A 128127-nucleotide genomic window follows, 5' to 3' on the forward strand; every position below is an offset into this window, starting at 1 on the left:
ATGCTCTCTATGCATTTTTTTGCTATAAATATAAATGTTTGAGATAAAAATATCAAGGAAGTGAAATTGTGCAAAAGAGCAAAATGTTTTTAGAGAGAATTAGCAATAGAGCATTCTTGAGTGGAGAGATTATGAGCTTAAAAGAAGTTTTCATACTTGCAAAAAAAGCTTGCAATTGTTGTTTGCTTCATAGCTTATTGCCAAGAGTTCCTTAATATCTTCCTAAGTAGTTGCCTATTATTGTTTAGAATTTTCTTGCATTTGAATAGTTCACATGCAATTTCTTCTTGATTAGTTGCCCATTGCTGTTTAGCATTCTATTGAGAGGCATTACATAGTTTGTGCTTACATTGTTATTATCTTGTTGTATTTGAGTGTTCATTGCTTGAACACCATTAAAGGTTTGGTTGGCACATGTAATTGTAAGGTTTGATTGGCATATATAGTCTATATGGTTTTAGTGAAAACTCTCAGGTGGTGTGCTTGGGGATAGTATGTAGGGTTGGGTTTAGTCGAATCTCTATAAACTTTTGTGAATGCTTTTATTGTTTGCAGCTATTGTTTATTTCTATATATACTTACTTCATATTGTTTTTGCTTATCACACAAGCACTTCACACAATATTGCTCTATGTTTATCTTTTAATACATTGAGTTTTAAAAAGGCATTTGGAGAGGAAAAACTTGTACAACCCAATTTACCCCCTATTGCGTTAGGCTACTTGGGTTGTCATGCAAACCTTCCATTTAATATCCTTAACAAGAAAATGTGTTATAGGAATACTAACCCTACTATTAGACGAGTTTCATACCTTCTTCACCCTTTTTTCTCTATAAATAGGGTAAAAAATCGAGCCTGAGGGGGATCACTAGAAGTATTCCAAACCTCTAGAGAACTCTTATTTTCGTCTTTTCACAAGAAATCCACCCAATTCTTGCATCCTAGAGTCTCAAATCTGCCCCTTAAAGCCTTTCCTCCTCCATTGACATCTTCTACTTTCATTTGGCATTAGGGGAACATAAACCCCTCACCTGTTTTCCTTGGAGGATTAACTAGAAGCAGCCCCTAAGCTCAAGGACTCATTCAAGTGTTATTCCAACCTGGTTCAGCTTCTAGAAACTATCTAACAAAGTTAAATTTGATAGGTAAGTGTCCCATTTTTTTACTTACTTCAAATTCATTTCAGATAATCTAGTATCTTTTTCTAATAGTGCCTTGTTTTAGTTCTGAGTTGCTTGAAGTTTCAAAAGCTGTGGAATTTGCATTCTCAATTTCTTCTAGACTTGGGTAAAGAAGTAGAGAGACAGTGGTCTTAAGAAAATATCAATATCTAATTCTCGATAACATTTCCTTGAACCAAATTTAGGAGTTGAGAGCATTTTCTATAAGGTCTTGGAATTTTGAGCAATATTCTCACTAACTTTTTGTTGGAAGTTAAGCATAGACAATTTGTTTTAGTTCTAGTAGTTAAGGGTGGAAAACTAATCGAGCTCTTCATGAGCCATTCAAGCTCGAATCGTGAAAAGCTCGATTCAGCTTAATTTAAACTAAGCTCAAGCCTAGTCGAGCTCGAACATATGAGCTTTTAAGCCGAGCCAAATTTGAGCTTAAGTCTCTAGCTCGAATCGAGCTTGAACCTAACAATTGGCAAGCCAAGCTCTAATAGTTAGATATTTGACTCAAATCCACCCCTACTAGTAGTGCCTTACCCATTTTTGTTCTAAATTGCTTGAAGCTTCAAAACTTAGAGAATTTGCACTCCTAGCTTCTGCTAGACTTGGGTAAAGAGGCAAAGAGATGAGGATCTTAGGGAAGCATCCATACTTAACTCTTGATAACATCTACTCGAACCAAGTTTAGGAGTTGAGAAAATTTTCTATAAGGTCTTAGAATTTTGAGCAACTTATTTTAGTTCTAGTAGTGCCTTACTTTAATTTTGGGTTGCTTGAACTCTCAAAACCTAGGGAATTTGTATTTTCAATTTCTACTATACTTGGGCAAAGAATTAGAGAGGCGAGGGTCTTAGAGAAAAATTAGTACCTAACTCTTGATAATATCTACTCGAACCAAGTTTAGGAGTTTGAGAGCATTTTCTACAATGTCTTGGAATTTTGAGCAATCTTATTGCTAACTTTTCTTGAAGGAAAGTTAAGCTTAGACAGATCTCAAATTGGATCGCTATTGCAGCTTAGAAAGAGGGGTCCCTAATACCTTCCTTCTACCAATCCATTCAAATCCAAAGTTTCTTAGTTAAGTGTCTTTCGGTGGAGAAATGGAATCACTATGTTTGAAATAAAACCAAATCTTTAGAGCTGAAATGATTACCCATTTCCTCTAAAAATGGATGGCAACTTGTTTGTTTGAGCCGGCCATGAGCTTCCTAGAGCTCACAAGGATAAAAAAAATTTGGTGTAAGAATCTGTTGCTCAACTTTTATGGTTCATCTGGAAGCAAAGAAATGATTTTATTTTTTACAATACTATTTTAGGTCTAATGTTGCTTCATTGTCACAACATGTATTTAAAAGCCTTTGTCAAAGGCCAAGATCTCAAGAAGAAAGACCTATCTCCCAATAAAGTTAATCGACAAAAGGATCCGTTTGGTTTTCACCAACATGAGAATGGTTAAAAGTTAATATCAATGTTGTTTTTTTTGCAAGTGGGATAAGATTGTTTTGGTTTGGTCGTGCATAATTATGATGGTCCTTTTGTGGTTATAAGGATGAGTTTCTAGCTTTATTGTTTCTACCCAACATGTTGAAGCCCTAGCAATCAAAGAGACTTTCCTTTTTGCTATGAATCAAGGTTGGGACTTTGGTTGTTTTTGAAAGTGATTCACAATCTTTGGGTAAAACTTTATCTTCATCTGAAGTATAGTGTGATCATGTTTGTTGGTTCGTGGTTGCTGACATCTTGCATTCGTCTCAAGAACACCATTTCTCTTGTGGTTTTGTTGGAAGAGATGGCAATATGGCTGCTCATATTACAGCAACGCAGGGCCTTTCTTTCTCAAGCACTTTTGTTGGAATGCCTCATGTCTTTTTTTTTTTTTGTTATGTTCTTAGTTGTTTGTTTGTTGCTTGTTCTGTTTCTATGTTTTAGTGAAATTCACTGTTCTACCAAAAGAAACAAATAAATTTTGTAAGATTAATAGCTCTTCTTCATTTCTTCCTCAACCTCATTAAATAATTATTTTTTGGATAGGTGACCTCATTAATTTTAAACTTCAAAAATTACATATTTTGATCTCATTGTCATCTTGTAAAATGGTTTCTAGGGCATCCCCGACCCCGAGGTTGCTGGGTTAATGATCCTCCAATAGAGCTTTTTACCCTATGCCAAATTAGTATAAATAGTGATAAATTGGGCTCAATTCGGGGTCTGATGCTTATAGGTGGCAAAACTAAATCAGACCTTTGGTTTCTTTTTTATGATATTCTACAAGAAGTCTGTAGTTTGGATTCTCTTATTTGGTCTTTTATAAATAGGAACTCAAATACAATAGTAGCTCGTCTCCTAGACAGTTCTAGTGTTCCCCACGGTTGTTGGGTTAATGATCCCTCAGTTTGGCTTAGGTGTTCCCTTTCAGTTGATGAAAATCGGTGTATCCATAGAAACCAAAATCCCATTGACCAAGATACCCATGTTCTCTTTTCAAATATATGTGGGGTTCACAAAAAATTATTTTCTTTAAGTGATGGGTAAATAACATTCTCACCCGGGGGAATAAAAGAACATGGGTAAATGCACTTACTAGCGTAAATGTTTCCTGTGGGTAAGTGCATTTACCTGGGCGGTTGGCATTGATTCAGAAAACAGTGCCACATTGATGCCACATCAGAAAAAACGGTGATTCAGAAAACAACCTCTTATTTGGCATCGTTTTTACAAAAAAAAAAAAAAAAAAAAACGTTACTCCAGACCACACCTTGAAAATTGGGAAAGTGTGGTCTAAAGAAACACCAAACTCAAATGTTTTCTCAAAAAACAACCCATTGCTACTAACAGTGCAATGACGTGGCATCAAGGTGACATCATCTTGGGCATTGGATAAAGTAGACCAATGCTGAAAGCGGTTATATAGCACTGGTACCAAAGAAAACCCTATGTGGTAGTATCAATGTCAAACAAAAAAAATGAGCAATTTTCTTAGAAAACGGTGCAACAAACCCTCACACATACAGCACCGCTTTCTTAAAAAACATCTCTGAAGCAACAGCATCAATGCCAAACATCTACTCAGATAAGTAACTTCCCAAAAAACAAACGAGGCCTAGGAACAAAGTAAAGAATTCTCTGTTCATTTTTATTTCTTAGTTTGTCATGCAACATGGAAATTTCTCTATGCTGTAAGTGGTATCTGTGTATGGCGACTGCTAGTAGTGTTGGAGTCCATGATAGGCCTTTACCGTTTGTAGAGCCGCCTGTGAACGCCGGTGAGGCAGAAACACTGGCATGCAAAGGAAATGTTTCCACGGAAATTGAGCCTTAATGCAATTTCAATATACCCCATTACAAAGAGATTGAACAGAAGGGGTGTGTCTACACATTTATTTAAAAGGAGATGTGTTTTAGTAAAGATCAAAGTATGGGGGAGGTTTAAGTAATTTTCTTTTTAGTAATTGTGCATTACCCTCTTATATTCATGATTCTACTTCCTAGCTTAAGTAGATACAATTGTAAAAGCAATTAGAGGCCTTTTACGTCAGTATATGTTTTTACTAATCACTATTGACTATTCACTTGCGAAATGGGGTTTTCTAAAAACAAAAACTGTGCAAACATTTTAAGAACACAGCATCCAGCGGTAAATCAAAAACATCTCTTCATGAATTTAACAGGATATATATATATTCTCAAGTTACTGATGTTACTGGGCTAGAATTATGTACAACTTAAAGTGAAATCAGTCATTTTGGAGTTTTGCGTCATGGCTAGAGTTTCTTTATGATGCCTGACATCAAAACTCTAATCCAACCATAAAACGTATCTCAGACATGGAATTCTTATCTTAAGAGAGACATCTCACAAGGCAATGGTAGAAAATTTTTTGGAGCATCAGATACAGACCCCATGTGTGTTTACTATAAACCCACAGTCAAAACCAATTCTGATTCATGATGACCATGTCAATTATTGGATACATCCTTTAATAAGGCTGCATTTGGCATTCCTTATTTTAAGGACTTGTCACCTTTTTGCAGTGAAAATGTCCTTATGAATACTGAATTTTTGTAAAAAGGAGATAAATCCTAAAAATAAGCAATACCAAATGCAGCCTAAGTAGGTATATTCATAATTTCATATCAGAAAGATTTGAAGGCATCCGGTGAAGGAACCACTAAAAGAAACGTAAGAATATCCAATCAAAATGGATTTACACCGAGAATCAGCAATATACATTTTTTGCAATAGTTGTGGATGGAGACTTGGAGAGGCTTGAGCTGAGCATCTGTTAAATTTTGAAGGGGCCCAGGCCCAACGCAAATGAAAAAAGTTCAAATAAAATATCCTAGTCATGGATAAAGTAAACATTTTTATAGATTGAAGATATATAGCGTTGATTGAAAGTAAAAGTGGGCCAAATACTAAGTTGGTATAATAGATAAACGATTCAAAATTAAAAGGTTCCAAGATAAGTTAGATTATGAATGTAGAACAATTTTAGTAAAAATAACATTAGCAAGGGTGGTGCAGTTAAGATTGATGATTAGAAAATAACCCAAACCAAGGTTCCTTGATACACCACCCAATACACATGAACCTGCTTATTGGGTGTTTCAACTGATCATAACTTTTTTTAGTATTTTTTTTTCCAAAATTAGTCAGGGGATCAGTCTTAGGCCTGCCTAACCCGTGAATCTAGTCAAACCCCAAATAGAGTATTGGTGTATTGTATTGGCCTATACATTGTGAAATTTTGATCCTTGCCCCAAACTAAGTATTCCCATCCCAGTACCTTGGATCAATCATCCCCAATGAAGGGATGTTCACCATGGTATTAGAGCAAGAAAGTTGGAAGTGGAGCAATTGTTGTTTGACAGTGTAAGAGGAAATTTTTACAAGACAGCAAGCCAAAATGTAACATAGAATAGAGTAATGGGCAATGAAACAATATGTTCAAAAAAAAAAAGGCAGCAGTATCTAAGAAGAGAATACTAGATGGATGATTGTAAAGGCCAGGAATGGTAATATTGAAATGATTACAATTGAGAGGGAAGTTAAGCGTAGATCCAAAGTTTGACAAGATGAGGGGAGGGGAAGTAGACCTAGACAATATCATATGCACAATGGCCAATGTTGCACTGATGAAGAATAACCCATTGCTACTTGCAGAGTACAAGGCAAAATAAAAGAGTTAAAGAGCAGACACAAAACAAAGAAAACAAGGTTGAAGCCTGAAGGAGAAGGAAATTGTCTGACTTACAATTTGACAGAAAGCTCTTCATTAGGCAAAATGGCCGGATAAAATTCATGTAGCTTACCCCAAATAATTGCAAATATGGCTGCATTAGGTAAGGTATTTTGTGACGAGTATATCTACTTCAAATGCCGGCTGACTTCTATCCCTTGAACCATGCAAAAATGTGTTATCCAGATAATTTAATCCATTCAAATTATCTTTATCTTGTTACTTTCCATTAGAAACCCTCTTGCTCATTGTAGACTTGTGGCTGATAAAAAAAAAATCTTGATTTCATTCTAGCACCAAACCAAACAGGGATGGAATGCCAATTAACTCTAGGCAGAGGACATCCAATCATCCAAATTCCTTTGTGGTGATGCACTGATACTACTATTTTGGTCAATTAACTCTAGAACCAAACCAAACCAGAAATGAAATTGGCATTCATTAACTACTATTTCCGTCAATAGAAACTTTGAATAACTCTAGAAAGAGGACATCCAGTCATCCACATTCCCTCGTGGTGATGCATATGCAAAGCCTGCATGATTTCATAAACACTCCTTATGGTATCTTGGAGCATTTGACCACACAAAATTCTGTGCAATATAAATTCCCTTCCTTTCAGCCTTTCTGTTTTTGGAACCATTAAATATTCCAACATTTTGGGAATCTTGACACTATGGAAACAAACATTAAAAACCCTGAAAATGAGATCAAATTGAGTTTCTCCGGATCCAACTGTAGAGCATTTGACCACACAAAATTCCATGCAATATAATTTCCCTTTTTTTTTAAACCATCGAATATTCGAATATTTTGTGAATCTTGACACCATGGAAACAAACATTAAACCCTGATAATAGGATCAAATTGAGTTTCTCCAGATCAACTTTTGCCACTAACCCAATCCATCTAAAAAAGATGATATTTTTTAGGCAAGCTTAGTCCCACCCAACCATTGAAATAATATTAACTGGATATCCTTGAAATACAAGGATATTAAGTACGATACTCAGAGGTAGGATGCTTTGATGCTTCCATTGACCTGCATCTCATCTACTCTGTAGCACCCACAGGGAATCAGTGTCCTATATTCATTCATTCTACTAAATGATGCTTTTCTTTGGAGGGTAGAGCGGTGGCGAAGCTACTAATTTTTCTCATGTAGCAACAAGCAAGTAACCTTCATCATCCTCCTGGAATCTTCTCATATCTGGATTGACTTCTACAAGTAATTCAAAATTTCTATAATTTCACAACTCTTCAGCATTGGCACTAACATATACACCCTCTAAAGAATTTTAACCACTGAATCATTGAACCGGTTATACATGTAAATGCCTTACATTCTACAAAATAAGAACTATCAATTCAGGGGGGAAAATGACATGAACAGGAGCATAAATGCAGATGCTTGAAAAGCTGATCCTATGACTCCTATATGGATAATTCTCTGGTGTGAAGACAAATCCTTAATGTAACATCATGCTTATTGACAAGAAAAAACAGTATGTATTGCCATTTGTAAGCAAATGTGAGGTTTCAGAAAGAAACCACTTTCAACAGTTTCTGAGTAACAATTGCAAGGTGGTTCCTGCATTGGAAGGATGCCATGCTTGATGGCATCATAATTAATTCACACTATGCAATAATTAATTTACATTATGCCATAACTATGTTGCAACATATTAATTTACACTATGCCCCATAATGGCATAAAAGGTTACTTCCCAAGGTGAATTGTCAGGAATTAGGATATTTAGTATTTACAAATGTAGAGAGAACACAGGAGTTTAACACAAGAACACAGAAACGACACACAAATATCTGCAACATGGGCAGTAGACATTAACTTTGAAAGAAAAGAAAGCATTTCCTTGGTGGCTTCTAATAGAATTGGAATCCCATTAAAGGGGAGATTCTAAATGGTAATCTTAGATGCACAATAATATGAATTTAAAAGAAACAAAGAACTCATTAACACAAATAAAAAATAAAAGGAAAAATACTTCAAGGCAACAAACCCACAATAAATCGAAGGAAAGTTATGCCCTGTGTATAATTCAATGCAATAAAGAAAATCAGGTATGCAACTAACCAAGAAAAAAGTTAAGCTCCCACAAAGGCATATAACTAGAAATTAACATTCTCAATGCACTATTCTCCATTTCACAAAAGAAACAGTGTCAAGCAATAATTAGCCATTCTAGATGAGAAGTACTGGAATAAATGGGGAAAAGAAAAACTCTTAACAGCATGTGAAGCTATTCAAACCCAACCCTTCTATGTTCCTAATACTCCTCAACCTGGTATCTGCTCAACCTGACATAAAACAAAAAAACAAAAAAGAAAACAAGAATGAGAAAATGTCAAAACCAAGAAAATTAACTATGTCAGGACTCATAATCATCATCTAAGCCGTGTCCCAACTATACGGGGTCAGCTTATCTTATGACTACAACTAAGAATTCGATAGAATACATGGACTTTCCTGCTTCAGTGAACATAAAACATGACAGAAAAAATGAAAAGGGGGAAAGGAGAACCGAACGAGTATTTAAACAAACATCCCGACAACACTGAAACAAGCAAATGAATTACTTGAATACTCCACACTGGAAATAACTTCCAAGAGTGCTGCTAAACAACCTTAAGACAGGACCAAAGATTTCAAGTGGTAACTAAACCACTCCATTTTATTAGGGGCAATAAATCAAACGGCAGGTAAGCAAGGGGAATACATTACGAAAGATAACAAACCAGCAACAATAGGAAAGGACACTTAGAAACGGAAGTAATACCTCAGATATTACTCGGATACATGAAGACCCTAACCCTCGCTCCCTGCTCAAAGCAGAAAAGAAATTAGACTGAGCTGATTCCCGAGAACCCATGAAACAAAACTTACAACAGATGCCTTCCAGCACAATGTACCATGGATCTGGGGGGCAAGTTGGACTTGAACTTGGCACGAACCACACCACTGTTCCCGTGAGGCCTGGTCACCTTTCCCCAGATGCACCGGTAGTGGGATCCGTTCTTCTTCACCTTCGCTTTGTAGATGTAGGCCATTCGCTTGCCGCAGTACCATGCGACCTCCTCTTTGGTGTTCACGCCTTCGATCTGTATCAACGACGTGTTCGGGTACTGGTTCGACTTCGACCTGACCCATCACAGAAGTACTCAGAAACAAGTCGATAGAAAATCATCACGAAGGAAATCAATCCTTGAAACCAATGGAAATTTGACCTCACTGTGTCTCTTACCTCTTGTAGCCGAGAATCGTCCCTCTGACGTATAATCTGCAACGACACAAAGACAACAAAACAGAAACCAATCGAGATCAAAAGACTAAAGATAAATAGAAACGTAATTAACGGCAAGAGAAAGGATTACTAGAACGAACGAAGAGGAGGATTTCAGACCTGACTCGCTCTCCCTGGCGACCCTTCACCATTTTCGTTAGAGCGCTCTCTTCCTCGCTCGCTCGGCACTCGGAGGCCACTATGAGAAGACCAAAACCCTAATAAATCCCAAACGTCAAACGTGTAACAGGATGACGAAAACCCAAAACTGTAAAGAATGTACTCGGGTGCAAGTCGGGCGGGATGGGCCGGGTCTAAGCTCAACCCAGGCCCATCCTACGAATTGGGTTAGGCCCAAGACTGATCCAAACCTGGGTAAAGTCCGATTTGTCACATAATTTTATATATATGCATGTATATAAATAAATAGGTATATATTGTTAGACGAACAAAGCAAATATATAAGTTCTATCCAGCCCAACCCAAGAATTGGGTTAATTGTATATGTATAAATGTATGTATATATATATATATAAATAGATATGTGTAATGAGATGAACAATGCAAATATATAAGGTTTCATTTGGTTTATAGGAATAGGGGTTTGGAATTGGAATCAAAATGGGCTATTCCAATTCCAATAGTTTAGTTGGGCGGAATCCGAATTCCATTCCCATTCCGGAATAACATTCCCCCATTTAAGGGAATGGTCATTTTCTATCCCTCCCTTAGGAATGAAATCTCATTCCTATTTATTCCAATTCACATTCTTATTCTTATCTGAACCAAACATACTATGGGAATAAACCATTTCGATTCCAATTCCAATTGAAAACCAAACGGACCCTAAGTTCTATCCATAATGAATGGAACCGTAGTCTTACCCAATTAGTTACCTAATAGGTTTGGAACCAACAAATTCAGATCTGATGCCAACAATCGTTATCAGCACTGTCCCAACAACTCATTACAGTCACATAATGGGATGAGTTCAGATTGATGCACAACATGCACATCTCAACGTGCATTGGGAACATCTCCCATATTTGTCATGAGGAGATATTCTCAATGCACGAGTGGGTGGAGTGCTGTGGGGCGCCAATCTGATCTCTAATGGGAGCACCTCCCTATGAATAATAAGAGAGATGTTCCCAATGTGAAGCTGCAGCGGCCTATTGGGACAGTGTTGGGAGCGTTTTATTGATAACAGATCTCTACCTAGAATGAACCCCCACCCTCCTTGAGGCAATACCATGCGACCTTCCAAAGTCTCCTCCCTCCTAATTTCTTCGTTACAATTTGGTTGCTTTTGGAAAATCATCCATTTTTCATCATTAATTTTTCCTTATTTTTCTATCTTATGTGTTTTATATTTTATTGAAAATATATCTAGAAAAGCTTTATCAAATTACATTTTTTTGTACAATGAATGATTATGTAAGGTGGTGTTTGGTAACAATTTGATTTTTAGACATGTGATTTGTTTATGTTTAGGTTTGAACGCAAACTCTAATAAGGCAAAATAGGTTTGAAATGGTAAAACATGGCTCAATTCTAAACATGGTTAGACACATTTCAGAGCAAAATGACCTGTATTGCCTTTTCTTTTAATCCGATTTGAGCCCTAATTTGAGTTCTTTCTTCTTGAACAGTAGAAGAGAACATCCTCTTCCTCCATTAGAGAGATTTGTTTATATAATCGCCAAGCAGGGGCCACACCGCAGGAGAGTAGTTTGAGGATTTATTATTAACAACACTCACCACATTAAGAGAATCACATTCAATCAACAGGTTTGTAGTACCAAGCTCCAGAGCATAGAGACAATATTCTTTAGGCTCTGTTTGTTTGTGATACAAATACCGAATCGGGGTATTTATGTATTCTGGTTCGCATTTGTGAGCATTTGTTTGATGCATAAAAAAATAATAATTATCAGAGTAAAAATGCATTTTCACACTTTTGTACTCTGAAAAGAGAGCATTATTGTACCTATTTTTTGGATACCATTTTGTGTTTTCTTGATAATTAACTTTTTTACCAAAGTTAAGACATTAAAGCATATGGTATTTGGAGTATTTAATGATTGGTTCACACTTTTACACCGATTTCAAACAAATAAGATGAATGCAAAAATGGTTTAAAATGTGAATTGCGTTTGCATTCATAAACCGAAAATGGGTAAATATATAGTGTACATATTTACATTTGCATTGCAAACAAATGCAGCCTTAATAGCTACAATTTCAGCATATTCTGTAGATTTTGCCTTGCAATTACAAGGGCCACATTTTGCTAACAAAAAGGTTTATCAAAAGGTCATAACCACTTAAACCTTGACTCAAAAAACTGTCATCGGTATTAGCTTTAAAGAAAGACCTACCACCAAAAAGTTGACTACTTGACTCAAGATTCACATCATTACTAAGGGAAGAAATCGATGTTCAAAATATCGATACAGGTCGATATATCGTATCGGTACTATTTTTATATTTCTATTTTTTTGAAATTGGTTCATAGGAGCCAATTTAAGGCCGGTCTACCCTCTGAACCACTCGCCAACTCGAAACACCCCTTATAGGGGAGAATCGATCGATGATGGAAATTTGATCCTTAGAAGAAATGACTGATTCTTGTTGGGAAGTTTTCCTCGCTTCCTTCATCCACATGTCCACACCTTCCAAACAGCCCACAACAGATAAGTAGAAAGAGACAAGATATTTTCATAATCTTCTTTAGTTGATGGAAGATGATCCAACCACCACCTCCACCAATCTGAAAGGGACTGAAATAGATCAAAGTTTGAGAGGGTCACACCTAGATTACAGCCAAACCAAGTAGCTCTAGCATGCTCATCACCATAACACAATGCATGGACAATGCTTTCATTAGCATCTCCACAAATGGGGCATGGACAATGCCAAAACTTGATTAACTACAATGCTATTATGGCATCATTTCCAAATCAAATGTTTGCTTTTGGGGGAACATTCAGATTCCAAATTTTCTTCCAATGGACTCTGTCCAACCTACTGGAACAACCCGAGCTCGACTAGCTTGCCACTAGCTGAGAAGCCACATAATAAGCTGATTTGATTGAAAATTTTCTGCACTCTACATATTTGTATTTGTACTCCTTCCAAATTGAGCTTTTGGAATTCAAAGTTAAAATCCCCTTATTGATGTCTAAAACCTAACCCTCCATTAAATTTGCTTTTGCAAACCTTTTGCCAGTTGACCCAATTTATTTTCGTTTGATCCTTTTTTCTTCCCACTATAAACTTTTGGGATTTTGCAAGATTATTACAAATGGTATTTGGGATTAAGAAACATGACATTACATACACAGGAATTGCAGATAAAGCCACCTTTATCATTACCCCCTTCCATCTGAAGAGAGGAATGTGGTTTTCCATCCACTTCCTTTACTTTTTGATTTCTCATTTAGATACTAAAAAATTCCTAATTTTGATTTACCCATTTTAGAAGACAAGCCAAGGTAGGTGGGGGTTTATTTACTTTTTTAATGCCTAAAACTCTAGAATTGAAAAAAAATGATTTTTTTTTTGGAGCCTTGGATGCATCTTAGGATTGAAAAAAATTTAGACTTTGAGAGATTAGCCTTTTGACCCAAGGCTTCTTCATATTGCTTTAGGGTTTTCCAAAGCGGTTCTGAATAATTAATGTAACTTAAATAAGTAATTAGATTAATAAACTTAATAGTTTATTTAACATGCCATGTTTAATGAATTAAATTAAATAAATTAAGATAACTAATCAAATTATACTAAATTAATTTCCTTAACTTATCTAATTGAAACATCTAAATAACTAAAAAGCTTAATATATCTATATTGTAAAATAAATAAAAAACTATAAGAACGAAGCCAGCCTACCCCTATTAAGAAACGAGAACCATGCCATCTAAATCGGGTGATTCAAATCGGTCTTGAGTAATTCATGCAACCTAAATATGCAATTAGATTAATGAAGTTACAATTTATTTAATTCACCATGTTTAATCAATCAAGTTAATATTAAATGATTTCCTTAACTTATCTAATTGAAATATCTAAATAAATAAATATGTGAATATATTATAGAAATCAATAATAAAGCCTAATACATCTATATTGTAAAATAAATAAGATAACCTGTAATAACGAAGCTTATTATATCCCATTGGGTGATTCAAACCATGGTTTTTAAAACCGACCTGGTCAGGGGTTCAGTTATTGGGTCGAACGGTCAGCCCATTCTAACAAAAAAAATAAAAACAAAATCGTTCGAACGATTAATCGCCCGGATCATTGGTTTGCTGATCAAAATCATCAGTTTTTTGAGAAATCCCAATTTTGAAAAGAATGGAACCGATCACCTGACTGGTTCCCAGTTTTTCCGGTCCAACTGTCCGATCTGATCCGACTTTGAAAACCATGATTCAAACTATTGTGGCAGTTTGGACCCAAACCAGAAGTAATTTTTAACAGGTGTAATGGGTGAATGGTTTAAGGCCCACCAATGAAGCATCAAAACGAGAACCATCTCGATCGGACTCGGTGGTTCAAACCATGTTGTCTAAATTAATTTAAGATAACTAATTAAATAATACTAAATTAATTCTATTAAGAAACGAGAACTATGTCATTTAACCCAAGTGGTTCAAACCGGATTTTGCACCAAGACAAACACTGACGCACTTGAGAAGATGACAACCACGAACACCACAGCCGACACTAGAAGCAGCCAAGGAAGGTAAACACCACATTGGCACAATCAGGGAAGTATCTAGAGCGATTGGGGTGTGGTCAGACCCTCCTATGGTATAATGAATCACCCTTGCTTCTTGAAATAGATCCAACCACTCACTATTTGTCAAAGCCATATCTATCCTTTCCTTTACATTCTCCCTACCTTCCCTCTTGTTTGTCCACGTAAATTTAGGCCCATGGCTTGGAATTTGCTGTAGGTTTATAGTTTAGAATTTTCTGCTCCAGGATAATTTAGATCTACTAACATGCTTACCCCCACATTTGTCTTCAACATTTAAAATCATATTCAAATCTCCTATGCAAATTCAGGGGCTTCTTAATATTAGGGGGTGGATTCAAGCTGAGCCGAGCAGAATAGTACAAGGCTTGAGCTCAGCTCGTCAAGGTAGTACATGGCTCGAGTTCGAGCTTGGTTCAAGCTAGAACTTTGAGCTCGACTTGAGAAAAAATGTTTTATAAAAATAAAAAATTATATATAAAAAATATTTTATATTTGATATTTTAAAAAATTAAGAATTTTAATATTTTATTATTATATATATTATTTTCTATAATTTTATAATATATATATATTTATATATTCGAGCTCAGCTCGCGAGCCTCAAGTCGAGCTTTATTAGGCTTGAGCTCAGCCCATTTATTAATCGAGCCTGTAAATTGGGCTCGAACTCGACTCGAAACTCAATTGGAACTGAACCGAGTCGAACCAAACTTGAATAGCTCATGAAGAGCTTGGCTCGTGGCCACCCCTACTTCTTATCCAACTGGCTACAGAGTGCCATAATTGTAGAAAGTCCCTTTTTTTTCCTATTAGGCTCACCATACATAATAGAAATATTCCGTTCTTTAGCCTTTTTTTTTCCTATTAGGCTCACCCCTACCACCAATTCTTGAAATGAGATGCAATTCCATTCCCCTCATTTTGAGATTTTCTTTTTGCTTTCTTCTTTTCCAGATTTTCCTTATATTTTTAACAAATTAAAAAAAAAATCAGACATTTTCTTTTCCTTTTTGTAACCCCTTTTATCCCCTCAAATATTTAGCACTTCTTCAAAACACATTTTCTAATATTAGATCAACAAAATAATACAAACATCTTGTGAGGCAAGTAGTTAGATGTTGAGAAACACAAATTGCTAAATTTACATTCACTAACATCCATATCTCCCTCCTGCACTTTGTCACTGAAAATAGCAAGCTTGTTTCTTCATGTATGCATGTCCATAATCTGGCCCAACTCCAACTAGATCAACTTCCCTTGCATGACGGGAACTATAGATTCTTCAACCCTTAGAGTGTTTCCTTCCTGATTAAGCCTCTGTGAGTCAACACAAAATCAACATCTGTTGGTTCAATGTTTACTTTTCTCCTGTAGTTTTCCACTCTCCTCACTTTCTTATTCATTCGAACTCTCATGTTCTTCTCGGATTTTTTTTTCCACAGAATATGACTTGGGTCCACATTCGGTCCATTTTTTTGGTTTTGGGCCCAGTTTTCAAGAGTCTCAAAACATTCGATCCATTTTTTTGGTTTTGGGTCCACATTCTCATGTTCTTCTGCCCATGAGAACTTTACCCACAACACACTACCCCCCGTGAATTGGGAATATCTTCCCCTGCATAATACTAGGCGGAGGATGAGATGTTCTACATGTGTGGCTGCGATAAATGTGGGTAGAGTTTGTGTGGGAAGGAGATCCCGACTCTTAATGGTTTCTCTGATTTGAAGTTTCCTGCCCACCAAGTTGCCACTTCTACCTTTTTTCCTTCACCTACCAGTCCTTCTACCAGTTCATTTGGCTAGAGAGAAAATTACAAGATTTCTCCCATCGGAAAACCTGATCTAGTTGGGCTTGTCGGCTGATTAATCTCGTCAAGAAATAGTTGTCTTCGAACATTGGATGTCCCTTCACCAACATGAATAATATTTGTCCTTCCTTGATCCAAGTCTTTCGCTCCCTGTTTGGACGATGATCCAAGACTAAGGTTTTTCGGGTGGTCTCTAGTCAAAGCACCTTCAACACTCTTGACCCACACCTCTCTAAATGTTGTTGAATTGCTACTTGTTCATCACCAATGATGAACTTTTGATCTTCGTTACTCATTTTTTATTTCAGCTGAGGGCTATAGCCTTTGGATGCATGTCACTCCTAAACAAAATTTATGGTTCTTAAACATGTTTAAGACATCTTATTCCCCATAATTTTTCATAGTTGGTTTGTAGATATCCGATTCTTCCACATCTAAAACAGAAAATTGGTAGCTGTTCATATTGGACATGATACCATTTAACTTTACCATTTGGTAGGTTTCTGTGCACCGAACATACAAGTGGTTTGAAACACATCAATTTCCACACAAACCCTGAGGAAAGTCCCGCTTGTAAATCATTTTTTGTATTTACCACACAGAAATCTTTTGTCAAGATGACTTTGTTGGAAGGATTAGAAATCAGGTTTGACATGGCTGAACCAGGTTTGGTGGCTGGCTGCATTTTCAAAAAATTTCTAACTCAACTCGGGAGCTGATTTTCTAGTGATTTTGAAATTTGAAATTTTGGGATCAATCTTGGGCTAAACCAAATCAGATTTGAAACCCAAATTAAAAATGACCATACCTAATATGGAGACCACAATGCACAACTCCCAAAGTGGTAGTTCACACCCAATATCAATCTTAAAATCGCCCTTCAACTAAGGATGGTGCAATGTGTATGTGAAGCCGATTCATTCAGCAACACCATTTCAGCAAAACTAGTCTCTAACTTGCTTGGATCGAAGTGGGTTTGTGAACCTGATATGCCTTGATATTTAACAGAGTGGACAACTAATAAAAATCTGCCCTTATCAAAGCTAGGTCAAACTAGGGTTTTTGGGAGAAAGAGAGAAGAGAAGAGAGTAAGAGAGTGGAGAAAATGGTTGGTTCACCCCTCCCCTCTTAGTCCCTTATATAAAGCATTCTCCTATTCTAATTAGGGGATGATCCAAATCAAATTTGGATTAGGACTTTATCTTTAGTTGATAAGTATTATTTTCTTAAGAAAATAAGTGCTCCATATCCAGATTCATGCCCATTTTCAACCCCAGTCATGTGATCACCTAACTAATCATATTAGTAATGGGCCTTAGGCCCATTTTTACTAGTGTTTCATGTTCCAAGGTGTTGCATGGCCACTTTGGGCTTGAATATTGTATGGCATGAGACCCACAAAGGCCTACGCAAGTCTATGAGGGTTCGACCCTACCTCTGAAAGAGGTTAAGCCGGATTCACTACTTAGGGCAATAAACCCCTGACCCAATCAGCTTGGGCTCAATTTGGACCCAACATTTACACCTAAATTATCATTAGATTCAGTCACCCTATGAAGACTCAAGGATAATGGACTTATGTTAGATGAAGCCCATTAGGCAATCAACCCTGTAATGGTCTCTTACACCTAACATCTTGGCCCATAATCATCAGAACACTACCCATAGGGAATGACCTCTTCCTTAACTGCAAAATGCAACACCACACTCTCTGCTCGGATGGATTTTATGATTAAAACCTTTTGCAAACATTTTTCATAAAATAGTAATATAACATTTAAATATATTCTGCAAATCAAATTTCAAATATAGTTGAAATCTACTGCTAGCAGTTTAGGTTTCCATCAAAGAGAGTGTAAAGCCTAATATTCACTTTGTTTGATAAAGGGGTCGGCCTTATCACTATGATCACTCACTTAAGTAATTTCCCAAACTGCCCCAACATGCCCAGGTATTTCACCCTTGATGGATTTCACTGGTTGGCACATTAAAGACAACTCAGTCCAATACCTATTGCAGTATCATAATCAAGTCTGGAATTAAGTACAACTTTCCAGTTTTGCCTATCTATTTCCAAAGTCTAGGACATTACTAAAAATTGATTTGAGTTCGGTATTTCTTCTAAACACTCACAAGCTGTGCTTAGAGTCCAACCCTAGCAGTTGAGACAAGTTGCTCCACTAGTTTGGCAACACACTAATGTCAGCCTTGTCAGGATAAATTCTCTAGGTCTATCCAATGGCTAATAACATTCTAAACTAACACGAGTCTCATAAATGTCTATCTTAAATAATATTTCACAAAAAAAATACACTAATAAGAATATGAAACAATAATTTACTTTAGTCATTTATTGATAATTGTTTATGTACATCAATTTGATTAGACCTAAACCTGTTCATGGGTCGGGTAGCCCGATGGCCCGACCCGGCCCGGCCCGCACCCCGATCGGGCTTGGTCATGTAATTAGGCCCGTGGGCTTGACCTCGGGCCTAACATAGTAAGCCCAACTGTGTTACGGGTCGGGCTCGGGATTTGTCAAAAAAGCCCGGCCCGACTCAGCATTAGATATTTTATAAAATACATAATATGTATTTTATATATTATATAAAATATATAAATAATATAACATTTATTGAAATATATATATATATATTTATAATTTAATATATACATTTTTTTATTCTTTTCTTTATAATTTCTCTCTCACTCTATTCAGCCACTTCAGCAGTAGTAACAACATGGGCTAAATTTCGGGCTTGGGCCCAGGCCAGGGCTTCGGGCTTTTTATGAGGGCAGGGATCGGACCCAAGTTGTAGGCCTGATGGTCGAGCTGGACTTGGGCTTGGGCATTAGAAAAATCTATTAATACAGAGTGAAAGCCTAGCCCGGCCCGGCCCAACCCATGAATAGGTCTAATTAGACCTAAGGGCATAATAGTCTAATAGACTTCCCTTGTTTGTTTCCCTAAATTCTCCCCAATTATTCGTGTCATGCATTCTACTGGTAACTCTAAGATTCTAACCTAGAACTTCGTTGAGTCAAGCTCAAGTAGCTTATGAGTATCAACTCGAGTCGAGTTCGATCCGAATACATGAAACTTGATCGAGCTTGAATCAAGTTTCGAGCTTTGTATTTTTTGAATACTCAAATTGACTCGACTCAATTATACCCTATTTCAGAGAGTTAGCATATACTTAAGAGTTAAGACACACCCATTTCTCACTTGACATTTCCAAGGCTTCCAAAAAAATGAAGGTAATTATCATTTATTTAGATATGTTTTAGTTTGATAGGCTTGCCTGAACTAGGATGCAAATGGATCGGACAGGATTCAAATTGGAGTATTTCCGAATCAGATCCGATAAATAATTCATATGATTTAAATTAAAATTCGAATCCTTATTTGAATTTGATTGGAATCAGGATAGGATCTTTTTGGATCGGGTCATGTTCGAACCGTTTGCCCCCCAAACCCAAGTAACTAACTCAAGGCCCAAATCAACTGTGTCAAATTTTAGTTTGGACAAAGCTTGATTGGGTAAATCAGGCTTGAACTTGAACAAAGATTGATAGAGTCCGAAAAGATTTTCTTTTTTCATTTTTGGGAAAACAAACTGCAGTCATATTTCCGTTAAGCTTCTGAACTATGATCTTTAGGAATTGAATCTTAATTAGGAGATGCTTTCTTTGATATTCACTAATTAGAACAGAGGTTTCTATTTTTCGTACCGATCCGACTGGGTATAGGAATTGCATTTCTTTCTTCTCCTTTTAAATATAGAAGATTTGAGAACTACACAGACAACAATCTGAGGCAAGACGACTCAACGTACTCAGTTGCACCAAACCAGCATCTCCCGGAGATAGCAAGAGCGAAGACATGGCTTCTGAGAGGTCTGAAGCTCCCGAGCAGCCACGATTGTGCGCTAATGGATGTGGGTTTTTCGGGACACCGGCAAATCAGAACCTCTGTTCTAAGTGTTACAGAGACCATCTCTGTAAGGATCAATCTATTCCGAGGGCCACGGTGGAGATTAGAGAACGTGACCACCCAATCGTCTCTTCATCTTCGCCGTCGGCATCACCTTCAACGACATCTTCTTCTGCATCGTTGGTCGGTGGCTGGAAAACACCGGCGAACCGTTGCTCAAACTGCAGCAAGCGTGTGGGGTTACTGGGATTCACCTGCAGGTGTGGGAGAACATTCTGCTCGCTGCACCGCTACCCAGAAAAGCACGATTGCAGCTTCGATTTCAAGACCGCAGGAAGACTTGCCATAGCTCAGGCAAATGCAACAGTCAAGGCCGACAAGCTACAGGATAGGATTTAAATGGATTTTGTTCCTTTTTTTCCTTCTCATCACGTTCGGGGAGGGGAGGGTTGTTACTGTTTTAATTTGTTTGGAGTGTGATTCAAAAGTTTAGTAGGGTTTGTTTTATCATTTTAACTTTTTGTCTTTCCTATTTATTTGTACATACTCACACATGTCACATGCTCACATAAGCTTTGACCTTTACCAAAAATTTCAAAATTTTGTTTCACTCGGCTCTTGAGCCTAATTTTTAATCTCCTAATTTGCTTGAATCCTACGTCTGAAAATTAAAGGAAGTATTAAGCTTATTACTAGGAGATATGACCTTTCCCTTATGGGAACCCAAATGGGGTACATATACATATGGTTTCATGGCTTGGGGTGGTTGGGGATTCTATTTCATATGCATGCGTCAAGCCGGGCTGAGTCGGGGTGTGGGTGTGGGTTACCCACTTAGTATTCTGAGTGCATGGTTACTGAGTTACAAACACGTCTAAGCCGATAAGTCTTCAAACTCCATTTATCTTTATATTCTCTACACATTCACGGTAGCATCAACTTTCACGCACAATATCTTAAGTAGAATTAGTTCTTCCTTTATTGTTTGTGTTTGCTCTAATTTTACAATGGATGTTACTAGAATTATAATTCCTGATGTCTCAAAAATTGAACCTTTCAATAGAACTCATTTTGTACGTTGGCAACACAAAGTTTACTCTCTGTTAGACATCTATGATGTTTCTTATGTACTTGATGACTCTCCACCAAATGACCTATATGAACCTACAAAATTCACATTAACTCAAACCAAGACTCTCACTGATAAGATTTGTCGGTATGCACTTTTGAATGCTATGACAAACCAATTGTTTGATGTTTATTGACTGTATCCCGTTGTTGTTGAATTTTGGGATGCCCTTAATAATAATTAATATATTATTGTGGATGGTGGGGACAAAAAACATGTCATTAGCAATTTCTTGTCCTTCGCCATGTCTGAGGAGAAACCTATCCCATCATAAATTCATGACTACCATATGATCATAAATGACCTTCAAAATGAAGGAAACATGCTCCAAGAACAATTTATTACTGGGGCTCTCATTGAGAAGCTCCTTGCATCTTGGAAGCACTACAAAAATAATCTAAAACAAAAGCGGAAGGAAATGTCACTACAAGAATTGGTAGTTCACATCAGAATTGGAGAAAATAACATGGAAAAGGAACGAGTTGATGCACTTAGTGATATGTCCTTGAAGGCTAATCTGATTGAAGATAAAGCATGCAAGAAGCATGAAAGAATTGAAGGAAAAAGTGGAGACCAAAACAAGAAATTCAAGAAAAACTTCAATCCCAACTACAAGAAGAAAGGTGCTTGTCACAAATGTAGAAAGCAGGGACATTGGGCACCACAATGCAATGGCAACAATGACAAAAACTCAATCAGTTTGGTTGAATCAAATGTCATTGCTGTAGTTGTTGTTTTAGAGGTTAACATGGTAGCAAATTCTAAGAAATGGATCTTAGATACAAAAGCCACAAGACATTTGCAGCAACAGAAGTTGTTTCCAATCCTATACTCCCATTAGAGAAGGTGAGCAGGTGTTCTTGGGCGATTTTAGGCATGCTCTCGTTATTGACAAAGAAAATGTTCTCTTAAAATTAACTTTTGGGAAAATTCTATCCCTTTCTAATGTTCTTCATGTTCCCAACATCCATAGAAATCTGATTTCAGGCTCCTTACTCAATAAGGTAGGGATAAAACTCTCATTTGAATTCGATAAGCTTATACTCAGCAAAAATGGGGGTTTTGTCAGGAAAAGTTACTGCAGTAATGGTTTGTTTGTTCTGAATGTATTTGAAATTATGAATGAAAATGATTCTACTTATGTTTATATGGTTAATTCCGTTGATATTTAGCATGGTAGATAAGGACATGTTAGTGTTCCTTACTTAAAGAAAATGAAATAAATAGGATTAATTTTTGATTTTTTAGAAAATAATCTTAACAAATGTCAAATATCTATAGAATCAAAATTCACTAAGAAAAGTCACAACCTAGTACAAAGGGGAAATGAGTTACTTGGCTTAATACATAGTGACTTAGGAGATATCAAAAGCACTATGTCTAGAGGAGGAAAATCATATTACATAATTTTTGTTGATTATTTTTCCAGATTTACCAAAATTTATCTTCTTAAAAATAAAGATGAAGCAGAAGAAATGTTATACAAGTACAAAAATGAAGTTGAACTACAATTAGAAAAGAAAATTAAAAGACTCAGAACTGATCAAGGAGGAGAATATGATTCTTTATCCTTCTAGAAATTTTGTGAAAATACAAGAATAATACATGAGACAACCGCTCCCTACTCTCCTAAGTCAAATAGAGTTGCAAAAAAAAAAAAAGAACTTTAAAAGAAATGATGAATTATCTACTAATGAGTTCTGGTTTGCCACAAAATATGTAGGGAAAGCCATAATTACTACTTGTAATGTGTAAGAAAACAGGAAGTACACATTTCGAACTTTGGAAGGGTTATAAACCAAATATGAAATTCTTGAAAGTGTGGGGGTGCCTAGTATAGGTAGGGTAAGGCTTGGTTGGGAGATGGTCTCTTTGAAAGACAGAGAAAGACCAAAAATTGAGGAGATTGGCTTTCAAGCTAAGGGTGTTAGGGAAAAGAGTCAAAAGCAAAGGGTGCTCGAGTGCTGGATGCTGAATGAATTTCAATACGAGGAGGATCTCTATTTATGGGGGAGATCCCGAAATCCTAAAAGGTATGAGATAAAGGTGCTTGTGACCTATCGAGAAAGGGAACATTATGTTTTTTGTCAATCATTGGGCTCACCACTAGGGCTTTGCCACATGTCTCGTGGGGATCTTCCTGAGGATCGACTTTCCTTTCACTCAGGAGTCCTCATTACTCACGGGTGCTAAGCCTCTTGTGTGCCCTACTTTAATTGATGTGGTGCTCGTGACGTCATCGCTTGGCGAGCGATATCTTGTTAGTCACACGTGGCACCTTGCCACGTTTGTCCCTTTGGAGTCACGCGTGTAGGTGTCGTTTGGGCGTAGTTCTTTAACGGGCCGTGAGTTTATTGCATGTCCGAACAGGTGTGGGACCCTATCGCGGGTTTGGCCATGGTTTCCTTTGGCTCGGGCTACGAGTTGGCTCGCTGAGGGCGTGTGGTGACCGCGAGTTTATTGCGGTTCTGCGATGCACTCTGTAAGTTCATTGTAGAACCTGTGGTGCATTGCGGGTTCATCGCAATAGGAAAGTTGACTATAGGTTGTTCGCATGCAACCTCGTGGTGTTAATTTAGTGTTTGATATTCTTTGAGGGTCTAAGCGAACATTATATACCTACACTTAGCAAAAATTGGAATCTCATAACCTAAAAAGAGGAAAATTGGACCAAGAACAGTAAATTGTACTTTTATCTGATATGCACAAAACAGTGCAGCTTATAGGTTTCTAGTCTTAAAACAGTGCAGCTTATAGCTTATAGCCGACCAACCCGAACCGGCTGGGTTTTCTTTAGCACCGGTCGGTTTTGGGTTGTAAAAAATCATAAACCGATGGTTCGGATTGGTTTCGGTTTTCATATGTGAAAACCGAAGCCGACCCAAACCGAAGCGACTTAGTAGTTAGTAGTTAGTTCCTAGTTAGTATTTACAACCTACTTAACTAAGTTGTCTCTATCCTAGTTACAACCTAACTTAATTTCTAGTCTTCTAGTTAGGAATGACATTAATGACAAGTATTGTAAGACAACTAGACAAAGAATTTTTTTGGAAAAGTTTAAAGAAAAGAACCAAAGGATCCTAGTTTTTATGGTCTTTTACACCAAATAGGCAACCAATTACAATTAGAATTAGGTGTCCTTTTTTACTTAGATTAGTAGGTTTCTTGAAATATACAAATTTCAGTCTTCTTTCTCTAATACAGTTTGACTTTCTATTTTCTCGATAATTTCTATTCTAACTTGGTCCGCCCCCTACCAATTTCAGTCTTCTTTCTCTAATAGAATTAGGTGTCCTTTTTTACATCAAATTTCAGTCTTCTATCTACCAATTTATTACCATGGTTGAACTTAGAGCCGAAACCGACCCAACCTGACTCAAACCGACCAGGTCAGTTTTGCTTAACACAGGATCGATTTCAGTTTCAATTTCAGGTAACCCGACCAAGTCGGGTCGGTTGAAAAAATCTCAGTAAATCGACCCAACCCGACCCGTGAACAACCCTAATAGTGAATTAAAGTCTATATTATCAAATTATACTTGGGAATTAGTACACCTACCAAAAGGAGCTAAACCAATTGGATGTAAATGGATCTTCAAGAAAAAGCTTAAGAGTAATGGAACCATCAATAAATTAAAATCAAGGTTGGTTGCTAAAGGATACAAACAAAGAGGTGAAGACAATTTGGATACTTTCTCACCAGTAACCGGAATCTCCATTATTAGAGTACTCCTAGCCATAGCTTCTATACATAATTTGGTGTTAACATCAAATGGATGTAAAAATTGCATTTTCAAATAGAGATCTTGAAGAAGAAATCTATATGAACCAATTTGAAGGTTTTCAAGCTCTAGGACAAAAACATAAGGTATGCAAATTAGTAAAATCCATATATGGTTTAAAACAAGCACCAAAGCAATTGCATGAAAAATTTGACAATGTTTTAACCTCTAATGGTTTTGTCATAAATGATAGTGATACTTGTGTATATAGTAAATTTAATGACAATTCTGGAGTTATAATATGCCTATATGTTGATGATATGTTAATCATGGGAACCGACTTGTTTGTTGTGAAAGATACTAAAAAATTCTTAATGTTCAAATTTGATATGAAAGATTTGGGTGAAGCTGATGTTATTTTAGGGATGAAAATTTATAAAACCAATAAAGGTATTTTGTTTTCTCAATCAAATTATGTTGAGAAAATACTCAGAAGATTTGGTCCGTTTGATGGTACTCCAATTAAAACTCCTTATGATCCAAGTATTCACTTAGGTAAGAACAAAAGGAATGTTATGTCTCAAGTAGAATACTCCAGAATTGTTGGAAGTTTGATGTATTTGAAAAATTGCACTCGTCCTGATATTGCATATGTGATTGGCAGATTAAGTAGGTATACTCATTGTCCTAATAATGATCACTAGCATGCTATTGTTAGACTTCTAAAATATCTTAAAGGAACTATGGATTATGGCTTGTTTTATTGTGGGTATCCTTAACTACTGGAATGATATAATGATGCAAATTGGATCTCTGATGTGAAATCCAACTCTACCAATGGTTATATTTTTACACTTGGTGGGGGTGTTATGTCATGGAATTCATCTAAACAAACCTACACAATCAAGTCCACAATGGAATCTGAATTTCTAGCCTTAGAAAAGGTTGGGACTGAAGCCGAATGGCTAAGAAATCTCTTAGCTGATATTCCTTTATGAAAAACCAATTCCCTTTTATCTCACTACATTGTAATTGCTAGGCTGCTATTAGTCGAGCAAAAAATATGACCTATAATGGTAAAAACAAACACATTAGTTTGAGACATAATGTAGTCAAAAGATTAATTTCTAATGGGATAATATCCCTTGATTTTGTATGATCAGAAAAGAACCTAGTAGATCCTCCGACCAAAGCTCTTCTTAGGAAGCTTATGTTTGAATCTTCTAGAGGTATGGAACTTAGGGCTATTTTAGAGGTCATAAGCGATGGAAACCTAACCTATGCAAGTGGAGATCCCATGAGCTAGATTCATATGGGAAAAATGACGTCACCAGACGACCCATTGAGATGACCTATTGAGCACAATTAAATTATTTGTCCCTATCTCACTTTAAAGTGCTTGTTGCTTTTAAGTTGAGTTGCATATTCTTAATGAATCATTGCTAATTTCATGATTGCTTATTGTGTGATTAAGCAATTCATACGTGTATTATACATTTTGGATTCACCTATGTGAGCTTGGAGGTGAGGTTGCCTCCCATGAAAACTTAGGTCGGTTTTTTAGTAAGCTCATGAAACCAGGATGACACAGGACCAATTTAGTGCCACCTCGTTGAACATGCAACAATTATAAGACAATTCTATGGGTAGAAAATCAGCAAATCTACGATAAAGAGAACTCGTTCATAGGCTCAGTCCACCATATCTCTGTAGATCCTAACTGCATACCCTAATGTAGGTTCATAGTCCAAAAGACACATCATTGCATTTCTGTTTTAGCATCTCAACTCAATAATCTCATCATCGCATTAAACTTTTGAATCATGTGGGGGATTATCGTAATTTGTTTGGAGTGTGATTCAAAAGTTTAGTAGAATTAGTTTTGTCATTTTAATTTTGTCTTATCTTTATTTGCACACACCCACACAAATCACATGCTCACATAATCTTTGACCTTGGCCAAAAATTTCAAAATTTTGTTTCCCGGATACAGATACATATGGTCTGTAATGCATTCTTCTATTTTCTTTTCATGATTTTGTGGTGTTTGATACAACACAAACACAACATTTGCATCCAAAGATCCCAAACATACATAGTGCAGCTGCAACTCAGAACCTCATATCATTCCAAAAATCTAATGTGGTTAGGCCTGGACTCTAGACCCTAAGGTAAAATTAATTTTCCTAAATAATCAATTTCCAATGTGGATAAATAAATTTTTCATCTAAATGGGAAAAATTTACAAAACATAATGAGACAAATTTGTCCATTCTAACATTGGTTTTTTATGAATAAAAAAGTCATTATAAAATTTATCTAATAATCAAAAGAACATGGATGAGTGAATTCATAACCCACGTAAATGACCTTTTAAAAAAACCAACAAGCCAAAAGAAAAAAAAAAAAAAAGAAAGAAAGAAAAAGAACATGTAAATGAACATACTACTAGATATAAAATTGTTTAAAAGATAAAACCTTAAGCTTTGCCCCTGAATGCAATGTGCACTTGGAGGAGACAATAATTAATATTTCAAATGTCACGTGTTATTGAATAATGCAACACAAACAACAAACCTACATAGCGTGTAATACTAGTTGCAATCAATTAACTTCCTAGGCGGGCCCTGCTACAACTGAAAGAATCGATAGATAGCACGTAATCTCAGATATCACTGAAAACAGCAAACAGATCTCCATTGACATAGTCATTATCCACCAAGCTGACCAAGAAGTGACCACTTTGCACCTGCAAAAAGACACAGCCATACGTTGGTCCAAATCCAATAATCCTTGGAAGCTCAGTTTGGATGGAGTACAAATGCAAATATGTAGAGTGCAAAACCTTGTATTTTCTATTATTTTGTATGTATTTGCACTGTACATATTTGTATTTGTACTCCTTCCAAACCGAGCCTCAAATGTATCGAAAGACAGCACACAGATAATACCTCCTCTAGCAGTTTCCTTGATGGGTCACCCTCAGGGTACAAGGATGCCCATACCCTGGACCAGATTTCAAAGGCCTCGTCCTTCCAGACAAAAAAGCTTGTTGCATCTACTACAGTTGGTTGGATGATCTCTTTTGCTGGGAAGACTCCCCATGTGACCGCATTCACATCACTTGCGCCAACGTTAGACATCCATTGTGTATCTTTGTTCACAGCCATGTAGGTTAAAGATGGGAAATTGCTGCATTTCTCAATCAGAGTTTCCAACTTTCTACGAGAACAGAAGAACTCTAGATAGGCCTTCTGATATACATACCCACCGGGTCCACCCCATCCTACCAACATAATAGGTAAAGAAATTCAGACTTTAAAGTGGGTTAAAGCAGACCATAAACCACCAAAAGGAAGAATCCAACCCTACACTTGGTAATCATTTTCTAGAAAGAATTCTGGATCCTGAAGTTCTTTCAATTACCACAATAAAATGTTCTTTGTTCACTCTCCACAGGAATACTTTTTTTATTGGTTCTCTTTTGACAGAAAATAATTAAAATGATCATTTTATTCTCATAGAACTAGTTAACAAGTGATAAGTGACAATAAAAGCATCTTGCTTATCGAATATAGAAGCCAGCTTAATTGCATTTCAAGAAAATTGTGTAACCGAAGGTAGAAACAGGATTTTTCATTTGGGGAGACGAGAGACCACTGACAAGGGAGCAGGTTGCATGTAGGGGGCCATTTAGTGATTTTATTAGCCTTTATGTCTTATTATCCTTTATTCATGAAGCAAAGCCTCAAAGCAGTTGCCACGTGTCAAGAGGAAGCGCTTCTTTTTTTGACATGTTTTATATTATAAATTTAAAACTTTCAATGGCTAATCTTTTCAGGGAAACAACCAATACAAGGTAAGAAACCCTTATCCTAAAAATTCTTTAACATTACTGGGAATTCCATTTCGTTTCTCATCAACTTGCAATATATTTTCTATTATGCATATGAGTTTCTTGAGTAGGCTTTACACTTCATAGCAATAACATGCATCTTAGACATAGATTTGGATTCATAGAGACAAATTAACATGATAGATGAACAATGAATCTGCAATTTGCATTTCTTTACATAATGATATCATAACAAACTCATAAGAACACAATTCCAGGAAAAACAAATAAAAAATGTCATTACCCAATGCTGGTTGCTATCCAGAATCTTGGGAAGGATGGACTGGCTACAATATTTTAAAAGCACAAGGAGCTTTTGGCGCCCTCACCTAATGCATGCCTCTTTGATGCAAGGCACAAAAAAAAAAAAAAAAAAAACTTCAAAATTTTCAAAAAAATGAAAAATATTAAAATAATATTAATTAAATATATATAAATTTTAACAAAAAAAAATCTATTATCTTGGATATTCTCTATTTTCCAAGCTTTCTATCGTGAATGTAGACTTATTATAACTTTTCCATTTAAGCCAAAAAAAGTTAAATGACTTGTAGGAATAGAAATGGGGATGGATTTGGGGCGGGAACCACACTCCCCATACCCATTCCCAGTTTCTAAGTATGTAATTCCCCATCCCCATACTCAATCCCTATTAGGGAGAAAAATGAACCTCCAAACCGATCCCCGATGGAGACAGGTTCCCCATCGGGGACCCGAATCCCTGAACTCCTTTAATTAAAAAAAGACTGGGAAGAGATTTACTTAAAAGAAAGGAAAAACATTAATCTAAATTGGTTTAGCACTTGGTTAACATCTATTTGAGTTGAATTGAATATAAAATATATTTAAGGACATATATATGCTACCTTCAACGTCGGGTTAAAGCGGGGATGAGGAAAATTGCCATCCCTAATAACATACCCCACCCCCACCCCCAAAAGAGAAAATTCCTGGCTCCACCACTGCTGGGATGAGGCATAAGGCACACCAGGCACACACTTTTGTAAAGTGGCAGTGCCTGGGCCTAAGCAAGGCACAAGCCTTGAAATGTGCCTTACTTCTGAGCCTAGGCACGCCTTTCTATCACTGACTGGATATGAACCTAACCTCCTGCATTTTAGCATAAGGTGGCCATTCCCAGGCTTGAGCCTGCTTTTTCACGCTTGTCAGCCCAAATCTTACCGTCTACCAAGCAATAACCCCTAATTTCAGGAAAAACAAACATGTTGTACAAATAATATACAAATTATATTTACTTACCAACAACTGGAGAGTCAGACTTCTCGCCATTTACTGCTGGTTGGCTATTGATGGTAAGGAAACCCTTCAAGTTGATATTTCCCAACTGTTCATTTATGATCTTTGTCTCTGGCTGAAGCCCATCTAGCTCAGACCATGGATTGCTTTTAAGTTTGCCCAGGCAGTAGTTCATGAACCTCTGGTGACACAATACAAGAAAAGCATTGATCCCATGTAAAGTTATACATAACCAAGTATCATTTAAATACAAAAGACCAAGATAAATTGGAAGATAAACGGTGTACCTCATGTATATCTTCAATAGATCTCAATGGGACACCCCATTCCTCCTGAAGCTTTTTATCACGTGAACGTGGCCGCATAAACTGTTACAAAAGTTCAAAAAGGGTTATATGCTACTAAACAAGTGAAACCCTCTAACAAATAATATTTCCAGTTCTGTATTGTAGGATATTAATAATATCATGTACATAAAAAAGAAAAGAAGTATCATTATTATTATTTTCTTTTTATAGGAAATGTTAACTTTCATTAGAGAATTGAAAGGATTAGAGACTTACCACCCACAAAATGGATGGAAAAAAACAAAAACTTACAAACAAGCCCAAAACAAAGCCTCCCTAGTAACTCCTTGCTTAGCTAAAGTATCAGCCATTCCATTTGGTGACCTTCTTACCCATTTAAAGTGCACCCCACTCTCCCTTGCTAAGCTAATAATCTCTCTTAGAGGCCATCTAAGAGACCAAACTCCCAAGTTTCCAGATTGCATCCACCCTATTACCAGCTTGGAGTCTCCTTCCACTTCTAATTGCTGCATTCCCCATTGTTTCGCTAGTCTCAAACCTTGAAGTAAGGCCATTACTTCTGCCCTTAATGAATCTCCCACTCCAATTGGGCCTAGGTAAAGGGCCAAGACTTTTCCACCCTCATTTCTGAACACACCCCCAACTCCCAACTGACCTGGATTACCCAAAGAGCTTCCATCAAAGTTTAGCTTCACCCTGAGCTGAGGCGGTGGTACCCAACTTTCTTGTACCACAGGGGAGGAAGGAGAGGATACAGCTATAGCACTCCAATTTATAACTAAGTCAGCTAAGGAGAAACTTGAATGGAGGGACATCTATAACCAAGCTTGAGTAATATGCCAATAGACCATTAAGTTGGCTTCCTAGGCAATTCATACCTCAACTGACATGTAAAATCTGTGTTTAGTTAGTATACTAATGGTGGCTAAGTGAATAGACCTTATTAGATAGGTATATGCATTAGATGACTAATTTATGTACTTATAAAAGTTAAACATAAATTTTATTATCTTTTTATGAATACTATTTTTTTAAAGCATGTGTGATGGAGATGGAGGGGATATAAGTGGCACTGCAAAAAATAAAATGCCCTACATGCTTCTTAGATTTTACAAGCTCTCACAAAATGGTGATGGCAGTGATGACAGCTCTCCAATAATCAATAACAATTTTCAGTCTTTACATAGAGCATATTCTGGTAAACTTGTTATCAAGAATATCTTTATCACTGTTTATAAATAGGGAATGCTGGCATGGATGCCTTAAGGACGTTTGACCCCATGGAGACAAGCACAAATAACTCCACATGGCTGGTCCTAGAAGAATGAGGCTTGAGAGGTGGCTTTGGTTGCAGGTGCTAAAAAAGTTCATCCATCAACATCAAGGCATAGGCAGGCTAGTTGTTTGCTTGCTCAAGGTGGACCATTGGTAAAAATGGAGCCAAAGGTTAAGATACCCAGAATTGGACTGGGCATGAGAATGAACAAAGAAAACGGTGACTTGAGATCTTTGTTTCTGGGATCTAGATAATGGATATAAATTCAATAAGTAACCCATTCAATTTTCATATGCTAATACCATGCTTTTGGTATCATTTTCAGTAATTACACACCCAACTTTTCAAATTCATTTTAGATTGATTTGTTAAAATCTTTATATCCTGGAAATGCTCATGGAGAAAAATGCACTAAAAAGGAGAGTAAAAAAATCTTGCTAACAATGCATAAACTTATCAGGCCACGATAATTTATCACAAGCCAACCAAACAATGTGTCAACAACCCCGACAAAACCAAATGGAGCAGAATAACTAACAGCCATGACATATAAACAATCACCAATATATGAATCCACCCTGATTACAACCATTACAAATAGCATCATCCTCATCTACTTCTACCTCAGTACCTCTTGTGCTATCTATTATTCCTCTCTCAAGTTTCCTTCACTCTTTTCACCCAGGCTTAGCTCCAGCCCAATATCAACCCTAACTACTTCAAAATCCTAACCCCCCCCCTCCACTAATGACCATCGATATACAGAAAGGACCAGAATCTCCACATATTAGACCTGAGTTATTGCATAAAAATAGAGAACTCTATAAGAACAAAAAAGAAAACCTAAGTTGTCAAATACTAAAAACAAGATATGAGATAACAGTTAAAAAATACAGATAAATCCAAACATTAGTGCCAAATCCTATTCTTAGATGATAAAGGTACCTAGGGAGATATATAAGAGAATAGCAGAAGTGCTTTCATATACAGTAAGTCTGTAACACAAGAGTAAATGACTTGGAAAGGAAAAAAGTGAATATAGCATTGGAATTAAGGAAGAAAGGAAAATAGCAGGCCAGTAACATGTCAGATTATATTTACAGGTAGGGTGCAATTTGGGGCTCAGGATGAGGATTTGATGCCAGCTATGTCATATAGAGTAGAGTGTTGGGTGGTCAAGAAATAACATGTCCAAAAAATGAGTGTAGCAGAGATGTAAATGTTAAGATGGATGAACAGAAAATCTAGAAAGGATAGCATCAGGAATGTCATATAGAGTAGAGTGTTGGGTGGTCAAGAAATAACATGTCCAAAAAATGAGTGTAGCAGAGATGTAAATGTTAAGATGGATGAACAGAAAATCTACAAAAGGATAGGATCAGGAATGAAGTCCCCCGCAGGAACCTAGGAGTAGCCCCAATAGGTGATAAAATTAGAGGAAGTAGACTAAGAATGGTATGGTCACATGCATAGAAGACCACCAACAGTAACAATTAGAAGTGGTTTGCAGAGTTTTCAAGGTGTCGCCTAGACACTTAGGGGCTTTACAAGGAGCGCCTCGCCCAAACGCTAGGAAAAAATAGTGTTAGGCACATACCTGGGCGACTAGGTGGGCGCCTAGAAACAAAATATAAAATATACAATATTTATTGAATAAAAACAAATATGAAATATACAATAGTTTATTGGTTTTTTTTTAGTTTTTATAATAGAACCTGTTGCATGTCATCATGTTTTTTGTTGTGAGGAAAGTAAAAACAAGCGTTGTCTTTGGGGGTTTCACTTTGACAAGAGAACTAAACAAAGGAAGAGGAAAGAGAGGAAAGAGCAAGAATCCTCCACTGTTCCCCGCACAATCCTTTGCTTTATGCTTTGTTTCCTTTTTTTGTTGGTTTAAAACAGTAGCTACACCTACACTTCATTTTTTTCCTCTTCTTTTTTTTTTTTTTTAATCTTTTCCCCAAGCCTTTTGGGTCATTTTATTGGACCGAAACAGGAGCTCCACCCCCTTCTTTTGTTCTTAAATTTCTTGCATTGTTTTACCTTTTTTTTCCTTATCATTGGTGTCTGAAACAGGGCTCTATCCCCTTCTTTTCTTCTTCATTTTCTTCTTTTATTTTAGTATTTGTTCCCTAGCTTTTCTTGGTATAACATGGGGGCTCTCCCCCCCCCTTCTTCGTAGGTTCTTTAGGGGCTACGCCCCCTTCAGTTCTTTAGGGGCTACGCCCCCTTCTTCGCCTAGGCAAGGCCTAGGCACCCAGGCACCCCATGGTCGCCTAGCCTCACCTTGCCACCTTGAAAGCTATGGTGATTTGGTACAAGTTGAAGGGGCTAGAGGGTAGTAGTAAGAAATGATTTAACTACTAATAATTTAACAGTGGACTGTGGACATGGCTTTCAATAGGACGAATTGGCAAAACAGGATTCATGTAGCTGAGCCCATATATAATTGGGATAAGGCATGGATGGTGATGATGAGGTTGAGGTTGATGATTTGATAAAATTTGAATGGGACCAGCCCAAAGGCCTTGGTCCAATGCTATGCAAATTATAAAGCATGGATTACAAATAGAAATGAGAAAAACAAGGAAAATCCCATCTACCTGGTAATCAGTCAGTGCTCCATATGATGCATTACAAGAGTCACCCCATCGCCCTTGTGGGTACTGTTCCCAACCAATTGTCCTAGATATGTAACTTTTTGGACGATTAGCCCTGTCATCATCCACAAGGGAACATCAAACACTATTCAAGTAATCAACCTAACACCCAATAGGGTTCAATCAACTACATGCATCTCACCAATCCCAGATTATTGAAGACAGAAAATACCAGAAAATTGGGCGAACATCTTCTTTGACGCGGTGTATATTTGTAGGGCGTCTCCAAGGTAAGGATCTTGAAATTTTGTTATCATCAATCAATCCTAGGTTCTGCCAAAAAAAATTAATAAGGATCCAAGTCAAATATAACATGAAAGCATAAGAAAATATTATGCATGTTCAAGCATAATGAGAAACGTTAGATAACCTTTAAAATAGCCAATGCTGATTTCTCCATGTTTAGTGTGTAAAGGTGCAATGTGTTTATCCCATGAGCTAAAATCTTCTTGCACATTTCAGTTCCAAGATGAATTCCATAGGATCTAACAGCTTCATCATTGTCCTTAATAGGCTCCAAGGCAGCAGTAATTTCAGAAGGTATCTGCAAAATGATATTAGATATAAATATTACATATTAAAACAAAGAAAAGCACCACCTAAAAGGCCACTAAGATGGGGAATGAGATCTATTTCAATTTTTTCTTTAATCAATTACAATGAAAATATTGCATTAAATCATAGTTGTCAAGGCAAGTGCCTAGGCAATAAAGCATTCTTTTTTTTTTTTATTATTCATTTGGTATATAAAAAACAAAGTAACAAACAGGACATTTAAATTTTGGTTGGTAATAAAAAGGATATGCCTATATAAGCACAAAAGTCAAATATAGGACATACATATTCTTTCATTTTCTCAGTACTATATTTAATCTCTGCCTGAATCTCGCCTACAGAATACTGGTTAGCAGCAGATAGCATACCTTCGTTTTGCAAAAACCAGTCATGCGCAAGAAACCCTTATAATTATTGATTGGCATAATGCCTGGAACAATAGGACATTTTATTCCAATTTGCCGGCAGTCATTCACAAACTTCAGGAAAATATCAGTGTCATAGAATAATTGAGTGATAATAAGATCTGCCCCAGTATCAACCTACAAAAGAAAAATCACCATGAATATGGGGACAAACAAAATATGCAGCAGAAAGGAGAACACTTAAAACTATCAAATATTCGTCAGATTAGACCTTGCACAACAAATGGAATAGTATAAGGTAACAACTTTTTTATCAATAAAGTATAATGTAATAACTTGAAGAATTTGTCAAAAAAAAAAGGTAAAAGAAAATCAAAACAGAAAATAACAAAAAAGAAAAACTGCGGCAATCAGATGGAAAAACAGTTCTCTTGAACCCATGAATATGGGGCTTTTATGTAGCATGCAGTTGGGATTTGATTCGTTTGAAAATAGAATATCTTATTTGGCAGTATGGATAATGAAAGAACAAATCCATCTATCTAAATGAAGGTTTTTAACCTTCCAAAAACCACTTTATCTAATAATTACCCTAGAAAACATTCAGAATGTTCTGAGGTTCTTAACTTTCCACTAGAATTTAGAAACTAAAATTTGTGAACAGTCCACTTGATATAGCCTTTGCAAAAGATAAACGAAGTGAATATATAGAAGATGGTAAAGGGTAAAGTTGCAATGGATCGTTGATGCAGTACAGCTATTTGCAGAATAGAAATCCAAAATCAGAACTATAATGTGATTATTACACAGCTAATGAAGGTATTTAATGTTCTCATCCTTGGAAATTTCCAACATATTTTATGCATTTTCCACTTTCTGTTGGTAAGTCTACTCCTTAAGGCTCAGTTTGGAAAGAGTACAAATATAAATATGCACAGTGCAAAGCTTTGTATTTTGTATTTCTAAACCTATATTTGCACTGTATATATTTGTTTTTGTACTCTTCCCAAACTGAGCCTTAAGAAAAGGTTTACCCTTATCCATAATAAGAGGCAAGAGCATATTCCTGACATAAGATAAAGGCAACAGAAACCACCCCCATGGTGTACTTTAGATAGGTAGGTAGATTTTCATTTGATTGCAACAAGTTACACCAAGTACTTAGCATAACTTGGGCAAATCAGAAAGAACTACAGCCAAACTTCTCAGTTCTTCATTCAATACCCATGCTGAAAACATATCGACTTAGCCGTTATTAAGAAGTGAAATGGTTTAACCTTGAGAAATGTGAAAATAATATGAATCTTGTATTGGCATTTAATTGCAGCCATTACAGCACCTTCCTAGCTAAATTGAAGGAAAATCAGAGTAAATATCAAGGAAAGCCAATGGATATCGAATTAATCAGGAGACAGTGGTGATAGTGGCAGTGAGATTTAACCTACTTTCCTTTTCAAGTAAGCAAGATCATTCTGGTATGCTTCCAAAGTGGCCACTCCATTCTCTGAGATAACATCCGGATGTGCCTCTAAAGAGATAATTTTCACAAAACAAGAAGACATTTTCAGATCTTGAGAGCAGAAAACATTGAAACAGCATCTGATTTTGGAGATTATGATGAAGATTCACAAATTATAACAATTCAAAGCATCAGACCTGGATAACCAGCAACAGTAATTCCAAAGTAATCTCCATACTTCTCTCGGATGTGTTTCACCTGTAAAAGAAAACAGTACATTACTGAAAAAAATGTTGAATTTTCAGGATCCGGTGGCAGTTATAACTGAACGAATTTAATTTGAATTACCAGGTCGAGAGCACAAGCAAAACCGCCCTGGATCTGGACGAACTTGTCCTGGCCATGAGGAGGATCGCCACGGAGAGCAAGAACGTTCTGAATCCCATTAGATTTGATGGTGTCAAGAGCGTGATTGATCTTCTCGACAGGCATGTTGGTGCAGGTGAGATGCATCATGGACTCGACGCAGACTATGTTCTGCATCTTGTTGGCGATCTCAAGGGTGAGATCGGCGGTAGAGCCACCAGCGCCCCAAGTGATGTCGCAGAAGGATGGGTTGTGAGACACCATCCGATCCATCCGCTCGAACAGGTTGTCGACTCCATCCTCAGTCTTAGGCGGGAAGAACTCGAACGAGAACACCACCCGGCCGTCCAAGGTACTGTCCCGGATCTTCTCTATCACCTTCATTCTCACTCTGTCTCTCCTCTCTCTCTCTCTCTGGAGCACAGATGCAGCAGTAGATAAGCAGAACCAGAGCAGCACAACACCGACAAAACGTGGAAATGGAGAATCAAATCGCAAAAGCAAATGCTCTGGCGTCGGATATATATGTAAATAAATTTGGTCATTTGGGTTAAAATGGAGAGAGAAACAGTATTTTGGTTGGTGGTAACTGGTAAGTGTAACTGGTTCCTCGGCTCCTCGGCTTTTTCCTCGTCCAGTATCGCAATGACCTCACAGAGCGTTCCTTACACCACATCTCAGCCGTTAATTGGGGACATCTCCCAATGATAAAATATATGTACGGGATCCCACTATCCAGCTGAAAGCTTTGTGAGGTCGGTGGGAAGGGCAAATCCGGTTTCTCATAAACTAGTTCAAATTTTCTCCAGATGGCAAGCTGAGGTTGTCGACTGCTCCATACGCGTGGGAGATCAGATCTGCTCCTCACACCTGGCGTCTTACAGACGCCTCACACCTGGCGTCTTACAGACGCCTCACACATACATCCTATAATACATTGCCGTATTTATTTGTTCTTATTCACGAGAGATGTTCTCAATGCACGGTGAATGTACCTTAGCGCCCATTTGTCAGGAACAGATCTCACGGTAATGTGTATATGAGGTCGGAGTGAGGCGCTCTGTGTAAAGAGCATATCCCAATCCTACACGTGGGCTTTATACATTAAACTGACCGTGTCATATTCAATGTTCCTTGACTCCCCGACTTGCTCCTCGTCTAGTATCGCAGTCCAAAAGAAATTATTTCATTTTACGTGGGTTACAAACTGCAATTCATGGAGATGACATCACCCTCGTACAAGGGTGACGGGATCTGTTCCTCACAAATGGGCGCCTCATAGGCATATTCACCTTGCATTGGGAACATTTACCGTGAACAATAATTAATAAGTACGGGAGATGTTTTCAAGTATGATTGGATATTCGTGTGAGACGCTAAGTGTGAGGAGCAGATCCGGTAGCCGCCCCACAATGCCTCACAGTACATTATTGCCATGTATTGGGAATATCTCTTGATGATAATATTAGTCCCGACATAAAATGAACATTTTCCGAAGATGTCATCATCGGAGATGTTCTCAATACACAGCAGGGATGTGCTGTGAAGTGAAAATGTGAACTCCAATTCATGTGGCATATCCAATGTTTTTTAGTTGCGTTTAATTGCAATGCAAACACAAATATATACATTGCATAAATATTTTTTTTCCAGTTCAAGATGCAAAGTGTAAGTCGTTTTTTGTATTTTTCTATTTATTTGAAATCGGTGCAAAACGTCGATTCCATCATTTAATGCTTTAAGTTTTTTGTCAAATATATCAATTATCAGAATAGCACAAATTTATATCTAAAAAATAGGTATAATAACATGTATTTTCACGATACAAAAATGACAAAAAAGAAAACATTTTTAACATCTTACATAGTGTTTGGAAGCGTGGGCGCTTTTTGGGACCGATTTTCAAGAAAAAACGTCCGTGCTTTTAAAACCCATTTTCACACACAAAAAAAAAAAAAACACTTCTGCCACATAGGCAATGAGTAACACTTTGTTTGATAAGGTGATTTTCATTACCGTTTTTCATGTATGTGCTGACAGGTAAGCATCACATAGGATACACATCAGTCAACCGTTGGGGGAAATGGTCCACCGATGCAAGTGTTTCATGCATCAGTGGGGTCCTAATTTTCGAGACATGCCTGATTTTTTAATACTCGACTGAACCAAACAATGAGATACATGGACATTTGTTGAAATGCTTATATGGATCCAACGTAGTACCGTTTTTTTTTTTTTTGAAAAACGGCTATAGTTCCTAACATCCCCTTAATCATTATCCCGATTAGGGGTGTTCACAAGTCGGGTTGGGTCAGTTTATTGGGATTTTCCCAACCGACCCGACCTGGTCGGGTTAGCTAAGGTGGGAACCGAAGCCGACCCACTGACAGGCCAAAACGACCTGGTCGGTTTGAATCGGGTTGGGTCGATTTGGGTCGGTTTAGTCGGTTTTGCTCCTGTACAAAGCCAAATAAAATCTGAATTAGTTGAGAATAGAAGATTTTAAGAGAAGACAAAAGTGGTCAATAAAATAAAAAATTAGAAACCTTCTAAATTCTAATCTAGGTAAAAAAACTAAAAAAGGACACCTAATTGAATTCTAATTGTAATTGCCTAATGGGCCTTCTAGAGTTCTAGTTCTAGTAGAAGACTAGTAGGAATTAGGAAACTACTCAAACTAGGAAGTAGGAATTACCAAACTAGTAGAATACTAGTTCGGTTTAGGTCGAGTTGGTTTCGGTTTTCTTACGTGAAAATCAAAACCGACCCGATATTTCGATTTATATATGTGCCCAACCCGAAACCGACCGGTACAGATTGAAAACCCGACCGACTCGGGTTGGGTCGGTCCGGATTGGTCGGTTTGGTCGGGTTGGGCATTCTTATGAAGAGCCCTAATCCCGGTTCAGCATTTGTATTGCAAACAAACACAGCCAAAACAATTGAAAGAAAGCGATTTATTTCCATAGCCCCACCTTTAACTAGATTAAGTGATTTCTTGGTGGGGCCATTACAGTACATCTACGGCCATGATTTTCTGTTAAATGAACTGGCAAGCTGAGGTTGCCAACAGTTCAACACATGTGCGCTACAAACATTACATGGCACATCCAATGTTGCCAGCTGGCAAGATGAGAATTTCAACACCTGCTCGGACCTGTAAGCTTTAACTTGCCATTTGTCCCATGTTTAGAGCATCAGAATCCACCAAATCAGCTTAAGATTGAAGAGAGATTATATCAAAAATGTCCATATCAGATGGCTAAAAAAGATGGTCTGATCACTGAAACAATTGACAGGTTGGCAAGTTTTACGAATAAAAAGATCAGAGGCGTTAAAATGGGAGCGTAGATACGAGAACATAACGAGACCGGATCTGCTCTTCACACAGTGGATGTTCCCAATGCTCGGAAGATGTTCCCAATGCACGGTGGATGTGCCTGTGAGGCGCCCATGTGTGAGGAGCAGATTCCGTTCTAATTCTTTTAAATAAATAAAGAATGTAAAAAGGCGCACGTCATGTACTGTGGGATCTTGACGGTTGCGCGGTTGTCAAAGGATTTGGTGAACAGAAAATGAGAGTAGGGCCCACCAAACCACCAATTGAAAGAGAGGGAATGGGAGTAGGAGGACTTCACATCCACCACTAGATTGGCGGGGACTGGGAGGTTGGCAGGCAGAAAAAGAAAAATAATAACCTAAAAAAAAAACTGGTGGGTTGGTGAGTGGGACCCACTACACCTACTTCCACGCCAATTCCTCGGGACTCGGGAGTTGGTATCGGGCAGAATAACTGCAGTAGAATACAGGTAACACGAGGGCCGATTTGCGAATCCACGTGGCTGTTTACGGCAAAGGTGTTCCGGCCTCGGTCAATAGACACCAACCTCAGAGCGATCTGTCACAGTTCACACCAACTTCATAGCACGTGGGAGCCGCACATCGGGAATATCTTCCATATGGACGACTGCAATGTCCTCTAAGGTTAATGTGAGGAGCAGATCTAAGATTCCCATCTCCGTCTCCATGGAAACATGGCTGAGTGGGGGTGCATGTTTTCTTGCATTTTTTAAATTCTGAAAATGAGAGCTAACCTCAATGGATGAATAACACATGGTCCAAGGTACTCTACCAATCAACCATCCAACATCATAAAAGTATTAACCAATTACATGAATTTTCATCAAAATTCAAAATTCAATGGGTTGTGGTTGGTCAAAGGATTCCATCCCTTAAGGATGCGGCCATTCAGTTATATATATTATATATATAAAAGTGCAAATACAAAGTGAAAGTTTTTTTGGATTAAAATGATATTCTATTTCTTTGTTTGAGAAAGGGTATGAAAGCTATTTTATTATAACTTTAGTGCTATTTTTATGACTATTAAAATGTCTACATTTGTGTATTTAGTCCATCTCTAACAGTAAGGAATGAAAATATAACTTCAATTATTAATTCCCATCTCATTAAGTCTTATACTTAAGATATTAACTCTCATTTTCTCTTATTAAATCTTACATTTAAGTTTTTTTTACTAATAAATGCTATTAATTAGATCTACGTCAATATTTTTAACAATATAAACTTATATGTTTTAAAAACTGACTCAAAAACAAAACTGTTCTTTAACCAAGTGGTGGCTAAGCAATTCAACCATCTGAATCAAATTGATCAACCTATGAAATCATAGTTAGGTAATAAGATTTTTAAAATAGAAATAAATATAGAAAATTACAAAAATGTAGAAAAAATTATACACATTTATGATAATTTTTAATCAAACTAAAAAAATATGTGTAATAAAAAAGAATTACTTTTATTAATAGTGAAAATGAAATATATAATTTATAACTGATAAAAAATGAAATTATTTTATTGGTTGGCAAAGATCAATAGTTCAACTTTTGGGTCAAATTTGTTAACCTTTAATGTCATAAATAAATAATAAAAATTAATAAAATATAAAAATATAAAAAAATACATAAGTTTTGCAAAAAACATTCAGGCACATGTATAATATCATATTAAACAAAAAGTAAGTGTGACATATTAAAATTATTTTTACATATAGAAATACAAAAAAGAATTATAGAAAAACTTGAACACATCTATAATTCTATATTTACACTATGATTAAAAATATGAATAAGATTGTGGAGCTACTACTTTTCACCTCACTCAATTCCCTCTACTTAAATCTTACATTTTCTTTTGATAAATGAACAAAAAAGATAGGCCAAAAAAATAAAAACATTACAAAAAGAATAGTCTAGCTAAGTACATAAACTTATTAATAATACTTGAAACTTCAAAACTTGATCTAATTATCATATATTTGAATAAAGTGTTTATGTAATCAGATTCAATCTACATCTGATTAATAATAAAAAACAATATTTATAAACAAAAAATAAAAAATATATAAATGTAGATGGATCAGTGGATCTGATAGATTCAATTTAATATTATATTCTTCAATATTTTGTAAACAATATTTTTATTTTTTAAAATAATAAATATTTTGTTATTACTTATTAATTAAATCAAAATATTAGCTAATAATTTTTAAAAATGTATAAAAATTTTAAGATGCATATCATGTGCAAATTTATAAATTTTAAGTATTAAAATAATTATTCTATTATTAATATTTTATTTATGTAAAATTATCTTTTTATATAAATGTAGATTTGATAGATTATTTATTCTATTAGTTTATAAAATATTATTTTTTTTGAATTTTTAGTTAGAGTAGTTAAATATAAATGTATTTTTCGTTTAAATTGCATATGGAAACAAAAGTTTATTTCATTTTTATTACATAATGAAGCATGGCTTGGTGGTTTAGAATTTCCAACAAAGGGTGGGTGTGTATTAGGTGAAACTAAGTTCAGATCACCTTGTGCATCTTTTTATCGAGACTTAGATAATAAAGAGAGATGTAGCGTATCATGTGCATCGACCCATATTAATGTGTATTAGCCAATACAATGCGATAAGGTCAACACATTCATATTGGTCCAATACAAATGATTTATCCCATACCCTTATTGACTAATACCGATATGATACGCCTCATATCGAACATATCATATCAATATTTAAATCTTTGCTTTGCCATGATAGTCGACTAGAAACTAACTTTCAAAGTTTAGAAACTAACTTTTTTATTGTTTGAAGGTTCAATGGTTTTTTCCTCTTCTCATAACCTTTCAACCTCATTGAAAACTAGATATGTTCCCTCCTCTCCCAATGACTCAATAACAATCACAAAGTCTCTAATTTTGATTCATGTCATTTATACATGAGTTTGAGCTAAATATTTTATGAAAAAATAATTGATTAAAAGAGTTAAAGTGAAAAAAAAAATCAAAAACAAGAGAGAAAAAAGTGTAAAGAGATGGTATCGGAAGAGTTTTGAAGAATCAAAACCCACCCATGATTTTTGATAAATAACCCCTGATTGGCTACCATGTTTATGATATCAGCTGACTAGTCAAAAAATTTTTGGATATCATATCTTTCTAATATCATAGTCGAACCCTTAAAATATATATTATATTATATTGTAGATCAGCCATACGCACAAATTAAAAACCTCTGCCTAAGCCTAGAAACTTATGGGTTAAGCTGGGTTGGGTTTCCAAGTCGGGCCAACAATGATCACCCTAGTTTATGTGTAAATTCAATTCCTAAATAGGAAGTTGTGTTATTTGCAAATTTAGTTCTTAAATGGAAAGTTGTGTTATATGTAAATTTAGTTCTTAAATGGGAAATCATGTTTTACTTATCACATTGTTTGACTCTCAATAGAGAGGAATTCTCCAATATGGAGAATTGGTTTGTGGATTTTTTTAAATCTTTAGATGGGTGTTGGTGTTGATGCTATGTGTTTTAATGATAACAAATTCGTTAAAAGTACTAATGATCCGAGATATGAGTGTGTAGTTGTATCGATTATTCCCTTAGATAAATTAAAGCCTATCCAAAGAATGCAAGCTTACTCTAATGAACAAGACGAATAAAATATCAAGTTCTAGAAATATTCAAGTTATTACATTTGTTAGGACTTGATGTAATCAATTTGCAAGAAGCACTACTTTAGGCTTAACTTAAACTTACCTCAATTCTACCACAACATGAAGACTAATGGCTAAGTCAAGAAAAGGTTTTAGGCTTTTCTTGGACTCTATCTTGAACAATTGGAAGCCTAAGGAGTCAACTCTCAAACAGTAGGAGTTGACCAATTGAGTGATCTAAGGTTGCATTATACGTAGTAGTTGACTAGTTGTGACAGTTGAGTCTAATTTACTTAGTAGGCAACTACCTAAAACCAAGGATTAAAATGTCAGTATGATTCATCCAATATGGGGTGTATCTTATTGGTATCGGATCACACCGACACGAGATACGCTATGATTGGAGGTGTATTCTGTCAGTCATGCATATTGGTCTGCTATACCACCATCTTGAGGCATATCATATAGTATCAGCTTGTACAGTCTGATACACACTGATACAAAAGCATATCGAACCATGAATTGACAACAAATGTAATTCATTGACTTATTATAAAGAAGGGGTCCAACATGATTTAAACCCAAAAACCTAGGTCGCCCAATGCCCAAGAGTGCATGCATCTTAGCCACCTTTTATTTCATAACAATAAATAAATAGATTAAATTTTATTAACATTAATGTCAACATGTAATCCAAACAAACAAACAACATGCACATATGTTCAACAACTCCAACTACAAATTAAAAATAATAATATTCAAAATTAGTATTTTATAAACTAATGGAATAAATAATTTATCAAATCCACATATATATCAAAAATTAATTTTTAATTTCAAGAAATTTATACAAATAAAAAATTTATAATAGAATAATTGTTCCAATACTTAAAATTTATAAAATTACACATGATATATTTCTTAAATTTTTTATAAATCATAAAGTAATATTTCAATTTGCATTAAATAACAATGTATCTATTATTTACAAAATTTTATAAAATATTTAAGAATATAATATAATTGAATCTTTTAAACCACTAATCTACATTTATATAAAAAATAATTTCTTATTCTAGAAAAATTATAAAAATAAAAAGTTTAGTAATGGAATAATTACTTTATTAATTAAAATTTATGAATTTTCATATGATATGCATCTTCAAAATTTTAATAGATTTGATATATTTTAATTTAAGATTATATGTTTTTATAAATTATTAATTGATATTTTAATTTACATTTTATAATAGTATATTTATTGTTTAAAAAATGAAAATATTGTTTATCAAACATTTAATAGTTAATTTTATTTAGTTTATTAATAGAAAAATGGTATAATATTTCAAATATAATAGTTGCATATGTTTTGTGCCTTGGACTTTAATAGAAAGTAAAAATAATAATGTCTTTGTGCATGTATTAATTTGTATAAATCTATATAATATGTGTCTTGGACTTTTAATTGATACATTATCAATAAAATTGTATAATATCTATGCATCTCGCTATATTAATTGTAACATATTTCTTCATATATATCATTAAAATATTCAATTCCTATGTATTTATACATTATTTATAGTTATTTTGACATTAATCTTAATGTTATTAATATATTTATGGAATATTTATGCATTTCCCTAGCATATCCAAGTGTTTCCATATTTTTTGTCCGTATCCATGTGTTTTCCAAGCATATCCATAGCCAAGTTGTCCAGTACCAATAGTTTAATCCTTGTCTATAAGGTAGTTGTCAACTAGTTGTGACAGTCGAGATTGGGTTTATCAAGTAGTCGACTATCAAAGGGTAGTAGTCGATTACCAAAGAAAAAAAAAATTCCCTATTGCACATAGTACTTAACTACTTAGTCATAATATAGTCGACTACCTACTCTTTAGTAGAATGAAGCAATCCACTATACTTAATTGTGATAGTTGACTACTTTATGATGCAAAGTTAGATTTTTTTTACTATTTGAAGGCTCAATGGCTTTTTCCTCGTTGATAAGCCTTTAGCCTCATTGGAAACTAGCTTTGAATGTTTCATAGAATAATTTCCTCCTCTCCCAATGGCTCCATAACTGTCACAAGGTCTCTAGCTTTGATTCATGCTATTTATGCATGAGTTTGAGCTAAAGGTTTCAAGGGAAGTGAATTGATCAAAAGACTTAAAGTGAAAAAGAGAGGAAAAAGTTTGGAAAGATTCTATGATAAAAGAGTTTTACCTTTGTGAAAAAAGGTAAAAAGCCATTTGTGCATGATTGATTCTCACGAAGAAACTTGAATCTATTCAAGTGTTATAACCCATATACTTTTGTACATTCCCTTGCATCTAAGTAGTTTATATTATATTTGCATATTAGCCTCATAAAGACATTATTTTAATTGTTATTTGCTTTGCTACTTCATATACTGTATTTGTTGTGATTGATCAACTAGTAGGTTTCTAGCTGGATTGGTTAGGTGTTTTTGGAAAGAACACAAGAATACTACAAGAAAAACGCTCTAGGCCAGTGGTTGAAAATTTTGTTGGCTTAGATGAACCTATGTCGGCGGTTTTAACATGGCCGCCGACTTTGAATTAAACAATGCAAAAAGAAAAACTGGGATGGTGGTTTTAAATTGAACTGATTGTAAATCAATAGTAAACTGGTCTAAAATAGAGCAACCAACGAGTATCTTGGATTTCGACTTTAAATAGAAAATATCAATTCTCGCGTTCTATTTCATATCTCCTTTTTCCTTCTTCTATTCCTCTCGTCTTCTACTCTCTCCCTCTTGTCTTGGACTTGGATACAAATATGAAGGAGATAAGAAATGTCCAGAAGAAGAAAGAACTTTGAGTGCCTGAGGTGAAAGAGCTATTCCAATCTCCCTCTTATCTTCTTATTTCCATTAATTTGTTTCCTACCGCCATCTCTTGGTGAAAATTTTGAATGTTATCTCCCAATCAGCTGATTCAGTTTGGTCCAACCAAAACATAGATTAGTGTCATTAGGTAAATCATTTATATGGTCTTGATCGATTTGATTAACCTTATTATTTTCTTGTATGCCTGGTTATATAGCTTGATTATTTTCTTTTGTCTTTAGTCCAAATTACTTATCCATTTTTTTTGTTTATCTATTTATTTTGTAGAATTTGTAGATCCTTTATTAGTGCTCCCTAGTTAGATTAGTTTTATTAGCTTTTTGTCGAATAAAGTCTCAACAAACACCACAAAGAAATTCAAGTTGAATGCAAGGTGTTTGAAGAAATTCCATAATGAGAATTTATGTTATGGACACCCTTGTCAAAGAATTTATTTTCATAATATTCGAAACAACACTAAAATCTGGGCCTGTTGGGCAAATTTTCAACATATGATCACTATAGATAGCTGAAATATAAAAGTAGAGTTGTGGATTTAGTTGCAAGTTTAGTGCATATAGCAGGATCTACTCTTTCTATGTTCTCTAGCCAAAACTACCCGATCGTACTGAAGCTCTTTGAGAAACAAACAACCAACCCACTCTTTAGAAGCAAATATCCATCGTTTAAATCAGAAAACAACACATCAAGTAGATTCTAATAAACACCTTTAAAGAAAAGCAATTACAACTTCTATTCCATCATCAATCATTGGATAACAGAAGTTTCAAATTAATAGCTCAAGTATCAACTCAATGACTATTCTAGCAGGGAATGTCTTGCTAAAGAAGGGTCAGATATGAAAAGACAAAAACTAAGAACTAAGATCACAGTTCTTGTACCTAAAAATAAAGGAACTTCAAATAAGTGAGCATCAAACTACATAATGTGCATCTTTGCTTTTTTTTTTTTTGAAGAGTAAAAATAGAAATTTTATTAAATAGAGAAAACTAGTTACATACAATAGGTGACAAGATGGCACCTAGCTTACAAAACAGAGCATACTGAACTAAAGCACAGTCCAAACTAACTGATACAATTTACATCAAATGAGTTTCATTGGTAGCACTATGTTCCATTTCCTGATCAACCTTTGCCCTTTGTGACCCACAATCCCCATTACCAAAGTTTTCTCAAAGGATCCAGGTGCAACAAGTTAGTGTGGGTTCATCTTGATTCCAAACCCTGGGAAGAGTCATCAGGTATTTCAACAATCAGAATTAAATATCAAGAAATCAAAGAAAGGCTTCATAGTTGAGAATGGAAATTGACAAAGCTCATGGATTTGGCATATACAACCAAACCATAACATCATAAGCCTTTCAAGACAACTTGCAAGTGAATTTGCAACTTGATCAGTTTTGGAAATGTATGTGTGGCTTAGATATTCAGATACACATCTGAGGTCAAATATCAAGAGGGGAAACATTTCCACAGAAGAAGAGGAGTTTATCATCAGACTTCATAGATTTCTAGGTAACAGGTGCATGATTTTCTCCCCACCCCCGCCATTCACCCAACCCCATTAGCCAATGCTAGCTGGACTGAAGTGAAAGCCCCAAACAGAGAAGCTGAAGGAAACTTACAGATTCTAAGTAAAAGCTAGCTAATTAATTTAAATTACGTAGTTGTCAATAAATTCAAGCAAGTCGGTCAAATTTCCCCTCAACACGGAGACCAATCTCTTGAAAATTGAAACCCCAGTTATTAATTGTTCTAATTTGGTGGTTTGAATTGATGATGAAAACTGAGAAAGAAATTGTCATGCTGCATGCATGCATATGGCCGCTTATAGCAAGAAGACTACCAGGTTATGTTACTTGGTTGTATTTTAAAGGAAAAAGTGTTTATGGTGGGATCCATACTCACTCCATGTTTTGAATTGATTCCTACTGTTGGATTTTGCAGTGGTCATGGTAGTGGTGGACTAATAAGTGGCGGTGATGTATCTGGTCCAAACGTTTGCGTCACTAAAATTTGGCATCACTGAGCCAATCCATGTCCTCCCTTGATGCAGGTAATAGTCCGCCATAAAGTAATAGAGACACCCAACACAATGAATTAGAAACAATGTAACCTGCACTAAAACTTTCTATCATGGTTCTGCACATTCATTTAAAGCAAATTGCAAATCAAGTTTTACTTATAGATAGAAGTGTAGTACATCTTATCAAGAAATAGCTGAATCTGATATCCTTCTCAAGCCTGAAATCCATTAAAATGAAAGAGGAGAAAAGGTTTTGAGTTAGAGAAGCTTTAGGGGGCGTAAACTCTGTAATCCTATAATCCTCTCTTGCTTGCAGAGGGTGAAATTAAATTACCAGTTACCTTGTGAAGAATTGTTTGACCCTTCTTAACCTCCAAAACCGGAGCAAGCCCAAAATGCAATAACTAAAACCTACTTTGGTTTTTCCTGTAAACAAGAATGCCAGAACCTCAAAGGGGATTCTGGAAGCCACATCCATGACAAACCATGTTGAGAGGTACTTGACAAACAATGTAAGATTGAGATTAATGTCATTTGCTTTCTATGAATTGTTGAATGTTGTTAGTCTATCATGCTCTCCAGTCTCATTCTCGTTGGGCTTGGTGATGACAATCAATGCATTGAGGATGATTTTGCAACTTGATATGCCTTATCATTTTTTCTTATTCAGTCCATCATGTTTCAACTCATTTTTATTTTCTTTGGTTTCTTCCAAAACTTTGATTAGAATGTCCTAGCATTTAGATTCATTTGTGTTACACTTCTCAGATATGAAACTGGAGACCCTATTGGTGTTTATGCTGAGAATGGTAATGAAACCATTGAAAAAGCAAGCAACTTATTGGCTCAACCCTTGGATTTGCTGTTTTCACTTCATACCAACAAAGAGGATGGGACTCCACTGCCAAGCTCATTACCACCCCCTTTCCCTAGGCCTTGTACCCTGCGCAATGCAATAGAACGCTATGCAGATCTCTTGAATCCTCTTAGAAAGATTGTTTAAGTCTTGATCATCTTGTATCTTTTGCCTTCATTGTACTTGAAGTTTGAGATATTTGGGTTTTGTCTTTTGGTACTTTCAGGCTAGTCTTGTTGCTTTGGCTGCTCATGCATCTGAACCTAGTGAAGCAGAAAGACTAAAATTTTTTGCATCACCTGAGGGAAAGGACCATAGTGTACCTTTTTCCCTTGGTTGTACTATATTTGGGTTATTTTTCCTGTTATGATTGCATGGCTATTATTTAGTACCTTTTCTTTATATTTTTAATTTGTTTCTATTATCTTTTCTATTTCCAAGATGAATATTCACAATGGGTTGTTGAGAGTCAGAGAAGTCTACTAGAAGTAATGGCTGAATTCCCTTCAGCTAAACCTCCCCTTGGGAGTTTTTTTTTTTTTTTTTGTTGCAATAGCTCCCCGTTTACAGCCACGGTACTATTCAGTTTCATCCTCTCCAAGGTGATTTGAAGGGTCCTTGGCCTGGATGAATAATGCTCAATTAAAGAGTTTTGTCTGAATTTCTGTTTCACGATTAGGAAGCATTTGTCACCTGAAAAACTATCAATGCAAATTAGATTACCAGAACTTGATTAAAAGTGCAAATCAGGTTATCAGAATTGATTGTATTGAATTCAGGTTTTAGTTTCATACTCAATAAAATGCTTTTTCTATTGAAAGAAATTCAATATGCCACCAATCAACTGATTAAATAATTTTTATGCTTTAGGTTGAAGCAGGTGCAACTGCTATTATTATTTAAAAATTTAAAAATACTAAGCCAACGGTCATAGAAACCACCACCTTTAACAACTCAATATACCTAAGCCAGTAGTTATAACCGTTGGATTTGATTATATAGTTTAGGTAAGGTGACAGTTTATCAAAATGACAAATAGATGTAAGCCGGCGGTTTTGACTGCTAGCTCAATAACTAGACCGACAGTTAGGCTATTGTCTAACATATCCTGTCCCAGCGGTTTGGGCTTCAGCCGTACATTATCTGGGTCGGCGGTTCTCTAAAACCCGGCGACTATTGAATGATTGGACCGGGTCCCTAAGGCGGCACTCTTTTTCTTCTAAGCCGGCGCTTATGACCTAAGGCGAAACAAACATAGATGGCAACCACTGAACATCTGGCTCATGTCTATGCCGGCGGGTGAAAAGGCTAAGGCGGCGACTTGGTGAGTGCCGGCCTAGCTCATTTTTCTTGTAGTGGAAGTTTGAATAGCACCCGAAATTCCAACTAGTATAAAAGTTTTGATGGTATTTGAAACCCTAGTTGGTATAGTGAAATTCTTAGATGGTGTGCCTAGGAGATAATGTAGGTTAGGGATAGCCAAACCTCTGTAAATCTATGTGTCGATTCTTGTTGTTTGCTCTTATCCATTCTATCTCTTATTTTTACTTAACTCTTGCACATCTTGTACATCTTGGACATTGTTTTTATTGCTTACAGTCTTTGTTCTCTTGCATCTAATATACTAGAAAGAAAAGGGTTAGATAAAATTTTTTGAACCCAATTCACCCCTCCCCTCTTGGATGAGGCTACATGGGCAACAATTGGTTGCTCACTCATCATTTGTAGAATAGGGATGGCAATTTTCTCCATCCCCAACGGGGACCCGATGGAGTCAGGGATGGGGATTGTTTTGGCAGGACAGAGATTAATAGGAATCCCCGTTCAGGGTCAGGGTCGGGGATGGGGATTGAGGTCCGCCCCACCCCAACCCCAACCCCGATTATGTATATATACTATATTATATATCAAAACATATTTAAAAAATATTTATAATTTATAATTTTTATTTATTTTAAGTAAATTTATTTTTTAAATAAATACTGTTATCTAAAAAAATTTCAGGGATTCGGATCCCCGCGGGGAACCCATCCCCGTCGGGATCGGGGATGGAGAATAAATTTTATCCCCAACAGGGATCAGAGATGGGGACGGGGTTAATTTCATAATCGGGGTCAGAGACGGGGAATATGATCCCCACCCCGAACCCGCCCCGTTGCCATTCCTATTGTAGAACCCTTGCTTAAATAGCTTGGATATGTGTGATCTCAACAATGGGTTTTTGGATGCATCAAGTGGCACATGTTTGAGAAAAGTAATACACATGAAGCGGAGTGGCCCTTATTGGAGTACTCTATACTACTCTCATTTGGTTATGGTGTCTAATCCAATGACACGATTTTCATACTACTTATGCTAAGGAAAGGCAATTTCCTAAATGCCTTGATATGGAAATGGGTTAGTACTTCACCAAAGAGTGTTTCTCTTTGTCAGGTATTTATAGAGTTGTTGAAACTAAGTTTGGTTTGCTCTTCACGAAGCAAATATTTGAACTTGATGATCACTACAACTAAATAAATGCGGTTTTCAAAAAAACTAGGGTGGCTACTCGACTTAAAGTTTTTGCCAACCCATACTTTGTTTTTTCTAAATTAACGTTTTCCTTCAAATGTTTAACAATAAACAAATATTAACCAAGTAGGAGATAATAATTTTCTAATCAAATAATTGATTGTTTGAATTGTTTTGGAAAAACCATATTGAAGACATTTTTGTGTTGATCGACCATAGATTGAATGAAGGTTTTTAAAATCGGAGCGGACATGGAACCATTCGGCTCCGGTTCCCATGTCAAATGGTCTGACCATCCAGTCCAAACAGAAGACCCACTCTAACAAATAAAATAAAAAAATATTATCCAGGTCGATGGTTCAACCGCCCAGATCAGTAATTTGCTGATCAAATCAATGATTTTTGACTAAAAGATGATTTTAAGGTGAAATGGAACTAGTTAAGTGATCAATTCCCAAATTTATTGGTCCAACCATCCAATCCAATCCGGTTTCTAAAACACTGGATTGAATAGTGGAGATCATCTCGGAGCTTCTATTGTTTTGGACCGTCTAATTAATAAGCATGGCCTGTGGATAGATAGTGTGCGCTTTTTATCAGTTTAACCATGTAGCAATGAGTTAAGGTTATTGTGATGGATGAACAATTTGAACCATTGGTTCTCTTAAGTTGCCTAGGTGCAGGGTTTCTCACCATCTTTACACAGGGAGCCAAGAAAGGATCCAAGTGTAATTTTTATTCATAGGAGCAAAAGCAAAGATACCATCAATTTTACCAATAGTATACATGTAACATTTAAGTTTTGAATCTATCAATTACAATTATTATGGATTAATAAGAGAAGATCATGTTCAGGGAATTATTGTTTGTGCTCTTTTGTTGTTGGACATGATTGGAAAATATCATGGTTTTTAAAACTGACCTGGTGACTGAACCAGTCAGGGGTCCGGTTACCGGGTCGAACGGTCCATTCTGACAAAAAATTAAAAAATTTGAAAAAAATGGTCAAAACTGTTCAAATGGTTAACCGGCTGGTTCAGCGGTTTGCTGACCAAAATCAACGGTTTGAGGGAAAATGGAACCGGTCAGGTGACCGGTTTCCGGTTTTTCCGGTCCGGTCCAGTTTTGAAAACCATGGAAAATATATAACAAATATTACTTTCAACACGGAGGTTTGGTCCAACAGCATCAGCCCTTCATAATGTTGGGATATGTTCATAATTAGGGATGATCATGGGTCGGGCTGGGTTTTGACAGTCTATCAATGGTTTTTGACTGCCCGGGCCCGGCAGAGGCTTAAAAAACTAAAATTTTAAGTTAATATAACAATCAAAATTACAGAAAAATATACAGAAGTTTTGTTATCCATTTATTAATATATTATACCAAATAATGTATAGAAGTAATGCTTTTGAATCACCGTTGACTTTGACGGTTGGACCATTTGGCCCAAGAATCATCCAGGCAACTGATTCCATTTTACACCAAACCTGGTCTCTGACCAAAAAACTGTTGAATTGGTCAACGATATGTTGACCCGGGTGGTCGAACCACCAATCCATTCAATCTGTTCAACAGTTTTTGGCTGTTTTTTATTTTAATTCTGTTTTTATTTTTTTTTTTGTCAAAATGGACAATCCATTAGAATCAAACCGTCAACCCAGAAACCAGTGGCCAGAATGATTCTGATTCCAGTCAGTTTTTAAAACATTGTATACAAGTCATATGGTGCCTAAGGTTTTCACAGCCTGAGCCCAACCCGCATTATGTGCACTTGTGCAGGCTTAGAGCGGGACCAGGCCTGGAAGAAAAACAACTAATCGGAACCAGAAATTTGCAGGTCAGGCTAGGTCATAAATGATCACTATTCACAATGAAATTGCACCTTCCAGCTCACCCTTTTCGTGTTTTTTCTTCTTTTGCTCCATGGGGTACACAATAGGGTGTAACCCATCCCCAAACCCATAACCCTGCACCTTCCAGCTCACCATTTTCGTGTGTGTGTGTTTTACAATGTAACCCATCCCCAAACCCATAAACCCCTAGGACCCAACCTTGGTGCAGGCGAGATTAAACCACGGTCTCCACTATAATCACTAGAAGACCTTACATACCAGTTTGGATATACTCACAGAGCACCTCACACCCAAGGTTCTAAATATCAATATGCCTGATATGCCAGTAGGGACGTATCGGTACTGTTTTTTTTTTTTTCTTTTTACTTTTTGTTTTAAATCCAGTTAAGGGGGCCAATTTATGGTTCTTCACCCCTGAACCGGTCAGAACCACAATACACCCATACACCCTCTGTAGGAGCGTATTGGGGTGCTCCCAATACAATACGTATCAACCAATACGTAACATTTTTGAACCTTACACCAACCTCACGCTCTGTGAGAACAAATCTGCCCTGAACGCTGTAAAGCCATATTTGGTAAAATATCAGAAAACTGAAAATAGGCTTAATCAACACAACAACTCAATCAACATTCTGATAAAAACTGTCACGTAGGCTAGGTAGCTTCTCCAAAACGGCTCAGTCAACACAGCTCAATCAATGCAGAAACTCTCCTGAATAGGCAGATTAATATCCATCTTAATATACCTATATTTATCAATAGGCAGCAAACTTGACTGCTTTCCCAAGATATATTAAAAAAAAAAAAAAGTAACACAACAACAGCAACAAACGTGACGAAGATTAAGTACGGTAGTTGGAAATTTGATATTTCCATTGAAGATCACATACAACATCTACCATTTTTCTTTCACAAACAGAAATATGTCAAGGTCGTTGATTAACCCTAAAGAATACATAAAATACAACAAAAGGCCAGCCACTAGTGGAGAAGAAATCCCAGGTAGCAATGCCTTACAGGGAAGACGCCTCACGTTGCAACGTCCAGAATAGCAAGGCAAGGTCCAGAAGTAAAAAGCTTTTGTTACATTTGAAGAACCAGTGCCTGGCGTAGAGAAATACAATTCTTAATAAAGTATCAGCAAGCCCACCATAGTAGATCAGTTTGTCAACTGATAACATAGAATGGACACATGCAAATGAAAAAACAAATGTATCATAAACCAACATGCCAACAAGCTTAGATGGAAATACATCCTTGAAAACATGTAAAATGAGCACAAAAACATAAGAAACTATGGTAAATTGTTCCAATTCACATGAACAGTGCTTTTATTGATTGGATTGGTATTAGATACAACTCATGCCATTAAGAGGTTGCAGTGTGCGTAAAAGATTCCAATTTCACAACAGCAAAGGCATCCAATGGTTACTTTGATAGTTCATACATCAGCCAGTGAATACTCAATCCTACAACAGTTGTTTAGGCTCAGTTGGGGAATGGTACAAATACAAAAATGTAGAGTGCAAAACCTTGTGTATGGTATTTCTTAACTTATATTTGCATTGCACATATTTGTAATTGAACTAGGCTCAGTTTGGAAAGAGTACAAATACAAATATGCACAGTGCAAATACATAGAAAATAATACAAAATATAAGGTTTTCCACTCTACATATTTGCATTTGTACTCCTTCCAAACTAAGCCTCAAGATCAATTCAACTTTCCATGACATCTTCAGACAACTGCAAGCACAAAAATTGCTCAGATTTGATGAAATTTAGGGTAAAGCACCGGAACTGGATCTTTCCTACAAAAAATGATAGAGAAGAAGGGTTATGACAACTTCAGAACTCTGCCGGAATAAACTCACTTCCTTGAAGTAGTTCTAGAAGAGAGCTAAATCTAACGTTCCAGCTCTATTTCTACCTTAGTCCGTTTGGTTGCCGAGAAGGGATGAGATGGGAAGGGAAAATTTATTTTCCCATTTCTGTCACTCTGTTTGGTTGCTGAGACATGGGAAGGCATGGGAAGAAGACGGGTTAGCAGACAAAGAAAACATGAGAAGAAGACAATAGATCTGCCCTTCACAGAGGACGAAGATGACAACTTTGAACTCTTGGCCGTTGGGTGACTGAAACACATGGAAAGAAAGAAAGAGGTCTTGATAAGAAATACAAAAAAAAAAAAAAAGAAAATGAACAAGGCATTTGTTCCCACTGGAAAGAATGTTGATCTGTAAAAAAACAAGTTAAACCACCAGAAAGAATGGCTTCTGGCCACCAACACGAGACCAACAACTTCAAAAATGGTATGAAAATAGTCGCCAGTCGTCAGTGGTCATGGTTTTGGTAGTACCTTAGCCGGAGATCGACAGGAACAACGCCAACAACATGACGGTTGTGGACGCAGGTAGGTGGTGATGGTCAGCTGCGCAAGGTTGAGAGGAAGAGCCCAATACTTTTTTCCCAAACTTTTCTTTTCTCACTGGGGTCGTTCCCGTCGATCTCCGGCTAAGGTTTCCCATTGGGAACCATTCAGCACGACCCCACTTCATTGTTTTTGGGAACCTGCATCCTATGGTTTCCCATCCCATCCACTCAAACAAACGCTGAAAAAGGGAATATAATGGGAATATTCCCATTTTCCCATTCCCATCACAAGAACCAAATGGACCATAAGTGGGAAGGAGCCACATTATACCTCTATTCATAAAAAACAGCCCAAAGAATTCACTTCAAACCCAGGAACATGGGAATACAAGCAGCAGTGAATTTTTGGCAACAACCAACAAGATAACAAGGAACACCGGAAACAATGAATTTAAAGCCCCACTTCATTTATCAGTCATTGCTTTCCATTAAAAACATTAGTTATGAAACTTTCTGGAATATACTCTTGCAGCACTGTGTTCAAGTAACCATAGAACCAGTTTGGTTCTTTCCTCGGGCCTAAATCTCACAGAAACCAACTATAAGTTTTCTTGGATAGTATCTCCTACTTTATTCGAAAAGTTTGTTAGTTTCAGTTGATGCCATGCCTGTTCCTATAGTAGTCAAAAGCTGACCAACACCAATGACTAATGACATTGCCATGACTCTTTATTATATAGACAGTGGATATAGTAATAACATCTTCCACATCATTAGCCATCATTAGGTGCTCTAAATGCAGTACGTGCAGCACTCCCTATCTGAATTGTAAAATTCCTAGACCATCCTAGTTGTCTCGATGGGGCTTGTGAAAACCATGAGCAATCTTGGTATTAGGAACCAAAAGGTAAAGTTGCTTCATTAGAAAATATATGCTATGGAAAATTGTAGACCAAATAGTAATGCTATTATGCCAATCCACTCCACTCTGCACAATTTCATTGCTTATGGATAAGTTTAATTAAATTAAGAGCCTCAGTAACAAATGTGTAGCATCAACAACTTCACCTTTAATGAAATTATCTGAAATAAGATTATAAAATGCCTACACAATAAATTAGAAACAACAAATTGTTGGTTTCTCTAGCAATTAAGAGCCATTAACACCAACGATCGTTATAAACAACAAAGGATGCTGACTTGTGTGCTTATATGGAATTCACATGTAGATTGTGGTGTTTCATTGGTAAAAAGGGCAGCCCAGTGCACAAGGCTCCCACCAATGCGGGGTCTGGGGAGGGACAGATGTACACAGCCTTGACCCTGCACATACAGAGAGGCTGTTTCCAAGATTTGAACCCTGGTCACCCAGGTGTTTCATTGACCAGGATATGAATTAGAGTAGCTAATGATAAGGGGGGAAAAAAAGAAGTGAAATACTTATGGAGAAGACATTAATTAAAAAGCTTACCCCAAACACCATTAAATGTTGCAAAACTCCCAGTCTTCTTTTGTCATATCAAGAATTTCAACACAACCATCTTCAAACATAATCTGCCATAATTTATCAAAAAAAAAAACATAATCTGCCATAAGATGCAAGTTGACAACTTAAGCTTGTAATCACCCATTTACATTTAAAATGGTCAAACAGAAAATCCTCTCTTACCGTGTGTTTTTTGGAATTATTATCAAACCGTTTTATTATTCCAAAAGACCTGGAGTTTTGGACATACACAGCATATATTTCAGAAAGAATTCACAATATAGCAGTCAGTCGAAGAAAGATTAAGAGTACTAAGAATTTAATGCAATTGTAAGCAATATTAAAAAAAATAAGCAGGAATGAAGCTGTATTTTGAAGAATTTTCCTACTCTAGTTTTTCCTAGATCTAGAATTTGTTAAAGCTATCTCTAAAAAAAAGGAATTTGTTAAAAACTGAAAAGAAAAGTATAAACATATGCAGAAAAGGTGGAACCATGAAAGAAACAAATTCCAAAGAAAAAAATCTCATCTCCTGGCCAGCTCTACAATAAATCTACAATCAACACCTTTTGTATTGGAGTAACTACACTTGATTTCAAGTTAACCTTCAAGCCTTCATCATCTCCACTTGGCTGGTACCCCCTTTCATACTGAAGCCTCCCAGTGAGTGCTTCAGTCTTCAGTTTTTTTCTCCAATTGGTAACGGAGAATTTTGTTAAAAGAAATAGTTAACACTTAAGAGTACATATCAAAGTTAGGATTACGGAAGGTAATCCCAACAATCCTTCCAGTTATAACTTTAAGTCAATTACAGTTCACCACAGAACAATTGATGCCAATGAACCCCTTGCTTAGCCAAAAAAATATGTCATCCCATTTGCAGTCCTTTTAACCCATCTGATTAGTACCTTCAGAATTATCATGTTCATAAATTAAATTTAAATAGCCCAAAAAGTAAGCCCCATCCCCCAAAATCCAAAGAAACAGGCCATAAGTGGAGAAGTGTTGATAGATCAAGCTTCAAGCTTCAAGCTTCAAAGTGTTGATATAATAGAACCCATATCGGGTGTATTGTATTGTATCCTTAGGTATCTAATAAGGTTATTATAAGGTATTTTAGGACTTTGGATTTAAAACATTTAAATGTACAATTTGACAGGTCTCCTATCAAATTATCAGAAGAAAATATAAAAAAAAAATCATAGTTTTGTTTAGCTGATACTTTAAACCATGGTCACCTAGCTAGCAAACCTTACAAGCAGGGTTCCATGTTGAACCCCCCAAACCTCACCACCAACTCTAGCTTCCCTATATCCATAGGGGGTGATTGCAAAGCCTGCTTGAACAAGTCTGCAAGAATAAGGAGTGTTCGCAATATGTTGCAGTCAAACAGAACATGTTTTAACTTTTACCAGACTGGTGAAGGATGTAAGAGAGCTACAGCTGCTGCACTCAGCAAAACCTTTCAAGCCCAAGGAAAAGATGGGTACATTTGAAAAAGAAAAAGAAAAAAAATGGATAGATTGAAAAAAGAAGGCCCAATGTTGAGACTTGTATGCATAGTTGCATTGCATACTAGAAAAAGAATGGGTTAAACCAATTTACTTTATGCAATATAGACAAGTGGAACACAATAATCATATTTTGTACCTACCAAAAATAATAATCATATTTTGGAATTTTACTTAATAATTATGTTGCAAGTTCATTCTTGCACTTCCACATCTAAAGTATTGAATATCTTGCTTGTTTTCTTGAAAAATATGTTATCTATTGTTTATTGTCAGCTCAACTAGAACAGAAAAATCAATTGTCTTTTATTTATTTATTTATTTATTTTGATAAGTAACAACCATCCATTTTTCAATGTACAATGGTTAACTTAATATGAAGAACTTATATAATCTCCCACCCCTCTACTCTCTCACTAAATTTTATAAAAATCTCATTGATTGTGTTACCACTCAAAAACAATCAAAATACAAAAATAGAATGCTGAGGGCATAATGGATATAATTCTTGAGATACCTCTTATCCATGGGACGTATTAGTCGAACAACTTCACCAATACAATTATGGGAACATGATCTTTGGCTAGGGGCATGTCGCGAGCTTCCTACATCATAAAGATGGTATAAATAAATGGAACATGAACAGAAACTGTAGTCTCAAAACAAGGTTCTCTTGTAGATTTTCAAAACTTCGAATTTTTCAATTGTCAACGTTCTAAGTAAAATAAATCATCATTCTAATAGATGAAGTAAACATTCTTACCTACACGTACGCCTCCATTTGCATAGCCCTTTACAAACAATATCAAAAAAGTTAGCTCAACTATTTTCCCAAACTTGTCACATTAAACATGAAAACTTCATGAGAAGCAAATTTTAAAACATCAATGAAATTTGTTAAGGAACCATCTATCATTTAGAGGAAGAAAAAATTTTAGGGTTTTGAGACTCATGTATAACCATTAATCTGAAGATAACAATATAGGAAAACAAGAATTCAATATGTTGTCAAAAGCATCTTCACAAAATCCATACATATTTATGTACGTGTATAAACCAATGCAAGGTTTAAAGTTTCAATACAATACGCCCCGTATCGGCTGTATCGTATCGTATTGGTGGCTTCACGATACGCCCAAAGGTGTTTCGGGAATCATTCTTTTTTTTATAAAAAAATATGGTTAAAAATATGCCCAAAAACCAAAATTTGAAAAAAAACTAAAAAAAATATAAAAGCACATTGATTTAAGTACCGATATGCCCCTACCGATACACGGGGGCATATCAATATTTTGAACCTTGAACCAATGTAATCAAGAGGATGCCTAGGCAGCATGCTCAAGTAAATCACACAATGCCAATTAGTGGATGCGCATGACCCAGCAAATCCCCTAGTCTTGCAACAAATAACTTACCAACTAACTATCTACTAGAAGAACACAGAGGCCTTTCCAACTAACTATCTAGCATCTCCAACAGGGTAATTTCTAATTTTGTTCTTATCACTCTTGTTTGTGTTAATCCACTTTTTCCTCCAAAAAATTATCTATCACCCAGCTTCGTCCTGGCCTTGAAAACTATGCCACAAAGCTAAAGACTAAACAGTGTGCATATTCATTTATCAAAGCCATGATTGGAACACCATGACTTTTTAATTGACATACCAATTTCATCATCACATCAGTTCCAAGAGGAGTAACAAAATAGGTAACACACCTTAAAAACAAAATAGGTAACATGGAATTTATTTTTATGTATATGACATACCATAGTATCATAGAATTGCAGCATAGCATCAGTTTTAGGTCCATATCCAGTCCACCACTCCCATGACTCTGGATAGCTAAAATCAACACTGGGTAATAGCCTTTTTCTACTTTCTTTGTCTGAATCACCAACTACAGGGTTTCCAGAGTCCCTAGAAGGTCTCTCTACAGGCTAATCGATAGAACCAGATTGATAGGCAGATCAAGGATGGTGGTTGTTATGATGAAAGAATAAAAAATAAATCTATGGATCCGAAGTAGACATAGATGGTGGTTGTTATGATCAAGGATGGTGGTTGACTGGTAGATATAGATATCTATGTGAGAGGGCTTTTCTCCTGCAATGTAGATCCGAAGTGATATTTGCATTTGAAAATTTTTTCAGATTTTTTCAGTGGAAGACTTCTTCAGAAGTTGGAGGGTCAATAGTTGATTCCTCCCCTAGGAAGCAAAAAAATCCTTGAGGTTTGGTCACCCCAAGATGGAGGATGGATGAAATTAAATTTTGATGGAAGTTGTTTGGGCAATTGGAGATGGTGATTCAATTAAGGATGAGGTTGGGAACATATGTGGACTGTTTTCAGGGCCAATTGGACATGGTAATTCAATTAGGGCAGACTTAAGGGCTTCTGTTTTTGGGGTACAAAAAGCTAAGCAGAAGGGGATCAAGGCTGGTTGTGGAAGGTGACTCAAAGATAGTAGTAATTAGGTGGTGAAGAAAGGAGAGGGGGTGATTTGGCAATATAGAAATGATCCCAAGCGGTTCGAGATGTTGTCAAGACCAATGAACATTCAATTGTATTGTGCTCGATTGTAACAGGAGGGTGGGGTTCTTTTGAAGTAAAGGGTGTCCAGATTTAACAACCTCTTGTTGCAACTTTTTTTTTTCTATTTTAGTAATTAATAAAATTCTGTGTTACTGATCAAAAAAATATTTGCATTTTTCTTATTTTCACCACCATAAACCTCAATTTTGTCAAGGGACCAAACAACGATCGAGAGAGCAGCTAAATTCAACAATTCCTAAAGTAGGTCAGATAGTTACTAATCAGTTGAAACTCTATCATCAATCTCACACCATGCAGTGTTGTTCTTCCTAGTCAATTTTTTGGTTTTTTTATGTTAAAACCAGTAGTATAGATGATACCATTAGTCCTGGAAGGATGAGAAAGAATACAAAGAAAAAAACTGACCAAAATACCCTAGACTGAATTTTATAGTTCTTCTGATCTATAGAAAGTTACCATTTTTAGGTAACTTTCATTAGCATGGCCCCTATCTTTAATGAAAGTTACCATTTCCAATAAAATAATAGTTCTACTGAGTTAATGTAGAATTCAGAGAAGAAGCAGATTAGCATTTAACAAATATACTAGGAAGCAACCACCCTGTACTTGATATGGGGCCACTATTCACAAATATTTTGTTTAGGAATCGTTATACATGCAGTACATTTAGATCATGTTTTATTTGACTTAAGAAATTAAATCAGGCTTTATTTATATACAACCCACTTTTCTAGAAGATTAGGACACACAACAGGTATTAAAATCTTTTGGGTTTTTTTTTGGTTCAAATAGTTGAGAACTTGAGATAGGAAACTATGTCAAGAGTTTAAAAAATAGTTAAATTAGTTGGATGCCACACCAATGAATTTGTATTTTGACAAAATTCAATTAGAAAGGTTGGTCATTAATAATATGGGTCACACACCACCAGAAGTGAGTACTTCCAAGAGAGGAGATAACTACCCCTAGATTTTTTCAGAATGGAGGACCTGGAGGTAACTACATCTCCAATTCAATTGTTCTCAGAATAAATATACGGCACATCTCCGATGAACAAGCCCTCTAGTCTGATGGTGTATGTATGTATTATCAAATTAGATTGCTTGAACAGTTCAGAAATTGTTGAAATTAATTAATTAATTAAAAAATACACAACAAAAACAGGCTTTATTGAAATAAGAATGTGCCTAGGGCAAAAAAAAAGGAATCCCTAGGCACCAAAGCATTCCAACAGCCATGTACTGCCTATAACCATACAACAGGGTACATCTGAAACTACCTACTCAGCAATTAAGGGTACATCTAAAATAAGAAATGATTCAACCCATCATTGATTCATATGCTATCTTCAAACATATTTTCAATCTATTGGGTATCTGGAATGAACCATCTTATAATTCCCCAAGTCTTGTATGTAAGCCATGAAAAACAAGATTTTCAGGAAACAAAGCATCAGTAATTCAACATTGCAAATCCGGAACAAGGATGAGCTACGATTCAAAGAAATAATATGCCAGGATGCATCTAATAACATAATTAAACAGCGACTCACACATACATGTTTTCCAGACAGAATTGCTTTCACTTTAGGGGAGGATTGTGCCACCTGATATGCAACCAGTTTTAGTGCAGCATCTGAAGAAGACAATTTAGGCTTGGTAGGTTTGACCCCAAGCTTCTGCCTGCATTCTAAAGCACCACAGTAGCAATCTTGATCTGCACCAAATTGAACAAACCTGCTGGTTTTGTTAGACTAGTTGTCCAAAAACTTAGAAATGCAGAAAGATGAATTCAGAAGAGAAAGATCAAAAAGCAAAAATTTTAGACAATATGCATGCCAACAAACATGAATAGACATAAGTGTTTCAATGAATGTGAACATAGAAACAAAGTTTCATATAAGTGCACATACTGATAATCATATGTCAGATGTTCTCCCTTTTTTATGTCACGAGTTGCAAAAATGCCAATTCTAGTTTCACCATCAATTCTCCTGAAATAGATAAACATCATAAGATTAATAAGGAAAGTAGGAACCGCTTTGACAAATAAATTGAATACCAAAAATGGAGGATGACAAACCATTTCTGCATCTCTGTATTGGGCCGACAACTATGATTTATATATCTTGACTTATTTCCCTTGTATGTGGCATCAATTACCATATCCCGATTAATTTCGCATAAATAGAAATTGGTTTCTCCTCGGTGCTTCATTTTCCAAAGCCTTTCCTCACAAGTTTTATCATCAATAACTGAGTCAAATAAAGAAACAATGTTTGTAAATAAATACAACTGCAAAAGAAAGAACAAATATAACAAAGACTAAACGCAACAAACTTTAACGAGAACTCATAATGGTTAAAAAAACAGCACCTTCTCCAACATACTCTATTACAAACTCTCCCTGCTTTATATCTTCATCTGCCACTAATCCTGATCCACATTTCTCTGTCTACAGGCAATAGCTTATTTAGTTTACCATGACAGGTGTATAAAATCCATAAAGAACACAATATCTAGGAAAAATATAGAAATAATTGGTACAAAAACAAGAATCCAATTGACCCTAGGCGCAACCATAATGCAATGATCCAAAACCACCCTTAGATCAAGTTGAGCACAGATGTAATACCAAAACTACCAGCCAAGTTAGGGTTGCACTGGATTTCCTGTCCTCTCATTCACTCCAACCTTTTTAGTTTGTACTTGAGCTTAGGCCATGCCACTAATGTATTTTATTATTATGTTATGCTTGCTTTTATGAAATAAAACAGTGGAAATGTTTGGTTTTGATGGTGCCAATATGGCTTTCTGTAAAAGAACACTTGAGTTTGATTTATGTCAGCCCAAGTTTGACCTCTTCCTAATAAAGAAAATGCACATTATTGCATTGAATCCTTAATGACCTGCCCAGTTTGGAAGAGCAAGACCCTTAGTACACCCATACCATGGCTACAAGGCAAAAATGCATGTGCAATATAGCAAACCAAGCTATGCAGAAGACATCACCGTACAAAATATTAACCACTTTTTTTTTTTTTTATGAATGATGATAATTTTATTAAATCATGAGCAGGTTTGAGATTGAAAGTTCATACAACAACCCCCGGAGAGGTGCGAGTTGCAGCCTCCCCCAAAGCAATATTCCTTACCTTCAAAAATCAACTAGTTTCTTTGTATACTCCCTATAATATCGCAAAAGGGAGGAAATCATCAACATCTCACCCTCTACCATATCCCATGAAAGGCCAAAGGCCAAGCACCAATCAACGGAATAAATTCGTGTGGACATGAAATTTGTACAGTCAAACCTTTTAATAAAATATAGCCCTTAAGGAAAAGTCATTTTAGTAACATGCTCCTCATAAATTAATAACTCTTACACATGGAAATACATGTTCAAAATCACCATTTTCCCTACATGTCTAGGATTATGATCCACACTCAATATGAAAAACGCAACCTTACACAGGATATTAAGGACTCAAAATTTCAGTGTTACTGTCATTCCCAAAAAAGGAATATGCAGGACTTCAATGAGAATAAACCATTTAAGAAACCTTCAAGTTTTAGAAATTTTCTGTTCCACACACAATCAGACATCAATATCATCCACAAGTTGGTATGTGATCAAGAACTAATCAATATACACTTGATCAGGCTGCTGACATCATCATTATTGATTACTGACATCAGCAGACCATACAATCAGACCTATTTCCAGGTCAATGAAACCCTAAAATATGAATTTAGACAGTTCTTGGTGCAATTTTTTTACTGTTTAGAAGCGGTTGTTGTATATTTAAGGATATTTAGACAGTCCTGGTTCTGTATTGGTGTTGTTGGACAGAGGAGCTCAATCTAGGTTGCTTGACATTTCTCAATCTTCCAAACTTGCTTTCAAGTTGATTGGAGCAAGAAAGAAACTGTAACATTGATTTTCCTTTTCCATATTTACTGCCTAGCTCCATTTGAAGGGTTTGATGCCTGATTTGCATTGTATGAGAGCTATCTGGTATTGGAAGGTCAATTTTTTATTGCTTATTTGGATGGTCAATTTGACCATATTGTAATCTGATTTGGAATGTTCAGTGCTGTTTCTGGTGTTTATTATGTGCTTGCCCCTCTGCATATACTTCCAGGACTGATAACTAGCAGTTTTTATTTATTATGTGCTTGACCAATATGCCAAAAGCCTTGAAACTGTTGGACATTATCAAGCCAAGCATTTCAACATTTAGGACCGTAAAATTATTCTTTTTTTTTTTTGATAAATAGACTGTAAAATTATTCTTGATAGCAAGTGATCAACAGAAAAAGAGTTGTATATTATTTGGAAGCTAATGATAGCCAAATATCCAGATTACTATCGTGAAACTTGATGGTTATAACTTCTCATATGCACAATGTTATTTGTTGGAGGTAATTGGAACTTGGAAGATGGGGTATCTTACAAGAGAAGAAACCCAAATATGATGATCCCTCTCACCTTAAGTGAGACTTTGGCAGAAGGAGAATGTCATGGCTACTCAGCTCCATGCAGCCTCATATTACAAGGAATTATATGCTCCTATCCACAACCAAGGATATATTGGATAGGGTGACCAAAACATATTCATAGGCCAAAAATACTGCTAGCACATACCAATTGCATATAGCAAGTGAGCAATATAAGACAAGGGGAAAAATCTGTGGCTATGAACTTTTCCTTTCTTAAAGTTTCATGGAAAGACATAAACATAGTTTTGGACTTTCTAGCTGATCTCAACTATGATTTTGATTTCACAAGGCAGCATATTTTGAGTAATGGTGTCGTTAGCCTTTCCTCTACTTATTCTCTTATACAAGGGGAAGGAGAGTTAAAAGGAATACCATAGAAAATACTCATGTACAGATTGTCACTACTAAACTGAAGCAAAGTGGCAGTTCTAGAAAGGCTCAAGAAGCCAAAGCGCAACAGAGATAAATGTTGAAAACAACACCCATATTTTAAGCCAACAAGGTTTAAGGGAAACAAGAAGGGCAATGCTCCTGTGCCGACCAATTCCGAACTTTCTCCAACTACCATCTCCATACCAATACATTCTAGCAATATTGATGCTGCCCAAGCTGAATTGGAACAGATACATTCTTAGCTGCTGCCCAAGCTGAATTGGACCAGATTAGATGCCTTCTAAAACAACTTGAAGGCAATGGGAGTGTGAACATTTATAGGTCTAATGGTCCTACAGCCTTTTCCAAATCAGAGAACTTCATAGCTCATCATGCCTCTACATCCTCCTACTACCTTATTGATTCAAGTGCATCTAAGTATCTAACTACATTATAGGTATGCCATCTTGTTTTGGTTTATATAGGTTATCTACTGATAGAGATAAGATTATCTCATACTCTTGCTTCCAACATGAGTAATATCAAGCTAAGTGATAGCATCTCAGGTCTATTTTATGTGTTTCCCAACTTCACACCAATGTTTTAAAATGTGGAGTCATGAACCAAGGCATTCCACTACACGGATGCATGAGGCATAGTTCAGGTCTCGTTTGGTTCACGGAAATAGGGGTCTGGAATCAGAATTGGAATGGTCCATTCTGTTTCCAACTGTTTGGTTGGACGGAATCGAAATCCCATTCCCATTCCTGGTGGAATGGCAGGAATGGCATTGCCCCATTTGAGGGAATGGCCATTCCCTCCCCCTCCCTTGGGAATGAAATCCCATTCAGCTGATTCTAATTCTCATTCTGATTCCTATCTAAACCAAACAGACTATGGGAATAGACCATTCCAATTCCAATTCTGAAGGATTTTGATTGCAATTCTGATTCCAATTGTGAACCAAACAGACCCTCATAACACAAGCACAAGAGGCAGGGGTCAATTTGCGCCTAAGGCGCAAGGCGAGGTGTGCGCCTTTTTAAGCAAGGTGCAAAGAAAAGCTAAAAGTAAAAAAAATGTCAAAAATCAAAAAAAAAGTGCCAAAAAAAATTTAAACATAATATTAATAAAAATATAAACTTAAATTTTAAAATAAATGTTTTAAAAAACCTATTATCCAAAATTAAAATACATAAGCATAACATGTAAAGCATATTCAAATCAGAATTTAAAAATAAAATCAAACATATAAAACATTTTCAAGCATATAAAACCCACAATCTCTTTTTTTTCTCAATTACATTACTTAAAGTAGCTAATGTGACATATTACATTCCCGATTCTATGAGCTACCTTTGTGCCCCACCCCTCGAGGCAAGCCCAAACAAGTCCATGTTAGGATCTTAAATTCTTAATTTTCACATAAAAAATAATGATTTTATAGTTTAATAGCTTTTTAAGAAGACATTTTATTAGGATGAATGAATGGACAACATTACCAAATAGGGGGTTCTCGAAGTTTCAATGACCCTAACATGGACTTGTTTGGGCTTGCCTCGAGGGGTGTGGCAGGAAGGTCCGGGGGCTCTCTAGACTCAAAAAAAAGCAAAAAGTGTCAAATTTTCAAAAGGCGCACCAGGCATGTGCCTTTCGAAAGGGCTACGCTTAGGACTTGATTCAGTGGTTTCGAAGAAGCCTAGAGTTTCAAGTAAAACCCACATTGTGCATGTTACTAAGGCTATGTTTGGTTTGAAGGAAAAGGTAGGAAAACCTATACAAGATTTATAAAGGTTTTCCCACCTTTCCCTTTCTTTCCCTACTTTTTCCTTCAAACCAAACACAACTTAAGGTGTTTTCTCGTCTGAAAGATGGTTTGGTCGAGGCGTGGCTTACCAACAAATTCAAAAGGATTTACAAAAGAAAAGGGGTTAAGTTCAGAAATTCCAATTGTGCTAGCCCTGTGGGGGAGAATCGAGATCTACAAGGTGTTGAGGGGATAAAGAATCTATCATTGTCTCCTCCTATGAGGGAGTCCGAAAAAAGCAGTCTACTTGTGGAGGAGAGTGGTTGTCTTCTGAAGAGCAGGTGGGGGAGGTTGGGGTCAAGGTGATGCCGAAAGGGGAGGGGTGGAGCAAGGTAGTTTAAACTTAAAGGAAATTGTTGATAGGAGGAGGAGGTTGGCAAGTCTTTGAGTTTGTTCTCTTTGGGAGGGGAGGCATTTGCATTGAAGAACTTGATAGGAGAAGGAAGGAAGAAAGACTTATGAAATTTTGGCAAAGGGGGGAAATTTGGAACGAGGAAGGAGGGCAAGAAATTTTACTGATCAAAAAAAAAGGAGGGCAAGATAATTTATTTGATGGGGAAGATTGAATGTGCTAACATTCAACCAGCTAACATTCCTATAGATCGTAATCATAAGATTCAAGGGAAAGAAGATGACGTGATTATAGATACACTGATGTATCAATGATTGCTAGGCAGATTTCTGAATCTTTGGTTGACTTGACCAAATATCTTCTATGTTGTTTGTGTAGTGAGTCAATATTTACACAAGCCTAGATTCCCGGCCTAGGTTGAGCCTAAACCAAGCTTAGCACCCATGACAAGGGCTATAGCCTAGGCTAAGCCCTACACAAGCCCATGGCAAATTGGATTTCTAAGCCTATAACATTAAATATATTATATTATAACATTTTATATTAAGTAATATGAATAAAAAAATATGTTATACTTCATATAATATAAAATACTATATATAATAATATATTGTATATATATGTCCATATCATCACCATGTAAGCCTTATTCCAACTATTATCCATTGTTAAATTATGAGTGCTTAAATCATTTCTTACTACTTTCACTGATGTTTTCCTTTTCTTTTTTGGTCTGCTCCTACTCTTTCTAGCCCCTTCAACTCGTAACAGATTGCTTCTTCTTACAAGTGTTGTAGGTGGTCTTCTATACACATGACCAAACCCATCTTAGTTATTTTCTCTCATTCTGTCACCTATTGGAGACACTACCTATATTAAATAATATATGCGCATATTGTAGACAGTATCATCCCATGTTTCTAGGGCAGCCTAGGCTAGCCACTAGAAATGATCACCCCTACCAAGGAGAGGACTGGCATATGCAAGTGTCATGCATCTTAAGGTCAATTTCAGGATTGCATCTTCATGGGAGGTAATTGTTTCTTGGAGGAGCAAGCAACAATCGTTTGTGGCCCAATCTAGTGCCAAGGCCAAGTATAGGGCTATAGTACATGGAGCAAAGAGTTTCTTTAGTTAAGAACTCTTCCTACAATGTTGGGGATCAGCTTTGAAAGCCCTATGAAGCTATTTGGAAGTTTTCTTCTCTTTTTAGATGCAAATGGACACTTCTAAGAGAAGTAAGGAGCCTCTTCTTGGATTCTTTTTTTCTCCTGCAATAAGTAGAAGGAAGATACCATGTGGACATGCACTAGGGATGCAATTTTATGGACAGGAAGATAGTAATTCTAGAATTTTCAAGGATAAATATCACACTCATACCAACAATTCTTCAAATGAGAATATATTGGTAAAGGCCGCACACTAGGTAAAAAATTAAACATTTTAAGTACAAGATCTTATCAATGGGTAGCAAAATTCCCCATGATAAGAAGGATTATACAGATATCTTAGCCCTATCCACTAATGGGGCAGGTAGGCCATGGGCAACAAAGCAATTCAAGTATTGGTAGTGTTCAGGAACATATGGAACAATTATGGCAATATTTATCAAGTTCTATTGGTCAAGGGAACTCAACAAAAGTGGAATTACTAGCAATTCTTCAAGGACTAGCGCTAGGAAAAGAACTTTAACTACAAAGACTGTGGTGGAAGGGGATTCTAGGGCTAGGAAAAGTGGATTATAAAGTAATTATTGGATGGCTACAAAGAAATCTCAGAACTTGGCATTATACAAACTCAATGAAGTGAGATCACTGGCTAGAGAATTTTTCAAGGGTGATGGCTGGCAAGAGAATCAAGGGAAATTTTCACATGAATACAAAGATCAGCCAATAGTTTGGCTAAAGCACTAGCAAAACAGGGAGTAACCAAAAAACCAGCTGTATTGGGGAAAAAGGAGTTGAAATTTCAAAAAATTCAAAAAGGTCTTGTGGCATCCAGGATAAGGTGGACAATGTTTTGTTTTCCCATGTGTTCATTGGAAAGTTGGGGGTGGCTTCAGGAAGGAAAAAGATTACAAATTCAACTGAAGAATTCTAAAAAAGTGATAATTAATTGCTGACTACCTAGCAAAACAGGGGGTGAATCGGGAGTTTTTGTTTTGTGCAGTGTTGTAAGATTTTTGTTATTCAGGGGTCACCTTTTACTTTGGAAGGTGGCAGTTGTTTCTTATGGTTTTATCTAATGAAAGTTAACATTTCCTATCAAAAAAAAAAGTGATAAATATTTGGTTAACTTGAAAAAAAAACAGATGATCATATGGCGGTCAATTAATTCATGTTAGTTGTTACAAAAGCTTTTTGCTGATTGAAGGCAGAGCTTTGCAGGGTTGGTCCATGTAGTAAATACAAAAGATTTTACAAGAGGTGAAGGAGAAAACTAGAACCAAGAACGGTGAAAGAATCAACTCTAGTGTAGATCATCTGGAAAAAGGGGTGGAGAAGGAAAAGTTGAGAATTGGTTCAGTTACTCAAAAAGAAAACACATTGTTAAATGGGTAGGAGGTTTTTTCTTTTTTTTTTTTTGAAACAGGTAAAGTAAGAATTTCATTAAGACAAAACATGTATAACGGGGAGCTGTACTCAGGGATTTACAAAAACTGCACCAGCAGAGCTAGACCCCCAAACCCTGATTTACAAAAAGATTCCCAACCGCAAAAAAAGAATTAAAATTTGTCCTTGAAAACATTGTTTACTGCTAACCAGGAAAACATTTTTCCCGTAACTTTCTGAAATACTGTATCTGAGGAGCTGTGTTGGTTCTTGAAAAATCCTTGCATTCCTCTCCTGCCATATGCACCAGAAAACTGCAGCAGGAGTCAGATTCCAAGCCAATTTACAAAAACTGCACCAGCAGGACTCAGGGCAGCAACTGTTCACCTCATATAAATTCTTTACTTTGCTCCAGACCTCACAGGAGAAAACACAGTGGAGTAGCAAGTGGTTTACTCACTCGGTCTGATTCTGACAAAGCACACAGACAGTTGTGTTTAACAGCATACCCTTCTCCAGATTGTCCCTAGTTAAAATCCTGTTCAAGTAGGCTGTCCATACAAAAAATGCCACCTTTGTGGGCACACCCTTACACCATACAGACTTAACTGAGATAGGCTCATCCTCTGATCTGGAAAAATAGTTGTAAAAGGACCTAACTGATAATTCCCCTGACTTCTCCCACTTCCAAACTCTTCTATCCTCTCTCCCTAATTCCACTGGGATGCTATACAACAAGTGCAGCAATTCCACCAGAGACTCTACTTCCTAATCATTCAGATTTCGCCTGAAGATAGGAGACCAAACAGTACTTCCACTCTGCACCTGCAAATAGTCTGAAAACAGAGCATCTTTCTCCACTGCTACATCAAAGAGAGTAGGGCAAGAGACCCTTAAGGGTATATTATCACACCATAAATCTTTCCAGAAAAGAACTTGCCTCCCATTCCCAACCCTAAATATAATTCCATTTGAGAATGGACCATAAGTTTTCCCAATCCCTTTCCAGACAAAGCATCCATAAGATTGGTTTAGCTCACCTGGGACCCAGTCAGAGATCCCATAACCATATTTAGCTGCCATCACCCTTCTCCACAAACCACCTTGATTCTCCCCAAATCTCCAAAGCCACTTCCCCAGTAAAGCAGAATTGAGATCCTTTATTCTTCTCACACCCAGGACCCCCTGAGATTTGGGTTTGCAAATCTTGGACCAGTTAACCAGCATGAATTTTTTCTTCTCATCCCTCCATCCTTTCCACAGAAACTCCCACATCTTTCCCTCCAAAGACTTAGCCACCCCACTAGGAATTGGATATAAAGAGAGCAAATACAAGGGGAGGGAAGATAGAACACTTTTCAGCAGAGTTAATTTACCTCAAATAAGATAAGCACTTGGATCCAAGAAGAACGCTTGTCTAATCTCTCCACAATGGGCTCCCATATTGATTTGGAGTTCCACCTAGCACCTAGAGGCATCCCCAGATATTTCAAAGGAAGCTTACCTCTTTTACATCCCCACTCCTCCGCCCACCTCTCTATTTCTGGTACATCTCCCCCCTGCAACCAGTTCAGTTTTATGCCTGTTTACATGGAGGCCTGACACAACCTCAAACCACTGCAGCACTGCCATTACATACCCAAGCTGATCGATTGAAGCATCACAAAATATGAGAGTGTCATCTGCAAACTGCAACAAAGAAACCTCCACCCTCTCAGCTCCCACCTGAAAACCTTCTATGAAACCCCCTGTCGTGGCCCTTTTCATCATTCTGCTATGAGCTTCAGTCACACATATAAAAAAGGAAGGGGGAAAGGTGATCCCCTTGCCTTAAGCCCCTAGAAATCCTAAAGCGACCACAGGATACCCCATTTACCAGGACTGAGAACGAGGGAGTAGTCACACATACTTTCATCCAATTCCGCCATTTAGAACCAAAATTCATTCTTCTTAGGAACACGGAAGTAGAGATCAGTTGAGTAAGGAACACAGAAGTATGGATTTGGATAAGATAGTGGAAACTGAAGTCCAAGTAAGCAAGACATTGGGATTATTCTTTATCGGAGAGGAAGAATTTACGAGAAAAAAGTTCGGGGAATTGGAAAAGAAATATATGCTGAATGAGGAAAACTAGAAAGGGGAGAGCTATTTGGAAGGTTATTAGGGATGGGTTTGTTTTAAAATTGAAGGGGAGTTATCCTAGGTCTTGAAGTTTGTTTGGTCTTGAAGTTTGTTTGGTCTTGACGATGAATTTTGCTTTGTTGTATAAGGTTTTGGGAAGTAAAGACCTTATTCAAAGGGAAAAGGAGGATTTTGAAGGTCTGGTGTTAGCATTCAACTTTGGGAGTTTGGGGTGATATCTTGTCACCTCATTGTATCCTCTTCTCTCTTCTCTTTAATAAAAATTTTCACTTTTATTTAATACCAAAAAAACTAATCAGGATTTTAAATGTATATATGTCAAAGTGTTGAAATCTTTGGGTTTGATGTTAGGCAGAGAGGGGGCTAGCCTAAGTGTCACAAGAGGTCATGACAAATCATCTTAGTATCATACTATATTAGTCTCTGATTCATTTAATAAAATCCAAGAACCGACTAAAAAATGACATGTTGATGATTATCCACCAACATAAGACACAGATGTAATGTCTGCTTGTATCCCCTGAACTTAAAGTCATAGTGATAACTTTTTTTCATGTATGTTTACCATGGAATTGAAAAACAACAAATAACACCAGTATTACTACAAGAAGGAACTTTGCTCTATATAGAAACTCATTTTGATGATCTATTCAGATGCATACAGGGATGCTAGCCAGCAATTTTCAAATCCATCTTCAAGAAATAACTTTAACACTAGATTCAACAACTATAATCCTCCTCTATGTTTTTCTTTTTCATACACTTACTTGAGCAACTTGAGAATCTATGAAACCATACCATAGATAACATAGACAAATAACAGTGTTCGCATCTCTAACATCTTCCAAAATTTCAGAAATATAAAGAAAAATCAAGCCCCAAAATAATACTTTCTATCCCCACATTAAACAGGGAAATTTGCAAAATCCCTAGCCAATGTATTACAGTGTTTGCAGCATTAATATCCACATAATACATTATCCTTTCTATTATCAATAAACATAATATACTATCCTATTAGCTTTTCCAATGATAACTAGAGTAATTGATGTATAGCTTTCCTCCCCACTTGATATAGGAAGCAAATAACATCAGAACCATTTTTACAAAGTCATACCTTCACTAGTTTCATTTTCTTCACAGTTCGGTGTTGAAATGGTTTGTTGAGACATGAAGTCCCACATTTACAGCTTGATGAACAACTAGACAGCAGCATCCTATTAAAGCAAGACATTAGAAATTTGCATCAAAGTTCTTATGGCAAGTAAAGAAACCTAATTAATTTTGCAGTGCAGTGATTGCAAACTATTTAAGAAACTAACAATGATGGCAATAATGGTCCTAATAATTGCAATTTGCTTTTAGCAATACAAAGGGTGATCAAGAATCCAACCCTAATCACTTGATGATGCCTAGACAACAATGATGATACTTCAGTTCTTACAGATGGTAGTCAGTAAGAAACCGTCAGACAATACCTAATAAAGCAACCATGATTACCAAAGAAGATTCTTACCCACAATGACAATCTCTACCACACACACCAGAAGATCCTGGTGATGCAGTGCAGGAACAGAAAATACCATCATCCTCCAGACGTCTCTTAACCTTTTTTGTGAGATATATATCTTTTGAAGAGTTAATATCAACAATGGTTAAATTTAAGATGAAAAAGAAAACCAAAAAAAAATACACATCAAATTTCAAAACCTATAATTTGCTCAGAAGGAAAACTGCAAGGTTCAAGTAAAAATGTATGTACCTTTTTGTTATGGTAAAGTGCAAATCTATGGAGTAATGATCAGATCCACACACACACACTAATCATGGTAAACACCACAAACACTTCACCAGATAATGTTCAACCATGAAATTTGTATCAAAATATAAAAATTCCTGAACAATGATTCAGATGGATACTGCGCCTTATAAAAGTATAAGGTGTATGCTTGCGTTTCTTCAAACAATCTGGAAGGTCAAACTCAACAGGACTTCCTAGATCCTTCAGCAATTTGTTGAAAATGTGCCCGATGCTACTGCGTTCAGAATTCTGATTTGCCAAAGAAAAATCGTGGAGGAAGCAAAAAGATATCAATTAGTTAGGGCAAAATGGAGAGAGATAATAGTAATTCCAAAAATAGAAATTCTTCTCCTTGACCAAAAAAAATGGAGAAAATGAATTTTCCTTTTGCTGATAAAAAAAATTTACATAAGAGACAAAAAAATTGAGAAGACATAAAATCCCATAAAATACAGACACATCTTGCATGGTGCCAAAATGCCAATTAAAATAAAAGATTCATTTAGTTATTAGCAATCAAACTCTGATAGTATCACAAGATAGACGAGGGTATAGGCCCTAAGCATTTATGAACATCTAATGTAATGTAGCATAAAACTCCATGTTATATTTTTTTGGTAAATCATAAAACTTTTTATTCAAAATCACCTATAAACCTGTCTGTTGACCTGCAATGCCAGTAAGGCAAAGAAGAGAGAAAACAGAGAAGGAAGAAGAGAAGTAATGGGCAGCAAGACTATTCTCTGGCTCGGCCAGCCAAAATGTGCCATTTATATTAAAGAAGTGAAGTTACATGAAATGAAAAGAGTGCCCCATTGAGGGCCACATAAGCACAAATAGAAAAGAACTAAATCAAGACAATTAACTTCAGGCTCAATACTACAACATAACTAATAACATAAAGACAGCACAAGCACATAGCTTAATCACCCATTACAACAAAACCTACCAATCACATCCATAATATAATCAAGCATAGATACAAAATTACAAATACCAACTCCAATAATAAATGGTCCATGAAAAACCTTTTTTAACTACTTTTAGGAAGATAGAAACTCACTACCATGCATGGTTACTAGAGAGGGAAACGGCCTTGAAGTTACAGATCCTATTAACTTAATGAAGTTTTTTTAATTTTCTGCAAAGGGTAGCAACTTTGACCAACCTTCTTCATAGCAGGCATGGTTTTGAATGAGTCAATCTATGGTAATGTATTAAGATATTGAGCAACTTTTTCACCTAAACAACCAGACAAGGCAATAACCAATATATAATTAGTTTTAAGCAGGGAATTCTTAAGCAATAAAAACTGAGACTAAATAGTTTCATTACCATTTTAACTTTTCACAGACAAAAATTGCAAAACAATTCATATCAACACGTGTAACCTGCAAAATATAAGGATTTTGAGTCTGGTAAATCAGAATAAATACTTAGGTTTGCATAAACACAAAGCAGATATATCTCAATTGCAATCCTACCCTCTAGAAGTAATGCTAAAAATCAAAGAAGAATAAAATAAAAAACCAGCTTCATCTCAGTGCACAATTGCCAAATTTGATCACTGGCCTTGATAACAAGGCATGCTTGAGTGGTTAGGCTAAGCCTGGATGGAGCTTTCAGGGAAAGTAGAAAAGTTGTGGCCCATCTTAAACACAGCCAAGCATAGTTATAAACATCTACAGTGACAAATTCATTCAAGACCTTTTATGCTCATTTCAAGCTTGGTGTAGGGTCACAATGGAAAAGCTGAATGTTCAACTATAGGACTTTCTGAATCTTTTGTGTATTTTGTATACTTTCAGTACAGCGAGATATTTTGGTCATTTTACATATTTTATGTTGGTTCAGGACTTATGATTGACTTACTCGAGTCAATTAGATATGGGAGCAACTCAGTCCTTAGCTATGTTGTAATTTAGGTTTAGTTTCCTTTTGGTCTTGTTTGTATAAATAAATGATTATAAGTAGTTGGCAATTAGGTGAATGTATATGCTGACATCCTTCAGCAACCATGATACACTTTAAGAAGATATTATCAGATGACAAGTGACAAGGAATGACAAGCTAAAGGTGTAACTTTGAAAGAGATAGTTGCTGATCAAAAAAAAAACTTTGAAAGAGATAGCAAGAAGCTGACAAACATGTTATGAGTGGAAACAAAAGTTTTTTTATAAATTAAAGAGAAAAAGGAAACACAAGAAAAGTGACCAAAAGTCACCTGAGAGAAGAAAATCTACCACCAGTACAAACCACTACACCAATCACTCAAACTTCACTCCTAAGATTAAGACAGAAAACACTAGAACCAAAGCAGTAACTTTTTTTTGTTTTTTGATCAATAACAGAATTTCACTAAATTAAAACAGAACAATTACAAGAGCAGGAGAGGTAAACTTTCTTAACTCTCAATAGTATAAATTAGCAATTACAGAGCCCAAAACATATGACTCCTTCCCACCCCTTGCTTTGCTAATACATCAGCAAACCCATTTGCAGTTCTTTTTACCCAATTAAACTTCACATCCATATTTTGTGTTAACCACTTAAACCTTTTCTTTTCATTATTAAAAACCCAAAGTCCCTTTCCTTCCTTCTGCAGCCACTCCACTACCAGCTTCGAATTGCCTTCTATAACCAGCTTTTGTATACTCATGTCCTTTGCCTTTTGGAGTCCCTCCATGACAGCCAACACCTCAGCCCTTAAAGAATCACCTACTCCAATTGTCTCTAAACACCCCTCCAATGCCTGAAGGGCCTGGGTTACCAAAACATCTCCCATCAAAATTGAGTTTTATAAGCTTTCTGAGGGTGGTTCCCAAATGTGAACTGTTCTAGTCCTTGTAGATGAAGAGACCACTTCCCTCCAATTCCTTTTTCTATCGGCAAAGGAGAAGGGTGAGAACAAGTACAAGGACTTAACCGAATGAATAACTCTTGGGAGGACACTATCTAAAATTGCTTCCAAACTTCTCTCCTCTTCCTTGAAGAGTCTGCATTTCTTTCTTCCCAAACCTTCCATACAACATGTTGTGGATGCATTCGTGGGGAGGGCGTACAGCCGCCGGCAGCAGCAGTGAGGAGAGGCCCACAAGGCGGCAGCCTATCTTATCAGCTCTCAGCTTATCTTATCTTTAGTAGTTTTCCTTATCTTCTAGAGTTTGATTTATCTATTAGAAGTAGGAGTTTGATTTATCTTAGCCTTATCTGTAAGTAGTCAAATTCTACAGGGAGTCCTCCTACAGGGAGGATTCTCACCTCTTGTAATCTCCTATTTAAGGAGCTGCGAATTGAGAATAAAGGCATTCAGTTTTCAGTCAAGGAAAGAGTTGAGGAGAGTTAGGGTGATCTCTTGAACAAATCACCCTTAGGTCGCCATGATAGGGTCTTCACGCAAAGGGAGGGGCAAGGGGAAGCTAGAGGTTCTCCCCGTGGACCGACCCGTGACGAGATCCTACGCCCGGGCCCATAACATTTTGGTATCAGAGCCAAACGTCATGGGCGATATGGAGCAGCTATCATCTAGGGTCCACGAATTGGAACACTGACTCGTGGAGAACCACGCGGAAGTGAGAGAAGTCAAAGAAGATGTCCGAGAGCTTCGTCGCCTACTCGAGTTGTATTTCTCCACCAGGGAGAGGAGCCCTGAAGGGGCGACCACCACCAGCAGCCGCCGACCAGATTTGGCGGAGGCATCCGGCGAACGACAGATCGCCGCCCCAACAGCAGCGGTCATACCCAAGTATAGTAGGCTAGAGTTTCCCTCATACAGCGGCAGCGGCAGCGGCGACCCACTAGGATGGTTGTACCGCTGCGAGCAATTCGTTCGCAATCAGCGCACGGAGGAAAGGGATAAGGTCAGTCTGGCTGCATTTCATCTGACAGAAGAAGCACAGCTCTGGTTCTACCGGGTAGAGCAGAAGGAACCAGGACTCAGATGGGACCAATTCAAGTCCTATTGCCTCCTCCGGTTCGGGCCCCCATTGACAAGCAACCCATTGGTAGAGTTAATTAACCTCAAGCAAACCGGGACCGTAGCCGAGTACCAATGGAAATTTCAGACCCTTCTCGCTAGAGCCTCCTCAGTACGCCCAAATCAGCAGGTGGATATGTTCACCGCTGGATTAGCCGAGCCCCTGAGAGTCGATGTAGAAACGCAGAGCCCTCCCAACCTGGTCACCGCCATGAACCTAGCTCGCACTTTCGAGCGCAAGCTACAGACCAGCCGAGGATCTTCCAGCATGGGGCGTTCAGCGACTTCATGGACAAACCCGAAATCAACTGGAGGGGGGTCTTCTTTGGCAGCCAGCAGGGAACATAGGCTTCACACAGGTAGCACTTCCAGATCGGCACCCAGCATAGGAAGCAGCATGACGGCACCCCCCATCAAACGCTTATCTAGAGCTGAGATGGCGGAGCGCCGAGCAAGAGGGCAATGCTTCAACTGCAACGAGTTGTACTCAGCCGGCACTGATGCAAGCGGTTATTCTGCCTCCTGGTAGACGAACTGGAGGAAGACGAGGAGGAACCCACAGCACTAGAACCCGAGATCTACCTCCACGCCATCACCAGAATAAAGAACTCTCAAACCATGCAGCTGCGGGCACAGGTGGCAGGGAAACCAGTACGTATTCTGGTGGACTCGGGAAGCACGCACAATTTTGTCAGCGAGCAAGAGGCACTTCAATTGAAACTACCGATGGAAAGCAGACCGCAACTTCAGGTAGCCGTCGCAAATGGGGAGAGAGTTCACAGCCCTGGAATCTACAGGAACATCCTAATATAGGTCGAATTCGAACCCTTCTCCGCTGATTTATTTGTACTGCCCCTGGACGAGTTTGATATAGTGCTTGGAGTTAAGTGGCTCATCACACTAGGCCCTATCCTATGGTACTTCAGTGCCCTAACCATGTCATTCCACCTGAATGGAAAACAAGTCACCTGGCAGGGAACCAGGGTAAAGGCAAAAGACCGCAGGTGCATACTCTCCATGGCAAAACCATGCACACCGCAGAGATGGAGAGACTTCTCACCGACTTCCCGGACGTGTTTCAAGAACCCAAGGGACTCCCACCTGCCCGATCGTGTGACCATCGGATTCCTTTAATACCAGGTTCAGAACCCGTCGTCGTCCGGCCATACCGCTACCCGCATTTGCAAAAAGATGAGATAGAGAAACAGTGTGCGGAAATGTTGAAACAAGGAATCATCCGCCCCAACCGCTCCCCCTTCTCTTCGCCGGTTTTATTGGTACCCAAGCAAGACAACACCTGGAGGTTTTGTGTGGATTACAGAGAACTCAACAACAGAACCGTCAAGGACAAATTTTCGATTCCCGTGGTAGACAAACTACTGGATGAACTCCACGGGTCTCAATACTTCTCAAAGCTAGATCTCAGATCAGGGTACTTTCAGGTCCGGATGGCCACCGAGGATGTGGAAAAAACAGCCTTCCGAACGCATCATGGCCACTTCGAATTTCTAGTCATGTCGTTCGGCCTCACCAACGCTCCATCCACATTTCAGTCATTGATGAACGAGGTATTTCGACCCCACCTTCGCAGATTCGTCCTAGTATTCTTCGACGACATCCTGGTTTACAGTACATCATGGGTTGAGCACGTTCGTCACCTACAAACTATTCTGGAACTACTGTGCCGACACAAACTCTTCCTGAAGTGGCCCAAATGCTCCTTCGGGGAGCACCAAGTCCTTTATCTGGGACATGTAATCAGCAGGCAGGGTGTCTCGGTAGATGGCTCCAAAATCCAAGCAATTCAAGAGTGGCCCAAACCTCAATCCACCAAGACTCTCCGTGGGTTCCTAGAACTGACCGGATACTACCGCAAGTTTGTAAAGAATTACGGACTCTTGGCTGCCCCATTAACCAAGATGTTGAAGAAAAACGCGTTCCGGTGGGATGAAGTAGCGGACGCCGCCTTTGCAAACTTAAGGGATGCACTCTCCTCCACCCCCATGCTGCAGTTACCAAACTTTGACCTGGAATTCACGGTTGAATGTGATGCTTCCGGTATAGGCATTGGAGCAGTACTACAACAGCAGGGACACCCCATAGCCTTCTTTAGCCGCAAATTAGCTGACCAGCATCTAAAGCTACCGGCCTACGAGCGCGAGTTCATTGGACTAGCCAAGGCCGTACAGCACTGGAGGCCATACTTGTGGGGGAGACCCTTCGTCGTCAAGACAGACCACTACAGTCTCAAGTATCTACTAGAGTAGCGGCTTACCACTCCACCTCAATAGCACTGGGCGAGTAAACTGCTCAGGTTTGACTTCCGGGTAGACTACAAGGCAGGGACCTTAAATCGGGCCACAGATGCACTGTCCAGGCGTGACGAAGATGCTATACACCTTTGTGCAATCTCTCGGCCCCGCGTCACCCTATTGGAAAGCGTTAGAAGCATGCTGCCCCAATCACCGGAGTGGAGGGACCTTGTTCAGAAGATACAGTCCGAAGCGACCAACCCGAACTAGTCCATACACGACGGGCTAGTACTATACAAGGGACGGGTATATCTCCCAGTCGATTGTCCATTAATCCCCTCCGTCATCTCCAACATTCATAACTCCACACATGAAGGTGTTTAGAAGACATTGCACCGCGTCCACGCCGATTTCCATTGGCATGGTATGCGGGCTTCGATTCGGGACTTCATCCAGAATTGCTCCATGTGCCAACAACAAAAATGGGAAAACTTACACCCGACGGGCCTTCTCCAGCCTCTTTCACTCCCAACACAGATCTGGGCTGATATCTCCATGGACTTCATTGAAGGCCTACCCAAGGTCGGCGGAAAATCGATCTTATTCGTAGTGGTGGACTGTTTCTCCAAGTATGCTCATTTCATTCCCTTATCCCACCCGTATAGCGCAGTTTCGGTTGCCCACGTCTTCTTCACACATATTTTCCGTTTGCATGGGCTACCCAAATCCATCGTCAGTGACAGGGACCCAGTTTTTACTAGCACCTTCTGGAAGGAGCTATTTCGGTTGTAGGGAACAACCCTAGCCTTTTCCTCCGCCTACCACCCGCAGATGGACGGGCAAACGGAGGTAGTAAACCGTACCATAGAGATGTACCTACGCTGTTTTGTGGGTGACCAGCCACGGCGTTGGGTGGATTGCCTTCCGTGGGCCGAATACTGCTACAACACGGCCTATCACTCTTCTCTTGGCATGACTCCATTCCGGGTCGTCTATGGTCAGGAACCCCCCCCCTACTGTCCTACGAACCCGGTTCGATACGGCTAGAAGAAATCGATCGTGGTCTACAAGATCACGATGCCCTCCTGGCCGAAGTCGCTCTCCGCTTACAGCAGGCTCAGACACGCATGAAGAATGTCTACGATCAGTGCCACAGAGAATTAACTTTCGAGCCCAGACAGTTTGTGTGGTTGAAGCTCCAACCCTATCGGCAGCACTCTCTCAAAAGCAGATCTCCCCCTAAACTGGCTCCCAAATTTTACGGGCCCTTCAAGGTGTTACGGCGAATCGGGAAGGTTGCATATCAGCTTGAGCTACCAGAGCACAGCAAACTCCAAGATACCTTCCACGTGTCCTTGCTCAAGCCATTTATAGGTACTCCTCCTGATGAGGTACCTTCCCTACCACCCTTAAGGGACGGCAGACCCATTCTCCAGCCTCGGGCTCCGGTTCGATCCCGCATCAATCGGGGTACTCTCGAAGTCCTAATGGAATGGGACGACCTACCATCAGCTGAGGCCACCTGGATCCCCTGGACTGTTCTCCAAGACACTGATGAGAATAAAATTTATCATATCTTTATCCCTCAATATTCAGTAATTTACACTTAATTGGTACCTAATTGGACTCATTACTCTTGTATTTCGATTCAGGGCAAGTAAGAAAGCGATTGGAAGAAAACAAGGCTAATCAGATGATTTTGCACAGTTTCGGCACCGTTCAGTGATCTGGGCATAACTCTCAATTCCGGACTCCGATTTGGACAATTCAAGAAGCATTGGAAAAATAAGAAAAAGGCCCACAACTTTTATGTTTTGGGTTTTGGCAGAATCAGTCCGCATCGAAGAAGAAATCGGGCCCAAAGTCAGAGCAATTTCGTAGCAAGACCCATTTCACAAGCTGAAGCCCATTTCGCAGAAGAGTCTTGAAGCAAGCCCGAATTGTTAAAGACGCCCAGTTCGAATTCAAGATCCAAGAGTCCCATTAGAATAGAAGTTGAATGTAATCTCAACAAAAGAGTTTTATCAGATTTAAATTCTCAAATTGTAATCCTAAAAAGATAAGAGATAAGAGTTAGGTAGGATAAGTTCAAATTAGACTAGGACTTTCCAGTTTGAGGATAATCTCCTTAAGGGAATTGGAGAGCAGCCCTCTCCCCAAATCTATATAAAGGGGGGGCGGACCAGCACCCAAGGCATCAATTCCTCCGAGAGAGCTTCAGTCTTCAGAGAGAGAAATCAGCAACCAAGGAGGAAGAAGCAAGAGTTCGCCCCCCTTTCTCATCTGGAAGCTGCGATTTCATCATGAGGTGTCTGTAAGTTTTTATTTCCGGTTGAAGGGTTAGGGAAGCCTTGATTCTGTAACATTGTGAGATCTAATTGATTTTTTTATTTCAGTTCATTGTTTATGGGTATTCATGTGTTTTCTGCAAATTAACTGTGAGGATTATTTTTGTTGATTAAGCAAGAAGGGCCCCTTGCTCATTCAATGGAAATAATCCATGGCCGATTGAACCTCCAGTTTCGTATATGATTGGTAGGTTCGATCATGGTGGCAACTAACATAAATTGATTGCAAAAAAGTTTTCGATCTATGTTAGGAAAATGCATGATCTGGTTTAAACGGTCCGAGCTTGTGAGATCGCTGACCAGAATTGGGTCTCTCCCCTCTTAATGCTATTAATAGGTTAAATCCTAAGAGCTTGTTTAGGACTGCCTATTAATAAGGGAAGCAATCAAAGAGCTTGTTTTGGTTGTCGAATAATAAGAGTAGAGGCTGGCTGTTAGAGCTTGTTAATAGCTATAACCAATTTATTCATAAACATATGAATCTATCTTTGCATCAAGGATCAATTCTACGAATCAAAGTTGAACTTGTCCCTTCAACCGGAAGTTTTCTCCCATCGATTTGATCTTTTGTTTTCTGTCATTTTCTGCTATTTACTTGTTTTGCTTAGCTTTACAAACCCCCCTTAATCCATCTACTTGGAAATAAATCCACCCAATCCCTGTGGAGAACGACCTTGCTCATCACTATCTGCAAATTATTAACCCAGAGCAAGACTATTTATCTTTGGTTGGGTTCGGCACCCACTAGATGCCTACCCAGATCTCGAGCTTGGGGACAAGCTCGTCGCCCAGGAGGGGTGTAATGTTGTGCATGCATTCGTGGGGAGGGCGTACAGCCGCCGGCAGCATTAGTGAGGAGGGGCCCACAAGGCGGCAACTTATCTTATTAGCTCTCAGCTTATCTTATCTTTAGTAGTTTTCCTTATCTTCTAGAGTTTGATTTATCTTAGCCTTATCTGTAAGTAGTCGAATTCTATAGGGAGTCCTCCTACAGGGAGGATTCTCACCTCTTGTAATCTCCTATTTAAGGAGCTGCGAATTGAGAATAAAGGCATTCAGTTTTCAGTCAAGGAAAGAGTTGAGGAGAGTTAGGGTGATCTCTTGAACAAATCACCCTTAGGTCGCCACGATAGGGTCTTCACACAAAGGGAGGGGCAAGGGGAAGCTAGAGGTTCTCCCCGTGGACCGACCTGTGATGAGATCCTACGCCCGGGCCCATAACACAACAACAGCCCTAATACATCTCCATAAAATTCTTGCTCTTTTCCTTGGCCACCTGAAGGTTTCACTTGCAAACAGACTAGGTAAACTTGTAGGTAGAGTCCACCTGCACCCAAAGAGGTCAAAGAACCACTCCCAAATAGAGGTTGCAAACAGACAGGAAATTAGAATGTGATAAGCAGTCTCACCATTTGCCTTACAAAGTATGCACCAATCAATGGATAAACAAACATTTTTCCTTTTCTTTCGAAGCATGTCCAAAAAAAAAACTCTATTTTTGAAGGAATTGTTTACACCAAACCACACTCATTGGAAAGGAAGACCCATTAGGAGCATGAGCAACCAGAGAATGAAAGAAAGAGGCACAAGAGAAGGAACCTTTGGGGTCTGGGATCTAAATTCTTTCATCTGAGGTAGAAGGAAAAACAACAATTGAATCAAGGATAATAAACAACTCAAAGATTAGAACACATTCAGCCTCTCTTAACCCTCTTTTGAGACATAAATTTCAAGCCACTCCCTCAAAAACAGAGTAAAAAGAAAAAATAGGCTCATTTTTAAATAAAGATCAAGAATAAAGAGTGGGAAATGCATCTTTAAGAGTAGAGTCACCCACTCAGAGGTCCTCCCAAAACCAAATTTTAGACCCTGAATAAGATCCATACATGACTTGCTCGAGGAAACAACGAAGTACTGCATGAATAACTTTCCAAGGAGAGGACAAACTAGCTCTATTTGAGATTCCAAAGTCCCAACCATTTTGCAACAGTCCATGTAAACTAGCTATCACCTTATGCCACAAATTCTCACTCTCCAAAAGGGAATCTCCACAACCATTTCCCTAGCAATGCTTGATTCTTACATGTCACATTCCCCACCCCTAACCCACCTTCTTTCTTGCTTTTGCTCACTGCTTCCCACTTCACTACGTGGTCCTTCTTTTCATCTCAAAGTTCCCATAGAAAATCCTTGATTACTTTTTTCCAGCAAGTTAGCCACTTTTGGGGGAATCTTAAAAATAGATAGGTAAATACACTAGAAGGTTCACCAAGGTAGACTTGATCGAGGTTAATCTACCACCTAGGAGATGTAATTCCACTTCCAAGTTGCTAATCTTTTTTCAAGCCTTTCTACTGCAAGTGTCCAAAAGTTCACACTCCTAGGATTTCCCCCCAAAGGCAAACCTATACTTCAAAGGCCACACATTAGTTTAACAACCTAGAGTCTCCGTGATTGCTTCTACCTCCCTTTCATGTAAGTTTACCCCTACTACACAACATTTCTTAAGGTTAATCTTCAAACTACAAATCTTTCAAAAAGATTTAACATCAACCTCAGCCTTCTCACTTGTTGCAGAATGAACTCATCACAAAAAATGATTGTATCATTTACAAATTGTAGGTGAGTGACCACCAATCGACTCTAGAAATCAATCTACTACGGACTTTGTGACTAAGGTGAAAAGGAAGGGTAAGAATGGCAATGGCTCTCTCTATCTTAGGTCTCTAGAAGCTGGAAAGAAGTCCCTTACTACGCCATTTCTCCCCAAACCCACAATTCTTTAAGACCTCTAACAAAAAAGACCAATCCACCAAATCATAAGTGTTCTCCACATCTAGTTTACACACAAAGCCTTTACACCATTTACACCATTTTTCCCCAAACCCACAATTCTTTAAGACCTCTAACAAAAAAGACCAATCCACCAAATCATAAGTGTTCTCCACATCTAGTTTACACACAAAGCCTTTGCTACCTTCCCTCCTTTTCTCCTATACGCACTCATTGGCTATCGAAATTCAGTCTTACTTTGCATGCCCCACACAAAAGCCCCTTGGTTTGGGCCACTATTTTGTAGGAACTAGTTACCAGGCTAATTGGCCTAAAATCTCTAGGGGTCAAGGCCTCAGGAGTTTTTGGAATCAACACCAAAAAAGTGGCGTTGAGTCCTTGGTTTAAGATGCCTCTTTCAAAAAATTTAGTGAAAACTTCAAGCAAGTCATGCTTCATTATGTCCCAATAATTTTGATAGAAAGCTAAAGTAAATCCATCCAACCCTAGTGATTTACATTTGCCATGGAAAATACCCTCTTTATTTCTTCCAAATCAAATTCCTCTCCTATAAATCTACTAGATTCATCTAGTGAAGGCCACTCTAGGCCTTCCACTTCCATCCAAACCTCAGAGGCCTTCTTGAAGCAAGATTTAAAATGGCCAACAAAAATCCTTGCTATCCCCTCTTGATTAGTGACCTCCACTCCCTCCCTAACCATTTTAGACACAAAGTTCTTGTTCTTTCTCCCGTTTGCATAGCATGGAAAAATTTATTAGTACCATCACCCTCTTTTATCCACTTGTACCTTGATTTTTACCTCCAACTGATCTCTTCCCATAGAAGGATTTACTCTAGATCCTTTTTCAGCTTCCACCTTTTATTCTTTTCTTCCTCGCTTAAGGCAGATTGAGGTTCTTTTTGTCTAAGAGATCGATATGGGTAATTATATCTTCCTTGTTTTCTTTAAGTCTTCCACAGCAATCCCTAATTCATTCTTTTATTCTGTCTTTCAACCTATGTAACCTCTTACGAAATCTAATTCCTTTCCATTTATAGCCCCACCAACTCCTCACTCCACCTCCCTTCTACCCTATGTTTGAAATTAGGATGAGTAAGCCACATATTCTCAAATATGAATGGAGTAGGGCCTCCTCTTATCACTTTTCTCCCTAGACTAATTGGACAATGGTTTGAAGTTATTCTGGGCAGGGTTTTGGCAATTAAACTTTCACAATGGGATCCCCAGTCTAGGGTGAACGAAATTCATCAAGTTGAACAAATCCAAAGCTTCTTTCGTAGATTCTATACCAAAAAAAAAATTCTACTACTTCTACTTTGATCTTAGGGCTTTGATCTTGATTATTGATGCCCAAATATTGGTGTACTTGATGTCCAATTATTCCACAAACTCCTTTCTCATTGGAAGAGTCTCCCATGGGATAGTGAAAGGTTTCTATAGCTAGTAGACATCCTTCCCTTTGATACATACCTTGAGGTTTTCAATTCCTTTGCCTTCAACGTTGAAATTGGCAAGGCTTAAAAGTCCTAGTTTCTCCAATCTAGCATCATCATCATCATCCATGCCTTATGCCAACTTCTCCAATCTAGCATCATCATCATCATCCATGCCATATGCCAACTTCTCCAATCTAGCATCACCATCATCATCCATGCCTACCAACTTCTCCAATCTAGCATAAAGGTTGAAATTTTTTTGTTGCACATCATGCCTAATCTGCAGTTGCATCACTCTTACATCCTCTCTAGTCACTTGTTCCTTGTTTCTTGCACCCTTTGGTGTTGATCTTCCTGCCCAATCATGAATCTACCAAAATATAGATCCTCAACCTAGTTATCTAATACCAATTGAAGCAAAAAAAAATAAATAAATAAAATCTAACATGCAATTAGAAGCTTCAACCACATCTATTATAGCTGCTAGCTATGGTAGAAATAGGAAAAAAAGAATTCTATATTTAACCTTAGCAAGGACAAAAGAATGGAACAAAATGGGTGATTCTCTACAAGACTTGTCGACACACTTTTATAGACCCAAAAGTAGCAACTTCTAACTCCTATTTGGACTCACTCCTGCTCATATTCAAACTTAAAAGAGAGAGGGAGAGAAAGAGAAACTTTCCTTTCAAACTAGGATGCTAAAACTCTCTAGTTCTACTAAAAATAAGAAACCAGAAATTACTAAAAATAGTAAGTCGTTTTCTTCTATAAATAGTAATGATGATAATTACTATAAATATCAGTGACAGGAATTATTATAAATGTCAATATGGTCCACTAGTCAATCTATTGATTAGGACTTTCACCATGACTTGCAGAATCCAAAAATCAGCCAACTTGAAGTCTTTAGATGGGGCACTTCCACATGTTGGATTGAGCTGAAATTCTACAGTTTTTAGCACTGTAGAATTTCAGCCAAATCAAACAAGTTCTGACTGGTCAAACAGTCACTATTTTTCATTGACAGTGCATTCTGCAGGTTTCCATCTAACCTCTTGTCTTCCATTTCTTTCTTTGCTTCCATATTTGCACCAAGAAGCTACCAAGTGAGTGACAAGCAGAGGGAAAAAGTTATTAGATCTGTCACAACGAAAATTTTATTAACCATATATAAGAGAACAATGTAGAACATTGTTGTGCCAAGCACCCCAAAAATTAGCCTGCTCTTACTAGTCTCCCCCTGCTGCTAAGTTCCCACCTTGGGGAATTATTCCTCAATACAATTGATTCCTGCCAACCCATCTGCCATGCTACTGGCAGGATTTGGAACCGAAGTATAATTTGTTATAAAATTTACAGCCAAGTGTTCAATCTCTCTCATTATATATCAATATTCCAAGATCTTGTATTGTTTTTTAACCAGCCCACAGATGAATGAAAATCCCCTTCCACCAATAGATCTCTAAGACTAGAGATTTAGCCAGTCTCAACTCTCATGCCCTGTAAAACTGCCAATAAATCATCCCAAGTAGAGACACCTTGGCTAATAGATCCAGAATACAGCATTTCTAAACACTTCAATAATTCCTGAAATTCCAGGGTTTCCCAAGCAGCTAACAAAAGTTACTGGCTTATGAAGACATATGTCATTCCACTCTTAAGTTAATGAATTTGGATAGCGCTTCCCTAAGACCCAATTCAAAACCCAAAAGTGATAAAAGGCACCCAATGAGTGATTAAGGATCTCCCTCTCATTTTACGACTATACCACCTAAAAAAAGATATCATAATCCTCGACGAGTCAATAATCAGCACATGGACAAGAAATTCATAACATAGAATTTTAAGCTTTCATAAACCCTTGCTTTAAATTTTAGTTTTTCCAAGACTTATGCACCCCGTCTGGAACCTTTAACCTTAAACCAGTCATACCTATATTCCATAGTTCTTAGATTTTCATTATAAACCAGAATTTTTGCCCTTTTGTGAAAGACATATTCCAAACCTTATCAAATGTGGTTGCCCTATAAAACAATTTATTCGAACCCTACCTACAAACCAATTGGCCCAACTAAATTTTAGGTAGGCATTCAGGATGGGTTTGGCTTTCCACCCATCAGGTTGGCAAGCATCGGTAAAGCGTTAACCCAAGTCAGGATAAAGTTGAGCTTAGTCTTGACTCCAAGCAACTGGACCCTAGCTTTGTGTTTCTCTCGTATAAATATATGTATAGGCATAATATCATTAGAAGATATTGACCCAATGATAAGACAATTGAGTTTGATGGAGTTTGTAAATTCAAAAGTAACCATCAAATTATTTCATAGCCCATAGTTTCAGCTGGGCTCAACTCAAGCATAGACCAGCTTAGGTTAGTTTAAGGTTAATTTCATCTTTGCTGATATCATCTCACTTGTAAAATTTCTGTTCATTTGTTTATAATTCAATGAACAAAAAGTCTCCCTTCAGGTTTACATTGGCCTAGTCTAATTTCATGTTTACATTGGCCTAGTCTCCCTTCAGGTTGACTTAGAGAGGCTCTACCCAACCCAGCATACCCCTAGTAGCACCCTTATGAGAAGATAAGAATGCCTCTTGATTGGTTCTAAACATATGCAACTTGTGCTAGTATTACAAGGAAGCATGAAGCTAACTCTTTTCGAGAAGCTTTGAATCCTATTAAATGTAAGACTTGATAATTTTTAGAATAATCCATAGGGCAGAATGCTATTGGTTGAAAGTGGCCCCTGGACCCTACGAGTGGTAAAGGGACAAGTATCAAATCTGGGTATGAAAGTATTTTCACCAAGTGATCATTTAAATATTACGCGTATTGTCTTCAGCATGAAAATAGCAATTGACTTGGAGAAGATGAGAAGCTACATGTAAAAGATGCAATTGCATAAAAACATTACAAGTAAATTTGTACAGCTCAACACAAACGCTTTCCTGTAGAAAGAAAGAAAGAGGTCTATTTTGGTTTCAAGCCATTTTGTATCTTGGATGCTCTTCAATAGCCATGATTAGTAAGTTTTTGGCCTTAGGGAGAGCACCTTATGGCAGTTTGCATGTTGTATTTTTTCCCATCTCCCTCCCTTTTGTATATGTTTTGTGTATTTTCTTATTTCATTCAGTAAATTTTTAATCTATCAAAAAAAGAATTTGGCTTTTGGCTTGTTAAACAATATTCAGAGTCAGAACAAGTAACCATTATCTAGTTCAACAAAGCACTAAAGGAACAAGTAAAATGGTGGTTTAATTTTATTTTGAATTAAAGTTCAAATAAATGATTAAGGCAAAACAGTGTAATAACTTCACAATTATAATCGTCTAGTTCAGCAAAGCACTAAAGGAACAAGTAAAATGGTGGTTTAATTTTATTTTGAATTAAAGTTCAAATAAATGATTAAGACAAAACAGTGTAATAACTTCACAATTATAATCGTCTAGTTCAGCAAAGCACTAAAGCAGATCTAATCATTTTTGAACTTCAACACTAAATTCACAACCGAAAAAAAAAAAAAAAACAAACAAATAAGAAGCAATCACCAAATATATATTTTGTCTATTGCCACAAAATGCGGAGAACAAAACAACGTAATACAATGCTGATTTAATAATTTATTAAAAACATAAAAAGTCGCAAAGTAAAGCAAAAGATAACAAAGAACCAATTACAGACAAACTACCATTTTTTATATGTAACAGTTGATAACTTTCATTCCACTCGTTGCTCCCATCAAATCCTACAAAAAGTTAAGTTGAACTAAAATATAATTAAAATTACATAGAATGAAACAATACAAAATAAAACTATAGACCACAAATTGACTGCTCCAAATCGAGAGAGAGAGAGAGAGAGAGAGGCTCTCTGCTTGATCTATTGAAAAAACAACCACTGAAACGTGATGCAAGAATGTAGACGGTAAAACCACTTAATTGAATAGAGAATTTTGAAATTTTCTGTAATTTGTACACAGGTGTGTGACTAAGTAGGCAAGCCCGGAGGGAGAGAGAGAGAGAGAGAGAGAGCAGTTTGAAGATAAGGTGGAGCCTTTGTTTTGCAGTATAGAAATAATCAAACAATAAGAAGAAGAACAAGAAATTGACTTTAAAAACAAAATCCTTACCAGATATGGAAGAATAATGCCCCTTCTTGACCTGATATGGAAGAATCTCCAGTAAAGAAGCTTTTGCAACGGATGGGCTTCAATCCGGAGACGAATTGCAAAGAAATATCTTAAATCGAGTATGTTCTTGAATCTAGGTGAGTTTTTCTTTCCATCTTCAACTGGACATTACCCTCCATTCCTCCAAAGATTCAAAGTTTTGTCTCGTCCTCTCTCTCTCTCTCTCTCTCTCTCTCTTCCCTCTCTTTCTCTCTCTCCAAAGTTCAAATTCGGACTGGCTAGGGTTTTGCTTTGTCGGACGAGATGGCAATCTGTTGGCATCATAATATTTATTTTACAAACTTACCCCATCAAATTATGCCAAACGGTTGCTAAAATAGGACTGAAAAGGTCTTTTCCTTCTTTCATACGTAGGTGGTTTTGTTTTCTTCATGTGATTCAAAAATGGGCCCCACAAAAATTTTAAGGGGAAATTCCATTTAACCCCCGGGAAAAAATATCCGCCTCCTCCCCCTATGGATCATGGTCGGAACTCGGAAGTCGGATCCATCCCCCCATCTCACAAATCGAAATTCCCATGACCCCCACCCACGTCGGCATGACCCCACCAACCAAGCCATATCATCATCGGTTTATAAAAGGCACTAGATTGAAATAAAATGATAACCAACATAAATAAATAATCATAATTAATTCATTTGTTATATATATCTTATCTTATCTCTTATCTTCCATCTTTTCCATTTATCTCCATCTCCATCCATTTATGAAGAAATGGATAAATCGTCAACACACCCTGATCTCGTATTTCCAGGTTTACCCTTTTTGAAAATACCCTTCACATGCCATGTCAACTGCCCTTTGTATTGGGAAGTGTGTATAATTATCGTTTTAGGTTCGAGTCCAATTATATTTCGACATGTTGTCAGGTGTTGAGTTGGAGCAAACCTAAAACCTGTTAAAATGAAAATTCTCTAAAAATTTTTTCTTTGTTAAAAAAATAAACATAAAGGTAAAGCTTTCAACCTGGAGTTCGAAAACCTTTTAGCTTCCGTCTCAACCCATTCCTCAAATCTGAACTCTCTTTGTAGAAATCGTCACCAAGAATTTGTTAGGATGGACAAATGACCCAAGGGCCGTGGTTTTATGAGGAAAATACAGTAAAAATCTCCCTTGAAAATGACGTTTAAACATTGAAGTGCTAACAAATGATTTACAATTATTACAAAAATATTGAAAAATATTGATAATTCAATAATAATTATTGATAATTAGTTTGTTTATTCAATAATTTCATAATTTCATAATGATGGTAATTTCAGTAGTTGTTAATATCAATTCATTAGTCATTATTAAAAATAGTTATCTATAATTTTGACTATTAATAACCTCAATAATTTTGAAATTATCAATAATTTCAAAACTATCAAATTGTTACATAACAAAATTACCATAATTACTCAAATTTCCACCATTATCAAATTTCTGAAATAACAAATCATCAAATAAAAAATAATTTTAACAAAATTATTGAATAACAAAAATTATTTTAAAAGCCATTGTTATTATTATTGAATTATAAATAATTTCCAATAAAGTTGAAATTATCAATCATTTCTATGGGATAATTATAAATGTTATTATTATGTAACTATCATTTTCGAAATTATTGTAAATACTATTATTATTTAATAACAATTATTGTTATTCAATAATTCTCATATTATTATGAAATTATTGAATAAAAAAATAGTTATCAATAATTGTTTTCAATAACAAAATTTAAATAAATTTTCGTAATTTATAATAAGAAAATTATTTTAAATAATGGTAATTATTGGAATTGACATAATTATAAATTATCAAATTATTGGATAACAAAATAATGATTTTCTTATGGCATTTTTTAGGGTATTAGTAAGGATTTTCAATTTCTTAACAATTTCTATGAATTTTTGTATTATTTTAGGAGGATAGGATGATGGTGTTTTGTTCAGAACATGAGTTAGATATCACGACTGAGGATTATGATATGTTGATTCAATGATAGATTTCAATTTGTTGATGTAGGCATGGCAGAACAAAAAGATGCTCTAGCAATTCTTCAATTTCAGACCAATTTAGTTTAAAAGTCCTAAGAATAAGTGCTTAGTTGATGATCTGGGTCACAATGGAACTACTAAAACTAGTCAAGTTGATCGTTCGAGAATGAAAAAATGAGGAAAAAAAAAGAGGGGATACCTTACCTGGTTAATTGTTTGACTTGCAGTTCTACCATTGGTTGGAAAAGACGATGGAGAAGAAAGTGTCGAAGAACCTAACCCTATGTTTTTGGACGATTGAAAGGCATAAGTGGCATTTTAAAATCTAACTGGGGACAATTTTGTAATCAAAATTTTGAATAAGTGTTTATTGTATAAGCACTTTAAAATTTTGAAATTTTAGGCTACTCCAATAAGCATTTATTTCAAACATATTTCCCAAACACTAATAAGTGCTTAATGGTAGATCCCACATCCCATTATTATTTTTGTGTATTATTTTTCATACTTGAAATTTGAAAATTACTTTATAATAATTCAAATATATTCTTTTAGCAATAATATGATAAACATACATGTGCAACACATGTGCACCCCACTAGTATATATAAAAAATCCTTGCTATTAGCATTGGGAACCAAAAATTATAGCTAAGTCTCGTATGTTGATATTGATGTTGCTCCCCCTTCCTTCTTGTAAAGAAAGCATGTTTTTTCCATGAAAGAAAATCACATTTCTTTTAGTTTTAATAGGGAGAGGGATAGAGGGTGGTGATGATCCATCCATCCAATAGCATTTTAAATGAGGACAGTCAGTAATAATATTCAATAAAGAATGAGTTGGGTTGGCTGGCTGGGTTTCAATCTCAGTTCTCAAAGAAGGCCTCCATTAGAAATTCAGAGAGAGTCCACTCACTGAATCATTTGTTCTTTTGGCTAAACCAAATCCGAAGACAACCTATTTATTATTATTATGGTGAGTTATGTGTGGTAAGTATAGTAGACAAATTACTATATACAAGTAAACACCTACTCTGGTCTCTGGTGGAAAGTCAAATGTGGGTAAGGTGGCTAATAAAGCTTAAAGCTTTTCCTTTTGTTTTATTTATTAGAATTCTGTCCAAGTGGACCAATTAGCTTGTATCCAGTCTCCCATCTTCCTGTTTAGTTGGTTTTCTAATTAGTTGCGTTGGATAGCCATTACATTAGGCAACATTTTCTCGGACCTGTTCAATCAGGACATGGCAATGAAACCCAAATCCAACCCACTAAATATACAACAACACCCTAGAGAGAGAGAACAATCGGCATCGAATTTACTCCAAACTGGAATGGTGGCTAACAGGACCCATCAGAAGAGAAGAGTTAAGACTTAGGATCACCTACCAATAAAACACATCTCAACACCCTACCAACAAGATTGGACACCACACATTTCATCATGAGATTGAGACCCGCCATGTAGGAGATGTTTAGCGTCCGATCATGTTGGAACGTATTATGTTGGGAGGGCAGTGCATTTAGACAATTAGACCGACCATATTTTAATCACCACCTCCTACTTGTTTGAAAGCCAAATGGAATGGAACTTGCCAATAATAAAGCAACCGCATATTAAGGGGGGGGGGGGGGGGGGGGGAAGCTATTAGCTAGACTCATTAAAAAGGAAAAGGTCTACTTTCATTTTTCATGTCACCTCATGAGTTGTGTTGTTGAACCTTCTTGGAATGAAGGAAAGTCGAGAGTCTTTGAAATGGCTGGTTCCGATCAAACACTTCATGTCGATAACAAAGAAAGGGATGAACAATGTCTGCTCCACGTGGAAAATGGTTCCAATGACAAGTTTGGCATCAAATTTCACCCAAGTTCATGTTGTAGTCACTCACCATATTGACCAACTTCCTTTTGTAGTCACAACTCACGAACGATACAAGCCATGGCAAAAGCTCTAATGTATTATTGTAGCACAAATTGTAATTGGCCTTACGCCACCGGGAAGGAGGAGGAATCCAACTTCGGTTACCCTCATTATGATCACTCTGGAATGCAGGATGAGGATGGTGTGCTGAATTGTTGCTCCAAAGTAGTAATGTTGAGCTTGCTCTGGTTGCCATCGTTCTGTTTGTTTTTTCTTCTTTTGAATGTATATTTTTTTCATAGAAAATGAGTTTTCATTCAACCGGTTGCAGATTTACTCCAACTCAGCACCTAATGACGTGTCAAGATGTGACTGGATTCAAAGAGAAAGTCCCTTCGAGTCCAAATGCAGAGGATCTGGAGTGGAAAGGGGTTCTCTACATTGATCTAGCAGAAAAATCTTTGTATTTTTTCGACACTTGGTAGAGATGAAGTGCAAAGTGTTCATCTGGTTTGAGTTCAATGGTAGTGAAAGGATGGGAGATGCTCGGAGTAATCAAACGAATTTGGTTTTCTAACAAAAAAACCCTTATTCTCTCTTACGTCCTCATGTTCTGTTGTTGGAGAATACATCTCAACGATTGTTGGTCCATTAAGACAAATCAAAGACCACTGAGATTGTTAAATCTCAATTCAACATTTGTCTATATAAACAGGATGACTATGGGGCCTTTTGTGATAAGGAAGATGGAGAAGCTTCCCCTAGTGCTCTTCCTTGCTAACTTCTTGCATTTTCCCATCTTCTCCAATGGAATTGAATCACCCCAATTCACAGTTGTTTGTTTTGAATCCAATTTTGAGATCAGATTGTACAGGGAGTCTTCATGGATTTCAGCTACCATTCAAGGAATTTCTTTTGAGAACACAACTAAAGAAGGCTTTCACATTTTATTCTGGATGTTATTTGAGTAATTTCTTTATTTTGTTTAGATAAAAATTTAATTGTTGTTTTGTCAAAGTAGGAAATGATGGGAGTCCTATTGGTTTACTGTTATGTGATAATCCACAACTATGTCTATTTTTAAATATATTGTTCTGTTGGAAAATTCAAGGTTAGATTTCTTATTTTTAAGTTTATTATGTCGTGGACACTTAATTTAGGTCAAAATTGACCATTATTACCGGATTGAGTAGGTTATGTGGGGAATCAATTACTAATTTTATATAATTTTCTTTACTGATATAGTGCGGGATCATTTCGACGTTCTTGAGGTGCTCATTTGAAACATTTTCTCTTTTCTTTTATTCAATTTTGCATGATTACTTTTTGTTGGTGGAATGATTTGATGGGATTCTTTTGGTTTTATTTTGGGGGTCTTAAAACCTACAAATATAAAGTTTGGTCGGCTTAGAAGAATTCATTGACATTTTAGTGGTGTCTGAAAATATTTCCTTGGGACCAAAGAAATGACAATAGTTATTTTAATTTTTTTGTCATTTTTGTTTTCTTTTATTATTTTAATTTACCATTAGTTGTTTTCTCTTTATTTTATCTGATAGTGAAAATCTAATGAAAATTGTTTTAAGTGGAACATACCAAAACAATCGAAACTGGTTTGTACAACTATAGTCTCTTTTATTCAGAGATGAGTTGAAGTGTTCAACCTCTTGTGCTACCAAGTTTAATTGTTTTACTTTCTATTGTGTTGAGCTAAAGGGAAAAAAAGAATATGCCTTGTACGTATAATTGTAAGACTGTTTTCAAACTTACTCTTTCACTTTGAATTAGATTTTTGTACGCTTGATATATTATTGTATGCCTATTTTGTTATAAGATTTCATTACAGAACTTTTCTCTTCTTGTAGTAACTAGAATTTATGGATTCTGGTTAATTAATTATTTTTAAGAGGTTTCCATGAGAATAATTTTTCTTGGATCTTATTAGGGAAATTGCCACTCACGAGCTCACGACAAAGATGTTGCATATTGATACTTCAAGGTCAATTACTTGCCATTACCTCATTATATGTATATTTTTCCTTCCTGGTGAAAAGAATATATGCTCAAGGTCCTTGAAGACCTTTTGGTCCTTTTATAACAATGTAACTAGTGAAAAATTTCCAATACTACTTACGTACCTTATAATTATGTGACATAAATGTAAATCATTTTAAAGGTTTTGAACTCGAGCTTATTATGTGTGGTGCAAAAATTGGTAATGGATGGTTATCATGGTTGATGAAGTTTAGATAAATTATATATATAGTCTATGGTGTCTAAGGAGTTGTTTGATAATAGTTGAAGTTGTTGAACTGAATGACTTATTGCTTTTTCTTTTAGCGAATAAATATTCAAGGGTATAGAAACCTACCCAACTTCAACTTCAGCCATTAAGGAGCTCTTGATCTCCCTAAAATCTTATTCACTAAAAGGCACAACTATAAGCTTTTTAGTTCAACCACTTCAATTGTTGTTGAATGGCCCCTAAGTGGGGGGAATGAAATCTCTTATTTGAAAATTGGTGGATAGGCTTTCTAGATCAATTTTTAATCCAATATATGTGTCTTTCCAGTCCACCCTCCCAAGACCTTAGATAGATGGAACCAACATTTGGTAAGCTATCGGATGGAATTTTTTTCTTTAAAAACCAATTTAACAAGCATGAGAATGATGTTTGAATATGAGAGTGGCCACTTTTTGTGGGAAAAATTGCCAAATGTTAGTTCCATATCCAATCCACCCTCCCAAGACCCCAAATAAACGGGATAACATTAGGTAATGGCCCTTTTTTATGCTTTTTGTTTTAGGACTGATGCGCTGAAATTATGTAGTCTTTTTGCAATGCATGTGGAGGATTGAAATCTATCACTTGTCAAATGTTGAAAAAAATGGATTATCCAATGTTATGGAGATGAACCTCTGCCCTCATTTTAAACAAGCGGTGGTTCCTTTTGAATATGCCCTATTAGCCCATTGTTATATTCCTTAAACATTCCAGTATAGCAAAAGATCTGAACTAGACCAGTAGAAAATCTTTGCATTTTTTCAAAACTTGGTAGAGATGAAGTACAAAGTGTTCCTGTGGTTTTGGTTCAATGACAATGAGAGGATGGGCAATGCCCAGATGAATCAAACGAATTTGGTTTTCTACCAAAAAAACTCTTATTGTCTGTTTCTTATATATATGTACATATATATATATATATATATATATATATATATATATATATATTGACTAATAATAATATCTTTTAGAAGTTGGATTTCCTACACTCGTTTTGGTGTGAGATGGGGTGCACTTCCATTAAGATTCAGCCACATCACACATCCCATGGCATCCTATCTCATTTGTGCGGGAAAAACTAAACAGTAAGTTTAGGTCATTATCATGTAATGTTTTTAAAAATTCATTTTTTTTTTTAATTTGAAGAGAAAAAATAAAAAAAAAGAAGATTGTTCAGTTGGACAGATGCAAGAGATTAAAAAAACCCAATCGGAAAATTCAATCTAAGGGCTTGCTTGCCAAACCCTGGATGGGTGAACACCATTAATGAGCATTGTAGAACTTTCTTCTTCAAACTTTAGCTACGACAAAATCATGATATCTTGTTCAAGAAAATGCCCCCTTCAGATTGTGAAGTCACATTTCAGGGCAAAACATTTTGAATATTGGATCTGGTGGAAGGTGAATTTTGAAATTTAACAAGAAAAGATATGACTTGCAAATTTTCAATTTGACAAGAGAAGCCATAACAAACAGCTCTGCTCCATGGACCTCCGCAGGAAGCTATAACTTGTAAATCTTAGACTTTGAGAAATCCCAAAAAGAGGGTGAAACATGTTTGGTCAGTTCTTTTTCTCTTAGACATGGGGATTGTGGGAATGGAGTGAAGTTTCCCATATTAATTAGATATTCCCATTGCCATGACGTGCTAATAATGCAAAATCAAATGAAATCACAACAAGAAAGCTATTCTCTATTCTCCAATTGTTATCTTTGAAATTTGTAAGAAAACTAAAAGAAATAAATAAAGAAAATTGTTTCTGCAAGTATAGATCCAAAATTTAACATATTCCTTTTTTCACAAAAGGAGGAGGAATGAGGAAGAGAGTTCAAATCACTTCAATGCATGCCTAAACTCACATTTGTTATTGTATCTTTTAAAATTGCAAGATTGAGAACTAAGAAGAGAACCTGGATTCACATTGCGAAGAGCATATGTTGGGTTTCAAGTTAAAAGAAGCATATTTCAAAGAAACTCGCTCTTGCAAATGGTTTCGGGTGTAAATCTTTTGCTATAGACGAAGAAATGCTAAGGGTCACCACCATGTAAATGGTTTTGGGTGTAAAGAAAGGGCTAAGTTTTTCTCTCTAATCATTTCCCCCTTTATCTCTTGTCTCTCATTTTCTCACTTTTCTTTTTATTCTTTATAATTTGAAAAATGGAATTAAAAAATAAAGACATAATAGGGTCAACATTGCTATCTAATAACTTCGCACAAGTAAGACCGGGTTTTCATGCATGGAGAAGATGTGTAATAACATGAGTGGAAGAGCACCCGGGAATACACCAAGACGAGTGTAGGAGGTCCGAGCTCTATTTTTCATGGATCAAGTTCATAACATATTACCATTTCATGAATTGGAAAAGAAGAAACGACAATCCGATAGGACTTATGAACAATAACACTAAACCATGGAAAACTCATGGTGACTACTAGTACCATCCATCCTTTCTAAAAGCGGCACTCTTTCAGCTAGATAGTCAGAATTCCCGAGGTTCATTATCGGGCACTGTAGATCTCTGATGTAATAATCCAAAATCAGCATATTAAAAATATAATTCTGTAAATTAGGTCATTAGTAGAATTTATCTCATAGGAAAGGATCAACATGGCTGCCCCTTCTTAAAATCGTTGGTCACATTGCTGAACTCATCATGATGGATTCTTTCGAGAATAACTTTGTCCAAAAGCTTTTTTCAAGTTTGTGTTGAGGACCAAAAAATGCAAATACTCCATGCAATCACTAGAAAAACTAAAGACTTGTTATAATTTCTTGTGACATGCATGGATCAGTTCATATTTTCTTGCCTTGTTATGTTTTTAGTTTGTTTTTTCAATATCTTTTAACCTATACTAAGATTTTCTCCAAAAATAGAATTTGGGCTATACAGAAACTGATTAAAACTCTTAAGACTCTAGAACAAGTTTCCATGGTTCTCTACTTAAGCAGTCTATTCATACCTCTAATTTTATCCATATATTATAATTCAATAAAGATTTATGATCTCTTGAATAATAACCTATCCATTTATCTATCTAGATTTCTACATTATTATTGAGATCATTGGTCACATTGTTGAGCTTCTTGAAGTCTGTGATGAGGACTAGAAAATCCAGATACTCCATGCAATCACTGTTAGACAGTTATGCCCTTAGCTCCAATCAGATTGATGTATATTTTGACATTTATTGTAAATGAATAAAGTACATAATTGATTCATGTCATTGTGGTGTGTTTCTATGTAATACCCTTAAACTGGACACTTATGAGACTCGTGTTAGTTTAGAATCTTTACAGCCGTTGGATAGATTTGGGGAGATTTATCCTGCCAAGGCTGACACTGATGTGCCGCCAAGTTGGTTGGGGTGGCTTGTCTCAGCTGCTAGGGTGAGACATGAGGTACATGCAGTGTGAGTTTTCTTGAAACCTTGAACCGAACCAAAATTCTAGTATTGCTCTGGACCTTGGAGATAGATGGACAAAACTTGAATGTTGCACCTGACCCGTAGACTCGATTATGGTACTGCACTAGGTGTCGGATCGGGCTGTGTTTGATATGCCAATCAATGAGATTCTTAAAGGGGGTCAAAACTTGGGTATGTTGGGTCAGTCTGAGAATTCATCTGAGTGGGTGATCATAGTGACAGGATCAACCCCTTTGTCGGACAAAGTGAATGATTGGGGATGCACTCTCTCTGATGGAAACCTAAACTGCTAGCAGTTGATTTCAACTGTTAAAATTTGTTTTTGCAAAATATATTTATATAGAGATATACATATTATGATTTCAAAATGTTTTGCAAAAAGTTTTAATTCCCGAGATCCATGTGAGTAGAGAGTGCATCATTGTTCCTTGTAGCCGAGGGAGAGGTCATCTCTTGTCGGGTAGTGTTTGATCAATATGGGCTGAGAGGTTAAGTGTAAAACCATTGAGGGTAATACCTGATGGGCTAATATTGCATCTGCACACGGTCCCTGGGTTTTCATAAGGTGGTTGGACCCAAGGACCATTTAGTGTAAATTTTGGGCCCATTAAGAGCCCATGGTGATGGACTCAGGGGTTCATTGTGTCCTATAGTGAATTCGGCCAGGCCTTATAACAAAGGCTATGATAAACTCATGTTGATGATGTGTAGATCAATGTTTGGGTTCCACACCATACAAAGAGAGCCAACTGGGCAGCAGGTTAAGAGGTTAAGTGAGCACATAAACTTAATGGGCATAAAGCCCAATTTCGAAATAGGTTAATTGGATTAATTAAATAGGAGCAGATCTGGGTTTGGATCAGCAAATAAGGATAAGAGGATAAATCTTATCCACTTAAAGAGTCCAAATCCAAATAAAGATTTAGATCAAGAAACTCCTAATTTGATTAGGATTAAGCTGATCTTAAACTGCAAATAAGATAAGGGATCATCCTTATCACTTAAAGAGTCTAGATCCAAATAAAGATTTGGATCAAGAAACTCCTAATTAGATTAGGAGGTTGCCTCTTTAAGGCTATAAATTAGAGAATAGGGTGGACATGCAAAAATACCAAACAAGACATAGAAAATTGCAGAGTTCTTCCCTATTCTTGCCGCCCCTACCCAGTTCAATCTCCACTTGTGGGAGTAGGCAAGAATTGTTCTTGATATTGCTTCTTGGTAGAAGAAGCAATCTGAAGTCGTGCTCACCAGCCCTCTACTCCATTCTTGCTGAAGAGCCGTTATGCTGATCCTCACACTATGTCATCTTCAGTGAAAGCAGGTTTTGGTTTTCTCCTTGGGCATGAACACCTTCATTGGGAGTTACTGCTACTCCATATCAGATATATCCCTATCTCTTTTGGTTTCAGATTTGGTCCGATTTGGTTCAAGATTGATCCTTGAAAATACAGTTTTCTAAAATAGGGAATGTGATTCCTAGATGGGAGAGAGAGAAATTTTTGAAATTTCGCCTAATCTTCCTATAGGGTTTGGCCATCCATATGATGGATCTCTCATCTCTTCAATCACTAGAAAAACTGCAGACCTTGTTAGAATTTCTTGTGACATGCATGGATTAGTTCATCTTTTCCTGCTTTGTTTTTCTAATAAAGATTTTTGGTTTGTTTCTAATTTTATCTATTTGTTATAATTCAATAAAGATTTATGATCCTTTGAATGACAACCTATCCATTTATCTATCCATGGTTCAAATATCCTGTGCTTAACACGGGCTATTCTACTACTAATGAGAATGATTCTATCAATTTTGGTCAACAAACCCTGATTTTTATACCGAAACCACCCGTTTATTAAAAATTATTCTATATTTGTGCATGAATTTAGCTGGTCACTCCTAGAGGTGTAAATTGGGTCATGCCATGGTTATATCTGTTTTGGACCTTTTGGTCGATTGACCTTGATTTTTATATCAAACCTACCCCTTTATTGAAAATGATTCTATTAGTTTTGTGGGCCTGAAAACTCAAGCCTGACATAGCCTATACCTTCATGTTGTGCCCAACACAACCCACATGCTACAGTGATGAGCCATGCTAGGCCTAGTCCATGTCGTGCCAGGCCGTGAGCAGCACAATCCGATTTATAGCTCTATATATAACACTGGTCACCATTAGTAAGGAGTTTATAAACAAATGTAAGGAAACTATATAAGATGGCAAGACCAAACTATTAATGAAACCCAAGAAAAACAAAGAAAAGAAAAGCCTAAAGCCTAAACAAATACAAGTCTCTCTTTAGAGAATTGGTCTTCTGCTACTCACCTTTTGCTGCTATGTTAGGGAGCCAAGTGGACAACAAATCTTGAGAGTTCATCGTCAAGCCTTCTTCTTTTATTCAATCTCATTAAGCATAAATGGTTCTTTTCTTTCCTCTTTTTTTTGCTAATGGTCAATCGGTTTTGAGTGACAAATTACGGACTTGACCAAATCGATTTGGTTGGCGAAACAACTTGCAACTAAACTGAACCAATCATTGAACACTCCTAATTTCAACTAAATTTATAGTCTAATCTCTAATAAATAACAATAGTTTAATCTCCAATAATTATTGAAAATTTATAGCAAGCGTACACAATCATTGAAAATAAGTTTCTAATGAAAATAAAATAGAGATATAATAAAAATACAATAATTGCAAAAATATAATAAATACTAAAAATATACTAAATTAGTCAATAAATAGTGTAATCTTAAATAATAGTTTAATCTCTAATAAGTATTAATCTATAAATTATAAAAATATATAATTACTAAAAATAAATTTATAACAAAAATACAATAAATACGATAAATTAAATTTCAAAAGTTAAATAATAGTTGTTTAATCTTCAATAATTATTGATAATTTTCTATTAAATAACAAAAAAAATACATTTATAAATAATTATTGAAAGCATATTTATAAAAAAATAATAAATAATTACTGAAAATAAAATAAATATTAATTATAGTATATATACATATATAATGAATATACACTATTATTGTAAAATTATTACTAATAAAATAACTTTGTTGATAGTTATTTTCTATAATTATTAATTGATATACGGAAAATTAGTTATTTACAACATTATTTAGTTATTGAAATAATAATGTCATTTAAATTCTTAAAATATTAATTATTTATTGAATTTAATAATCCATAAAATTATAATTGTACTATTATTACATAATTCGTTATTAATTATCTAAAATATTAAATTATTATTAATATGAATATTATGAATTCTATTATAATTGTTTTTCTACTTTTAAGATTTTTTTTAAATTTATTACATAATTTCGTTATTTTAACTATTTAAAATTTCGTCATGTTAAATATTTTGTTATTTAAATATTTAAATAATATGTAAAATATTTAAAAATTTTCATTATTTGAATTTTATTTATTTTAATATTATTACGCAATATTAAATATTTTGTTATATTTTTTAGCTATTTTTAATGTTTTTTATTTAAGATTTTTAGTTATTGAAATATTTAAATAATATTTTATTTTTTAATGTTAAATGTTTATTATTTGAATAACATTTAAATTGAATGATTCATAAAATTATAATTTATATTGTTACTACATAATTTCATGATGAATTAGGAAGGGGTTGGATGCAAGGAGAGGTATGGTGATGTGGACAAACCAATTTTAATATATATACACACACACACACACGCTAGCACCACTCAAATTGCCTTCAAAGTTGGCTAGAATAAACCATCCTAAGCATTTTCATTTTATTATATGATACATGGAATATGATACATAGAAACCGTTTTTTATTGCTTCTTATAAAAGGAATAAGGACCCCAACGATGAAAAAGTACAACGAGTTTGTTTTTTCTAGGGGTGTTCACGGGTTGGGTTGGGTCGGTTTCATGGGATTTTCCCAACCGACTCAACCTAGTCGGGTTACCAGAGGTGGGAACCGAAACCGACCCACTGATAGGCCAAACTAACCTGGTCGGTTTGAGTCGGGTTGGGTCGGTTTCGGTTTTGCTCTTGTAAAAAGCCGAATAAACTCTGAATTAGTTGAGGACTTGAGTTGAGGGGGGCGGACCAACCAAGTTAAGTTAGAGAATAAAAGATTTTAAGAGAAGAGAAAAGTGGAATTAGAAGACTAGTAGGAAACTAGGAATTCTAATTGTAATTGCCTAATGGGCCTTCTAGTTCTAGTAGGAATTCTAATGGGCCTTCTATTTCTAGTAGAATTCTAGAAGACTAGTAGGAATTAGGAAACTACTCAAACTAGGAAGTAGGAATTACCAAACTAGTAGAAGAAAGACTAATTCGGTTTGGGTTGGTTTCAGTTTTCTTATGTGAAAACCGAAACCGATCTGAGATATCGGTTTTTGTATGTGCCCAACCCGAAACCGACCAGTACAAATGAAAACACGACCAACTCGGGTTGGGTCGGTCCGGATTGATCGGGTTGGGCATTCTTATGAACAGCCCTAGTTTTTTCCTTTCAACAATTTTCTTTATGTTTGATTTGAAGGAAAAAATAGGGAAAGGAAGGGAAATGTAGGGAAACTGTACCTTTCCCTACTTTTTCCTTCAAATCAAGCACAGCCTAAAAATATTGCAATGTTTGGTGATGCGCTTGAAGGGAATTTGCAATTTAAAACCCACGATTGTAATATAGATCCAATTCAATTTAAATAGCAATTTTTGATGATATGAACCTATTAAATTGAGTTATGAGTAGAAGAGAATGCTCCAATAAAATGACTCTGAGAATATGAATTTTGAGTGTTGTGATATGATAACTTTTAAGTTACGAAATCAACTTTGAGGGAATTATTAAGACTATTAAGACTGCAAAAAACTTTAATTTAATTTATAGATGTGATACTTTTTACTAATATATAAATTTAGCATATAAATACATCTATATATCTATGTTGTTTGTGTAACTCAAATTCTAAATGTAACTTATCGATATATATAGGTTGTCATGAAGCTTTTAAATTCAAATAATATTGAAGTTTCAATTGTGCCAGAGGATATTAAACTCCAAAGTTGAATCAATAGTAAATTTCCCTTGCCATGAAAAAATAAATTCGAACTAACAAATTAAGAATTTCCATAATAAACCAACGATTTCATCATGTAAGACTCATTTATTGGGTTCAAGCTAGTTCGAAGTTTTATTTAAATTGAGTTGAATTGAGCTTTTCAAAAGATTTAAATTGAGCCGAATCGAACTTTTCAGGTAGTTTGCGGATCAGGTAGGTACAATGTTGTAAGCGCATTCAATGAGTATTTAAATATTTTTTTTTAACACCTACCCCATAAAATACCCTCATCTCACCTGAAAAAGATTAAAATACTTATTAAGTGCTCATTTAACGTGCCTACTAGATCCGGTCTCCTTTTTAGGAGCCTAACTTGAATAGCTGGTTAAAAATTCAATTCGTTTCCACCTATAGAGAGAACTCCGAAACATGGTTTTAAAAAATGACATGGAAACGAAACCATTATGGCCACAAGAACAGCCATAAACACAAGAAATGAAGGGTAAAATAGAAATTTGAAAATTAGCCATACTAGCGATGTGATTGGCATAAATTATAGGATTTTGCAAACAAGGGGAAAGTTTTGGTCCATTGAAATTTGATGCTACTACTAGAGCCTAGAGGAGGAGAAGCCGTGAGTCCAAGTCGTGATCGGTGCATTTACTACTAGGATAGAGTTACTGGGCTAGAGGGTGGGCCCTGGTTTTACAGGTCAAGCTGGATACTTTTAGAGGAATGGAAAGATTACCTCACAGGAAAAAAGAGTTAGTTTTCTTGCCAGTGTAGCAGGCCAAGTCCTGCCAAATCAAGAGAAAATACAAACTGGCCATCTGGTACAAGGTATGTATGTAAGAAAGAAAATTCTCATAGACTTAAAAAATCCATTGTGTACTGGTAGGTAGACCTGTTTATGGGCCGGGTAGCCCAATGGGCCAGCCCGGCCCGACCTGACCCCCAAATGGGCTTGCACATAGATATTAGCCCGCGGGCTTGACCTCAGGCCTAAAAGCCCAAGCCCGATTGTTTTACGGGTCGGGCTCGGGATTTGCCACAAAAGTCCGACCCGACCAAGTGTAACATATTCTAAACCCTAGCTGAATAACCCCTTCCTATTCCCTCTCTTCAGTCTTCATCTTCTATCTTCTCTCCTCACTCTCACTCTCAATAACCGACGCGAACCCATACAGGCAACCACCATTCTCAGTCTTGGAGGCAACACGCGAGCTCAGGCACCAGCGATCTCTCTCTCTCTCTCTCTCTCTCTCTCTCTCTCTCGCCTCTCTTGCAGTTCTCATTCTCAGTTTCTCACTCACCGTCGCATATTCTCACTTTCTCAGGAACCAGTGAACTCAAAGCATCGGCGCTAGCCGCACCACCAGTGAACTCAGTCGCCCCTCTTTGGCGGTGAATCCTGTATTTCTTAGTTTTGTACAAATCATGCATTCTGTAGTATGTAATCTGTACAAATCACGCATTTCTCAACTCTGTTAGCTCAAGTATACAAGTTTTGGGCTTATCACTTCTGAATAAAATCACAACTACATTGAAGTTAAACCCATTTGCCATCTATTGAAGACTTGAGGTAAGAACAAAGTTAGAGAGTTTTTTAGAACAAAAATTGTGTGAATCGAGCTTCGGGCTTTCTATGAGGGCTAGGCTTGGGCCTATGTTGTAAGCCCGTTGGTCGGGCCGGACTCGGGTTCAGGCCTGAAAAAATCCTATTAATGAAAAGCAAAAGCCTGACTCAGCCCGGCCCATGAACAGGTCTACTGGTAGGTTTATCCTTTACCATGGAAAACCTGGCTCCGATTTTGCTACGAACAGCTTCCACGCATCTGCATCAACTGTGGGCTAGTCGGCCACATCTGGTACAACTACAAACGACTAAACACATCAGTAGAGGATCATCGCCAGCTCTTCGAAGAAAGAACAATAGATTTCCTTGGAGAATGGCTTAGAGCAGAATATAGACCCGAGAAGCAGTTCAAATTACCTACCTATTCTCCCTCTAAACCAGCGGTACAAAGTGTTTGCAAAGTAAGGCATGGAGACCTTGGATCGGATGAGGACTCAGAAGACGGCACCGGCGGGAGAAAGCGACGATGTGTCGACCTCTCCGGTAAGCTACTAACAGCAGTTCCAGGCAACTCATAGGGATCAAGCCACACAGTGCACGCCGAGCCCAACTCTTAGCAAGGTGACACGCGCCATGCATGCAACCAAATGCACAATACCGCATGCCAGCCAAGTGGCATCACGCCAAAGACAACACAAAGCCATGCACACCACCTCCAGACCAACAATGCGCCACGTGGCATGCATGCACAAAACAATAATGTATCACCCAATGAAGAAGTAAAACCCTCTCTCATAGCTCATTACCTCACCAAGATAGGAGGGCTGGGAACCATTGATCTGCTAACTGGCAAAAGGAGACTGTGGCCGTCCCAAAAGTTATCATTTTGACATGAACTCCAACGCCCTATATAATGTCAAAAATGGGCAAGTCTCTGATTTCTTCACGGGCCAGATGATATCACCCAAAAGCCTATTAACCAAAACTACAATCATATGCCCGCCCACGGCACCTTTGAATAGCCCGTTAGTTGCGGCAACTTTAACAGAGAGCTTCATCTTCGAACAGTTGATCACTCCACAGATGGTAGCAGCTACATCTCCAATGAGCCACTGTGCAGAGGACTACATCTTGAACCGGATACACATCCCCTGCCAATCCCTTCACTTCACTTCGTGAATCAGGTACTACAATCTATATCTCTCATTTATCTTACCATTATTATCATAATTTCACAAATTCTGCATTCGTCTAGCATCATGAAAATATTATTATGGAACACCCGTGGATGTAATGATCCAACAAAAACCACTGAGTTAATCAAGCTCTTCAAGAGAGAAAAACCAGATATACTTTTCCTATCCGAGACCAAATTGTCAGCGGACAATAGTACCAATCTGGCCAATAAGTTGAAAACAAAAAATTTTGTCTTTCACGAAGCCACATGCCTATTAGGAGGTCTTTTAAGCTGCTGGGGTAATTCACCGAGAGTCAACCTATTCTCTGTACCTAGAAATCACAAATCACCCTCCAAGCAACCCATGGCAATTATTGTTATTCTATGGGCACCCAGTTAGAAAACAAAGGAAAGAATTGTGGCAACAAATAGCCCAAACACAGTCATCAACCTTAGCAAATCATTTAAGAGAAAGAAGCCCTCTCTTTCTAAACACCTGCAGAGTTTCATCAGCCAATTTGAGCTAGTAGACTTTGACTATTTGGGACCACCATTCACCTGGAGTAATAGACAACATGGGTTGTCAAAAGTGCTAGAAAGACTAGACAGAGCCCTTGCCACCCCAACTGGTACCAAATGTTCCCAGATTCCATACTGCACCACTACCCAATAACAACCTCAGACCACGGGGCAATTTCAATCAACACCCTCCCAATCTCACAAAAAAGAAAGCCCCATTTTCATTCCTTACACATCTGGACTGAACACCCTCAGTGCAAGCAAATTATTGAAGAGTCCTGGAACCAACATATTTATGGCTCCCCTGCCCACCAAGTTCTCAGCAAATTAAAGTCCTATAAAGCATAATTAAAAAAATGGAACAAAAACCAATTCGGGCAGGTCCAGTCCCACATCCAAAACCTAGCACAACAAATATCTGCTCTGCAAATGGAAACCTTGGAGGAGGACCAACAAAGAAAACTGCAGTCCCTCCTAAAACAATATCAATACTGGCTTCTCAAGGAGGAACAACTCTGGAGACTAAAATCAAGGGAGCTCTGGTTAAAAGAGGGTGACAAAAACAAAAAGTTTTTTCATCATATAGCAAAGAACAAAAATTTCAAAAACAACAACCTAGAATGGCTACAGACCCCAAAAGGGTCATGGACATCTAAGCGAAAAATCATAGCCAAAATGTTCAAAGAAGCCATCCTAGACATAAGTGGCCAACCAGAAAATTTTGATCCCAGCCAGCTCAATGAAGTGCCTCTCCCCACACTCTCAGAGGAGCAAAAAAACTTACTCCTTTCCCCACCTACCCAAGAAGAGTTGGCAATAGTGGTTAAACAATTCAACCCTCACAAAGCACCAGGTCCAGATGGATTCATAGCTTTTTTCTACCAACATTTTTGGGAGTTAATTGCACAGGACATATACTCCATGGTTATCACATTCTTTCATATTGAGCACCTACCAAAAGAGCTCAACAACACAAATTTCGTCTTTGTGCCTAAAAATAGCATTCAAGCTGATGCTGCAAGTTTTCGGCCCATTAGCCTGTGCAATGTTTTGTACAAAATAATTTCCAAATGGTTGGTGCTTAGACTACAACCAGTGTTGCAGGACTTAATCTCCCCTTGTTAGTCGGGTTTTCTCAAAGGAAGGCAAATCACTGACAACATCTTACTGGTGAAAGAGTTATTGTACAAGATGAAAGCCCAGAAAAAAGGTAAAAAATACATTGCACTTAAGGTAGACATGTCCAAGGCCTTTGATAGAATGGGGTGGTCATATCTACTACAAGTGCTAAAAAAGATGGAGTTTCCAGAAAAATGGTGTAATCTGCTGCATCAATGTATGTCCACAGTCAGTTTCTCCATAAAACTAGTAGGAGAAACCCATGACCATTTTAAACTAAAACAGGGGGTAAGACAAGGGGACCCTATATCTCCATACCTTTTCATCATAGGAATGGAGGTGTTAACCCAATTGTTCAATCAGGCTGTCCACTGGACAAATTGAAGGAATTTAGATCAGCAAAGAAGCAGCTCTAGTCACCCACCTATTCTTTGCAGATGACTGTATTCTATTTTGCCAAGCAGATTTGGCGCAAGTCAAAGCCTTAGTCAAGGTTATCAACACTTTTGAATTCATGTCAGGGCAAAAAATAAACTACTCTAAATCAAACATTTCCTTCAGCAGAAATGTCCCTTGGCATCACCGTAAGTTCCTCTCACATACTCTCCATGTGAAGAAGTCATTAGTGGGCTCCAAATATGTAGGGAACCAAATTGGAACAAACCCCCGATTATGTTCCACTCACAAAGAAGTTCTTAGCAAAGTATCAGCCAGAATAAATGCATGGAGCTCGAAGTTGTTATCCCAAGCAGGCAAAACCACCCTAGTCAAATCAGTCTTTAGTCCATCCCAACATACTCCATGGCCACAACAATCTTCCCAAGGGCTACAAACTCAGAATTAGATAAGCTCACAAGAAAGTTCTGCTGGGGAGATACAACAGGGAGATCCACACGTACGATCTCTTGGGGCAAGATTTGTAGGCCTAAACAACAAGGAGGGTTGGGTTTCAGATCTTATGGGATCATGAACAGGCCATGTTTGGGAAACAAATCTGAAGGCTCTTAATTGATAACAAGGGGATCTGGAGCAAGCAAATAAAAGCCAAATACTTTCCCTATACCTCTATTTGCAGCTCTGAAAACTAGAAGCAGCTCACACTAGTGGCAGCAAGCTCACTCTATGTTACCCCAGTTAAAGCCAAATTTACTGTGGTCAATCAAAGATGGCCGTGACATCCTAGCAATCACTGACCTATGGATACCCACTTTACCGGGTCACATTCCAAGCCTGAACTCCTCGATTTCTTAACCTCAAGTCAAGAATCTGAAGGTTTTAGAACTTCTCACTCTAGAAGGCTCTTGGGATACTCCCAAACTAAACCTTCTCTTCCAGGAGTCTGTTGTGCCTCGCATTTTATCAATAACTCAAGAGCCAAACCAGACGACAGATAAAAGTGATTTGGAAGAAGAACAAATCGGGTACATATTCGGTGAAATCAGCCTACCAATACTTCTTCTCATTTGAAGGCTCCAATTCTAATTCTCATTGCAACTGGAAACTGATTTGGAAGCTCAAAATATTGCACAGATTCCAACTCTTCTTATGGAAACTAATATGGGATGGCTTGATAACTAAACGAAAATGTTCGGCTTGCCTACAAGAAGAGGACCGAATGTGTACTTTTTGTAACAACAGTGGGGAGACAACCTTCCACCTGTTTTTCCAATGCACATTCACCAGAGCAGTTTGGGTTGAATCCGACCACACTACCGGAAAATCAAGTTCAGTATCTTAGCAAGTTCAGTATCATCGGCTACTTCATATGGAAAGCAAGGAATAAAAGCATATTTGAAAATAGACCACCAGATCCATATCATGTTATACAGTCTGCATCTCACTTCCCACTCACGCATATCATCCAGCCTATGCAAAACCCTGCATATCGATGGCTCCTTTGATCCTAAACACAGGTTATGCAGGAAGAGGGTTCATCATCCAACATGCACAACGCCAGCTCTCCATTGCAGAAGGCAAGCCTTGCTGGGCCATCAACAGTCATGATGCCGAAACCAGAGCTCTCCTAGGGGGATTGCACGCAGCGCTATCATATGGTATTGATCATCTTTTGGTATTTTCAGACAGCGTAGACTTGCCCTTAATGGAGTTTGCTAATACAGATAACCCGACCCAATGGATTAATCAGCTCTACAGAAGCCATTTACAACGACTAATCTCCTCTTTTGCTTTTATTCAGTTTGTACATACAAGTAGGAAAAACAATCAAGCGGCTCATCTTTTTGCATACAATCACTGCACTGTGATATATCCACCTCCCCTCGTGTAAGACTATTCTAAGTAATACAAGGCTGCTCTGTTTTGCAAAAGGAAAAAAAAGTCGTCTGATCGGTTTTAAACTATAACTTCTTCGATCAGATGAGGAGAGAAGAAGCCGAATATGCAAATCCCGAGAAATTGGTGGGGGTGTGGAGCTGGATCCACTTGCCATTGCTATTTCCGTTACCGGTACCAGTGGTGCTACTCTCCCAGTCCGGCATGAATACAAACCCTCTGTGTCTGTCACTGTCAACGCCGTCGTTCAATTTACCACCGTCAGAATCCATCACAAATACCTTATCATGATCTCCTCTTGCACCTCGAAGAGTCGTCACGCACGGCGAAGACCTCATGCCGCTGTCCAGAATGGATGTCAATGCCTTCCAGTGTTTCTCTTTCATGTCATACTCCATCACCCCCCTGCTCTCTCCTCCGCCACTGACAAACCACCACCGCCCACCGGCAGTGGCAGTGATGGCCCTTGGGCTAGCACTCTGGAAGGGCCACACCTCCTCTACCTTAGACCAAGACCCAAGAGCCGGGTCATAGCACTCTGCGTCTGACTTGAATCGTCCCTGGCTCTCGGTACCGTACCCGCTCACCGCCCAGAACCTGCCATCGTCGTCACAGGAAAACCCTTTACACTCGTCCCTCTCCTCGGCCATAGGGGGAAGAGCCTGCCACTCGGCCGCATCGGCGTCGTACATCTCTGCCGATCGCAGGGCATTCTTCTGGTTGTCATGCCCTCCGGCCACGTATACGGTGGAGGGTCCGACGGCTGCACAGGCGAAGAATGACCGCCCCATCGACATGGGAGCGGCGCGGCGCCACCCGCCTCCGCGAATGAAGTCATAAACGTAGACGTCAGGGACAGAGTCGAGGGTGTCGGGGTTCCAACCGCCGAGTAGGACCAGTTTCCCCGAGAGCGGCAGTGCTACGCAGTGACTGAAGATGGGGACTCCATTGCCGTTGGCTCGATTCAGCATCAACTGATGCCAGGTATCCATGCTGAGGTTATATACACTGACGCCGTAAATGGGTGGGCAATGTCCTCGCCGAGTTTGCCTCTTATCTTGTTGCTGCTCGTCGTTACCTTCAACCGCTAATTCTATGGTGGGTTCAGCAGAGGTGGTGAGGGCTTGAACGAGACAGACAAGCTGCTCGGCGGTGCCGGTTCTCTGCCTTTCTCTGTAAAAAGATGGGTGCATGAGCAGGTTCCGCCATCTCCGGCAGACGGACTTAATTTCCGAGTGGAATCGATAGGGCACGCGAACGAGACATTCCAACGCTATTTCGTCGGGCAGGCCGGGGATCAGACTTGGGTTCTGCTGGTTACCCAGCCCTGCTTCTCCCGTGCTCATGCTTCCTTCTTCTAAACTTTCTTCTGTTTTAGACAATCCAACAAAAAGTGTTGCTTAAGGTGTTCGAGAGAGAGAGAGCCTTAGAGATACGCATGCCAACAGAACTACAGAAGTGGATTGGGTTAGAGGAGGAATGAACGAAAGTTGGTTAAAGCATGGTGCTCAACTGCTCATGCTTCCTTCTTCTAATTTTTCTTCTATTTCAGACAATTCAACAAACGATGTTGCTTAGGTGTTCGAGAGAGAGACGCAGAGAACACATAAAGGGGAAAAAATCAACACGAGTGAAGTAGAGGATTGGGGAACCGTTTGGAGTGGGTTAGAGGGCGAAGAAAGTTGGTTAGAGAGGTTCAATCCATCCGTGGAGGAGTTGAGTGAGAATGGAACGGTTAGAGTGTGGTGGAGAGTGTGAAGTGGGGCTAGAGACGTGTAAGCTGGAAACCTTTAGGTTGAGTTTGGAGAGGGAGTTGGATTCATGGTTGGGGCACTTGAAAGGGAGTGCATTTGAGGGCAGGGGAAAAGGATGGAGGGGTTTATATAGGCACTCGTTTGAAATGGCTGTGGGCAGGCAGGGGACTGTGGAGCTGTGGATCAGTGGATCAGTGGATGTGGACAGAGTGAATTGGATGACAACTGACAATATACAGCTTCATCTACATACTAAGTGAATGGTGTGATGGGATCATCATCATCATCATCACATTCATGCATCCTGCATGTATGTGGATCCATTCAGTTCAGCCACTTAGAGGCAGAATGGGATTTGGATAAGATTAAGGGTCCGTTTGGTTTGCAATCAAAATCCTTCAGAACCGGAATTGGAATCGAAATGGTACATTCTCATAATCTGTTTGATTTAGACAGAAATGGGAATGGAAACTAAAATCAGCAGGAATAAGATTTCATTCTGAGGGAGGGGTAGGGAATGGCCATTCCCTCAAATGGGAAAATGACATTTCATTAGGAATAAAAATAAGATTTTGATTCCGTCCAACTAAATAATTAGAATCAGAATAACCCATTCCAATTCCGATCCTAGACCCCTATTCCAATGAATCAAACGGAGCCTACGTTATTAACAACAAGCAACTAACACCATAGTTTGGAAAAGGGTCCATTGATGGTGGGAAATGGGCTGTGGCAACATCAACCTTTCACTACTCAATTATTTTGGCCTTTAAAAGCAAGTTGTCATGTGAAAGATGAAAGATTGATGGAACGCTTAGACCTGTCTGTGAGCCCAATTAGCAAATCTGCTCCGACATTGTGAATTTTAAAAGCCTTGGGACCACTGTCAAGAGCAAAATTAACAGAGTGAAGGAAGATGAAGTTCTTTCTCACTGTTTCCTACGGTCAATATGATGCTGACTTGATCAAACTGGGTTTTTAGTAGAGAAAAAGGGAAAGAAAATATGGGTCACTACTAAGCTATAATTAAGGGATTATTATATTATGGTTCAATTTGGAAGGAGTATAAATACAAATATATACAAAATAATACAAAATATAGGGTTTTGTACTATACATATTTGTATTTGTACTCCTTCACAACTGTGCCTACAGAAAAATATGTAAAAGCAATACTTTTAGTTCTTGACTGATGGCTCTACTTTCTTGGTTTTTGAGGTAAGATTACAAGAATCTCTAGAACTATGCGGCTTCTGGTCTTTCAAATTTCAATAAGTATGTGACTTAGGCAAAATTTGTGGGCTGGGATGGGCTAAAAATAATTGCAAATGAATTTACAAGAGGAAGAAGAGCCCTAAAACCTATAAAGCTTGGCTTGTGGCGAAAGGTTGTTGAATGGTCCAATCATCCGGTTTGAATGGATGACCCGTTTTAATTTAAAAAGTAAAAATTAAAAAAATAATTAAAATAAAAAACAGCCAATGTAATAGAATTCAATTCAAATTAAATGTTTATGCTAATATATACTCAACGTTTATAATATTTTTCTTTTGGTAGGAAAGGAATTCATTAAAAAGCCAAGGAGGTATTAGTAAAGTTGGTTTCAGTTTTGTGGTTTTACTAAAGAAATATTGGTTCAAGTTTAATAGAATTTATTTTGAATACATTGTTTTCATGATATACAATATTATTTATTTTTTGTTTATTTTATTAATAATATATAATGTTTTTGTCATTAATAATATATAATATTTTTATCGTTTTTAGTTTAATTTTTGGTAAAGACTTAAATCTCTCTTGGCATTTCTGATCTAAAACCTCCCCTGTTAGAGTTATGTTTAACAGAATCATCAAAGAGTCTTTTTTGCCCTTATTCATTCTTGTTTTGATTAATAAAAGAAATTTTCATTAAGAAAAAAATGATACAGTGCAAATTATGAGTAGCCTTGGCTACTCCGTTAGGACTTAAAATTGCCAACTATCAACTTTTGTCTATTCAACCTAACAACTACGCTTCCATTAAAGTTTAATTTGAGAAAACTAAATTCGGGGGGGGGGGGGGGGGTTCTGGTCCTTTTTCTTTACTGTTTAAAAGAAAGTATGATTTTTAAAACCGACCCGGAGACTAAACCGGTCAGAGGTCTGGCTTTCGGGATGAATGATTCCCCATAGGGGCCATTAAGTACGTTTGCACCATACTAGCAACCCTCCTCCCAAAGTCGGTGGTAGCAGGAATTGAATCCATGTTTCTACTGGAACAAACTAGCTAATGTACCAACTAAGCACCCCTCCGATCCTCAGTTGGCCAACAAAACTATTATTCATACATAACTTTTTACGTGAACTCTTTCTCCTCCACCTCCTGTTCACCAAAATTTCTGTTCAAGCATTTTCTTCTTCATAAGCTATGCTCTACCTATTTAGTGTTTGAGAATTCGATAAACTTTCTCAAGTTCAACATGTCAGATTGCCCTTCTAGACTTCACTAGACCTAATGCTTTTCTTTCCAATCTAAGGAATGATAGATATGAGGGAAAAATGGATACTTTAAAAAAACTACTACATTTGGCCAACGTTTTTCCTTCAAGATATTAACAAAAGGGAGGTAAATGCAGATTTTTTAATACTATAAGGAAAGATTTTATAATTGTCAGAAACCCTAGGGGAGATTTTTATATTTTACCCTTAAAAAAAATAATTTAAGGAAATTACTAATATTCATAGCCTATTTTTTAATTTTCCAAAGTAAGTGGGTTCAAGCCATAGCTTGTTAGGTTTAACAGAGAGCATTTGATCAATCAATGGAGTTTTCCGAAGATACAATGGATCTTGAAGTGAGACTGGGGAAGTGAGTGGGGTGCAACTTGGTCGGTTTGGATTGTCTACACTTACATTTGTATGTAATGTAGTCAATTTTAAACCCTTTCATTAGTTGGAAAAGCCACCCTTTTGGCTTAGTGCTTTTGGGTCCATATCAAATCCCTATTTGATGACGCCTAAGCATGATTTTAACTGTTATTCACTGTAACAAAATTTCTTACAATAGCTTTTGCTCTTTGGTCTAAGTTGGGTATTTTCTTTTGGGGTCAAGAAACGTAGGTAACACTTAGGGTCTGTTTGGTTTATAGTTGTAATTGGAATTGGAATGATTTATTTTTCTGGCTGTTTGGTTAGGAATCTGAATTGGAATTGGAATAGGATTCTCTTTCCCGAGGGGGAGGGAATTCCATTCCACTAGAAATAGGAATGGAATTCCGATTCCAGATTCCTATTCATGTGCAGCCCATATATGACAGTGGCTCCGTGTAACCCTATTACTAAATTAATGAAAGTCAATTTTTTTTTCTACCAGATTTTAACCTTTCAAACCAGTGCACTATGGAGTGTCGACACATTCCTAAATATATTTATGAGAATAGGGATCTCTCTCAATGTTAATAACATATCTATTGAGATATTAATTGTAGGTTCTTTTATTAGTTTGATAAAAATAAAGTGGCCTACTATTAGTAATATATAACAATATGACAATGGATTCGATACAAGTTTAGAGAGAGAGAAAAGAAAGGAAAAACGTGTACAAGGATTAAGGGTTGGTTTTAGGCCCCGTTCGTTTTTTGGTAAATTATTTATCTAGGTAAATGTATTTACCCGGGTAAGTGTTTCTTAAGAAAGACTTATCCGGGTAAGTGCATTTACCCATGTTCTTTTATTTCCAATGTAAATAAGGCAATCGCTATTTTAATCATAAAAATCCATTATTTAAAGGGACATTTTTGTCCCATTCAAGTGTTGGTAACTTTCCTCCCAGGTGGGAAAGTTATTTACCCACCTAGGAGATGGGTACCCAGAAAAATAAAGTTTCCCTGATCTCCAGATAAATCTGAAAAAAGAACATAGGATTATTGGTCAATGAGAATCAAAATCCCATTGACCAACTTTCCCCCTCTCAAAATCCAGAAAAAAAACGCCCCCTTAAATAAAAATTATGTAGAAATTTTAATTTTTTTCATAGATAACATTCATGAAAATACACGACAGTTGATCCATGCCAAATTTTCTCTTTTATATATTATTTTACTATTTTTCTTTATTGAGGTTCTCAATAAGGTTAAGGTTGAAACTAGTGGATTAATTACAATGGCACTAAAAATTTGAGTTATTGTTGGGTGCACTGTTGTTATGAGTTGCACATTGTATAGTCAGGTACCTTATCGTTTTGATCAGTAATACATACCTTAGGCTGTAGCAAATGTCTTGTCCATTATATGCCTTTGATTCCAAGCAAGAAATTGATGTTTTAGGATCATCATCATCATCTAAGAAGAAGATGCAGCTGATCTACTAGTAATGTTTGTATCAGCTGGACAAGGAATCTCTCTCATATCTCTCTTATATATTTTGATCCATAATCATGTAATAACTTTGATTCTTTTTTTTTTATCCTGTTCTACTTATTCTTCTTTCTTACCTTCACATTATAACCAGGTCCTTTTGTGGGAATGAACTACTATTAGCTGGTTACTTTGAAACAATCTGGGTAAGTTATCTATATAAGCTGAAGCAGACAGCCTAAAAAATTGACTGACAGCTGATTTGGGCTTTCTGTACTTTTCACAAAATATAGCTTAAGTACTGTCCATGAGGCCCACACACAATATTAGCTGAACAAGGGATCCATATCTCTCTCTCTAGGTCTCTAACCCAAAATCATGTAATAACTTGGATACTTCTTTTCTTTTATTTATTTACCTTTGCCTTAAAACCATAGAGGGACCCATAACATAAGTATAAAAATTAAATCAATTTTTTTATTCAATTATTTTGGTTAAAAACAAATTTCATTGTATATTATATTCATTATATACTAAATTTTCAGTTCGATTTTTCGGTTTTAACCGAGATATGTTCACCCTAGATATTGGGGCTTGAACTACTATTAGCAGCACCTTACTTGTTTGACCTGTTCTTAGATATTACATGACAATAAAAGAAGAAAAAAAAAGGGGAAAAGTATTCATGCAAAGGCTAGCTATTAATAGCCATGAGATAACACCATTTGAGAGGGATTTCACACACTGACTTCTACCTTTGCAAGGTGGGCTTCACATGCACAGCCTTTGGAGCAAAATTTTAACCAAACATTATCTAAACGCCACAACAGACCAAGGAAATTAAGGGACATGAACTATTTAGGTTGTTCTTTTCTTGTTTGTATAGTTGATATTTGTCGTGACACGTGGACGTCACCCTCACCCGAGATCTATAGTTATGATAGAAGACCCATTGTGAAAACAACTATACTAAAATGTAGCCATGTGGTAAAACATTGGTGTGTTCACTCATGATTGGTTACATAACTCGTAATGCATAACTGTGTTTACAGCATGAGAGTGATGTCAAAACATTTATGTAAGAAAAGAGATATATGCATGATATAAGGATAATCATTTCTTTCTTTTGTTTTTGTTCTTTTCAAGATTCCTAGGTACAACCAAGATAGTGTGCCCCATTCATTAGAGAGAAGATTCCATGTCAATGACTTTGTAGTCTAGGTGTTTAGTTGACATCCTCCCATAGATTATGCGTGGGTTTAAGGCTATGGAAAAACAGGTTATCCGTGTTCTTTAAGCCAGTGGAATCCAAGAGCATCATTCTTCTAAAACCCAATTGACCTTCTAAAAGACACTACCAAATCATCAATATCAATCAATCTATCTATCTATCTATCTATATACAGAATGGATACTTGGATGCATTCAATATTGAGAGAATGGTATCTCCACATGCAAATTATAAAGTAAACATGTGAAAATAATCTGTTATTTTGCACGTGACTCCCCTTCCAATGTGCAAGGAGATTCAGCTTGTCAGAGACCGTTCGCATCCTCTCCATCTTGGATGCAGAAAAATTTTTGCACCCTCACTCTCTCTCTCCGCTGTCTTCCGCATAGTGTCGTTCTCTACCCTCTCTCTCCTCTTTGTCTCTCCCGCTCTCCCTCTCTCCCTCTCTTTCCCCCTCTCATCCCCTCTCATTCTCTTTGATTCTTGGTCTTGTAGAGGAGAGTTTCTATTTGTTCTATTCTCTCTGCAGTTTGGGTTCAGTTTAGCAGAGCTTTGGGGGCTTATTTTTCAATCTTCGGTCCTCTTGCCATGGGTTTTGCTTCAGTTTTGTTTGCTTGTGCTAATGGCTGGTGGTTCTTGTCATCACTTGTGCAAGTTCAAAGGACTGCTTGCAGACAACACAGTAAAACTCAGTGACAACATACATGGTTGTCGACAATCTCAACGGTAGGCATGGACTCGACGACAGCCTTCGATGCCAATGGATGTTCACAGTGCCCTACCCTATTGATCTCAATCAGGTGTTATTCATCAAAAACTCTTCCAGTATCATGTCTTTCCGGTATTATAGATTTTCCCTAATTCAAATATCAAAGTGAAACCTTAACAAGTATACAACCTAGTATCTGTTCACGGGCCGGGTTTCGGGCCCAACTTTACACTGTCTCGGGCTTGGGCTTCGGGCCATACCCATTAGAATTTTGACAAAAGCCAAGCCCAAGCCCAGCCCATGAACAAGTCACCACATTCACATTTTTTTTTTCAAAACATAAATAATTCATTGGGCATCAAATATAAAGAAACAAAAAGTGACTTAGGGTACACATGCAAAATCCAAGTGAAACATAGGAAAGTCATACCACAAGCTGAAAACAAGGGTATTTTAGAATATAAAATAGCGGTTTAAAAGATTGCTAAATTAGTAATTATGTCCACACCATGTTCTTCCTAGGTGGCATGGTTTTCTGAATTTTAGGGCACTCTTGGGGTCCAATTTTCCTACTTGTGAATCTATTGGTAGGATTCACTCACCACTCAAAATACAGAAATTCTATCAATGGGATTGGATGACTGTCCTCGGCGGTGTTCTCTCATACAAAACCTTCCCTATTTCTTTTATGAAGCTTTACCATTTTTGGCAATATTTACCATTTTATTGCACTTAAGAAAGAAGTATAACTACACAATGAGCAAGCTTTTAGGCTTTTTTAAGTACTAGTAATTAAGAGAAAATTTTCTTTATATTAATTACTTGAATTTTAGATATATCATAGTTAAGATAGAAATTGAAAATTAACAAAAGTAACAATATGATTAAAAATAAACTTAAGTGCTTATAGCTAATAACAATTATTATTATTATTATTATTATTATTAAATTTTTCATTTTATTTATGTCATAAATAAAAATAACTTTTATTTTAACAATTATTTTTATTTAATATGATGGGTATATACCATTAGAAATGTTCTCAAAATTCTACAGGTTGGTCCAAAAACCAACAAACTCTAACAACTGGCTCTACATTTCAAATTATAAAAATTCACCGCTATGTCATTGAAGGCTTATGTGGTTGTTGCCAACATGGGACTTAATCCATATTAGACATAACAAAAAACTTGTACTGAAATTGTCCTTTAATGTTGGGTGATTGGATAATAAAAAAAAAGGTTTTTAGTTTATCTCACGCTCCCTCCCTCTCTCTCTCTCTCACACACACACACACACACACACACACACACACACAATCTCAATCTTAATCTCCCCCACTCTTTCTGCTCAACGACTATGTGATTTGAAAATAAACAAAAATGGTTTTTGGTTTTTTTATTTGCGTTCTTTCTATTAATTTCTCTTATTCTCTCAATACCTATCGTTCTCCCTCTATCTCTCTCATTCCCTTTCTCATTTTTTTTTTCTTACACACTTATATGGTATTAATCAAATCATATAAAAGAATAAGAGACCAATTTGATATGGTTCAAAAATCAATACATTAATTTGATACAAATTCACAAGAAACTCTTGGCTATGAAATTCACCCCAACTTGATAGAAATTTATAACTTGATTGTACAAGTGGTTAGTCCCTTTAGTTCTTTTATACTATCTTATTAATATTGTATAAGTTTGTAAGAAAAAAAAAAGAATGAAAGAGGGAGCGGGAGAAAGACTAAGGGAGAACAATAGATTGAGAGAGAGGTTTTGATTTAACTACAAACCAAAGCTGAGAGAGTGGGAGAGATAGAGGGAGTGAGAGATTGAGAGATGACTTTGAGAGTGAGAGAGAAGCGAGGGGGATTAAGAGACAAAGATAGTGGGATAGAAACTGAGAACCTATTTTCAGTATAGGCTTTTTGGTGTGTCCAACATGGATTAAGAGTCCCATGTTGGCAATAGCCACATAAGCCTTTGATGACATGGCGGGGGATTTTATAATTTGAAATGTAGAGTCAGTTATCAAAGTTTTTGTTAATTTTTGAACCAACTTACAACCTAATTTAAAATGTACAACTAACTTTAACTATAAGTTTCTCTTTAAATTATATATTTCATTTACATTATATAAAATAATGTTTACTTATCACACTTAGTTTTTGTTTATCTATGATATCATTTGACCCAAACCACTAACCCACCACCCAAGAAGAAAAATATTTTGATTTCTAGGTTGACATTAAATTTTGTATTACATTTTCATAATTGATAAAATTATTTCTTATATATAATACTTATTTTTGTTCAATATAACGAATGCATAATATTAGAGATGTACATAATATTTTATTTTTATGAATATATAACATTAGATACGTGCCCAAAATTTTCTCTATCTTTTTTTGTGATTCTTTGTATCTTCTATTTTTACAAATTTTATTATTTTCCTATGGCACCATTTCATTTCTAGGTAGATTTTAAATTTGGCATTCCATTTTCATCATTAATAAAAATACTTCATACACTTCATACTTTTTATTATTCAATTATGGCATTATTTATTATTCCATTTGATCCGAAATGGTCGAATTGCTTGTCCACCACCGAGAGGGAAGAAAATGGTTTTGTTTTCAAATAAATTTTCAAAATATTTATTTTTATACTATCAAAATTAATATTGTGGATTTAATTATAAGAATTTAATGATGAAAAAATATATATTTTAAATATAGGTTTTAACGAAAGAGAATAAGAAAATATTTTTATTTCCAATTGGTTTTAAATTTTACATTCAATTTCCATCATTAATAAAAATATTTCTTATTTATCCTACTTATTATTGTTTAATATGTATTTTAAAAATGTCCCCAATTTTTTAATTTCTATTTCTTTTCATTTTATCCATTTTTTAATTTTATTATTTAGTCATGGAAATAACACTCAATTTCCCATCATTAATAAAAAATATTATTTCTTATTTATCATATTTATTATTATTTAATATGTATCCTAAAAATGTTCCCAATTTTTTTCATTTTTATCTATTTTTGAATTTCATTATTTCATTGTGACAACATGGATTGACCCATTTGACCCAAAATGGTTTAATTTCTTACCACCACATAGATGAAAATACTATTTTATATAGGTAGATTTTAAAAGTATAAGCTTTTTATGTTATTGAAATTATTAATTTATTAAGTATGGATTTAATTAATAGAACTTAATGATGAGAAGAAACAAAAATGGCTTAAACATATGATTCAATGAACATGAATGCAAGTTAATAACTCAAATGCTGAATTTAATGAGAGGGAATTGACTGCATTGAATATCTTAAAATTACATATTTTCAACTCATTTAATATCAATAACCAATTACCCTATTTGCCGTCATTTTGATCAACAAATTTAATTATAGAGGGGTGCATTTTGTCCTCAAAAAATTCCAGAAATATTCTTGAGGTCATTTATGCTTTTTAAAGCAGTATAGATTTTGAAATGGTACTGAGGTTTGTATTTGGTTAAAATCAGGGGTGCAACTTGGGCAAGCTTGAATTGGGGTTTTGTCAAAATTTTAGTTGGCCCTGCCAAAAGCAATGTAAAATACCAACTTGGGAAGTAATGCGATTTAAGCTGATATAGGCAACCGCATTTTAAATATAGAATCTATAAATCATTTAATAATGAAAAAAAAACATCATTTGAGCATCATACTTCAATCTGATGAGCTCAGATCTTAGGAGATCTGGAGTGCAATCTGATACGATCAAGACCCAACTCGATTTTCAAAACAGACCTAAGCAGGAGGCCATTCAGATGCTCTTGCCGTAACAAAAGTGCCATCAGAGTCACTTATCAAACTACCCCAGCTGCCAACATAATTTTTCCACATACCGTCTACATTAATAGCATATACCGATATACTCCTCAGGAGGCCTGGTCCACTGCATGAGGCCCTGCTCAAAGTAGAGATGCTGGGTTGTTAGGTTGACAGAGTCTACAGAGATAAGTGGAGATCCAATCATAAAATTAAGCACATGTTTATGATGAAGCTTCTTCTCTGGAAAAAACTTCTTCTCTTATCATAAAAGAGGAAACTGTCAAATTCACGGTGAATGATAGAGCCATGCCTTCTTGTTTTTGAAAAGTTTTTACTTTTCGATGAGGTAATTTTAAGAAATGGGGTTCAGCCCGTGCAAAGCCCGTTCAAACAATCATCATAGCTTTGCATTGGGAATATCTCCCCATGAAATAAAGCATAGAACTGCAGAGATGTTCCCAATGCAAGGCTGTAAAGGCTGTTCAAACAATGTTCGAACGGGCCTTGCACCGACTGAAGTCAATCTCAATTTGAAGGTCATGTTTGTTTTTCGGTAAGTTATTTATCCAGGTAATTGTTTTATGAGAAATATTTATCCGGGTAAGTGCATGTACATGTTCTTTTATTTTTCAGGTAAATAAAATAATGATCATTTTAGCCATAAAAATTTCATTATCAAAAGGGGCATTTTTATCTCATCCAAGTGTTTGCAACTTTCCCCTAGATTGGAAAGCTAATTTATCCACCTAGGAGATGGGTAAGTAATACCCCCTGGTCCCCATATAAATTTGAAAAAAGAACATAGGTTTCTTGGTCAATCCCATCGACCAATTCCCACCCCCCCTCAAAATTCCAAAAACAAACTCCCTAAAGCTTTGTTTGGAAGGAGTACAAATACAAATATGTACAGTGCAAAGTCATACAAAATATAAGATTTTGCATTCTATATATTTGTATTTGCACTCCTTCCAAACAGAGCCTAACAGAAATGAGATTTGGTCCTCACAAGACTCCAGATCTCCTCCTGCCCACAAGAACTTTACCCATGCCTACTCACATGATGCTACCTCCATGCATTGGGAACATCTCTTTGTGCATAATAACATGTAAGAGGATGAGATGTTCCTCATGTATGGTTACAATATTATGTGGGAGGTGTGCAGGTGGGAAATCCGGACTCCTCACAAGACTGTTCTCACAGTCCCTGGCAGCCATACATTCAGAATCTCTCTCCATCAAAAAACATATAAATACCAAGATGTTTCCAATGCAGGACTGCAAAAGATTGTGAGAACGGTTCTGTCATGACCAAATCCGAACTCGCTTTAACATCCACCACGAATTAGACCATTTAGCAAAAGTCAGCTTGAAATTCCGGTGGTCAAAACCACTTTATTCTGTGATTTCCATATAATCACCACCAAGATGCATGCAGCAGCCATCCAACGGTGGAATCAAACCATTAACAAAAGCCTACCCTTAAAGCCAGTCAATAAAAATGTTTCGCAACAATAATCGTAAAACCAGCGAATCAAGGGGAATTTCATATCAGTGTTTAGAAAACTGGAACGGACCAATTTGAACCGTAACCCGAGACCTTGATAGGTTCGGTCATACCCCAATAACCAAACTTATTCAAAGCCCACTGAAAACCACCTGACAGGCCGGTTGAACCAAAAAACTGATGAACCGGTTTCAATTTCATGAAACCACTCAAGTCCATATATAAATGATTTTAAAATGTTAAATAAGATTTAAACCCAAGACCTCTTATTTCACAGATTACTTAATTACCACTAATCCACCTCTTTACTTATACTAAATTAATGATTATTTATTATACATATTATATTATTGTTCACATATTTTAAAGAGAATGCAAGTCAAAAGGCTTGAACCCTAGTCATTTGTTTTAAAAATTAAGAATCTTATCGCCCATCCACCATATTTAAATAGAGTAAAAGACTCAAAATTATAAAATATGTAAATGTACATGCTACATCATCACAGTTCAACCTCTCCCTTCTCCGGTTCTATACCCAGTCCGGTTATCTGAACATTGCTTCATATGAGTCCTATTGACGGTATAATCTCGACTTGAAAGTTGAAACTCTTGTACAGCACGAACAAGGAAACAA

The 128127-nt window shown here is 36.9% G+C and overlaps 4 protein-coding genes, 3 long non-coding RNA genes and 1 pseudogene across 16 annotated transcripts; 3 read left to right on the forward strand and 5 right to left on the reverse strand.

Moving 5' to 3' along the window:
• Window positions 1–8518: 8518 nt before the first annotated feature.
• On the reverse strand, window positions 8519–9960 carry LOC104593384 (large ribosomal subunit protein eL33w). The gene is made up of 5 exons (XM_010253164.3): window positions 9835–9960; window positions 9676–9711; window positions 9344–9572; window positions 9211–9253; window positions 8519–8731 (listed from the first exon to the last, which is right to left on the reverse strand). The coding sequence occupies exons 1-4, from the start codon at window positions 9864–9866 to the stop codon at window positions 9212–9214; spliced, it is 339 nt and encodes a 112-aa protein (XP_010251466.1). The 5' UTR covers window positions 9867–9960; the 3' UTR covers window positions 8519–8731; window position 9211.
• Window positions 9961–19822: 9862 nt separating this feature from the next.
• On the forward strand, window positions 19823–20801 carry LOC104593383 (zinc finger A20 and AN1 domain-containing stress-associated protein 5-like). The gene has a single exon (XM_010253163.3). It carries the CDS (start codon window positions 20176–20178, stop codon window positions 20623–20625), a length of 450 nt encoding a protein of 149 aa, XP_010251465.1. The 5' UTR covers window positions 19823–20175; the 3' UTR covers window positions 20626–20801.
• A 6709-nt stretch (window positions 20802–27510) lies between these two features.
• Window positions 27511–37722, reverse strand: LOC104593382 (methylenetetrahydrofolate reductase (NADH) 2-like). The gene is made up of 11 exons (XM_010253162.3): window positions 37201–37722; window positions 37050–37110; window positions 36839–36921; window positions 35397–35570; window positions 34844–35017; window positions 34646–34746; window positions 34417–34528; window positions 30517–30597; window positions 30233–30410; window positions 28029–28363; window positions 27511–27826 (listed from the first exon to the last, which is right to left on the reverse strand). Exons 1-11 carry the CDS (start codon window positions 37600–37602, stop codon window positions 27743–27745), a joined length of 1785 nt encoding a protein of 594 aa, XP_010251464.1. The 5' UTR covers window positions 37603–37722; the 3' UTR covers window positions 27511–27742.
• Window positions 37723–46302: 8580 nt separating this feature from the next.
• On the forward strand, window positions 46303–50396 carry LOC109114443 (uncharacterized). Of its 3 annotated transcripts, none has more exons than XR_016078677.1 (3): window positions 46303–46482; window positions 49062–49170; window positions 49909–50396. It is a non-coding gene; the product is annotated as an uncharacterized LOC109114443 (long non-coding RNA). The 3 variants fall into 3 exon arrangements; XR_002022492.2 differs by lacking the exon at window positions 46303–46482 and adding an exon at window positions 46545–47095; XR_016078678.1 differs by lacking the exon at window positions 46303–46482 and adding an exon at window positions 47103–47241.
• Window positions 50397–55117: 4721 nt separating this feature from the next.
• ASHH3 (histone-lysine N-methyltransferase ASHH3) lies at window positions 55118–93040 on the reverse strand. Of its 7 annotated transcripts, none has more exons than XM_010253161.2 (16): window positions 92759–93040; window positions 92318–92374; window positions 77154–77209; window positions 76987–77060; window positions 75938–76067; window positions 75534–75645; window positions 75135–75234; window positions 64666–64744; window positions 64373–64544; window positions 64203–64283; window positions 63897–64026; window positions 60500–60527; window positions 60254–60341; window positions 58409–58457; window positions 58211–58293; window positions 55118–55470 (listed from the first exon to the last, which is right to left on the reverse strand). In XM_010253161.2, the coding sequence occupies exons 4-15, from the start codon at window positions 77002–77004 to the stop codon at window positions 58222–58224; spliced, it is 1059 nt and encodes a 352-aa protein (XP_010251463.1). In that variant the 5' UTR covers window positions 77005–77060; window positions 77154–77209; window positions 92318–92374; window positions 92759–93040; the 3' UTR covers window positions 55118–55470; window positions 58211–58221. The 7 variants fall into 7 exon arrangements, with proteins under 7 accessions (XP_010251463.1, XP_010251458.1, XP_010251459.1 ...); XM_010253156.3 differs by having other exon boundaries at window positions 63849–64026; XM_088891140.1 differs by lacking the exon at window positions 55118–55470 and adding an exon at window positions 55518–55537 and having other exon boundaries at window positions 63849–64026.
• Window positions 93041–108990: 15950 nt separating this feature from the next.
• LOC148790315 (uncharacterized) lies at window positions 108991–109572 on the reverse strand. The gene is made up of 2 exons (XR_016078820.1): window positions 109445–109572; window positions 108991–109321 (listed from the first exon to the last, which is right to left on the reverse strand). It is a non-coding gene; the product is annotated as an uncharacterized LOC148790315 (long non-coding RNA).
• On the forward strand, window positions 109288–120391 carry LOC109114428 (uncharacterized). The gene is made up of 3 exons (XR_002022489.2): window positions 109288–110207; window positions 113761–113892; window positions 120373–120391. It is a non-coding gene; the product is annotated as an uncharacterized LOC109114428 (long non-coding RNA).
• On the reverse strand, window positions 113999–115954 carry LOC104593379 (F-box/kelch-repeat protein SKIP20 pseudogene; annotated as a pseudogene). Its single transcript, XR_016078819.1, has one exon. The product of XR_016078819.1 is annotated as an F-box/kelch-repeat protein SKIP20 pseudogene (transcript).
• Window positions 120392–128127: the final 7736 nt, after the last annotated feature.

Source organism: Nelumbo nucifera, chromosome 7 (assembly GCF_055504915.1).
Source record: "Nelumbo nucifera cultivar China Antique chromosome 7, China Antique-T2T, whole genome shotgun sequence".
Classification (NCBI taxonomy): domain Eukaryota; kingdom Viridiplantae; phylum Streptophyta; class Magnoliopsida; order Proteales; family Nelumbonaceae; genus Nelumbo; species Nelumbo nucifera.

Coding starts and splice junctions, on each gene's coding strand:
- LOC104593384 (XM_010253164.3), bottom strand. CDS start 9,866: ATGGTGAAGGGTCGCCAGGGAGAGCGAGTCAG. Junction 9,573..9,675: donor ACGATTCTCGGCTACAAGAG/GTAAGAGACACA, acceptor GTGATGGGTCAG/GTCGAAGTCGAACCAGTACC. Junction 9,254..9,343: donor ACTTGCCCCCCAGATCCATG/GTACATTGTGCT, acceptor TGCTTTGAGCAG/GGAGCGAGGGTTAGGGTCTT.
- LOC104593383 (XM_010253163.3), top strand. CDS start 20,176: ATGGCTTCTGAGAGGTCTGAAGCTCCCGAGCAGCCACGATTGTGCGCT.
- LOC104593382 (XM_010253162.3), bottom strand. CDS start 37,602: ATGAAGGTGATAGAGAAGATCCGGGACAGTACCTTGGACGGCCGGGTG. Junction 35,018..35,396: donor CTGGTTTTTGCAAAACGAAG/GTATGCTATCTG, acceptor ATCATTTTGCAG/ATACCTTCTGAAATTACTGC. Junction 28,364..30,232: donor GTCTGACTCTCCAGTTGTTG/GTAAGTAAATAT, acceptor TTATGTTGGTAG/GATGGGGTGGACCCGGTGGG.
- ASHH3 (XM_010253156.3), bottom strand. Junction 60,342..60,499: donor AAATGGAGGCGTACGTGTAG/GTAAGAATGTTT, acceptor TTTATGATGTAG/GAAGCTCGCGACATGCCCCT. Junction 58,458..60,253: donor ATACGTCCCATGGATAAGAG/GTATCTCAAGAA, acceptor CCAAAACTCCAG/GTCTTTTGGAATAATAAAAC.